The sequence below is a fragment of the Pogoniulus pusillus genome, chromosome 33 (assembly GCF_015220805.1).
Source record: "Pogoniulus pusillus isolate bPogPus1 chromosome 33, bPogPus1.pri, whole genome shotgun sequence".
In the NCBI taxonomy this organism is placed as follows: Eukaryota; Metazoa; Chordata; class Aves; order Piciformes; family Lybiidae; genus Pogoniulus; species Pogoniulus pusillus.
In genome coordinates, this window is record NC_087296.1 from 8940968 (window position 1) to 9085146 (window position 144179).

At 43.2% G+C, this 144179-nt stretch overlaps 1 protein-coding gene across 4 annotated transcripts; it reads right to left on the reverse strand.

The window, feature by feature from the left end:
- Positions 1-42283: 42283 nt before the first annotated feature.
- Positions 42284-105142, reverse strand: TBC1D32 (TBC1 domain family member 32). Of its 4 annotated transcripts, none has more exons than XM_064170377.1 (34): positions 105073-105142; positions 104039-104193; positions 101314-101475; positions 99687-99864; positions 98691-98762; positions 97341-97466; positions 96408-96486; positions 96164-96264; positions 95767-95828; positions 95133-95277; positions 93323-93382; positions 92843-92942; positions 92444-92581; positions 90784-90876; positions 90378-90520; positions 89315-89442; positions 87490-87691; positions 85765-85847; positions 83999-84137; positions 82590-82677; positions 81482-81600; positions 79898-80014; positions 78301-78389; positions 74251-74373; positions 72477-72585; positions 70873-70966; positions 64378-64503; positions 58163-58246; positions 50661-50730; positions 49733-49851; positions 48692-48846; positions 46419-46559; positions 44126-44314; positions 42284-43402 (listed from the first exon to the last, which is right to left on the reverse strand). In XM_064170377.1, exons 2-34 carry the CDS (start codon positions 104191-104193, stop codon positions 43283-43285), a joined length of 3909 nt encoding a protein of 1302 aa, XP_064026447.1. In that variant the 5' UTR covers positions 105073-105142; the 3' UTR covers positions 42284-43282. The 4 variants fall into 4 exon arrangements, with proteins under 4 accessions (XP_064026447.1, XP_064026446.1, XP_064026448.1 ...); XM_064170376.1 differs by lacking the exon at positions 105073-105142 and adding an exon at positions 104930-105015; XM_064170378.1 differs by lacking the exons at positions 74251-74373; positions 105073-105142 and adding an exon at positions 104930-105015.
- Positions 105143-144179: the final 39037 nt, after the last annotated feature.

A 144179-nucleotide genomic window follows, 5' to 3' on the forward strand; every position in this document is an offset into this window, starting at 1 on the left:
TTGCTCTGGACCATGCTTTCATAGAATCAGCCAGGTTGGAAGAGACCTCCAAGATCATCCAGTCCAACCTAGCAACCCAGCCCTATCCAGTCAACCAGACCATGGCACTAAGTGCCTCATCCAATCTTTTCTTTCATTTTGTTCCTTTCCTTTTGGAGATGTTTTGACTATACAGAGTTTATCTTGGACTAGATGAACATTGTAGGTCCCTTCCAGTTGAACTATTTCAACTTCCAGTTGAGTCTATTCTATTGCCACTCTTTCAGCAAGCACCAAATAGTTCCTTTCAAAACTCCTCATGTTTATCCTGTCATTGGATACTGGATGTCTTTGTTCAAAATCTGAAGAGCAAAATACTGGCTTTCCCTCACAAGTACAGCTTTTCAGGATCTTTTCCTGCCAGCTGCTTGTGGATTTCTGTAACTAATGAAACAATTCTGATATATGCACCAAGCCATTCCAGGAATTACGACTGAAAGCCCAGATAGTAACCCATCTCCAGAGGGAGAGATGTGTAAAGCCAGAAACGTACAGTTTTGAGCTGAAATGATCCTCCTTTCTCCCAGGGAGTCAGTGTGCATAATCCTAAATTGTGGAAAAAGATCAGGCAGTTCCTGCCATGTTGGGTGCTAAGTGGTGAATAATAATTGACAGCTTCTAAAGACAGGACTGGTTTGAAGTTTTAGGCAGCTTACTTTCCTGGTCAGTGGTTTTCTTGGGCAAAGGAAGGAGCTCAATTTCAATAATGTGGATACAGTAAAAGGAGAAAAAGAATGCCTGCTGAAGCAATTAAAATACAAACAAAAATCATCAAGCAGTAATAAGTAGGTAGGTAGCTCTGTGATACAGAAATGTTCCAAATGGTAACCTGGGAATAGAGATGTTATATTTTTACATCACTCTGGCAACTTGAACTTAACTCTCCTCTCCTCTCTCCTCTCTCCTCTCTCCTCTCCTCTCCCCTCCTCTCCCCTCTCCTCCAACCCCCTCCCCTCCCCTCCCCTCCTCTCCTCTCCTCTTCTTTTTTTCTGTTCTCTTCTGTTCGTTTCTATTTTTTGTATTTTCCTTGAATCATAGAATCAGTCAGGGTTGGAAGGGATCACAAGCATCATCTAGTTCCAACCCCCCTGCCATGGGCAGGGATACCCTAGATCAGGCTGGCCAGAGCCTTATACAGCCTGGCCTTAAACACCTCCAGGGATGACACCTCAGCTGCCTCTCTGGGCAACCCATTCCAGACTCTCACCACTTTTCCTTTCTTGGTGTGGTTGTTTTTTTTTGCTGTTTGTTGTTTGCTTTAGTTTGGTTGAGTTTTTTTTTTCCCTGAGAACCTGGTGTCTGTTGTTATTCCAAAATCTAGAAAACAGCATACAAAAAGTCTGTCTGGAGACTGAAATATACACTTGAATAAAATCAATACTTGACTGGGTATCATCAGTTTTTTCCCCTTCTTTTTTGGTTTGGTCCAGATGCAGGAAAGAAATTAGAGAATCTCACCTCAAAGGCCAGAAACTTTGATAGAAATTTTGTCCTTTGAAAAAGTCAACTGGCATTTCCTTCAGTTCTGAAAAATGGAGTAGTCAGACATACCAAGTTACCTTGTTTAAGCACCAGCTTTAGCTGGAGACTTGAATTGAAGGCAGAATTCCTTGTCTTATACAAGTACACAATTGCTGGCATTGTGGTTTTGATCATTTCAGTAGCTATCCATAAAGAATGTGTTGCAGTATATTTATAGGTATGATGAGAAGGAAGAGTAATAAGAGATGAAAAGATTTTCAAATGAAAGACCTTTTAGATCAGTGCAAGCTGCATTTGAGTGAAAGTCAGCTCTCCTGCAGGTGAGATTTTTCCCTGTTAGGTGGGGTTTATCTTTTGGATGACTACTAAATTACTTTTTTTTATAGGGAATTGCAGAGTCTTTTTTTTTCCAGACTTATATAGAAGACAGGGTTTAAAATAATTGGAATGTTCCCTGTAAGAGCAAGAGGGAGAGTAAATGCAAATATAGGTAAGCATTTACAGTGCAAGCAAGCAAAGGCATTTGGGAGCAAGTCTTTAAAAACTCCACTAAGTTCTCTCCTTGTTTGTGTATGCTGAGCATGACTTAATGGAAATGACATGGCTCATTTCTTCCCTGTGCTCCAGTTTAGACATGACTCCTTTGTTTGTTTTTACACAGTGCTCAGTTCATTTGAATTGCTTCTGACTGAGGAAAATAAGGCTGACTTAAAAGGGAAAAACAAACCCACAAACAATGAGGATTATTTTTTCTAAAGATGATAGCTGTGTAGTTACTGTTTGTTTCAAATCTCAGTATTCGTCCTCCTGGTTAGACAGTCAGGAGAAGACTTCATCCTCAGAGGCAGAAAAGAATACATAGATGCCTTAGCAATACTCAGTGGGTGGTTGTCAGGAGGATGGGGCCAGTCTGTTTTCAGTGGTGCCCAGCAGCAGGACAAGAGGCAATGGGCATGGATTGGAACTCCATCTAAACGTGAGGAGAGTGTAGAGAGTGGTAGAGCACTGGAACAGAGAGGTTATGAGCCTCTGTCTCTGGAGTCATCCAAAACCCACCTGACACCATCCTGTGCAGCCTGCTCTAGGTAGAATCATAGAATCATAGAATCAACCAGGTTGGAAGAGACCTCCAAGATCATCCAGTCCAACCTAGCACCCAGCCCTATCCAATCAACCAGACCATGGCACTAAGTGCCTCATCCAGTCTTTTCTTGAAGACCCCCAGGGACGGTGCCTCCACCACCTCCCTGGGCAGCCCATTCCAATGCCAATCACTCTCTCTGTGAAGAACTTCTTCCTAACATCCAGCCTATACCTACCCTGGCACAACTTGAGACTGTGTCCCCTTGTTCTGTTGCTGGTTACCTGGGAGAAGAGGCCACCCCCCACCTGGCTACAATGCCCCTTCAGGTAGTTGTAGACAGTAATAAGATCACCCCTGAGCCTCCTCTTCTCCAGGCTAAACAGGCCCAGCTCCCTCAACCTCTCCTCATAGGATTTGTGCTCCAGGCCCCTCACCAGCTTTGTTGCCCTTCTCTGGACATGTTCCAGAACCTGCTTTAGCAGGTAGGTTGAACTAGATGATTTCCAGAGGTCCCTGCCCACACCTAGCATTCTGTCATTCAGTTTTTGCTAAGTCCCTGTGCTTCCCATCACATGCTGACATTTAGGATCTGAAACAGACTCCACTAGCAGTGAAGCATTAGCTTGTCTTTGTTCTGATTTGCCGTGGTTCACAGATGGATGTATTTGATTGTCCTACATATACATATGCAACTTTGACTTACAGTGATCTCAAGAGAACAACATGAGGAGAAATGCTTATGTAACCCACAGCAGAGAAAGTTGCTAATGTGGGTCTGAAATAGCCTCAAACTACTACAGTTAAACCGAAGTGCCCTAGAAACTTTCTGACTTCACTTGAGTGACCAGCCTGAAGGAAGGTCACATCATGCTGGGAGGTGATCTGGCCTGTCATGGTGGAGCCCTTTCAGACTGAAAAGTCTGACTGTACTAAGCAGCTGGAAATAGAATAGAGTTTCTGCTCACTTTTTATTTTTCTTTTGGTGTGCTCTCAGAGGTGGCCTTGCTTTCTCGTGACAGTCTGTCCTTGATCTGAAACCTGAAAACTCCCTGTCCTTGTTGAGGACATGTAGTCAGTTACCAGCCTAGCATCACTGCCTCTGCTTTCTTACCTTTGTGTATACACATGTGTCTGTGTACATAAGCACTTGTCTATGTGACTGTGTGTATACAGATTTTTGTGTGCATTTACAGACATAAAATGAAAAAAAGCCATGTCCTGCTTGAGCCAGGAGTGTGCTCCTGTGGCCAGGAGGGCCAGTGCCATTCTGGGGTGGCTTAGAAGGACTGTGGCTAGTAGGTCAAGAGAGGTTTTCCTGTCCTTCTACTCTGCCCCGCTGAGGCTGCATCTGGTGTACTGTGTCCAGTTCAAGAGGGACATAGAACTGCTTGAGAGAGTCCAGCACAGAGCCACAAAGAGGAACATCTCAGATACAAGGAGAGCCTGAGGGAGTTGGGGCTTTGCTGCTGGGAAAAGAGGAGACTGAGAGGTGACCTCATCAGTGGTTATATAGATGTGCAGGGTGAGTGCCAGGAGGCTGGAGCCAAGCTCTGCTGGGTGATGCCTGACAAAAGGACAAGGGGCAATGGGTGGAAGCTGAGACATAGGAAGTTCATGTAAACATGAGGTGGATTTTTTTACCTGTGAGGGTGACAGAACACTGGAACAGGCTGCCCAGGGCTCTTCCTCTCTGGAGATATTCACAACCTGCCTGAACGTGTTCCTGTGTGATCTGATGTAGGTGATCCTGCTCTGGCAGGGGTATTGGACTGGATGAACTTTCAAGGTCCTTTCCAGCCCCTGCTATTCTGTGATTCTCTGCTTCAGACTAACTTGCAAGGGAGACATCATTTCCACATTTGGGACATACCAGGGTAAAGGGCCATTAATTGGAAATATATATATATATGAATATATAATACAGATCACTTCAATATCTGACTAAGATGCTAGGATGGATCCCTGGGCTCCCCAGTTCATAGAATCATAGAATCACTTAGTGCCATGGTCTAGTTGACTGGATAGGGCTGGGTGCTAGGTTGGACTGGATGATCTTGGAGATCTCTTCCAACCTGGTTGATTCTATGATACTTCACATGACATCAGGTTGCTCAGAACCACATCCAGCCTGGCCTTAAAGACCTCCAGAGCTGGGATTTCCACCACCTCCCTGGGCAAGCTGTTCCAGTGTCTCCCCACCCAGGTGAGTGTCCTCAAATTCTGACTGGAGAGCAAGTGTACATATTTATCATTGGATGCCACTTTTCTTTGCAACATCTGATCCTCTGCTGGAAGTGCCTATCCTGCTACTCATGCTGCAGCTCGTTTATTTAGAATCCTGGGACTCAAGGCTTTGGTTTTAATCAAGTTTGCTCTTTAAAATTAAGGCAGCACATAAATAATCTTGAGGCATTAATTCAAAGTAGTTGTCATACTTGTCAAGTCTCTGCAGTCTGCACAATTAAAGGCCCTTGGAGGGAAGCGGGGGGGGGGGGGGGGGGAGCACTGTTTGAAAGAGAATTTACAATGAAAAAGAATCTTCTCTTAAACAATTGACAGGATGCTAATGAGGTCAGGACAAGAAGAAAAGAGTGGGCATTTTTGTTTGGTAGTTAATGGGAGAATACTTGAGCTTTATCGAGGGGAAAAGAAGCAGCTTGAAAATCTGCTTGGCTCACACACATGAACATTGGTCCCTTCTCAGTGCTCTGTTACACTTTCCCCAGGGTAGCTGCTACAAAGCAGCCTGCCCCTAGAGTTCTTCTTTAAGCTTCATATCCTTAATCTGAAATCTAAATTTGCATTCCTTAGAGCTTTTGAAGGCAAGAAGAAGGCTTACAGTTTTGTTTTGGGGTGACCTGATCTTTTTTTATCCAGAAACCATCTTTCAGAACTCATTGCAAATAAAAATGTACTTAATTTTATTGATGGAGGAGCAGGAGAAATTGAATCTTTCACACTTTGTCTTGAAAACATGTCTCTACTGGGGGAAAAAAAAGAATAGGACTTTCTTAATGTGGAAACCCATTTTTCAAAACCTAGAATGAGCAATGAATATTCCTTCCTCTCATTTTTCTTGCCTGAGGAATGCTGGATGATAATACATAGCCGAGCTGGTTTATGATCATTTAAGGTGTTCAGGGTCAAATACACATTTAATCACTCAGTTGTCTGACTAGACATGGCAGAGTGAAATGCATTCATGGGAGATATGTCTTCAAATATTTACTGGGTGTTAGGATATGTTGGAGGGGAGATGGTCATCTTATTATTGGATAATATGTTAGGAGGATCAGCTCCCTTTCATAGAATTGATTTTTATCACATTGGGTGCACATTTCATGCTCTTTTGCCCCACCTCCCCTAGAGATCTGACTCTCTGAAACAGCAAAAGAGAAAAGCTCTCCCTTCCATCCAGATTTTATGCTGTTTCTCCAAAGGTTCTTTTCTTCCTGAGATTTTAAGAGGCAGACATTTCAAAGTGTCTCATGACTGAGATAGATGAAGAGAAACACAGTATCTGTGGAAGAAAATGGATCAAGTAAATACAGAATAATAGTTTGCTTTCACACCTTTCAATGCTAGCTTTTAGGTTGTTCAAAGCACTACATAAGGTTGTTGCTACACGAGTTCTGCAAGTACAGCTCTGCATGGCTGGCAGAGGATGCTGAGCTGGTGCTGAATGAAGAAAGGCAGACTGGTTAGCTCTTAGTAGCAGCCTCTTTGGGTTTTTACCTTGTATCCTCAGGAGGGCATATTTAATCTAAACATTTTGCAGATGCAGAAGAGAGGATGATCCAGTCTGAAGTCTCAAACTTGGCTTCCTAAAGTACCAGTAGGTCTCTGAAAACAGGTCCATGCATTTTCAGATCCCTAGTGACTGACTGTAACAGTAAGCATTAACACTGTGCTTTCCTAGATATATTACACTGCAGTAGACAAGAGATGTTGAGGTACTGGAAGGTGTCCAGAGAAGGGTGATGAAGCTGATGAGAGGCTTGGAGCACAGCCCTGCGAGGAGAGGGTGAGGGAGCTGGGGGTGTGCAGCCTGCAGAAGAGGAGGCTCAGAGCAGACCTCATTGCTGTCTACAACTACCTAAAGGGAGGCTGTAGCCAGCTGGGGTCGGTCTCTTCTGCCAGACAACCAGCAAGAGAACGAGGGGACACAGTCTCAAGTTGTTCCAGGGGAGGTTTAGGCTGGATGTTAGGAGGAAGTTGTTGGCAGAGAGAGTGATTGACATTGGAATGGGCTGCCCAGGGAGGTGGTGGAGTTGCCGTCCCTTGAGGTGTTCAAGCAAAGCCTGGCTGGGACACTTAGTGCCATGGTCTGGTTGATTGTCTAGGGCTGGGTGCTAGGTTGGCCTGGATGATCTTGGAGGTCTCTTCCAACCTGGTTGATTCTATGATTCTAGTCTGTTCTATTCTGTTCTAAGGCAAAATGTTGCCTGTTTGCAAAGTCTCATTCAGCATGCTTGGACTCTAATGTCTGTCAGCAGTATGCATCAATAATTCTGCTTAGAGAGGGAAGAATTGCACTCACTCTTACTGGCTCAGTGATGCTCACTGCAGGGTAAGACAGTTCTAATTGCACTCTGAAGTGATCTGGTCAACCATAACACTGAAAGATCGTTATTTTTTTCAGTCTGATCAGCCATGAGAAAGAAGTGATCCATGTCTGTGCTGCTCTTTGAGAGTCCAAATCCTTTTATTGGAAGCCCAAAAGGCTGTGATGACTCTGAACCATTTTAGCAATGAATTGTGTCATCTACCAAATGATTTTTCAGAGACACCACTCTACCATTTCCCATGACAATAAATGTCACTCCTATTTCATCTGGAATGAACAAAGTTGATTTAATCAATCTTAATCCTGAGCCAAGCTGAAAAAAAATAAATTAGATTGTCAAGCAGTATTGAACTGAAGACTATCAGAGGTATCATTTTACAGGCTTCATTGTCATCAACCTGCTATTTTGCAGTTCTTCCAAACAACTTTATAAGAAAGTTGAAACACAGAACCTGTAGACCTCTTTGAGACTCCTGCCTGTAGGAGAAATATTGGTCCAAACTCTCCTCAACAGTCCTTTGAGAAGAAGGAGTGAGGCCATCTAATTTCATGTCTGTTTCTGCTTCAAAATGATTATGTACTCCTCCACAAGGCCTGATAAAGTAGTTGACACTCTGATTCCTTTGACCTAGCATTGATCTTTCATGTGAAATCTTGAAGAGATTTAATTTGGTAACATATTCCTCCTTTACTGATGATTTCTTGTACTTGCCTTCTGAAATGTATTAGCTTCAGAACAATCCAGTTCATTCCAGAAGAGCACCCTGGGCAATAGTACACTGTAAGTGCAAACAAATGCCTTTTTTTTCAGCCATAAAATAGAGTAGCAAAGCCTATATTGAAAAAAAAAACAGGTGGTTATGTTTAAAGCTAAATGCCATCATTTACTTGCTAATTATTTCACACCCCAGACTGCATGCACTTAGACTTTGTGATACTCATGCACGGGGAAGAACAGGTCATATAACTAGTTCATAGATTCATAGACTGGCTTAGCTTGGAAAGGACCTTAAAGTTCATCTAGTTCCAAACCCCTGCTATGGGCAAGGACACCTTTCACTAGAACAAGTTGCTCAAGGCTTCATCCAACTTGAATACCCCAAGGAAGGCATCGTCCACCACCTCCTTGGGCAACCTGTTCCAGTGTCTCACCATGCTCACTGTAGAGGATTTCATCCTCAGTTTGAATCTTCCCTCCTCAAGCTTCAATCCATTCCCACTGATCCTATCACTGCAAGCTCTTGTAAAAAATCCCTTCCTGGCTTTCTTGTAGGCCCCTTTCAGATATTGAAAGGTCTCCCCAGAGTTACTTCAATATAACTGCATTAAAAATATAAGATAAATATAAAAGTTTATTGGGTTAGATGAATGTGTTATGAAATACCTGACAGATCTCCCTTTGGCATGGGCTGCCCAGGGAGGAGGTGGAGTCACCATCCCTGGAGATGCTTAAGAGGAGGCTGGATGAGGCACTTAGTGCCATGGTTTAGTTATTTAATAGGCTTAGGAGATAGTTTGGACTTAGAGGTCTTTTCCAACCTGGTTAATTCTGTGTATGAAGGAAGGAAGCAGCTGTGGTGGATGAGACAGACAATAGTGACACTTGTTTCCAGAATTTTTGAACCTTGTCATCCTTATAATTAAAGGCCATATATTCCAGGGGAGAACACCAAGTGATTGTTCTGCAATGATCTTGCTCTTTTTTTCTTTTTAATTTGGCCTAACCACTCATCTTGTGTCAAAACTGATTGCAATAAGAAAGTAAAGGTTTGACTAAATGAGTGATTTCATACCTGCTGTTTTCTGTCCATGGAAGTCTCCAGAATTTTTAATGAAACAACTGAAGTGATGAAAATTGGCTTCATCTCCCAGTGATATATTCTACTGTGTTTTGTCTTGTTACTGAGGAAAGCATCTTGAGAGATCTAATTGAGCTTGGAGGGGAGAATGAAAGCATGTGAATCACAGCATCCAGGCTGGGTGGGGAATGGCTGAGAGCAGCCCTGAGGAAAAGGTCCTGGGGGTCTGGGGTGAGGAAAAGCTCAACAGGAGCCTGCAGTGTGAGTGCAGCCCAGACAGCAACCCTGTGCTGGGCTGCAGCAAGGACAGTGTGGGCAGCAGGGCAAGGGAGGGGATTCTGCCCCTTGGCTCTGCTCTCCTAAGACCCCACCTGGAGTCCTGTGTGCAGTTCTGGAGCCCCCAACACAAGAAAGACATGGAAGTGTTGGAGCCAGTCCAGAGGAGGGCACCAAGAAGCTCAGAGGGCTGCAGCAGCTCTGCTATGAGGACAGGCTGAGAGAGCTGGGGCTGTGCAACCTGGAGAAGAGAAGGCTTTGAGGAGACCTTGGAGTGGCCTTGCAGTATCTGAAGGGGGCTACAGGAGGGCTGTGGAGGGACTATTGACAAGGTCTTGTAACGACAGGACGAGGAGGAATGGGTTTAAACTGGCAGAGGGGATATTTAAACCAGATGTTAGGAAGAAGTTCTTTGCAGTGAGGGTGAGCACAGGTTGCCCAGGGAGATGGTGGTTACTCCCTCCCTGGAGGTGTTCAAGGCCAGTGAATTATCAGTTTGAGTTCGTAGATCTTTCTCAGGTAGCTCTAAGGCTTCTGATCCATTAGCATCTTGCTGTTTCTTCTTTGACCATTTCTCCTGCCCTCAGCTCTATTTTTCATTCTTTAATTTTTTTCATGAGCATTTGGAGAGGTCACCATGTATTTTTCAAGTTCTGGTGTTTTGAAAGGTCATAGCTGCTCTTTGAGGACAGGGAATCTGTCTTAAAAATATGGTCCTAGGGGTAATTGCAGAGGGTGGTGGTGTTTTTGGTGGTGGTGTGATTTCAGCTAGGCTTGTTGATGTTTGTAAGTGAACTCTCTGATCCTTCAGCTAGTGATGGAAGGGCTGGGTGTATCACAGTATCACCAAGGTTGGAAGAGACCTCACAGATCATCAAGTCCAACCCTTTACCACAGTGCCCAAGGCTAGACCATGGCACCAAGTGCCACATCCAACCTTGCCTTGATTTTATGTCAGATAAATTGAGCACTAATGTCCTTAATTAATGCAGTTTTTTCTAGCAGTGGACAAGCCCACTGAGGATATTCAACAGCATCAAACCTCTGCTCTTAATTCCTGATCTCAGCTGCATTCCTCTTGATTGTATGACAGATGGACAAGGGAACAGGTGCAAAGAAGCAAAAACTAGATTATGTGCTCTCTGTTCATAAATGAGTGGATGTGTTTCTTCTGTGTTTTGATTGATGGAAGCTTTATTGAAGGAAAGGTTATTCTCAATTTATTATTCATACCTTGTGGATGGGCAGAGCAGCCTAGAAATGCTTTTCCAAATGAGATTATGAGCAGAGCTTGTATGAATGAATTTATAGGCTTTCAAGGAAGAAAAGGGGAAGGGAGACAAGTTTTCAACAGAGATGTTCTCATTAGTGTGTACTTAATGAGGAGCCAACCCCTTCAGAGGACATAAATGTACTGCTAGTTTTCTGCCCCGTGTTTTAAACCTCAGTTTAAGCTCTGAATCTATCCATGACTGCAGCCTACTTGCAGATACAGAAGTTTGCAGTTTCATAGAATCATAGAATCAACCAGATTGGAAGAGACCTCCAAGATCATCCAGTCCAACCTAGCACCCAGCCCTAGCCAGTCAACCAGACCATGGCACTAAGTGCCTCATCCAGGCTTTGCTTCAGCACCTCCAGGGACAGTGACTCCACCACCTCCCTGGGCAGCCCATTCCAATGCCAATCACTCTCTCTGCCAACAACTTCCTCCTAACATCCAGCCTAGACCTTCCTTGGAAAAATTGAGACTGTGTCCCCTCATTCTGTTGCTGGTTGCCTGGCAGAAGAGACCAACCCCACCTGGCTACAGCCTCCCTTCAGGTAGTTGTAGAGAGCAATGAGCTCTGCCCTGAGCTTCCTCTTCTGCAGGCTGCACACCCCCAGCTCCCTCCACCACTTCTCACAGGGCTGTGCTCCAGGCCTCTCATCATCTTTGTTGCCCTTCTCTGGACATCTTCCAGCACCTCAACTTCTCCCTTGAACTGGGGAGCCCAGAACTGGATACAGCACTCAAGGTGTGGCCTGACCAGTGCTGAGCACAGGGGCAGAATAACCTCCCTTGTCCTGCTGGCCACACTGTTCCTCATCCAGGCCAGGATGCCATTGGCTCTCTTGCCCACCTGGGCACACTGCTGGCTCATGTTCAGCTGCTATCTACCAGCACCCCCAGGTCCCTTTCTTCCTGGCTGCTCTCAGCCTCTCTGTCCCCAGCCTGTAGTGCTGCTTGGGGTTGTTGTGTCCAAAGTGTAGAACCCTGCACTTAGCCTTGTTCAGTCTCATCCTATTGGCCTCTGCCCACCCATCCAGCCTGTCAAAGGTTCCAACCATTCAACTTTGCTGGCATGAATTAAAATACAGCAAAGCAGCAGGTCTGTATGGTGAGTGTGGTATTGTATAGAAGTAAATTAAAATTTAGGGCTCTGATTTTTTTTTTTTTTCTGAAGCTGAAGAGGTTTTATTTGTCATTATTCAGTGTTTTTGATATTGGCTTTTTTTTCTTCTCTCTTTCTAGGTCAGTGACTGTAACCCACCCAGCAAACTTTGAAACAGGTAAGACCATGTGATTTCCAAATGTTTGTAAGGCTGTAGCAGAGTTACATTTTACAGCCTTTATGAGAGGAAACTGCTGCAATTTGTTCCAGACCAAAAAGCAAGCTTATTTGAGGTGTTGCCAGCTTATTTTGCAGCCCTTTTGAGCTTGCCTGGTCAAAACATATCATCTCTTTTCAGATTCAGACAGTTAAAAGTTGTGCTACAGTTTGGTTTCCTCATCAGTGATTTTTGATGTTTCCTTTCATCTCTGTTTCACCTGTGCTTCTCATGGCTTGCAGTCCACTACATCCAGTACTTTTTAGGCACCAGTGGCCAGGATTGTCTCAAGTACCAGGCAGAGACAAAATGTTTGGAGCTGGCTGCAGGGCAACTAAGGATGGCAACATCCTGCAAAATGATTCCTTGCTCTAACATGCCTAAGGGCAGTAGTAGGTGCTTGGGTAGGTGACACAGTGAAATGGACACCAAAGGAAATCTAGCTAGAGACACACTCTTGGAAGAAGGTACTCTGTGCTGGGAAAGGTGTGCCTCTGAGGGGCTGCAGCCATGGTCAGGGACATGGGATGCAATCTGTGGGTGACCAACACCAGAGCACAGCCCTCGGCTGGTTCCGTTTTCCTAATGTCCAATCTAAACTTACCCAGCTGAGACTGAGTAGGTTTAGATTGGACATTAGGAAAGAGTTTTTCACTGAGAGAGTGGTCAGGCACTGGAATGAGCTGCTTAGGGACGTAGTGGAGTCATCCTTAAACACACTTTGGATGTGTTTAAAAGTTGTTTGGATGTGGTGCTTAGGGATATGGTTGAAGGTGAATCTTGTTGAGTAGGGTTCTGGGTTGGACTTGGTGATCCTGAGGGGCTTTTCCAACCTGGGTGTTTCTGTGGTCTTGTGATTCTGTGGTTTACCTTCAATTAATTGTATAGTCTTACAATTAATGCATTAATATTGGGCCTTTCTGGTCCTGTTGGAGAAGGTGGAATCTGAATTTTGTGGTGATGGATGGATGCTGAAGTTGTAGATTCTCCTAGTGCACAGCTTATGCCTGCTTTCCTATGGCAGTTGAGTCTGCAGTCTCTTTGCCACAAGTGATGGTGGTCTGCATTCTGGTATGGTTCCAAAGGACTCTGCCATGATGACTTCAATAGCTTTTGTCACCTTTGCAAATATGGTTACTTACAGTAAGAGCTTAAACATTAATTCAGATTTCTACTTGGAGTTTAATTTGGAATCTGTGTGCTTAATTAGAGATCCACATATTTGAAAGTATTAAGGATCATTTTCTAGATCAAATTTGCTTTCCTCTTCAGACCTCTTTGTGTTGAGTCTTAATTGACAGATTCTAGGAGACAAGGTGGTATCCACACATGGTTTATGCAACTTCAGATACATTGGAGAGCAGGAAGATTGACTTTCTGGTTCTTGTAGTTCTTGCAGCTTCATTATCTTTGTTTTTTCTCACTTAAATACAAACTTGACTAGCTGAAATAGAGTAACTACAGACTGGAGACAGAGTGGCTAAGAGCAGCCAGGAAGAAAGGGACCTGGGGCTACTGGTAGATAGTAGCTGAACATGAGCCAGCAGTGTGCCCAGGTGGCCAAGAGAGCCAATGGCATCCTGGCCTGGATGAGGAACAGTGTGGCCAGCAGGACAAGGGAGGTTATTCTGCCCCTGTGCTCAGCACTGCTCAGGCCACACCTTGAGTGCTGTGTCCAGTTCTGGGCTGCTGCTCAATTCAAGAGAGATGTTGAGGTGCTGGAAGATGTCCAGAGAAGGGCAACAAAGATGATGGGAGGCCTGGAGCACAGCCCTGTGAGGAGAGGCTGAGGGAGCTGGGAGTGTGCAGCCTGCAGAAGAGGAGGCTCAGGGCAGAGCTCATTGCTACCTGAAGGGAGGCTGTAGCCAGGTGGGGTTGGGCTCTTCTGCCAGGCAACCAGCAACAGAACAAGGGGGGACAGTCTCAGGCTGTGCTGGGAAAGGTCTAGGCTGGATGTTAGGAGGAAGTTGTTGGCAGAGAGAGTGATTGGCATTGGAATGGGCTGCCCAGGGAGGTGGTGGAGTCGCTGTCCCTGGAGGTGTTGAAGCAAAGCCTGGCTGAGGCACTTAGTGCCATGGTCTGGTTGATTGTGTAGGGCTGGGTGCTAGGTTGGACTGGATGATCTTGGAGGTCTCTTCCAACCTGGTTGATTCTGTGACTCTATGAATTCACTCTTTAGATTGCTGCACGTGAGGATTTCAGGTGCTCTTCTCCACACCATCAAATCTGAAGTTAGTTATGCATTGTTTGGGCAAGTATTCCTTTAAGAAGTGCTAAAATAACTGCTTTAGGATGGCACCAATTTTTATCCCTTGTTTCATACAACTAGAAAAGGTGGAAAGGACAAATTGTACAGTCTTGAGGGTACAGATTTTAATTATGAACATCTTAATTGAGTCTCCATTTATTCACCTCTGTCCTCACCACCTAATTCTCACAGTTCAAATCTCCTGGCATATGTAAAATAGGCATGGCAAAAAAACCATTCAGCAGACATTTGAAGATATATAGGAAGTGGCTCCTCTGCAAAGGTTGCACTAAGCAACAGACATAAACCTCTCTATTTCACACCTTAATGATCAAATTTAATCTTCAAAGTTTCTAACAGCTGTTAGATTTTTTTTCCTGGAACATTTATAAGCTAAACCAAACTGTTCCATGAGTAGCAGAACTAATGGAACTTGGTTTCCTATTGTCATCAGTCCATGCCCAGCAGCCCACATTTGTCTGTTTTGTCATGGAAACAGCACAGACAATGGAGACAAGAGTGCTACTATTATATATTTAATTTTATCCCCCACCCCATATATTGGCTGCTGCCTTTTGGAGCAGATTTGAACTGTTCTTTCTGACTTTCCATTTCTAAGGGGGTAAATAGCATTTTTCACTTCACCCTAGAAGTAAGTTTCTGCAAGGAAAACAAAAACTAACAAAGAGAGAAAAGAAGAAGATAACTTTAATATCATTAAGACCTTGTTCAATGTCAAAAGTGAAAGAAATCAAGCCTACTGAGCAGACATTAACTGAGAGTATAATCACTTGAGTTTCCTCTCTTTTTTAACAAAACCTGACTAAAATCTAGCATGTTTTTTTAAAATAGAGGCTGAGCAGCCCTGAGGAGAGGGACTTGGGGGTGCTGGTGGTCAACAAGCTCAGTATGAGCTGTTAGTGTGCTCTTGCAGCTCAGAGAGCCAACCAGATCCTGGGCTGCAGCAAGAGAAGTGTGGCCAGCAGGTGGAGGGAGGTGATCCTCCCCCTCTACTCCACACTCATGAGACACAACCTGGAGTACAGTTCTGGAGCCCTTGTTACAAGAGGGATGTGGATGTGCTGGAAGGTGTCCAGAGAAGGGCCACAAAGATGATCAGAGAGCTGAAGCTGCTCTGCTATGAGGAGAGAGTGAGGGAGTTGGAGCTGTTTAGTTTGAGGAAGAGGAGGCTGAGGGGAGTCCTCATTTCTGTCTACAAATACCTGAAGGGACAGTGTGGAGAGGCTGCTGCTGCTGCTCACTGGTAATTGGAGACAGAACAAGGGGGAAATGCCTCAAGCTGAGGCTGGGGAGGTTTAGATTGGACATTAGGAAAAAGTTTTCCGCAGAAAGCATGGTCAGAGACTGGAATGAGCTGCCCAGGGAGGTGGTGGAGTCCCCAATCCTGGATGTGTTTAAGAGTTGTTTGGATGTTGTGCTTAGGGATATGGTTTAAGGTGAGTCTTGTAGAGTAGGGCTATAGGTTGGACTTGGTGATCCTGAGGGCTTTGCCAACCTGCATGTTTCTGTGATTCTGTTCAGTCTGGAGAGGAGAAGGCTCTGAGGTGACCTTATTGTGGCCTTCCAGTATCTGAAGGGGGCCTACAAGAAACCTGGGGAGGGACTTTTTAGGATGTCAGGTAGTGATAGGACTGGGGGGGATGGAACAAAGCTAGAAATGGGTAGATTCAGACTGGATGTTAGGAAGAAGTTCTTCAGCATGAGGGTAGTGAGACCCTGAAACGGGTTGCCCAGGAAAGTGGTAGAAGCCTCATCCCTGGAGGTGTTTAAGGCCAGGTTGGATGAGGCTCTGGACAGCCTGATCTAGTGTCCTTGCCCATGGCAGCAGAGTGGAACTAGGTGATCCTTGTGGTCCCTGACTGACTGTATGATTCTATGAAAATGAGGTGCCATCTCAATCTCTTTATTTTGAACTACAGCTTTTAGGGCATCACTTCATCTACAGGCAAAGAATTCCTAAAGTAGAATCCTAGCTGAAGGGAAATTGCTGTAACTTTTCTGTTCATTATAAAGTGAAGAGAATTCTATGTTATAGGAAGAAGTTCAGTCCATCTGTTTTAAACCTTGCTGAACATTTAGGGTGGAATTAACTCTCATTATCTCTCTTCTGACTCAAAGGAGGGTCTGTGTTGAATGATTCAGGTGCTAGCAGTCAGTCAAATCCAAATGCTTTCTTGGTTTGGTCGTGGGCACATGTCAGTGTCCTGTCTTCTTTGTTTCATAGAATGGTTTAGGTTGGAAGGGACATCAAAGATCATCCAGTTCCAAGACTCTGCCATAGGCAGGGACACCTCCTACTAGAACAGGTCGCTCAAGACCTCATCCAACCTGGCCTTGAACACCTCCAGGGAGAGAGCAGCCACAACCCCCCTGGGCAACCTGTGCCAGTGTCTCACCACCCTCACTGGAAAGAACCCTTTTCTAACATCTAGTTTGAATCTCCCCTCTGCCAGTTTAAACCCATTCCCCCTTGTCCTATCACTACAAGACCTTGTAAATAGTCCCTCCCCAGCCTTCCTGTAGGCCCCCCTTCAGACAGTGAAAGACTACTATAAGGTCTCCTAGAAGCCTTCTCCAGGCTGAAAAGCCCCAATTCTCATGGCCTGTCCTCCTGTCAGAGCTGCTGCAGCCCTCTGAGCATCTTGGTGCCCTCCTGTGCACTCGCTGTCACAGTTCCATGTCCTGCTTGTGTTGGGGGCTCCAGAACTGCACACAGGACTCCAGGTGAGGTCTGAGGAGAGCCAAGGGGCAGAATCCCCTCCCTTGCCCTTCTGGCCACACTGCTCTTGCTGCAGCCCAGCACAGGGTTGCTGTCTGGGCTGCATGTGCACACTCCCCACGCCCCACCTTCCCCTGCCACTCTCAGGTTTAACCATAACTGAACCGAAGTTTATCCTAGTTGCTTGTAGAAACCACAGGTGAGAGAGATTCTGGGCTGAACTAAGGCACGGGAGGGCATCTCCCACATCTCATGCCTGCCAGTGGTGCAGATGCTGTGGCACTTTTGCTTTCCCCACGACATGTGCTTGTGCCTGAAGCATGTGGCTCTTCTAATCCAGCTAAGAATTTATCCTGCCATAGCTACTCGAAAGCAGCAGTCACTACACGCAACACAAAGTGATAAGATACCCAAAGATTCAAAAGGCAGAGAGATGAAAGGATTTGTTTTTCCTGGAGGCTCAGCACTGCGCTGTACAAGTGCTGAAACAAGTGTGGCAGGCTTGTTACAATTAGCTCCCAACAATTCTAGATACACACTGTTATGTAGGCAGCTGCTGCTGCTTCTGCCAGTTTTTGTTCCTTGGAACAATACAGCAATTAACACTGGTGTTGCTGGGGGGTTTGTTAGACAAAAAGAATCCTCTGTTACTCTGACAGGTGTGTGAGCCAAAAAGATGTCTGTGAAAAGGAATCAGTGTGCTCTGTCGTTCTGCAGAAAGCAACTCTGACTTGGAAGATAAAAGCAGTTGCAAACAAAAGGCTCTCGTTTGCATTCAGATTCAGCAGTCATTGCTGATCCGAGTATAGACTCATAGAGAGAAATGCTCTTGTTAAGATGTATTTCAAAACTGAAGGAAGAAAAGCAACCCTGCCCATGGATTTAAAATGTGCCCTTGTAAGTGTTGGAGAAGGGAGCAGTTTAAAAGTGTGATAAAGTGCTAAGTTCTCTTAAACCTCATTCGGTGGTGCAATCTCTGATCACGGACCTCAGATGGGAAACTGAGATTCTAAAACTGGAAGGCATCTGGAACATGAAATCTCCTGCTTCTGACAAACTCTTGTGAGTCCTGAGAGGAATAAGTGAGATTGGAAATTTAGATCTTGGGAGCAATATAATGCTTGAGCAGAAGAGATTCCAGACTCCTGGAGGAGACTGAGAGAGGGATAAGTGAGATTGGAAATTTAGATCTTGGGAGCAATATAATACTTGAGCAAAAGAGATTCCAGACTCCAGGAGGAGACAGAGAGAGGGATAAGTGAGATTGGAAGTTTAGATCTTGGGAGCAATATAATGCTTGAGCAGAAGAGTATCACAGTATCACAGTATTATTAGGATTGGAAGAGACCTCACAGATCATCAAGTCCAACCCTTCACCACAGAGCTCAAGGCTAGACCATGGCACCAAGTGCCACATCCAATCCTGCCTTGAACAGCTCCAGGGACGGCGACTCCACCACCTCCCTGGGCAGCCCATTCCAGTGTCCAATGACTCTCTCAGTGAAGAACTGATTCCAGACTCCAGGAGGAGACAGAGAGAGGGAGTGATTTTGACTTAGATTCTTCATTCAGGAGAAAAACTACATCAGGCTTTTGAGATTTAGAACTGTGTGTGATTAAGAATAAGAGCTGTGCTGTCTTCTAGCACTGGCATTGCATGTTTTTGTCTGAAACTACTCTGTAAGTCAAAATCACACATCACAAGGTTATGGGATTAGGGGACGACTGGGTTTTGGCTTGGTGTGCTGATGGTGTTCTGTTGTGGTAGTGAATTTTAATAGCTTGGGTTTTTTTTCCTTAAGAGGAAAGGAAGGAGCTGTCACACACCTGGGAACATGATTCCCCTCCAATTTCAAATGGTTTTGTTTGTTTGAAATAAATCCTCCTATTCTCATTAATATTCACCCTTGCTATTTTAAATAACTTCTTTCAGTGTTAGGAAGCAATAGCAATGGAATAAACCAGGTGCAGAGTCCTGCATCTGGGTTGAGGCAATCCCAAACACAAATACAGGCTGGGTAGTGAGTGGCTGGAGAGGAGCCCTGAGGAGAGGGACTTGGGGATGCTGCTGGATGAGAAGCTGCAGTGTGCACTTGCAGCCCAGAAAGCCAAGCAGAGCCTAGGCTGCATCAGGAGAAGTGTGGCCAGCAGGTCGAGGGAGGTGATTTTCTCCCTCTACTGCACTCTGGTGAGACCCCACTTGAAATACTGCATCCAGTTCTGGAGCCACTATTACAAGAGGGATGTGGAGATGCTGGAGCACGTGCAGAGAAGGGCCATGAGGATGCTCAGAGGGCTGCAGCAGCTCTGCTGTGAGCACAGACTGAAGGAGTTGGGGCTGTTCAGTCTGGAGGAGAAGAGGCTCCCTGGTGAATTTCTGGTGGCCTTCCAGGATCTGAAGGGGGCCACCCTACGTCTGGGGAGGGACTTTTTAGGCTATTAGGGAGTGACAGGACTGGAGGGAATGGAGCAAAGCTGGAGATGGGTTCAGGCTGGATGTGAGGAGGAAGTTGTTCAGCGTGGGAATGGTGAGAGCCTGGAATGGGTTGTCCAGGGAGGTGGTTGAGGCCCTGTCCCTGGAGGTGTTTAAGGCCAGGATGGATGAGCCTGTGGTCAGCCTGATCTAGGGTAGGGTGTGCCTGGGCATGGCATGGAACTAGATGATCCCTGTGGTCCCTTCCAACCCTGACTGTTTCTGGGATTCTATGAAACAAACTCCAAACATTTGTTTTTTAAGTGTCCTATCACTTCAGCATTGTTCCCTGTTAGCAATGCCTGTGTTTTGTTAGGCTGCCACTTAACTCCCTGTGCACTCTGGGCAAAGGTACCTATTTCCTTTTTAATATCAGAATAATCTAAGTCTGACTTTCATCTGATTTTTGTTCTGTAGCTTAAGTACTTGTTTCTGCACTCCTATCTTGAAATGGGAAGTTAAAAACCCTGGCCAAACTCCCTGTACAAAACTGCAGGGCTTCATCTCCAAATGCATAATTCCTTTGAGCCTCTGTATAATAATACATAAACCTCTAAATATTCTCAGCTTGCCTTCAGATTGATCAACAGTTGCATCCTTGAGGAAATTTGATACCTACAGCTGATTCTTCTCCGTTCCAGAAACTCTTAACAGAATAACAAATATGTGTAAGACTTTTTAGCTCAGAAAATATTGACAGAAGGATTTCAGGCTGTTTGAAGAATGAACTTCTGAAATTCTTTTCTAGTCCTATTTAGTCTGAACTGACAGAGCACACTGTACTTTTGAGAAACACTCCTGGAAGTCATGTAGAGGCTGTCCTCTAAAATAGCCATGGAGCAAGGTGGGTGTTGGACTGTTCACAGAATCACAGAAACATTCAGGTTGGAAATGGCCTCCAGGATCATCAAGTCCAACCATTATCCCTACTCTGCAAAGTTCACCCTTTAACCATATCCTCAAGTACCCTTAAACCCATCCAGGGTCAGTGGCTCAACTACCTCCCTTGGCAGTACATTCCAGTACCTGACCACAATTTCTGTCACCAAGTAGTAAGAGATGGGACAAGAGAAAACTGACTTAAGCTGCTCCAGGGCTGATTTAGATCAGACATAAGAGAAAATTTCCTCACTTAAAAGGATTGGCAACCACTGGAAGAAGCTGCCCGGGGAAGTGGGTTGCATCATCATCCCTGGAGGTATTTAAAACATATGTAGACATGGTGCTGAGGGACATGGTTTAGCAGTGGACATGGTAGTGTTGGATTAACTCAGTGATCTTGAGGGACATGTCCAAACTAAATGGTTCTATGACTAAACCTTAAGATGACGAGGTGGACTTGGTACACGTCTTCCTTTGCTGGGAATCTCTGCAGAAGAAGAGTGTGGTTTCACTGGTCTGTTGGGTTAGACAAGCAGGAATCCTGTCTGTTAGCTAAGGAGATAAATATTTTCCATAGATATTTGGATTTTTTTCTTATTCAGTTCTCAGTATTGACAAACTAAGTACCTTGAAGCACATAGCACATCTTGTTGTTTTTATGGGTGTGTAATCTCCAGACTCCTCTTAGGTAGGATCTTCCATTGCATAAGACAGCTTTATGTGCAACTATATCTCTAAAACATTGGAAGTCTTTCTTGGCTCAAAAAGAGCTAAGTTGCAGAGCTGATATTGCAGGGCAGAGTGTTGCTCTCTCCTCTTTCTCTTTTCAGCATCCCTCCCCAGCACGCTGTCACAAGAGGGTTTGGCTAACACTGATGGAATCCTTACTCTTATTAAAAGTTTCTGTTAGTGTAAACTTAATTTTGTTCAGACTGGAAGTGTATATTTGCTCTTTGAAGACGTGGAAACTAAATCAGTGTTGCCAGTGAGTATTACAGATCTAATGCCTGTCAAATGAGTCATGTTCCATTGTCTGGTAGCTGCTGGCACATATTCATGAAGGTCAAGAGCTGTGTCTCTGCCTTCATCAGTAGGCTGTAATGTTCAACAGATGCTAAAGTTAAGTAAAGTTCATGAGTGTGAGTGACATGTAGAGCATAGAGGATTTGGAGAACTGCACAGGCAAAAGCAATCTTGTACAACCTTTTTAATCCATGCATGGAAGCACACAAGTTCATTTCTAACCAGGGAAAGGCTGTACAGAACAAGACAGTGCTAGCAGGTCTGAGATCAGATCCTCAGATCCTCAGCCGAATATGAAGCACTTCAGAAGAGTTTGGAACATCTCTTCCTTCTTTTTTGCTTTCAGAAATGTTTTACTAGCCAAGGACTGAATATACAGCCATCTGAAAATAAAAGTGTGCACATGCCTTAGGGAGGTTATCCTGCCCCTGTGCTCAATACTGGTCAGGCCACACCTTGAGTGCTGTGTCCAGTTCTGGGCTACTCAATTCAGGAGAGATGTTGAGATACTGGAATGTGTCCAGAGAAGAGCAGCGAAGATGATGAGAGGCCTGGAGCACAGCCCTGTGAGGAGAGGCTGAGGGAGCTGGGGGTGTGCAGCCTGCAGAAGAGGAGGCTCAGGGCAGAGCTCATTGCTGTCTACAACTACCTGAAGGGAGGCTGTAGCCAGGTGGGGTTGGTCTCTTCTGCCAGGCAACCAGCAACAGAAGAAGGGGACACAGTCTCAATTGTGCCCGGGGAGGTCTAGGCTGGATGTTAGGAGGAAGTTGTATGCAGAGAGAGATTGGCATTGGAATGGGCTGCCCAGGGAGGTGTTAAAGCAAAGCCTGGATGAAGCACTTAGTGCCATGGTCTGGTTGATTGGCTAGGGCTGGTGCTAGGTTGGACTGGATGATCTTGGAGGTCTCTTCCAACCTGGTTGATTCTATGATTCTATGAATTCATTCTTTTAGAGTGCTGCATGTGAGGATTTCAGGTGCTCTTCTCCACACCATCAAATCTGAAGTTAATTATGCATTATGTGGACAAATATTCCTATTTTGGTGTAAGGTACTGTACAGTTTAAATCTAAACCACTGAATATTAAAACCTTTACTCTCCAAAGTATAGCATGTTTGAACTTAAGCATAATGCCTGGTGCAAGACTGTCCTGTGCCTAGAAGACTTTTGTACTGGCTTTAAGTCTCTGCTTTTTCATAAGCTTCAGTGCTTCACTGTTAACAATGAAAGATAGGTTAGGCTTTCAGAAGGGGTGACAGTTGATGTTTTTATGTATACAGAAAAAGATTCAAACTTGATCTCTGAAGGTAAGCCTTAAACTCATTTTTTGTTGTTTAAACATCTAAAGTTAGAACTTCAAACATAAGTGGTAATGAGATTCATGCTGTGCAGCATCAGCTGATAGGATCCTGTTCCCTCATTCATGTAGGACAGATCACTGACTCACAGAAATTCACTGGGCTGGGTGTGCAGTATTTGGTAGGGGTGTCTGATTCATAAAGAATGCATTTTTAATCTGTAGGTGGTAAGAGATCACCATTTGCCACTTCTTTTTTTGCATAGCTTGTTTTGAGCTCTATGCATGTTCTGATTTAAAATGTGCTTGCTTTTTAATTGGAATACTTCAGTATCTTCTACCAGACTCTAACACTGAATGCTCAGAGCACAGAGCAAATAAAGTTTGATCTTTCTCAAAATCATCACTGGAGAGAGTAAGATATTTGGCTGAAGATAGGGAATTTTGATTGTTGCTATCAACTTTCTCACCAAAATGAAGTGCTGCTAAGCTTCTGGTGGCTACAGGAGATAGGGCAGCTGCCTTGAAAGGGTGACCTCAGTTGTGGTTGTGGCAGAGACCAAGATTCTATCTAAAAACTTCTTCCTGTGCTTTTTAATAGTCACTTTTAAAAATGAACAGCAGATATTTGCCACCCATGAAGTATATGGGAACGAGGAAAGGGTTTTATACCTGGACCTTCAAAAGCTATTTGTTGCCTGACTGTTGTCCATATAGGCTTGTGTTGTAGACTGCAGTGTCCTGCAAATAAGCAGCTAAGCATGAGTGACAAGTGAAAAGATGTAATTCCTGATGTGTGCAGCTGTCAACTCAACTAAGAATGGAGCTGGGCAGACCTTAGCAACAGTACTTCTGCCCACCTTGTTTTGTGTGATCCTGGGCTAACCATACCACGTCTCTGCCACTGCATCCATGCTTAGAATGAGAGTAGTATATGGCATGCTTGCCTTCTTAATGCTGTTGCTTGGAGAAATAATCATCCAGAGTGTACACAGAGCTCTGAAAATGCAAAACTCTGTGTTAATCCACAGATGGTATTTGATTCCAAACCTAGAGAGACAGCTGTGTTTCTTGCTGTGCTACTTTGTTAATTGTTATCAACATGGGTAATGTATTACAAAGTGTTCAGGAAACACCAAAGGGATTATGATGAGGAAAAAAAGCAAAATTGACTGCTAGATCAGTGTTTGGAAAGCACCTGGTAACTTATTCAAATAGAAAAGATTAGTCTATTACTCACCAATAAAAAACAAGGTACAGGCTGTTGCTTGGGTGTGTTACATTTTGTAACTTGGCCTGATTTAGTGACAGATTTGGGGTGTAGATGTTAGGCAACTGCACCTCCTGCTTTCAGTGTTAAGGAGCAAAACGTTCTTCTCATGCATTCAAGCTATAGAATTGCCCTCTCTACAGCACAGGCTAAGCAGTTTTATGGATTTGAGGGCTCCCTAAATCTTACAAACCAAGATGCTGAGGAGTTAGTGTCCTTACACAACTGTTTTGAAGTGATTACCGATCACTAGCTGCAGTTCTTCCATTCCACTGGCAATTCAAGGTTAAGGAAGCCTGTTTAAAGAATGCTTAAGGCTGTCTTTTAGCACAGACAGTACTCCATTGACATTGTGAAAGAAAAAGAAAAACAAGAAAAGTACAGTGATTCTTCATCATCATCATGATATGCAGTGAAATTAACTCTTGGGAGAAGAGGAAGGGAATCATAGAATCAACCAGGTTGGAAGAGACCTCCAAGCTCAGCCATTCCAACCTAGCACCCAGCCCTAGCCAGTCATCTAGACCATGGCACTAAGTGCCCCAGCCAGGCTTTGCTCCAACACCTCCATGGACAGTGACTCCACCACCCTGGGCAGCCCATTCCAATGCCAATCACTCTCTCTGCCAACAGCTTCCTCCTAACATCCAGCCTGAACCTTCCCTGGCACAACTTGAGACTGTGTCCCCTTGTTCTGTTGCTGGTTGCCTGGCAGAAGAGACCAACCCCACCTGTCTGCTCTTTGGAAGGTTTCCTGAGCTGCTTGCAGGTTAATTAGACAGTGTAGTTTCTCCTGATTCTTAGTTTGACTGTTATTTTACAGTCTATCTTGTTCTTCAGATAGCTTTGAAGAAAACAATACACTAACTTTATAGCTAGACATATCAGGACAGGTTCTCTAAACCAGAAGAAATCGTCCTCATGGACATCTTTCTTGTCTTTTTTGTCCCCCAGAGGCTTTTCTCTGTGATTTAGCCCTAAGATGTGATTTAAGTTGAACAGCTGAAATGCTTTAAATCAGCTGCCTCATTTAAATGCCATGCTCTGGAAATTCTGACAGCGTCCATAAGACAGAGCCTTTCTGGCCTGAAAGCTAGTGCATAATGTTTTATTTGTTGGCCCAGCAGAAGGCATTGCATTATCTACCTTGTCAGTAGATCCTGACATTCATAGTGCTTGTCTTTTACCCTGGGACACATAAAACCCTTGTGATAAATGACTTATGAAAAGGCTGGGCAGGCAGCAGGCACGATGACAGGAGCACATCTCTTCCCTGCCTCATTCCAACAGGACAGACAGTGTGGTTGGTTTTTCCAGTATGGGATGTTTCAGAGTGATTGCAGTAATTGAATCTGGTGGTAGCCACAGTCATGGCTTTGCAGAACTATAACCCTGCTGGAAATCAGCATTCATTGTTTCCTGTCTTTAGTGTCCTGCACTGGCCCCCTCCTCTTGCTGCCTGCTGTAAGAGCTTTTATATCTTCTTAAGGACTTAGCCCCTAAAGTGCACTTCAGATTAGCCTATTATGTGCATATTGGCTGACCACAGAACATTGAGACAGAGTCAGGGATTTTGCATTGTCCAGACAGTGTCTTCACATCTATTCAAGATGAAAATTCATCCTAAAAGTTGGCTCCAGTGAAACAGGGCTTTCCACTGGAGAGTGGGTATTGGCCATGAGGAGGACAGAGCTGACTGGCTTCTGGGCCAATGCAGGGCAGGGAATTTCTCAGCTAGTCTTGGGCAGGATTTACTGTTCAGTACCATTTACAAATGAGAATCATAGAATCATTGAATCAATCAGGGTTAGGAGGGTCCACAAGGATCATCTAGTTCCAAACTCCCTGCCATGCCCAGGGATGCCCTACCCTAGATCAGGCTGGTCACAGCCTCATCCTGCCTGGCCTTAAACACCTCCAGGGATTGGTCCACAACCACTTCCCTGGGCAACCCATTCCAGGCTCCATTCTCATGGTAAAGAACTTCTTTCTAACATCCAATCTGAATCTACCCACGCCCAAGGTTGTTTCTCAGTGACTAAACAGGCCAAGACAATATCCATGGACTGACGTATTTAGTGTTCAGCTGCAACAATCAAAATGTTTACCGAGTGATTGCAGATAAAGTTTTCTGTTGAAGTGGGCTTGTGCCATACCCAGTATCCAGGCTTTCACCTTAGCAAGGACACTGCCATGTTTCTTTATGCTGCCAGTATGTCCATCAATGGAATCAGTGGGGGCCTGGAAATTTGCAGGTGAAGTGGCAGCTAAAAGACACGATCTCTATCATCATTTAATTTAGCTCCTGGTTGATGGGATTTGGCCAGTTTTCCTTTCATTGCAAGATGGAAATATTTCAGCTGCACTTCTGTCTACAACTACCTGAGGGGAGGTTGCTCTCTTCTCTCAGGTGGCCAGCACCAGAACAAGAGGACACAGCCTCAGGCTGCGCCGGGGGAGATTTAGGCTGGAGGTGAGGAGAAAGTTCTTCCCTGAGAGAGTCATTGGACACTGGAATGGGCTGCCCGGGGAGGTGGTGGAGTCGCCGTCCCTGGGGCTGTTCAAGGCAGGATTGGACGTGGCACTTGGTGCCATGGTCTGGCCTTGAGCTCTGTGGTGAAGGGTTGGACTTGATGATCTATGAGGTCTCTTCCAACCTTGGTGATACTGTGAAAACCATTCGCTGTGTTTCTGACAGGGAACCCAGTAGGGAAGATTAATGTTTGAAATGGTGAGAACAAAACAGTCTGTGCCATCTTTACTCACCCCAGGAAGATTAATTTCTTGTGGATCCACACATGACACATGCAGAGGCTGAGTATCAAGTTGTGAAGGAAACCTGAAGCATTGAGTAAGTCAGCTTCAGTTGTCTGCAGTGCCAGCATCATGTGGCTTTAGAATGCCCTTATTAGGCACATCAGAAATGCCACAAAAGTCTAAAGTTATGACATCTCCCCCCTAAAACCAGGAGGAAATTGCTTGCTTTTGTAATGAAGTACGAATTGCCACATGGGCTGTGCCTTTAGGTATGGCCTGAACCCATTTTCATAGGGGTTAAAATCTCCTGCCTTTATTGTGCATAAGGGAATGAGAGGCCAAATGCATTCCCTCTTTTCAGCTGAATTCAATTTGTGTTTCTAGAATGGAGACTGAGCTTTGACTAACAAAGCTTGCAGTGAGGCTCAGAACAAAACAGATAAGCCCTTTGCTCTTTTTGCTGCTTGGCTGTGGGACTGAAATGGGAGGGCTGAACTTTTGCAAAGGTGCAGAACAGCACTCTGGAGTTTCTTGAATTGCTCATTCTTCTTAATGGGCTTTTAAAAATCTTGTGCCAGTGCTCTTCAAATTGTAGCCCATTTCAGCTTTTATCTAGCACTTTTACCTTTACTCCACTCGAAATCTTGTTGTAGCCAGAGACCATCTGCATTGTGTATCTGTCTTTCAAGGGAAGGCAGATGGAGTTTTCATTTTGCTTTGGTTTTTTTTTTGTGGGGGGGTTGTGTTTGATTTTGTTGTTGTTGTTTTTGACCTAAGGCTTCACATCTTGCATTAGAGTACTGAGGCACTTGTTTGTTGCTAAATCCAGTGCTCAAACTGGAGCTGTTCAAGGCAGGATTGGATGTGGCACTTGGTGCCATGGTCTAGCCTTGAGCTCTGTGGTAAAGGGTTGGACTTGATGATCTATGAGGTCTCTTCCAACCTTGATGATACTGTGATACTGTGAACTTAGGTCTTCCTTGCAGTCCTAGGTGCAGGTCCTCTTATGGGTTAATTTTTGTAGCTGTCAGAAACTTTGGTGAAGCACTGACAATTTTATGTCAACAGAGCCATTGTCTCTGCTCAGATTTAACTTCCCATCCGTCTGGCCTGGAATCTTCTCAGCTCTTCTTGAAGGAAAAATGGAGTTATAGAAAAGAGACAACATCCTCCATAACTTTAAATCACTGTAGGATTGGTTTTGGAGGGAGGCAGAGGTGGGGAGACAAAGATGTAATGGTTTAGATGAGTTGAGCTATCTGGCCATAATAGGCAGGTGAATTAGGAATCCACTGCAGTGCAGTGCTGTATATTCCTTCTTTCATGAAAGATCTTTCTCACACAAAGGTAGTGTCTGTATGAGTTTGGAATGTCTCCAGCCTGCATGTACTGTGAGAGGGAATTGCATTTAGTCCTACCTACCACCTGTGCTCTGACCACAAATCTGGCCCTTGGAGGGCAGTGGGAACTCAATGCCACTGAGATGAATTAAAGCCTGGAGAGGGTGATTTTCTCATCATAGTGTGCTAGACAGAACAGAAAGGCATCAGTATTCTGTGTGAGCTGTTAACAGGTTTAAAAGATCTAGTATAACCACTGCTGCCAGGAGACAGCACAGGAGGATCATTCCTCCTCTGCTGCTGTAGAATAGAAATGACATTGTTCCAAGGGGCTGTACTGAAACAGAGCCTGGTAGCTGTGCTTTGTGCTTCATAGAAACTTGTGATGCTTGGAGATTGCTGAACCAAAAGTTTGGTTTCTTTCATTTGTATTTTTTTTAAATACCTATCTGAGGGAGTTGCTACTTCTAGGAGAAGTTTTGGTTCAGTGATATTTATAACAGGAACTGTTGAGGGTGTCAGCATACAGTAATGCCTGGAGCAGAAAGCAACGACTCAAAGAGCCTTAGGAAAGGCTTTTAAATGAGCTCCAGGATACCCAAAAGGTGCTGGTTTGGTGGTGGTTCTTGATTTTACTCGAGGAAAGAAAAGAATGAAAGGAAATATTTCCCCAGCAAAGGCCTTTCTGAGTTGACTTTACCAATGTATTACTCACCAGTCTCTGCGGAATGAACGAGATCAGCAGGGGCTGATCCCTGCTGTCGCAGCTGAGCAGTCGTGATGCAAGCAGGAATCAATAACAAAGTGTGAAGGAGAAGCAGTTTCCTATGGTGAGGTTGGGAGCCATGGAAGTTACAGAATTATGTGAGGTGTGTAGGAATCAGCACAGCTTCTGGGGAGGAGAAGCATAGGCTGGGGGCCTATGGACCACTCGCTGGATAAGGAATTGGCTGGGTGGGCACACGCAGAGAGCGGTGATGAAGGGCACACTGTCCACCTGGAGGCCAGTGCCAAGTGGCATCCCTCCAGAGTCCGTGCTGGCACCAGTGCTGTTTAACATCTTTGTCAGTGATGTGGACAGAAGAAATGAGTGCACCCTCAGCAAGTTTGCAGATGGCACCAAGCTGTGTGACACAGTCTACTTGCTAGAGGGCAGGGATCCATCCAGAGGGACCTGGATAGGTTGGGAGGTGGGCCCAAGCCAACCTCATGACATTCAACAAGGCCAAGTGTAAGGTCCTGCACCTGGGTCGGTGCAATCCCAAACACAACTCCAGGCTGGGTGACAAAAGGCTGAGAGCAGTCCTGAGGAAAAGGCCCTGGGAGTCTGGGGTGGTGAAAAGCTCCACAGGAGCCTGCAGTGTGAGTCAGCCCAGACAGCAACCCTATGCTGGGCTGCAGCAAGAGCAGTGTGGGCAGCAGGGCAAGGGAGGGGATTCTGTCCCTTGGCTCTGCTCTCCTCAGACCTCACCTGCAGTCCTGTGTGCACTTCTGGAGCTCCCAACACAAGGAGGACATGGAATTGTTGGAGCCAGTCCAGAGGAGGCCACCAAGATGCTCAGAGGGCTGCAGCAGCTCTGCTCTGAGGACAGGCTGTGAGAGGGTTGGGTCTCTGCAGCCTGGTGAAGAGAAGGCTTTGAGGAGACCTTATAGTGGCCTTCCAGTATCTGAAGTGGGCTGCAGGAGGGCTGGGAGGGACTATTGACAAAATCTGGTAATGACAGGACGAGGAGGAATGGGTTTAAACTGGCAGAGGGGAGATTCAAACTAGATGTTAGGAAAGGGTTCTTTGCAGTGAGGGTGGTGAGACACTGGCACAAGTTGCCCAGGGAGGTTGTGGCTGCTCCCTCCCTGGAGGTGTTCACAGCCAGGTTGGATGTGTCCTTGAGAGACCTGTTCTAGTAGGAGGTGTCCCTGCCTGTGGCAGAAGGTTGGAACTGAATGATCTTTGAGTTCCCTTCCAACCTAAACCATTCTATGATTCTGTTCCATTAGCTCCATTTTGAACTCTGACTGGCTTTTAAGAGTGCAGTGGTGTAGCACTGATTTCCACAGTCATCTTGCAACACCGTGCTACTGTGGAACATCACTGTGGCATAGTTGATGTAGACTAAGGTGGGCACTGCTCCCAGCAGAAGGTGTGCAAAAGGTCTCAGCTGTAAAATTTGTATCCTAACCCGCTGATTTATAAAGATAGGAAATATCTGGGAGTCTCTCTGGTTTTGCATAGAATCAGCTCTTGTATCAAGGTAAACATGGAGCTTCATTGTTGTTACAAGCACAAATCAGTGCTTACTTGATAGCAGAAATAGGCATGGCTTCTTATTCTTCCTAGCATGCTAGAAATGCAAAGGAATGGTCACTGCTAACTTCTCTTGGAACTGGGGGGTGGGGACGTTTTCAGACTTGTATCTGTCTCTTGCACAGGTTTGCACAGGCACTGATAATCAGAATCAAAACTTTTATTTCCAGAAAAGCAATCTAATCTTTGTATGTACCTGGCAAAGACCAGTTCAGTTCTTGGTGGGCATGAGGAGAGCTGATCTAACGAGAGTCGCTTGTGTTCACAGCACACAGCTTGTAACTGAAAGCACCCTGGAGAGTGGTGTCAGTTCTTACAAGAACCAGGAGAGCAATATGCATGGCTCCTTGTTTTCCTCATTGCCTCTTCAGCTGTCTCTGTTAGTTTTGCAGTACCAAATCAATTCAGCAGCAGTGACAGTGTGTAAGAAATGTGTCGTTGCCTATCAGTCATGCACTAAACCAAACCCCTGCCAGGGCAGAATGGACATATTCTGTTTCACTCCTATCTCAGAGGCTGAGCTTCTGCTGATGACTGTTGCTTTCTTAAAAGGGATTATGTTTCAGCTCTTTCTGAGAGAGGGAATCATCCTAAGTACCTCAAAGCAGCTCAGGCACCAAGTCAGTCTCTTATCAGCTGAAGAATGATCAATTCTTGTAATCCACAGTGCCCAAATGTCAATTCTTCCTGGCACACTGAACGTCCAGCATTGATTTATTGCTCATGTGGTCCTCCTTTCTCACTGCTGCTGTTAGATTATCAGGCATCCTCACAGAAGAGTCAATGATTTTATTCCACATCGTGGTGTGTGGTAAACTCAGGCAGGGTGGCATTAAAAGGCCTGGGATGAGCTAACCATCTGAGACCTTTAAAAACCCATCCCTTGGCAGACCTGACCTTGATCTGGGTGCTGGTGTAGCATGCTAACGTCTGATTCATAGCTTAGGACTGAGTGAGAGCTAATCCTTGCAGGCAGCTTTGTGAGGAAAGAGAACAAATAGCAGCATTCAAATACAGCAAAAGAACTTTGTCATTGATATGGAAGGAATCATAGAATCCTAGAATCAACCAGGTTGGAAGAGACCTCCAAGATCATCCAGTCCAACCTAGCACCAGCCCTAGCCAATCAATTAGACCATGGCACTAAGTGCCTCATCCAGTCTTTTCTTGAACACCTCCAGGGACGGGGACTCCACCACCTCCCTGGGCAGCCCATTCCAATGCCAATCACTCTCTCTGTGAAGAACTTCCTCCTAATATCCAGCCTAGACCTGCTCTGGCACAACTTGAGACTGTGTCCCCTTGTTCTATTGCTGAATGAGTGGCTCTTTCTGTCTATTTTGTGATGACAAACTCGACTTGGTTACTGGCCTACTGCTAAAGCCAGCAGCATGAAAGTGGAGCTGGAATGTTAATAACCTGAGTACTTCTTTCTGATGGTTCAAATTTAATGCACCTTTAATTAAATTTATTGGAACAAATTCTTTGTTTTTCTTGGAAAGGTGACAAAATGTTGATAATGATCCATTGCTGATTTAAGGCTTGCATTTGTGTAGCAATCAATAGAATTAGTGAAGGCTGCCTGGATAGTTTGAAGCAAAACATTGTGTCAGAGCTCAGAAACCTTTTGTTATTGTGATGGTTTGGGTGTTCCCCACCCCCCACGCTTTGGAAATCACCCAGACTAGACTCAGCCAGCTCTGGAAATTGAATGAAGCTTATATTTACAGCTTAGCAGAATATACAAGCAGATAGTTACAGTAGATACAGTTATATACAAAAATAGACAACGTAAAAGGTAATACAGAAACACAGCAGCCCTCCCAGAAACCTGAGTCCCCAGAAGGGGCTCCCAACTGCCCCTTTACCTTCCCCTTACCCCTCTCAACCTTACCCCAGTCCCAAGGAAGAATGGAGGTTCGGCCAGGGGGTTAGGAAGCCAAGTGGATTAGTCAGAGAGACAGAGGGTGAGGTTAGAGAGAGATGCAGTTCGGAGCTCCCCAGCAGGAGTAGTGCCTTGTCTATGTTTTGAAACATCTCAGCAAGCCTGTGAGGGCAGTAGACATCAGCCTTGCTTTCCTTTCCCAGCCTGTAATCTAGTCCTTCTCAACAAAACATCCTAGCTAGCTCCAAACTAGCACAGTTATGCTTTTATGCGTGGAACTCAGCACGCTGCTAAAATAAGACAATGACAACGTAAGATGATTATTCCTTTTTGCTCATTTTATCAGTGTTTTTTCCTGCAGCAAGTTCTGCCAATAGTATTAAAAAGGAGAAAGAAAGAAAGAAAGAAAGAAAGAAAGAAAGAAAGAAAGAAAGAAAGAAAGAAAGAAAGAAAGAAAGAAAGAAAGAAAGAAAGAAAGAAAGAAAGAAAGAAAGAAAGAAAGAAAGAAAGAAAGAAAGAAAGAAAGAAAGAAAGAAAGAAAGAAAGAAAGAAAGAAAGAAAGAAAGAAAGAAAGAAAGAAAGAAAGAAAGAAAGAAAGAAAGAAAGAAAGAAAGAAAGGAAAGAAAGAAAGAAAGAAAGAAAGAAAGAAAGAAAGAAAGAAAGAAAGAAAGAAAGAAAGAAAGAAAGAAAGAAAGAAAGAAAGAAAGAAAGAAAGAAAGAAAGAAAGAAAGAAAGAAAGAAAGAAAGAAAGAAAGAAAGAAAGAAAGAAAGAAAGAAAGTCAGTCATTGACAGGGAGAAACTTAAAGCACCTTTTTTCTTCTTAAACATCCTGTATTGCTGAGCATGTGAATGACATACCACTAAGTCATTCACAGTCACTTTTACATAGCCACATCACACAGTCACTTTTACATGCAAATAAAGGTGGAAAATCAAAAAGTGACTGATTGCTGCTGTTGAAGTTGATGGGAAAACTCCTCTGAGTTTATCAGAGGCCAGTGTGAACTCAGAATGAACTCTAAATGGCTGAAAGTCCCATTCTGGCAGTAGATACTGAGAGCATGGCTGACTGATGCACCTCAGCACCTCACACGTGCCTGTTCATTTGCCTCTGACTTATAATCACAGCTTAGATAACAATAGTGGAGGCATAATGAGCTTGGATAGGATCCTCTCCAGAGGAGGTATGTCCTCTTCATTTGCTGTTCAAGTGGGGGCAGTGGGGAATCGTAGAATCAGCCAGGTTGGAAGAGACCTCCAAGATCATCCAGGCCAACCTAGCACACAGCCCTAGCCAATCAACCAGACCATGGCACTAAGTGCCTCATTGAGTCTTTTTTTGAAGACCTCCAGGGATGGTGCCTCCACCACCTCCCTGGGCAGCCCATCCCAATGCCAATCACTCTCTCTGCCAACAACTTTCTCCTAACATCCAGCCTAGACCTTTCCCAGCACAGCTTGAGACTCTGTCCCCTTGTTCTATTGCTGGTTGCCTGGCAGAAGAGGCCGCCCCCCACCTGGCTACAGTGTCCCTTCAGGTAGTTGTAGACAGCAATGAGGTCACCCCTGAGCCTCCTCTTCTCTAGGCTAAACACCCCCAGCTCCCTCAGCCTCTCCTCATAGGCTTTGTGTTCCAGGCCTTTCATCAGCTTTGTCACCCTTCTCTGGACACCTTCCAGCACCTCAACATCTCTCTTGAATTGAGGGGCCCAGAACTGGGTGGAGAAAGCTGATGAATAAAGGAAGGAATTGAAATCTTCCTGTGATGTTTCCTTTTTTCCTAAGGGAGGAGAAGGTATATGGTGCTTAATGGCTGATGGTAAACTCCTCATGGGCTCTAAGAGAAGAGCTGATCTATTTCTAGTCAAGAATATAACTGGGGACGTTTTTCCACTGCTCTGCTATCTGTGGGGAAAGAGAAAAAAAATGCCAGGAATATTGCTGGCTGGCTCAAAGGAGTTCTGTTCTCATTGAAGTCTGCCCCACGCTGGCATTTAGTGCAATTTGCTGCTCCTTGGTGTTATTTCAATATCTGACACAATGCATCAACAGGGAAAGATTCCTCCTGAACTATAATCACTGGGCTACAGCAATGATGCTGGTAATGACTCTTCTGGGGCTGTGTTTGTAGGCAGCATTAAGGTCTGGTGTGGTGTACCCAGTACTGCTTTGCTTAAGAAAGAAGTATTTGTAGCAGTAAGATAATGGCATCCAATGAGGTACTTAAAAACACCTTCCCTACGCCCTCTCTTCTTCTCAGGCTCAGCTCTTTCACAGGTACATGTGTCTCTAAAAGGCTTCCCAACCTGGACTGGGCTGTGCCATAGGATCCTAGAATTGTTTCAGGTAGGAAAGTCCAAAACATCAAACCCAACCATTATCTAACTTCAACAAGTCTGGGGCTAAAGCATGTCCCTCTGCACCGCTTCTCTGCCTCTTTTCAGTACCTCCAGAGATAGGGATTCAACCACCTCCCTGGGCAGCCTGTCCTGGTGTTTGAGAACTCTTTCAGTGAAGAAGTTTATTCCAGCCTAAACCTTCCCTGATGGTTGAGGCCGTTTCCTCTTGTCCTTATCACTTGTCACTAGAAAGAAGAGACCAGCATCCATCTGGCTTTGACTTCCTTTCAGGCAGTTGTAGAGAGTCAGGCTCTCCTCAGCCTCCTTCTCTCCAGACTAAACAATCCCAAGTACCCTCAGCTGCTCCTTGCAAGCCCTGTTCCTCAGACCCTTCACCATCTTCCTTGCCCTTCTCTAGACACTTTTTACCACTTCTATGTCTTTCTTGTAGTGAAGGGCCCAGAACTGAACCCAGTCCTTGAAGTGTGGCCTCACCAGTGCTCAGTACAGTGGCACAATCACTTCCCAGGTCCTGCTGGTCACACTGCTCCTGATACACTTCCCAGGTCCTGCTGGTCACACTGCTCCTGATACACTTCCCAGGTCCTGCTGGTCACACTGCTCCTGATACACTTCCCAGGTCCTGCTGGTCACACTGCTCCTGATACGCTTCCCAGGTCCTGCTGGTCACATTGTACCTGATACACTTCCCAGGTCCTCATGGTCACACTGCTCCTGATACACTTCCCAGGTCCTGCTGTTCACACTGCTCCTGATACACTTCCCAGGTCCTCATGGTCACACTGCTCCTGATACACTTCCCAGGTCCTGCTGTTCACACTGCTCCTGATACACTTCCCAGGTCCTCATGGTCACACTGTTCCTGATACACTTCCCAGGTCCTCATGGTCACACTGCTCCTGATACACTTCCCAGGTCCTCATGGTCACACTGCTCCTGATAACACTTCCCAGGTCCTGCTGGTCACATTGTACCTGATACACTTCCCAGGTCCTCATGGTCACACTATTCCTTATACAGGCCAGGTTGCTCTTTGCTTTCTTGGCCACAGCTTAGGTAACTTGCCTGGTGTTACAAAACGAGTACCTTCTTGCGTGTGCTGAAGCTGCCAGCAATTCCAGAGCAGCCAGGTCGAGGGGGTGGGATGAACTCATCTCAGGTGAGGCCAGTAGGGTTTTTTCCTATCTGCTATGGATATATGGTAAACTTCTCACTGTCAGAAGCTTCAGAGGAGCTGCCTGAGGGCAGTCCATGGGCAGCTCTAACAGAATGCTCTGCTGGGAAATCATCAGCTGCGTGAACAGAGGACAGCATTGCTCGGAAGACACAACTCTACAGTAGGGTGAGAGCTCTGTTTATTTCCTATCCCCCTGGGGCTGATTTTTGTTGCAAGCAGATGACACTTTCATATCCATTGGAGCTGCAGTTTTCAATTCAGATGGGCTCTGTTGTGCTCTCATTATTTTATGAAGGGCCCTGCTTTCCAGCTCCATGCTGGCATACTAATTTGATAGTTATTTCTTTTCTAATTTCTCAGTCTCAGACCTAATGTTTACACTCCCTCTAATTGTTTTTTATTATTACATTTACTCTTTCAGATTCCAGCTTCTCTCTGTACCTTAAGTAGCTTGCTGCCAGTGCAGCATCTTTGCTACACCACTGTGCACGCAGTGCTCACTCTCTTCATTTGCATAACGAGCTAATCTTTGTTGGCTGATTACTTTGTGGGAAGAATTGAACATTTAACTGATAATAATTGCAATCTATCAAACTGCACAGTCACCCCACAAATGATCACAGCATGTCTGCTGAAACTTGTGCTGAATTTTATGAGCTCTCACTCTCCATCTTGACACCTGAACAGAAACTTTCCTAATGCTCAGCTCTCTCAGGAGGAGAGCCTGGGATCTTATTCAGGTCAGTTGCTCTGGAATTAATAAAAACAAGGAATGCCTCAAAAGAACCCAACCCTGTTCTTTGTTAATAAGGCCTTGAGCAACCTGTTCTAGTGGGGGGTGTCCCTGCCTATGGCAGGAGGTTGGAACTGGATGATCCTGGAGGTCCCTTCCAATCTAAACCATTCTATAGAATAATAGAATCAAGCAGGTTGGAAGAGACCTCCAAGATCATTCAGTCCAACCTAGCACCCAGCCCTGGCCAATCAACTAGACCATGGCACCAAATGCCTCATCCTGGCTTTCCTTGAATACCTCCAGGGACAGTGACTCCACCACCTCCCTGGGCAGCCCATTCCAATCACTCTCTCTGGAAAGGACCTCCTCCAGCCTAGACCTCCCCTGGCACAACTTCAGACTGTGTCCCCTTCTTCTGTTGCTGGTTGCCTGGCAGAAGAGACCAACCCCCTGTGCTAGTTTGAGCCTAGCTGGGCTATTTTAGTGAGAGGAATTAGATGATAGGCTGTGAAAAGGAAACAGTGGTGATGTCTACTGCACTCATAGGCTTGCTGAGATGTATCAAAACAAGAACACAAACATAGGTAAACAGAGTTGCTCTCTGGCTCTGGCTGCCTGCCCTTCTCTCTCTCTAACCTGCTGTCTGTGCGACTAATCCGCCTGCTTCCTAAGCCCCCTGGCTGATTCTCCAAACTCACCTTGAACGTAAGGCAATGTCTGTGATAAGGTAGAGGAGTGGAAGGGAGGTGTCAGGGTCCCTCTGCAGGGCTCTCCTGCCCTCCAACAGATCCACATCTGCTCCTAGCTTGGTGTCATCTGCAAACTTCCTGCAATTGACTCCATCACCTCGTCCAGCTCATCAGCAAAAATACGATTCAAGGATTCTGTGTATCTTAATACAAAGTTAGTTGGAGGCCACCAGAGAAGTGTATGTACTTTGCCAAGCTACTCTTTTAGCTTGACTGCCCTGCTGCCTTCTTCACTGAGTTAGGTTTTCTTTGCAGGAACACCTGAAGCTTTCATTTCTTCACACAGACTAAGCAAGTCCCAAGTTACATATTAACTGGGCCTGATTTCCTCAAGCTACCCTACTGCAGAAAAGCTTTAGCAAGTCTTAGCCTGGCTTTCTGTCTTCACAGATGAAACTGTTGGATTTGCAAACAGCTTACTCTGATCCCAGTGAAATTTTCACTGGGATTAAAACCCACAAGGGTATGTCAACATTGGCCTCCACTGCATGTTTGTCTGAGGAGATGAGGGGTAGGTATGTCCTCAGCCTTTGTGAGCAGCACATTCTCTTTGTGATGTTGACATTTTCATAACCATGAGGCTGTTACTGTCATTTAAGGAGCTCTTTGTACCTTGTTGTCCTGGTTTTGCTAGGATAGAGCCACGGACCAGCCATGGCATGCAGGCCATTGGCAGTTACAAGTCAGCCAGGAGCTGAAGGTGGGAAAGGCGAAAGCCCCAGGGGAGCTGAGGTGAGCTGGCTCACAGGTGTAGCCCATACCTACCACTGCTGCAGGCATTGCATAACACTGCTGTTGGTTTTTTAAAGAGTATGAGGACCTGGTGGATATGCACAGACCTTAGACAGACACTGGCAGCTGTGGTGGGTAGTGGAGGAAAAGGACAGTTCAGGCAGCAAGCTGAAGCAAAGCTATGTCCCAGAGAAAGATGGCTGTGAGTCTCAGCTGGGATTGTCCTGCAGGAGAATATTTGCTGTGTTGTAGGTTCCAAGCTTGCTTTCTTGGTCAGACTTGGTGTTTTCTAGTGTATTGCTCATCCATATCTTCTGAAAAACTCATTTGGAAGGTCAGGTTCTGACCTTTATCTCCTCTGCCCTGTAAATGGAACTTAAACTGACTGCTCACAATCCAGACCATGCTATACCATGAAGTATGTTAATCTCTTTCTTTAAATCTTTCCAACTTCTTCAGTAGCTGAAATTTATAGTAGGAATAGATTCCTGTGGGAGGGGGAGACAAACTCTTCTTACACTGGAGTTTTGACAGATTCATCTCTACTGTAAGAAATGACAGGAGATACAGGAGGAGAGATTTTTTTTCCACATGTGCACCATTACTCATGTTACAGGTTCAGCTTGCAGCTCTGATGGGGCTCCCACTCCCCGTTCAAGCATCTAGAAAACAACCCCCTCAGAATGAGGGGATGGCCTCCTCCTGTTGTAATGATACAAACTACCTACTGCAGGGATCTGGTAAGAATCAATGGTGCAAGTGGTTGTCAAGTATTTGTTCTGGGCTGCAGCAAGAGCAGCGTGGCCAGGAGGGCAAGGGAGGGGATTCTCTCCCTTGACTCTGCTCTCCTCAGACCCCACCTGGAGTACTGTGTGCAGTTCTGGAGCCCCCAACACAAGGAGGACATGGAAGTGTTGGAGCCAGTCCAGAGCAGGCCACAAAGATGCTCAGAGGGCTGCAGCAGTTCTGCTATGAGAGTTGGGGCTCTGCAGCCTGGAGATGAAAAGGCTTCAAGGATACCTTCGGGTAACTTTCCAGTATCTGAAGGGGGCTACAGGAGGGTTGGGAGGGACTATTGACATGGTCTTGTAATGACAGGATGAGAAGTAATGGGTTTAAACTGGCAGAGGGGAGATTCAAACTAGATGTTAGGAAAGGGTTCTTTGCAGTGAGGGTGGTGAGACACTGGCACAGGTTGCCCAGGGAGGTTGTGGCTGCTCCTTCCCTGGAGCTGTTCAAGGCCAGGTTGGATGAGGTCTTGAGCAACCTGTTCTAGTGGGAGATGTCCCTGCCTATGGTGGGAGATTGGAACTGGATGAGCTTTGAGGTCCCTTCCAACCTAAAGCATTCTGTGGTTCTGTGCTTCTCTGATTTGACAGACTAGCAAAGGCTAACAGAAGGCAGCAGGCTGTCAGGCTGTTTTAGCTGTGTGTAAGGGCATGCCCTGCAAGTGCTTTATTACTCTCCAGTGAGTGTTGTATTGTAAATAATTCCTTGTTCTTTTGAGGTGCAGTGCTGATGGACAGAGGGAGATGTTTAAGAGGGTTTCCCTCTCTGAGAAATCACTGTGCTCTTGGAAAATGCTGACACTTGCTGTTAGTTACATAGTGGCAAGCATTACCATGATTATTCACATGAGAGAATGAGCTAGCAGCTCGCAGGTGGAAGATGCTGCTGTTTGCCTCAGCACAGCATGTTAGCATTGCATGATGTTGGCCACAGCAGTGTGGAGCTCCAGCCTCACAGATGGAAAGCAGCTGGCACAACAAACAGCCACCGTGCTGGTCTGCAGACCAAATCCAGAGCACTACATTGAGATTCTCCCTGAGACACGGTTCAGGATGTGTTGGAAGCTTCAGTTCTACTGCATGTGGAAGCTGGAGGCAATTATCCAGGATATAAAATTAGTTTCTCTAAGGGAGAAAGCTGCATGGCTCCAAGTGAGTTGGCTGAAATATCCTTAAATTGAATGTTCATGGGAGCCTGGAAGGGTTGGGGTATCCAGAGGCCATGGTGCTTCCCCTCGCATCCCTGATCTGTACAAAATGAATTTCCTATGAGTATCTGAGTGACTCCAAAGTGATTTAGGCAGATGGTCTAACTGGCTTCATGGGTCTGTAATTTCCCCTAGAAGGAATTCTCTGCCAAAATGATATTTGTTCCAAACTTTGGTTTCCTACTATCTAGCAGGAGGCTTTTCTTTGTTGATTTAAAGCTGGAGAAAAAGAGAATTGTAACTAAACACCATCCTGAAACAAAGTGGGGAGTAAGTTATTTTAGACCTGAAAGCTTTACCTAGAAGGTTCGTGACACAAATAGTGACAGCAGAGGGGTTTATAAACCAAGAAAAGGTTGATCTGAAAAAACAACTTGGAATTGGTGGTGAGATTCTGGAAGAGGCTGCCAAGGGAAGTTGTGGATGCCTCCTCCCTGGGGGGTGTTTAAAGGCAGGCTGGATGAAGCCTTGAGCAGCTAAGTCTAGTTGAGGTCTCCTTGTCCATGATAAGGAAGTTGGAGTAGATGATCTCTAAGGTCCCTTCCAAGCTAAGCCACATTCTATATGTTGATGAAATTGTCTTCTAAGTGAAAAGTAGGCTGATGGCTGCAGAAAGTGATGAAATGTGCATCAGTTTCATTTTTGCTGGAGATTTTAGCTTCTCCTCTAGAAAACAGCTGACAAATTGTGTTGGTTTTGTTTGGGTTTTTTTTGCTTTTGGTTTGTTTGTTGGTTTTTTTTGTTTGTTTGTTTGTTAGGCTCCTTCCCATTTCAATGTTCATTTATCAACAGTGAGATGTCAGCTTCCTGGCTGTATAAGGATTTTTGCTTGCTTTCAGCAGTGACCTCACCTGCACAGGCTCACAGGATGTTAGGGCTTGGAAGGGACCCAAGGAGATCATCGAGTCCAACCCCCCCTGCCAGAGCAGGACAATCTTATCTAACACAGGTCACAGAGGAACACATCCAGACAGGCCTTGAAAGGCTCCAGAGAAGGAGACTCCACAACCTCTCTGGGGAGCCTGTTCCAGTGGTCTGGGACCCTTACAATAAAGAAGTTCCCCCTTGTGTTGAAGCAGGACCTCTTTTGGTGCAACTTGCACCCATTGCTCCTTGTCCTATCCCAGGGAGCAGTGAGCAGAGCCTGTCCTCCCCTCCTAACCCCCAGCCCTCAGATATTTATAAACATTTATCAAATCCCCTCTCAGTCTTCTTTTTCCCAGACTAAAAAGTCCCAAGTCTCTCAGCCTCTCAAGACATGCCCTCCCATCCCCTCATCATCCTCGCAGCTCTCTGCTGGAGGGCGACACCTGCAGCCATGGGGCAAAGTGCAGCTGCAACACATCCATGGACTTCTGTCTTGGCTTATGCCTATCTCTATTAATTTAAAGGAACATTTTCTGAGTCCACTGTGAAAGCAGGTAATTCCCACATCATGGATGAATCCAATACCATGAGCACAGGAAATACCAAGAGCAGATGAACTCTGGAGAGAGAGCAAGCCCTGATTTGTTTCAAATGGCTCATTTCCCTTGGCGTTTTTATCTTCTGTTCTGTTTGTTCCTTTTGAAGTCTACCATGAACGAGTCTGGTTTCTCCATTCATCATTCTAAGTCAATTTCAGGTATTCTCCTTGTCTCATTCTATTTTTGAGCAGGAAACTGACCCGATGAAATATTAGTCAAGTGGCAGGTCCCAGTTTAACCCCATCTAAACCAATTGTTTTCAACCCTTATTGGTACCTCCCTGTACTCCATTTGTATGTTAAGCTCCAAGGTTTTCTTTTGCTGAAACAGAATCAAGCAGCATTATGCCCTGGAGCTGTGGGGCTTTTTTAATTTACTAGTGGCTTGGTAGCAGAGGAACAGGGAAATGCTTTTTTTTTTCCTGATTCTCTGTTGACTTGGTTCTTGTTAGGGGAAGTAATAAAACTGGTACCTTGCTGATGAGCTGAAATTAGAAGCTGTGCTCTGTTTTACCTTAGATTTTGAACTAAAGTGAAATCTGAAAGGCTGTGTTCTCTCTATCTGGAAACAGCAATTTAAGTGGTTGGAAACTAAGTTGAGTAGCTTGGAAGTGAGAGTCATAGCTCTGCCTGCATATGTGTGAGCAGTTAATAAACAACCTGCCAGAGGAAGTGTCAGCAGAAATGGTGCCAACATTGCAGCTCCCGGAGACTTTCTGAAAGAAGTCACTTCTGACACAAATGTAATGTTCTGTTTCAAACAAGCTGTGATACTCTGCCTGCTCAAACTAGTGGTATTTTCACTTCCAGTCCCATGTGTTTCATAAGAACAGGATCTGAAAGGCTGTGCTGTCATTACCATCTATTCTTTACTTCCACAGAAGAATATTTTTTAATGCTTTGTGAGTGGTTTTGCTCTTCTGCTGCAGATTTTTCTAACCTCGTGTTTGTTTTGTTTGTTGTTGATATGATTTGCTTAAAATGTATCAAAGAGAACTGGTAGAGATCATATTCCATTTATCCCAACCACATTTATTTATTGGTTAAATGTATTTTAGAGACAACAAGATCAGATGGCACAGAATTAATTCACTGTATCATATGGGCTGTGGAACTTGGAATAACTGAGTTACATGCAACAGGACTGGGCTGAGCACTGATCCTTGGGGGACACCATTAGTGACTGGAAACCATCTTTTGAAACTGAGAATTTCAGTCAACCTCAGTGTTGAAATTTTGCCTACACTGCACTGGTATTAGAAAAAGAATACATCAAGCAGTCTTAGTTCTTGCTTTTCATTGATGATAAAGGGTAAGCATAGACAAAACTTCTCAGTTTTCCTGTCTGGATGAAAACAGCATCTTTAAAAATGTTTTCCAGGGCTCCTCAAGGACTTCTCATTCATTTAGACAGACAAAGGGTGTAGCTTACAAATAAACACAAGAAATTCATGACAAAATGATTTAGTTTTTGAAAGAGACAGCAGTATGAGTCTTTTATCACATGTGACTGCTCAGCCTTATCCACAAAGTCAGAACAGCTGTGTATGGGAATTTGTTTTTCATTTATTGACTGTTCATGCATAGAGTTGATTTTAATCACTTTGTCAGACTCTAGCAACAGATGAAGGTTTTAGGACTGTGCTACAAGAAGATGATTCTTTGATGAAATGTGTTGAATTTGGAATGGGTTCAAGGCTTTATAAGAAAGACTCATGTTGTAAGGAAGAAACCTCAGCATCCCACAGGTGGGTTCTGAAGCTGCCTTCTGCTAACCAAAAACAAAGCTGTGCACAAAGCCTGTCTGGAAAAAGGTGAGGTTTTAGCTCATCAAACTTAATGTAAGTCATTTTAAAACCCCTTTACTCTGAAAACCCTCCAGATTTTACAGTATGTACGTTTATACAGCCTGACACTTTAGGTGAGATTGACATTAAATATCATATATATTTATATATGTGATGTATCAAACACCCTTTCAACCAAACTGGAAAATAAAATGCTTGTTTGCTACGTATTCTGCTCTCTTATGCTGCTCATCTCCTTCAGCAGCATAGGTCTGTAGATAGCCTCCAAGCTTTCCATGTATTCTAAATAATCACTCACTCGAAATTCATGGAGTGCTTCTTCCTGCACAGACACAGAAAACATTTCTTAGGAATAAAAGACTCACAACTCACATTTAATGAATTCCAAGCTCCTAAAGATAGCTCATTTTCTGCTTGTCACAGCCTGGGTGTTTAAAGTACACACACATTATTGCATCTGATTTAGAAATAAAGAATTGGTAATAGCTGCTTCCAGCCAGGCTTGGCAGCAAATACTCTTTTTTTCAGATGCATGTTGTTCATCTCCTTTTTGGAGAACATGAGAAATGAAGATTTGTAGGGAAAAATAAGTTTCAAGAAGGCAAAGCTAGGTACTACACTATTCTTCTGAATAGATGTTTGTTAATGTTGCTGTTACATCCATCTAGCTCCTCAATAAAAGCAACAGCAGATAGTTATTGTTTAAATTAATGACAAAGAAAGATTTTTATGAACTGCTTAAATAAGCCCAGAATAAACACTTTCTGGAGTACATCTAATTTAATGAGATTGGGGCCACAGAGAGATCTGCAACACATGCCTTCATGACTTAATGTGCTTTGCTTACAAAGGAAAGTGATGGAGACAAAATGAAGGAAAATTCTACACAAGCATTTCCTGCCTGGAAGTAAATAAAATTACAGTATTCTTTCACTCACTTAAAACCAGTAAGTGAAAATCAGTAATGGTTTCAGATTAACTTTCAGTATTGAGAGCTTTGCTTCCCTTCAGCAGTTGAAAGATTGAAAAAAAAAGAAAGCCTTACTTTAAGAAAGATCTGGAGATCTTTAGCTTCAGTGTGCTTCAGGATGTCTTGCTGTAGGTGTCTGAACACAGAAATGCACATATACACTTGGTAATCTGGACCAAGGAGAATACATAGAGCAATGTAGTGGCAGATCTCAATCCAGTCCATGTAATTCCAGAAACACTGAGTTATCCATACCAGACAAATCTAGATGAGAATAGAATGATACACAACTAAATTGCTGTAGACATTCAGTCATAATTGATCAGCTTTATCTCTTAATTCCTCTATACTACAGACCACTTTAACTATCCCTTTTATTTTCCTAAGTAGGATAATGAGTACAAAAGAAGTCAAGAACATAATTTTTTGAAATAACAGGCTCTGAAGAGCCTTCCAGTGAGTTCTGTATCCATGCATCTCACTTACCTATTTGGCAACTCCTCAAGCTGAGACATAAGCCCCAAAGTCTAATGAAAGTAAAGGTGTTTTGAAATGCAGCCTAAAGGGTAACGAGGGTGACGAAGGTGTGTTTGATGGGGATTTTCCTTTAAATTAAAGTAGTTCTTTGCCTTACAAATTAATGTTAGACCCTTCCCTAAGACACATTTTCCTTTAATGAAGTGGCTATGCAATACACTTAGTGACTCCTTTTTCCAGTTCTAAATTGCAATGTATTAAGATGTGCAGAAGCACATTCATTTAGTTCTAGACCACAAATCATCTGCTAATCAGTCCTTAAAGTGTTTAAAAATATGCAGGAGCAGAAGTACCAAGAATCTAATTAGATGACAGCAGCCATACTCTGGCATTAAATCTGTTGTCAGGTATTTATGGATGCACACAAGCACTTAAAAAACATTGGAGTTGTTCTCACAGTTCAAGGTTTGTTTGTTTTTAATCCTGCAGTAGAACTGCAGACAGTGGCACCCACCAGTGGCATTTCTGCAACACAAGAAATGATTTTTAAGAGAATCTCCAAACAAAAAATCCTTGTCAGCAGTTTAGAACAACAACTGCTCTGTGATTGAGTGTATGACTTACAGGGTAGCTGAGGAAGGAGTGACTGTCCCCATTTGTTTTTCCACCCCAAAACAGGATCATTACCATGAATGTCATTCCTGTGCTGAGGTAAGCCCCTCATCTGCTAGTATTCTCCCTTCAAAGGCTAACTCTCAATGTGATTATTATAAGCAATACCTGTAGCATGCTGGCACCTGCCTCTTAAGATCCATCTTTTCTGTTTGAAAAGGAATTCTGAAGGCATAAGATTAAAAATCTTTTTCTTGCCTTGGACCAGCAATAAGCATTCTTAGCGTGGTGAGAGGTCCTTTGCATTGAATCATAGAATCACAGAATCATAGAATCAACCAGGTTGGAAGAGACCTCCAAGATCATCCAGTCCAACCTATCACCCTGCCCTATCCAATCAACTAGACCATGGCACTAAGTGCCTCATCCAGTCTATTCTTGGAGAGCCCCAGGGACGGTGCCTCCACCACCTCCCTGGGCAGCCCATTCCAATGGGAAATCACTCTCTCTGTGAAGAACTTCTTCCTAATATCCAGCCTATACCTACCCTGTCACAACTTGAGACTGGCAACAATACTCATTACTGCATGAAGTTTTTATGCTTCACTGTCACTATGATCTGTGCAAGTAATGCTCCACAAGTGTTACCCAAGTAGGGAAAATGAAAGAAACATTATGGATAAATATTCCTCTTTTGATAAAGAGAATAAATGCTGGATAGATAGTCCCCTATATCGGTAGATTTTAAGACTCAGCCTGACAGGGTGCTGGGCCATCTCACTGAAGCTATACTGGCACCTAGAAAGGCTGGACCAAATGACCCCTGGGGTCCCTTCCAACCTGAATTTCTGTGATTCTATGACCTCTTTAATACAGGATATGCAAATAGTGTTACCTGGTTGTGATAGTTAAGGTGGCTCATTTTGCTCTACTATCACCTGAACTGCTTCTATCATACACCTATCAACATTACTCAATAATCAGAAAATACCTGAGGGAATGTTTTGAATGATAAATGTTTTTTTTAGCATGTATTGCTTCAACAAGTTTTCTTCATGAACATGCAGTGGAAGGTGATCAGCTGCAGTGCACTGCCATTATTCTACCCAAGCCAGCTGTTATTTTCAGACACTGTCCAGTCAGTACTTTCTCTTAACCCCACTTTCATCACCACCACACAAGAGCTGTATAGAAAACCAACAGTACTTCCTGAGCAGCTCTGATTCTATGGATTTAAGTTAAAGAGTTGATGATACTTTGATAGCCTTTCAACAGTTACCTGGGATGGAGTGAAACCAGCTATGTGAAAAGCTGAGGAGACAAGAGGCAGCTCCGCTTTCAGCAGCATCTCAATGTGGTGAGCACTGCAGAAATAGGCTGGATGGATGCCAGATTCCACTGTGGCAACAGGCAGGTGGATCTGATGAACAACAACATTTAGGGCAAGGATTTCAGGCTACTGAAACATGTTCTTTTAAAATACCTTGCTGAGAACAATTTATAACAAAGTACCTGTTCACTTGTAAGCCACTCCAGCTATTTTAGAGATGGTAAACAGAACAGACATCAGGAGAAACATGCAGCTAAACTAATGAAAATTAGACACTAGAAGCATATCCACATCATTCCTTTGCATTAGAGATTAGCTCTTTCTTGCATATAAGCTTTACTTGTCAAAACAAGGATGGAGAAACCATTAGTAAGCTCTAAACACCAGTGCCTAATTTCTAGGTAATGAATCCTTGGCTTCATGCTAGAAAGTCAAGGTACATGCTTGGGAATTTTCCTCCTTTTAAGGTAGGCAGCATCATAATCCAACAGCTGGATAATTCCACGTTCATGTTTTGACATTTCACTTTGGCTTACATTGCAGTAGTTCTGCAAATAGGTTAACTATGGAATGTTCTCTTTATGTTTTCAAGATATATCTGAAAAAGGAATCATTTAGGCACTGAGAAGGACTGGCAGCACTGCAGCAAGCTACCTGTAATGCTGCCTAGTTCTTGTGTGAAAGACCACACTGAAGTTCCCAGCACAATCGAATTCACACAACAGAGGAAAATTTTATTGTGCTGGAAGAAACTTAGGGCTGGACTCAGTGCTGAGTTGATCTCCTTCTCTGGAGCCTTTCAAGGCCTGCCTGGATGTGTTCCTCTGTGATCTGTTAGATAGGATTGTCCTGCTCTGGCAGGGGGATTGGATTCGATGATATCCTTGGGTCCCTTCTAACTCCTAGCATCCTGTGATCCACATGGCAACTTCTGGTGACAAAAAATACCAACTCCTAGTGAAAAGAAATACCAGTTCCTATTAACACAGACACCTGTGTGCAGAATAGGTGTGGGAACTAAACCATGCTGCTTATAGACCCAGTTTTCTAGTAAAGATTCCAGCTGATTTAATGTAATGTTTTATGTCTATGTTCATAGAATCATAGATTCAGTCAGGGTTGGAAGGGACCACAAGGATCATCTAGTTCCAACCCCCCTGTCATGCCCAGGAACACCCTACCCTAGATCAGGCTGGCCACGGCCTCACCCAGCCTGGCCTTAAACACCTCCAGGGATGGGGCCTCAACCACCTCCCTGGGCAACCCAGTCCAGCCTCTCACCACTCTCATGCTCAACAACTTCCTCCTCACCTCCAGTCTGAACCTACCCATCTCCAGTCTGAACCTACCCACCTCCAGCTTTGCTGCATTCCCCCCTGTTCAAAACATTCAAGACAATGTGACAATCAACAAAGCCAAACTGGAGGGGTTTGTTCTAAATAGATGGAATCACCCTTAATGAAAGGTTTAAACTGGAAGAGGAGAGAGTTAAACCAGTGAGGGTGGTGAGACACTGGCACATGTTGCCCAGGGAGGTTGTGGAGCACAGAATCACTGAATGTGATCACTTTGTGATCTTTGATCACATTCTGTGATTCTGTGCTCCACAACCTCCCTGAAGGTGTTGAAGGTCAGTTTGGATGAGGCCTTGAGCAACCTGTTCTAGTGGGAGGTGTCCCTGTCTATGTCAGGTGGCTGGAAGTGGATGAGGTTTGAGGTCCCTTCCACCCTAAACCATTCTATGACAGATGGTAATGATGCTTCTGATACTACAAACTTCAGCTGAAATACTAAGTTGAAATTGTCAAGCATTCAGGATCTGAGCAGTAACCATTTCTGAAATTGAATACATTTTAGTGTATTTAGTCAATTTTAAAAGTATTTTACTAAGAAAGAAAAAAAAATCATTGTAATAATGTAACAAAGGTCACTCAGTATTGCAGAATTTAATGCCACCAGCAGGGTTTATTTTACTGCCAGCTTTAAAATTCAATTAACCTCACCTTTGCTATCAGTCCTCCTCTTATTTCACTAAATTTAAAGAAGCATTTGAGCAAATGTCAAATCTATATTATTCCAAGACATTTTTTTTTCAGGGTCATAGAAACTTAATGCATTCATAAACACCCACCCAAAACTAAGGGAAACAGGTAAAACCTCCTTTAGAAACATTCAAAGTTGCCTTTCAGGTAAAAAAAAAAAAACAGCTTTTACATTCTTACAGATAAGTGCAGTCTTGGTGGCCAGAGAAATGCTGAAGTAAGGTGATGTGAAAATTGCTGAAGAAACTTCAGTGTCCTCTCCCCATCTCCTGCCATGATGAGGAAGACAGAAGAGGCAAACCAGTCATAGCCTGCGTCGTGCTCCTGCAGGCAGCCTGGGTGAGAAGGTTAAGGGAACTCTCCAGGGCCATACATATAGAAGCAAGAGCTTGTTTCTTAGGAAATAAGGGGAAGCTGCTCAGAAGGCAGCTTCTGGAGGCTTTGCTGCCTCACACACAGAGAATTACAAGAAATGATTTAAGCTATGTATGCTGATTTTTTTTTGCAGTCCACAGATCAATACAAGTAAATAAACCCCAAATAACTGCAAAAATAAACCCCACGCCAAAACAAGTGTGCTTGTAGTACAAAAGGGAAGAAGGCAAACAGTAATTCTATTTCTTTTGTCCTATTTATATTTTTTATGTATATTATATACAGTTTTATCTTTTTCTTATTTATAAGAAAAGCTTAGAAGATGAAGCATATTCTGACTAATCCACCTGGAGCACATTTTGCTAGATATGCAAGTCTAACACCTGAAGAACACAGCAAAGCTTGCTGGCAAAAGGGTATCTGCTTTGTTTGTCTCACAAAAAGTTCCATAGCATATCTAAAAGATCCAGGAGAGTCAGAAGTAAAACCATTCCTGCTGATCAGATGAGAGCCACCACCATGAATGGGCAATGCCATTACCATTGCTAGTACTGTGGGAGCATCACCAATACTGACTGCTGCTCAAAGGTGCAGAGCTGCAGATTCCATACCACATACAGAAAGATGTGATCCTACTCCACACCAGCTTATGAATGATACTTGGGAACAAAAAGCTTCTCTTGAGTGCACTGGGTGCTCACTTTAACTTAATGACATTCCCAAGTGAAAAGTCCTTTTTCTTTCAGTACATATTACACACACACACCACAATCAAAGCCCCACACCGAGAGTTCAAATTCCACTGCACTTTTAGGCAGTGTAATTTATGCCATCAAGAAAGGATACAAAGTGAAGACACCACAGTTCTTTGCTGCTCTTTCAGGAATCTCTCACAGTTCATTAACACGAAGCACAATCCATCCTCTGCACGTGGTTCTTTTAGCAAATTGAGATATTTTCCATATCTAGCACAAAAAGTTAAAACTCAAAACTGTTTAAAGGTTAAATATCTTTTTTTTTTAGATCCCTAAGAAGCAAGAACTCTTAGTTAATAGGTCTGTGAAAGTTAAACTGTCATAATGTTGTTCATCACAAATCACTGTGTTGTAGATAAACCATTTATGTGGATAATAAAACCTATTATCTAGGAAGGATGCAGAGCAAACAGCTGCTACTCAGTTACTATTCCCCATCTAAATTCCCTTTAGTTCAGTTTTAAATACTGTGGTGAGGAGGAGCAAGTACTCTAATGCACATGACTCATTTTCTTGCCATAGATTATGTAGAATTCCATCCAAGTGTATGGTATGTGTAATTATTAACATCAGAATCCAATGATCAGTGCTAAAGATAACAATCTGGGGAAGTGCAGACACATTAGATTTTCCTTCATCATGGCTCTGCAAATTACAAGCCAAATCAAATGTTTAAATGGCATATAACTAAGCTTAGCTAAACAGAAGCATTTAGAGAAATAGAGGAAGGGAAAAAAAAGACATAACTCAGGCTAATGTGATTTTATGGTAAATCTTACTAACAAGTTACATTTAGGCTTTGCAACAATAAAAGATAACCTATATAATCTGTAAAGATAATTTAATTATGTGCTAATACCTTCTTCGTTTTCAAAGTCAGAATTCATTTTCTTCAAGATGATCTTTAGATTTAAATGGGATGAAATATTGAGTTGATGGATTAAGTTTCATTAAAGTCATTCCATGGAAATCAAACAAATCCTAGACACACACGAGGGAAATAGTTAAATACCGTGTACCTGACTGTCATTTCAACACCAAGCTGCTGCACAGATGAAAGGTTTTCCTTCTTCACATCTGCATCCACAGCTAAAAGAAAGAAAGAAAGAAATCAGAAAGTGTTATAAGATAAACAGAACTTTAACTGAACACTAATGTAAAGCTTCTTTTATGCATCAATATCTATTCTGGAAAATTGGTTCTTATTCACAGTGAGTTCAGCAGCGTTTGCAAAGGATGCAGCAAGAACCTCAGGGAGTGACAGGACTGGGGGGAATGGAGCAAAGCTGGAGGTGAGGAGATTCAGACTGGAGGTGAGGAGGAAGTTGTTGAGCATGAGAGTGGTGAGAGCCTGGAATGGGTTGCCCAGGGAGGTGGTTGAGGCCCCATGGCTGGAGGTGTTTAAGGCCAGGCTGGATGAGGCTGTGTCCAGCCTGCTCTAGGGTAGGGTGTCCCTGGGCATGGCAGGGGGTTTGGAACTGGCTGCTCCTTGTGGTCCCTTCCAACCCTGACTGATTCTGTGATTCTGTGAGCTTGCATTCTTCATGTACATTTCTTATTTTCTATTATTCAAGTCACGTTGTTTTAAGGAAATGTTCACTCTTAGTGTGGTTATCATTAGCTTGACAGCACAATGCAAACAAACACCATTTTCACTAGAGAAGAAAAATCAACCAGTCTTTGAGTGTAACAAATGTATTCAATAATCTGATGGGACAGAAATAGCAAACCCACGTCAGATGATTGTTTTTGTTCACCCAAAGAAGTCCAAGTGTCTTTTGCACAGTAGCATACCAGCAACTGATTATTTGGGAAAATGCATATAAAATCACAGGGCATTTCAGTTAAAAACCCACCAAGAGGAATGAAACAGTTCATATCTTTTTACAGCTCCTGATCCAAGTTCCCTCTTCACCCAGGCTACAATTACCATATTAAGTCAATTCATTTTCAGGTTCCTGTGTGCAGCTGTGAAGGCAAGAGGCATATTCCTGTCCTGGAGAGCAGGGGGAATTTGAGTGAGTTGATTATGACTAATGGCTAACTCAGTCCTGACACCATTGCATTCAATGCCAGTGCAGAGGCTAAGCAGTGTAACAAGCTCTAAGCTCCAAGGAAGCCTTGCCTCTGTTTTGAGATGGATCCTTCTGTGGGTGGCAGTGCAGGAGCTGTCAGGCCAGTCCAGCAGGGGTGTCCTGAGGAACAACTCACAGCCCACAACCTGAGCAAGAACTGAAGGCTTATTTCCCATTAAAAGATCACAACTGGTCTCACTGATTCTTCTCTGCTGTAATAGTATCTTAGTTGCTGAAAAGGGGTTTCTCCTCAGCAGTTTTGCTTTTGCTATTCCCCCTGTATTGTGAAAGAGGATAAAATTAAAGAGTTTGGATTCAATAATAATTCTGTATTACACATAGTATCTTCTCAAAGCAAAATTTCTTGCTCTTGTACACCAGTGCTTTTGATGTAAATCCAAGCTCCATACACTGGGCAAATCCAGACCTCACAGGAGGAACACACAGACTTTGTCCTGGGTCAGAAGTTCTGACTTTCCCTTTTTTATCACCAATTACAGAGTGGGAAGATGAGGTTTTAGCAAACTAGAAAGTCGTTTAGAATACACAAAGAACTACTTCCCACTGATTAAAAAGTGGACCTAAAAACCTTAAATGCTCCATTAAGGTTAGAAAATTGTTATTACCAGTAAATTAAACATTCTAATACTGCATACTGCAATCCCTGGATCAAAAGCTTGACTGGTAAGCTTATGAGTACATTGTGACTGCATTATTGTATTGCTGCTCATACTTCTGGTTTACTACACTGAGCTAATTTAATTTCATTTTTAATTTACAAGCCCCATTTGAGAGATATTTATCAAAACACCTGATATTTGTCTCAAAACACAATGGGCTTGGTAACAAAAGGCATCAACAGCTCAGGTTTCTAAGAAAGAATGCCATTTATCCTCACACAAAGGACAGGACACCTCTCTGAACTGTGAATTAGATAACAACACAGTACAGCACTGTGGCTATTATTAAATGGAAGAGAGAAGATGCTTTGTCACCTTCCTTTTTATTTAGTTAATAAAAGAAAATCTGGTGAACAGGTATTTCACATGTCTTGGAGATGTAAAGCATTGGGAAATAGAAACTGTGACAAAACTAAACCAGTGACTTGAAGGATATTCACCATGAGGTAAGTGTCTTTACCACGACAGCCTGGACAGGTTAACTTTGAAATGGGTCACAAACTGGCTGGAGGGCTGGGCCCAGACAATGGTGGTGAATGCTGCCACATCCAGCTGGCACCTGTAACTAGTGGTGACCCCCAAGGATCAGTGCTGGGCCCAGACCTGTTCAATATGATCTGGAGCAGGGGACTGAGTCCATGGTCTGGTTGATTGGCTAGGGCTGGGTGCTAGGTTGGACTGGATGATCTTGGAGGTCTCTTCCAACCTGGTTGGTTCTATGATTCTCTGAGGGTGGTGGAACACTGGAACAGATTGTCTATGGAGGGAGTTGAAGCCCCATACCTCAAGGTCAGGCTGGACAGGGCTCTGAGCATCCTCATCTAGTGGAGGATGTTCCTACTGACTGCATGGGGGTTGGACCAGATGACCTTTGGAGATCCCTTCCAAGCCAGACTGTTCCATGATACCCTATCAGATTTCTCTAGGAGCTGATCCATACATTTAATAATATTCTACTAGAAATTTGACTTTCTCTCATTCTAATATGCATAACCCACCCCAACAGGAAAAATGGACTATTTAAAAGCATAAATCATACTTCTTCTTTGTTTTTAATAGACACTTTAGCTAAGCCAATCATAGCACACATTGGAATGCTTGCTCTCAAACCTTTCAAACCCACTATTTATCACAGTCTTGTTCATTCAGAAGAGAAAATGATTCATTGGAAGTACTGACTGTAAACTAGGAATTGTCAGTGATAACCTCTCCAAGCCAGACATTCTGCATCCAATACTGTAGAATTGTATCTTTTTTCTGATGAAAAAGGGCAAAATGCCTTTTGCTAACAGCACTTTTTAAAGTGGGCACTCATCATTACAGAGCAGGTATCAAATGATGCAGGAAGAGGAAAGAATGTCTTTGCTCTTCCTTTTCAGCCTAATTTGGGGTTGCAGTCCATTATTTGCTACTCCTGATCAGCTCTACAGTGGTAGCTTCCCACTGGTGTCTTTAAAATGTCTCAGTTCATTACCTGATTCATGTGACTCTTGGAAGATTAAGGGCTCAGTACACAGAAGAAAATATCTGTGAGATTTTGTGCAGCTGGAGAAGTAAGCCTCATCTAGAAGAGGAACAAACTGTGACATTTGAGTTTTATGGCCAAGACCTGAAAGCTCTGAGGTTCTGTCCCTTTGTCACTACATAGTGTCCTGGTAGGGCACAAATCCTGCCAGGCTGGTTTAACCCTTGCTCTCCTCCTGTTGTGGGGTTCAGGAGTGAGTTAGATGAGCAAACAATAAGGGTTTGGCCCCAGCAAAGCCTTGAGAGCTAAGGGGCTTAGCATCACATGTCAGGTGTCTTGTGCTGCCCTCACTGTGCCTGCATGGTCAAAGGAGGCAGGAAGCTTTGAATTCAGAACAATGGTGCTAGTGCCTGTTGGCCAGTTTGATTTTCAAGCTGAAGTATTTAAAGGGGAGATGCTTTAGAAACCATGCCCTTTCTGCATCAGCCTTCCTGCATTCAGCCTGGAGCCTTCCTGCCTCTCCTGGTTTGTGGCCCGTTAAAGGCAGCCAGGTGTTGCAGCTAGCACTAGTGGCTCAGCAGCAACTCCTCCTTCTGCCTGGAATAGTTTGTATTTTACCCTGGGATCATTATCATGAGTTTGAAAGTGCCTTTGATACAGGAGACTTACTCAGGGACCAAAGCGTCGTGAGTACCTCTGCTGGAGTGAATGCCAAGACTCCATAAGCACAGTTAGAATTGTTCCTGTTCTCATGTTACTCTTTTCCAAGTTCTGATTGTTTAAACCATTTAGTTCTGTGCAATTACTTCCCGTTGACTGATGTGATGGTTTGGGGGTTACCCCGCCCCCCCACACTTTTGTATTTGCCCCAGCTAACTCAGACGGCCCCTGGGAATATAGATGAAGCAATTTATTTACAGCTAGCAGAATTTACAAGCAGCTATTTACAATATATACAGTTATATACAATTATATACAGAAATATACAAAGGATAAACAATACAAAAGCACAACTTCCCTCCCAGAAACCTGAGTCCCCAGGAGGGGCTCTCAAACCACCCCAACACCTCCCCCCGGCCCTCTCAACCTTACCCCAGTTCTCAGGAAGAAAAGAGGTGCAGCCAAGAGGTTAGGGAGCAAGGTTAGTAGGAGCAGGGTTAATGAGATGTGACCAGGTCTAAGGCCAAAGCAAGAGTGAGTAACAAAATGGAGAAAAAGTCTTTCTTCTTCCCAGAGTTCTCAGCGTAACTGTGAGAGAAGTAGACACAATTGTTTTTCATTTCACTGCCCGTTATCTAGTTCTGTTACCAAAACATTCCAGCTTGCTTCAAACTAGCACAACTGAAAATCCAAAGAATCTCAGGGAATTTTCCTGATTTTTGAATGTTAATACTAAAAACATTCCTACAGAAATTAATATTCATCATGACTACTAATTTCCAATACACACAATAGAGAGAAAGTCAGGTGGAAATAGAGAACTCAGCTGCACAGGCACCTGTACAATCAGAACTATCAAAAAGATCCATCTGATCCTGAAAAGCCAAAGCATTCCCAGGCTTTGGCAGTCTACAATACATAGCAGTTGTCATTTAAGTAAGTCCAGACACCAACCTATTAGATGAGTGTACATGTGGAATTCTTTGAGAAATGGGTTTGTTGGCACCTTGAGAAAACTAATGCATTTCTGCAGAGTTTATGTTGCAATGAAATGGAATTTATTAGCAGGAAGGGCAAGTGGCTATTTCAGGAACTTCACAGCCCTAATGTGCAATGCCCATTTTACTAGAGGAGCAAATCTCAGTTTCTTGCCATCCTACTGCCCGTTAGAGCTAGATATTCACCAAGTTGTTTTTCAGCATTTGGGGTTTTTACAGATGCAAAACAAAAGCAAAGCAGAAAGTACTCATTCAGGGAAAGGGGATAAACAGGCTTGAAGAACATTTAATCTACATATTGTATGTTATTTTACTCATCTGAATTCACATCGTGGCAGTAACATTGCTGCTAGCAGAAAGCAAACTTCAGGCAAGATTTGTGTTACTGTTTATAATTAAACACTGTGACTGCATAGTTGTTTATCAGATCTTTTTTTTCCCCTTCCTTCTTAACTTGGAAATTATAACAACCCAAACTAATTTGATTTTTTTCCCCCCATATTTGCAAATTTAATAATAGGCAGAAATCCTGAGGGATTCCACAGCAGATGGATGACTCTGTTATTCTAATTACAACTACCTACAAGTTTAGGAAAAGCTGTCATTTTTAAAGATAATCAATTTCTCATTTCAAGAAACATGATAAATACTGCCCTGAATCCACACTCCAGAAAATTTGGGCTTCTCTTCATTAAAAATCAAACAAGTATTAGAAATTGGGTTTTGTTTCTTTGGATCCTTGATTTTATGCTCAGAAAAGAAAACCTTGACAATTCAGATCTGTGGTCTATACTGATCTCCAAAGAGATTCAAGACATGCATGTGTCTCAGTTCTAGTTTAAATTTTCCAGAGACTCAAATATAGTTAATAGAACTAATAACAATTTATAGGATGCCTTTCCCTCTCCCCCTACCTTTTTCAAAGAAGAGGAATTAGCTGTAGAGAGGAAAAGGTAAAAACACATCCAAATAAATAGTCTCACTTCGATGTGGAAGTTAAAAGATAAAAACCTGAACAATAAATAAAAGATATTTGAGGTAGGGGAGTTACAAAGAGGTATAGGGAAGGGGAAAAACAAGACACAAAATGTATCTGTACAACCAGATTGATGGCAATGGATTTGTCCACCTCGTGGATTGATGGCCACGTGGTAAAACAGAGCGGCAGGAACAGGAGTGTGATGCTGTCAGGCAGGGAGGCAGGGCAAGAGAGAAGGAAATGCAAAGTTCCTCTGTTTTTATAGGGGGCTAGGCTGGAAGTGGGAGTGGGCTAAACACTATACCTGGAGGAAGGTGTGGACCAACCCCTAGGGAGGAGTCAGGAATACCTGGGGTCAGGGTCAAGACCACTCTCCCAGGAGGGTTAACCATTTACAGCATGCCCTAAGACAAAAGGCTACACCTAGGCCTTCTGTACCAGTGGGGAAGGCTTGATAGTTTGAGCAGTGACCTACAAAGAGAGGTAAAGAAAGGAGCGAGCAAGGCAGTCTAGGTATCAAATAAATCATTTACATCATGAAGGCATTCTCTTGGCTTTTAAAAGAACCATCAAGATCATCACTTGGATTGGGAAGTGTCAGAAATACATAAATAGCAAGTCTTATGAATGCATGAGGAGATTTTTGTTGCTTATTATGCCTCTGGGGACGCTGAAAAGTAAATGACAAACTAATGCAGGACAACAAAAACACCCTTAAAAGATCCCTAAAGGAAAAATAAAGCAGAGATGGAAACAAATGTCACTTCAGCCACTCTCTTCAATAAGCAGAGAGAGATTCTCAATTAAAATTAAGAGTATTCTGTTAGCAAGCATGCAGCAGGTAAAGACCACTACATAAAAGAAAGAGATTTCCTAAAGAGGTTTTATGCTTTGAAACTTCAAAGGCAAGTCTGAAGTCTCCAAGGATACTGTATTTGCATCCTATGGATGTGAGAACAAAATAGCAGTATAAATAACAGGCTGTCCCTAAAGCAAGCTTGGGTCTCCACATACTCTAAATGACTGCACTACAATGTAAGAGAAGAGTCCAAGACAGAGAATGAAGAATGCAAATGCATTTTCCAGCAGGTAATAACAATGCTTCTCAATCTTCTGCATTTGCAAGTGCCTCAAAATATTAAAACACATTATTTTACACTCAGAATAAGTTCACTTTATCACCCATCCTTTTTTCTTCCTGTAAGCACATCTGTGCAAAAGTAAGACTCATTATTCTGCCTCCAAGAGCAGTTCTTTAACACACATCTTTTTATGCAATACACCTTGCATACCTTTGGGCTGATTATACATTATGGAGGCTTTCAAAGGGTAAGGCAGATTGCTTACACCATCTTCAATGGTTATGCCATCAGCTTTGCAAATCCTTCTAGAACAGATGTCAGCAAACACTTTGAATCATACCCACATTTGTTCTGCATCCCTAGCTTACCATTACAGTGAGAGAAATGTGAGAGCCCACCACTCTCTGTACTGTTTACTCAAGCACATCACCTTTTGCTCCAAAGTGAGCTATCTCCTGCCAGTTAAGTAATGAATTTCTGAGTTGTTAAAGAACATATTAATAAAAACCAAAACTCAAAACAAACCTACAGCTGCAAGAAGAAAGTTAAATATGAATGGCAATAAATGCTTAGAAAACTGACCTTTGTAGTCTCCTGTGCTGAAATACCAATCCCATTGGCTTTCAGGAAGATGTGACACCAACTTTTCAAGCAACTCTGCCAAAACTGCAAGAAGTAAAACTCCATTAAAACATCAGGGGCAATGAACAAAATGTGGGACAGCACAACATAACAGTATCAGAGGAACTAAAGCCCTTTGAGCTCCATTGTTTATTCCTGGCTTTATGAGGGAACAATTCAAAGCATGCACTGTCCTTCTGCATTCTTAATGCCAGTCTTAAATTGAATTTTAATTGTGCTACTGAGAATAGAGTCAGTGTCAACAGAAAGTGAATCTCAGATTCTCTTTATATCCTCCAAGGATTATTTCAGAATTTGTTACACAGTTTCAATATGAAATTTACTACAATTAAAACTAAAAACATCTTAGCATATTTAATTTATAACTTTATAATGTTATAAATTGGCTACCCAGGGAGGTGGTGGAGTTGCCATCCCTGGAGGTGTTGAAGAAAAGCCTGGCTGAGGCACTTAGTGCCATGGTCTGGTTGATTGGCTAGGGCTGGGTGCTAGGTTGGACTGGATGATCTTGGAGGTATCTTCCAACCTGGTTGTTGCTATGATTCTGTGATATTTGTCTGTATTACATAGACAGGAACAAAAAACCCAATGACAACCTCTTGCAACAACCAAAAAAAACCCACACCACCCTAAAATAATGATGATAAAAATAAATCATAGAATAGTTTTGGCTGAAAAGGCCTTAAAGATCAGAGTCCAGCCATTCTCTAACTACACCACATCTGGTGCTAAACCGCATCCCTCAGCATCACATCTCTGCCTCTTTGAAACACAGGCATGGAGATTGACTCACCTCCCTGGGCAGCCTGTTCCAGTCTTTGAGAACCCTTTCGGTGAAGAAGTTTTTTCTAATACTCAACCTAAACCTCCTCTGATGCAACTTGAGACCATTTCCTCTCATCTTGCTACTTAGAATCATAGAATCAACCAGGTTGGAAGAGACCTCCAAGATCATCCAGTCCAACCTATCACCCTGCCCTATCCAATCAACTAGACCATGGCACTAAGTGCCTCATCCAGTGTTTTCTTGAAGACCTTGAAGACTTGCTCCTAGAGAGAAGAGAAGAGAAGAGAAGAGAAGAGAAGAGAAGAGAAGAGAAGAGAAGAGAAGAGAAGAGAAGAGAAGAGAAGAGAAGAGAAGAGAAGAGAAGAGAAGAGAAGAGAAGAGAAGAGAAGAACCTCTTCCTTGCTACGATCTCCTTTCAGATGGTTGTAAGGAGCTGAAAAATGAAAGAGCTGTTTCAAAAACCCCAAACCTCACATTATATAAAACCACCTGATGCCATCACAAGGTAAAAAAATATTTACTGAACATAAAGCAAATCAGATGCTGGCATCTAGTCTCTAAGTACCTCCCACCTTAACAGGATGCTGGTGAGAACACTGAATGACAAATCAGCAGCAAGTTTGAGGCTAGAGCAACTGAGCACATGTGCTGCATGGAAGGAGCTCATCTTGAGATAAGCCACAGAGAATTTGAGAAAGCACCAGTGAACATTTTTCACAAGTAAATACCATCCCAAAACAGCTGCTGTTGTTGATATGGGAAAAGGGCTAGAGAACATAGAGTGTAGAAACCTAGTTAAATCATTAACTGTGAGCGCTGATATAAAGCATCGTCAATCAGATAAACATGAAGCAAGGGGGTTAAGCTTGAGAGGGTCTTGAAACACTCTCACGGAGAAGAAGAATACTGTATTCAAAGATGAGAACGCTGGAGACTCCAGCCAAGAGTGTGACCCGCAACTGACACCAGGTGGACAAAAGGAAGAGCGGTCAGACTGAGGAAGACCCCAAAAGGTGACCACCAGGTGGCAATGTGCATGTGTGAAGAGATGGGACACTATGGAAATGAGTTCTGGGCACTGATTGTAATAACTTCACCTATTCCCAAAACTAATTGCAATAACCCTACCCCTGTACTGAATACGTGTGATTTTGTAGCATAACTATTGTACCTGAGCAAGGTGAAGGTGTGCAAGGGCTTTAGAGGAGGAGCTCCCCTTGTCAGCCAGCGCTGATTAAACATCTCTTTCCTGACAACACTCTGCGTGTTGAGAGGTCTCATTTTCTGTAAGTCATTGTCATGACAAAGAGAATTTGAAGAACAGTGATCCAACATTCTTTTCACACCAATGCAAAGCAAGGAAGTATATCTGGAGAGTAGTAAGTACTGCTACCCACAGGATTTCCCATTCCAAGACTGCACATTACCATTTTCATGGCAGTGGTTAACTTTAGTAGCCCTAAGCCTCTCATTCCTGTACCTGACTCCAAGCACTCATAGGTGGTTTGGCCAGTTTTAGACCGAGTAATTCCACTAACTCATTTTAGGGGACAGCTGCTCAAACAGTTGATAGAGCAGAAGTAAGGGATGACAGCCTGTGGTGGGAGTGGCAGTGGAGAAAGTCAGAAACTCTTGAGCTAGGAAACTAACCCAGGACTGCAGTCCAAGTTCTGTGTGTGAGAGGGAAGGCAACAGACCCCACGGTCTGATGCTTCTTACACAAGAAAAATAATGAAGAAAAATATAGCATCAGGATAATTAACTCTTCTTGCAACTATTTCAAACTACCACAGTGACATTAAGTTATTATTTTTTCCCTGGATTAGTGGCCTAAAACATTTAGAGAAATTGACTTACACTGAATGAGCCCAGAAGAAGTTCTTTAAGACTGATTTTCAGTAAGGCTTTGTTGATATGCAGAGCAAAGAGGAAAAGAAGTTTCACCACAAGAGCTGAATGGGGATTTACAAGTTAAGAGCAGCCAACTCCAACAACAAAACAATTAATTTTGAATTGCAAAGGACTATTAAATCAAAGAAAAAAATTACATGGGTAATTTATGGTCTTATGCATTTTTATGGAGAGAAGAAACTGCTACTTAAACATAATAGAGTTATTTTTAATCATGGTTAATAAACCATATGGGACTGGCAAAAAGCCATTTATTTTATAGAAGAGGAGCAGTTTATTCCTTTTGTGAGAATAAACAAGCTCACAAATCTTCACTAATATGCTTAGTGGAATTTGGGCCCCTGAACAATGTAAGAAATATTTGTGCTGGATACAGCAAAGAGCAGAAATTCAATGTGAAGTCTGTAACTAGGTAGATGTCAACTGTCTGACTGTTAGTATTGTGATTACTGAAATACTATAGCAGCAAACAGGAGCTATGCTAAAAGAACCTAAAATGGCACTAACTCAGAAAATTCCAAACCAAGGCAGAGATAGTACATTTCTGCCTTTTTTCTTGGAAGGCATCTCCACACTTGACCCAGCAGGTGAATAATTCAGTTCAGTGCTTGAGTTAATGGGACAAGTGACAGCTCAACTGCTAAGCAATTTTAGGAAAGTCAAGCACTAAATTGATTTCTATCATTTGTAAGTACCTAAGTGTTATCAGGATCTTGGAAATGTTCTAAATCAAGTTTGAGAGGGGAAGATACACAGCAGAGTTTAAGCAAACAAAATCTGGTTCATCGATAGAGGATTTGTCACAGGCCTTTGTCTCTTCCAAAAGAATGCCTGTGTGAAATTTTAATTCCTGGGGTTTAATCCTAAAGCATTTAATTGCCACGTGGACACTTCCTGAAAAGTCTTAATAAAGGTGGAAGCTGCCTCAGTGATTTTTGTATTTAACTGGAAAAGGAGACAGAAGAAGTTTAGGGAAGCTCATGGCATAGTACAGAGGGTGCAGTTGTAAAGGGCCAAATTCTCCTGCAGAGGATATGTTCAGAGGCAGAGATCTGTGTTGTGCCCTACCAACTCAGGAGAAATGCTGATTCTGTTCAATTATGGTAGCTTGGCTGTATTACCATTGATGTTTAAGAGACTGGCAATTACCTCATGCAAATCTAATCCACACATCCAGAATGAAGAGGATTTTAAGTTAGGAGTGTGTAATCAGATACAGAATAAATGAAAGAGGGGTTAAAATTCCCTAAACAATAGCAGTATGCTCCTAAGACAGATGAATTCCTGAAGGATTTTTTTTTTCCCCTTGAAGAATTCATGTGCAAAGGGAGGGTCATCAAAATGGCTTCTAAAATGCATAAGAACACTGATTTAAAAAATCATGTGATTAGAACTGTTTTAATAGATAACCACCATGACAGGTTAGCTAATTCCTACTTTGGTTTAAGTGGGAAACTGAAAAGCATCAGGTATCCCTCAGGGATCAGTTCTGGGACCAGTCTTGTTCAGCATCTTTGTGAGTGCCATGGACAGTGGCATTGAGTGCACCCTCAGCAAGTCTGCTGATGACAGCAAGCTGTGTGGTGCAGCAGACAGGCTGGAGGGAAGGAATCCATCCAGAGGGACCTGGACAGGCTGGAGAGGTGGGCACAAGCCAACCTCATGAGGTTCAACAAGACCAAGTGCAAGGACCTGCATCTGGGTTGAGGCAATCCCAAGCACAACTCCAGGCTGGCCAGTGAGTGGCTGGAGAGCAGCCCTGAGGAGAGGGACTTGGGGGTGCTGCTGGATGAGAATCTCAACAGGAGCCAGCAGTGTGCACTTGCAGCCCAGAAAGCCAACCAGAGCCTGGGCTCCATCAGGAGAAGTGTAGCCAGCAGGTGGAAGGAGGTGATTCTTCCCCTCTACTCTGTTCTGCTGAGACCAACCTGGAGTATTGCATCCAGTTCTGGAGCCCCTGGGACAAGAGGGATGTGGAGATGCTGGAGTGTGTCCAGAGAAGGATGCTCAGAGGGCTGCAGCAGCTCTGCTGTGAGGACAGACTGGAAGAGTTGGGGCTGTGCAGTCTGGAGGAGAAGAGGCTCCCTGGTGACCTTCTTGTGGCCTTCCAGTATCTGAAGAGGGCCCACAAAAAAGCTGGGGAGGGACTTTTTAGGCTGTCAGGGAGTGACAGGACTAGGGGGAATGGAGCAAAGCTGGAGATGGAGAGATTCAGGCTGCATGTGAGGAGGAGGTTGTTGAGCATGAGAGTGGTGAGAGCCTGGAATGGGTTGCCCAAGGAGGTGGTTGAGGCCCCATGGCTGGAGGTGTTTAAGGCCAGGCTGGATGAGTCTCTGGCTAGGCTGCTCTAGGGTAGGGTGTCCCTGGGCATGGCAGGGGGGGTTGGAATTAGATAATCCTTGTGGTCCCTTCCAACCCTGACTGATTCTGTGATTCTATCATTTTTAGGCCCTCTAATGGAACTACTGTTACTGCATCATATTCTATACCAACTCACAGAAGCTTCAGAGGAGGTTGAAAGGAAAAGAACATTCTGAGGAGTTAACAGTAGTCTTCCTTGGCTGTGTTAGAGATTAAAAATTCAAGAATGAAAACCCTGGACAGCTGACATCCTTGTAAGAGCAGTGTCTTGACTTTTCTAACTCCTTCGACCATTCCACAGTTTAAGAAGGGAACTGCCAACTTCGTATTTCATAGACTGGCAACAATAAAGAGGACTTAGTTGAATTCCTAAGATGAGAGAGACTTTCAATTATTGTACATTGAAACAGCAAAGGAACAGTCTGTGTTTTCTTTGTGAATAAGAATGCAAGGTAATAAGAACTGACAATGCTTCCATTAGAGATGAAGGTTGCATATCCTATACTATCCACAACTACCATCTTTATTAATGGCTTTCAAATCCTTATCAAATGTCACAAATTAAATGCACATTCACCTGCACTTAATTGATTTTTCAAGAAGGCTTCTTTTAGAATGAGAGTGGAAATGGACATAAAAAGCTAAAACATCTTGGCTGCATTATTAAAACACCTTTTTTTGTTGGATGTGGTATTTTAAGTTGGCAATACCGAAAAATAAGAGCAGACTCCATATAGAATCTGGATCTGAGTGATCTTTGAGGCAGTAGATTTGGTCCATGTTTAATAAGATCAGAGAATCTATGTTCTTGCAGAGAAGATCCTTTGAGGATCAATTCAAAATGGAAGTTTAATGCAGTTACCTCAATTTCTTCTTTTGAAATCACAGCCTGGAGAATTCTCTCTTGCATACTTAGCAAAGAGAGCCTATGGCAGACTACTACTCAAAACTGAAGTTAGTCCAACCTTCTTTAGCCTTCTTAGACCTAAGGAAAACTGGACTTTAATTTTCTCCTTAAAAGGAGGAACAGGTTAGCAATGGCTCTGAAAATGTATTAGCTCTGTTTGCTTGCTTTAACTCACTAAGTCGTACTCACTTGTTCCGCTGATGTTATCTGGTCTGGCTTTCATGACTTTGCAGAACTGTTTTCTACACATTTCTGTCCATCCCGTTGGCTTCTCTGGACTTTTTAAGAGTGATAAGAGCTTGTCAAGATCTTTACCTAGAAGAAATTTCAAAAAGTGTTATTGTCTGATGAATCTGTAATGCTGTGAGAGTGTTGGAGCCCTGGAGCAGGCTGTCCAGAGAGGCTGTGGTCTTCTTCTCTGGAGACTTTCAAAACCTGCCCGTGTGGCCTGCACTAGGTGACCCTGCTCTGGCACTAGAAAAGCTCCAGAGGTCCCTTCCAACCCCTACCCTTCTGTGAAACTAATATCCTCAAACTGAGTCTGTTTTGCCTGTGACAGCAATCAGTGAGTGATCTCTCTCTATCTTTGTCTCAACCCCACAAGCCTTTCATTTTATTTTCTCTCACCTGTCCAGTTGAGGAGAGGAGTGACAGAGTGTTTTGGTGGACACCTAGTATGCAGCCAGGGTCAACCCACCACAAGTATACTTTTGCTGTTGCTGAAATGTCTCTTTGCAAGTTTTGTGGCAATAATAAAATTAACAAAATAAACCCCAAAGCACCCAAAAACCATACCACAAAAGGAAACGATCAACCTTCCAACACTTGGACTGTTAAACTTAGTTTTCTGAAGAACCAAGGTGCATCCAGGACCACAGGCTCCTTGATGGTGCTGTCAGAGGCTGCAATAATATAATTCAGGGATTTCTAAACTTCTGAATGCTTTACCTTTTACCTGAACAATGTCTTTTGGTACACTTTTGGTACAATGGTTATATATGAGGCACAAATGCATGAGGTAACATTTTTTGTATATATATAGAATCACAGAATAGGTCAGGGTTGGAAGGAACCACAAGGATCATCTAGTTCCAACCCCCCTGCCATGCCCAGGGACACCCTACCCTAGAGCAGGCTGCACAGAGCCTCAGCCAGCCTGGCCTTAAACACCTCCAGCCATGGGGCCTCAACCACCTCCCTGGGCAACCCATTCCAGCCTCTCACCACTCTCATGCTCAACAACTTCCTCCTCACATGCAGCCTGAACCTCTCCACCTCCAGCTTTGCTCCATTCCCCCCAGTCCTGTCACTCCCTGATATCCTGAAAAGTCCCTCCCCAGCTTTTTTGTAGGCCCTCTTCAGGCCACAAGAAGGTCACCTGGAAGCCTACTCTCCTCCAGACTGCACAGCCCCAACTCTTTCAGTCTGTCCTCACAGCAGAGCTGCTGCAGCCCTCTGAGCATCCTCGTGGCCCTTCTCTGGACTCACTCCAGCATCTCTACATCCCTCTTGTCCCAGGGGCTCCAGAACTGGATGCAGTACTCCAGGTGGGGTGTCACTAGGGCAGAGTAGAGGGAGAGAATCACCTCCCTCCACCTGCTGGCCACACTTCTCCTGATGCAGCCCAGGCTCTGGTTGGCTTTCTGGGCTCCAAGTGCACACTGCTGGCTCGTGCTGAGCTTCTTGTCCACCAGCACCCCCACGTCCCCCTCCTTAGGGCTGCTCTTCAGCCAGTCACTGCACAGCCTGCATTTGTGCTTGGGATTACTGTATATATCTATTATAAATATAAAATATATATAACACATATTTTCATATATATATATATATCTGACAAAAATAATTTTATGAAATATTCATCTAAAATGCAAAGAAAATGTCAAAGATGTTGCTGTTACCTTTTTACCTTGTTCTTAAAGACATCTATTCTCTTTACAACAGGGAGACATGCCTTCAAAATTAAAACCGCCACTGATGCAATGTCAAAAGGACAGCATGTGTGTCTGCTTTTCTCTTGGCTGAAGTGGGTTTTTTGCTCTCTTTTCTACTAAGTTAGATGAAATTTTACCAATTTGCTAGAATAAAGAATCAAAGGCTGAGGCAGTAAATTTACAACTAGCTGAGTGAGGTTTGAAAAGAGAAGATTCATAGCGACACGTGCAGAACCAGCATGTGTAATCTACATGAAAATGCTAAGCTGCATTTCAACAGTATCATGTCTGTACAAAAGCCTTTAAGATTTTGGTTTTTTTCTTTAAAACAAGTATTTTCTGCATCCAAAATTTCCTATCTGTGACTGCATAATGAACAACAAACATCAGCAACCTCCCATGACACAGGATGACACGGCACACTGGATCTGTTCAAGGCAGTAATTAAAAGAATGCATGCATATGCTTTAGCAAATCAGAAAGGCAATGATCTATTTCTATATGCAAGATGTGTTACAAAACACATGTTGGAAGGGCTGACCAAGTTCTGGTTTTCAGAAGGCAGACCAACTTTCAAGTTCAAATGCCAAGTGCTTTTATGAAGTACTTTATGTAAGAGAAAACTGATCAAACTGAGTTTTGAACAGAAAATCCTGAGCGTATCAAATGGAAACAATCAATTAGACTGCCTCTCCTCAGGCAGATTGCTTCCCACACTACTTGATCTGCTGTGAAATACTTTCTGGTCAGCTTCTGGGGAAAAAGAAAGCTCTGTAACAAGGTAAATGCACATGCACTCACTCCAGCTGTGCACAATCCCTTTGACAGTGGACTGTGCAGTTCCTATGGTTATGAAGGATTGTAGCCTATACTACTAACTATTCATTAAGATGATGAAGGTTCATAGCTTGCAAATTCTCCTTTGCTCTGTTTTTACATTTTGGGAGAAAAAAAACACTAATAGAAACAAATTTTGTCATTTAAAGAGATTTCTGATTAAAGATTCAACCTAACACACTGTGATTATGCAACTCTTTGTGCCAGTCTACAGCTATTAGGAATACTTCCTGTTGGTTTCATTGGTTTGGGGTATTTCAGTATTGAGTTTTCCAATGAAACTTAATTGTTACCACAAACAAAATACTAGATATAAATTATCTTGTACTTTTAAGATGATTATTTTCAACAGAACTATGACATTGCATATAATTTATTTCAAGCAAGTCTAAAAGACCTTAATGATTTATAATCAGCAATTGTATCCCTGTCACTATAATTTATTATACATGTGTTTTTAAAAAGATGCTTACAAGTAACTTAATTATTCTAATCACTAATCATTCCAAATGAGTTAACATGAAATTGCTTTGTCAGCCTCAAATAACTAAATCCTCAGTTAGTGACTTTCCAAATAACAGGCACTGGTGCTTAGATCAGTGTACGTGAGTATGAAAATTTCATGTGAAGAAGGATTTACTCTGCCAGTATCATCAGTAGGATTTCTAGGTCTTTCTCTGCCCTTTTCTGCTATTTCTGTTAACAGGTGAAGGTTGAAGAAAAACTTAGGACTGCAAAGCAACACTCCTCCACAAGTTAAACAGTTATTTTACTTCCTGAAGGATTGTGGTAATTCAGTTTGACAGATGAGGATCAGAGACTACAAGCTGAGATTTAATCAGTCAACTTCACAGAGATCTGAGGTGAAAATTTGATTCCTCTGAAGGAAACAAAACTACAAACAAAAAACCACCCCAAACCACAGCAATTTCAAGAAAGTAGGACTTCATGACCATGGCCCATCCATCTCTGCTGTCTCCTCCTGGATTCTTGATCTGACCTCTATTTCCCTTTGCAGTTTGTCCCCTCTGATATTCATCCTTTCCTGCAGGTTTTGCAAAACTAAATCTTTACTTTGCCACTGCTGCACTGTAGGTGTGTTAGTGCCTAGCAGCATCAATGCATCCAAAATTATACTGTTTAAACAGGTATCCTTTAAAAATCTTAACTGATGCTCCAACAACTGGATAAGGAAAAAAAGACTACAGTGTTACAGTCATCTCTGAAATCATAGAATCAACCAGGTTGGAAGAGACCTCCAAGATCATCCAGTCCAACCTAGCACCCAGCCCCATCCAGTCAACCAGACCATGGCACTAAGTGCCTCATCCAGGCTTTTCTTGAAGACCCCCAGGGACGGTGCCTCCACCACCTCCCTAGGCAGCCCATTCCAATGCCAATCACTCTCTCTGTGAAGAACTTCCTCCTAACATCCAGCCTATACTTTCCCTGGCACAACTTGAGACTGTGTCCCCTTGTTCTATTGCTGGTTGCCTGGCAGAAGAGGCCGCCCCCCACCCTGCCTACAATGTCCCTTCAGGTAGTTGTAGACAGCAATGAGGTCTGCCCTGAGCCTCCTCTTCTCTAGGCTAAACAACCCCAGCTCCCTCAGCCTCTCCTCCTAGGGTTTGTGTTCCAGGCCCCTCACCAGCTTTGTCACCCTTCTCTGGACACCTTCCAGCACCTCAACATCTCTCTTGAATTGAGGGGCCCAGAACTGGACACAGGACTCAAGGTGTGGCCTGAGCAGTGCTGACTACAGGGGAAGAATAACCTCCCTTGTCCTACTGGCCACACTGTTCCTGATGCAGGCCAGGATGCCATTGGCTCTCTTGGCCACCTAGGCACATTGCTGGCTCATCTTCAGCTTACTATCTATCAGTACCCCCAGGTCCCTTTCCTCCTGGATGCTCTCCAGCCACTCAGTCCCCAGCCTATAGCGCTGCTTGGGGTTGCTGTGGCCAAAGTGCAGAATCCTGCACTTGGCCTTGTTAAATCTCATCCCATTGGCCTCTGCCCACCCATCCAGCCTGTCCAGCTCCCTCTGCAGGACTCTCCTACCTTCCAACAGATTAACACCTGCTCCTAGCTGAAGAATTTTGCTGAAGACTATGTGGAGGCCTATATTTGCTTTAAGGTTCCCTTGGAAATGGAGTCTGTAACAATAAAAACCAACTTAAGCAACTTCAAAACCTAGCTAACAAAGATATGTGTATCTAAGCCTGCAAAAAAGCCTAGAGAAGACACAAAAATCCCACAGTAAATACTCTCAGTAGAACATGAGCTACCTACTTACTGCAACTGCCAAATTAACAATTTCCATTTCTGTCATCAGAACAGAGACAGGCAAGTAACCTACTGAAGACAACATTCTTTTGTGTAACCAATGAAGCTTTTCCTCCCTTAGTCAAGGATAGAAGAGAGGATCCTCAGACAACTCACAAGAATATTTAAAATCAAATGACAGAGAATTAAGTTTAAGATTCACAGCATGTATTGGGGACCTTTCAAAGGTCATCTTGTCTAACCCCCCTGCAGTCAGCAAGAACACCTCCAACCAGATCAGGCTGTCCAGGGCCACATCGAATCTGATCCTGAATATCTCCAAGGACATGGCCCTGGGCAACACATTCCAGTAGTTTCACCATGCTCATTGTAAAGAACTTCCTCCTGATATCCAACCTAAACCATTCTGCTCCAGATTCAAACCACTGCCCCTCATGCCATCCCCACAGGCCTTTCTAAACAGCCCCTCCCCAGCCTTCCTGTAGGTCATAAAATCATAGAATGGCTTAGGTTGGCAGTCACCTCAAAGCTCATTCAGTTCAAACCCCCACCATAAGCAGGGACACCTCCCACTAGAACAGGTTGCTCAAGGCCTCATCCAGTCTGGCCTTGAACACCTCCAGGGATGTTGTGGAGCACAGAAGCCCCAAATGTGATCACATTTGGGGCTTCTGTGCTCCACAACCTCCCTGGACAACCTGTGCCAGTGACTCACCACCCTTACTGTAAAGAACTTCTTCCTAACATCCACTTTCAATCTCCCCTCTGCCAGTTCAAACCCATTCCTCCTCATCCTGTCATTACCAGACCTTGTCAATAGTCCCTCCCCACCCTTCCTGTAGGCCCCCTTCAGATACTGGAAGGCCACTCCAATGTCTCCTCGAAGCCCTAACAAGAACTCATACCTCAAAAATTCTGATTGAAGAGAAGAGAGTTAATGTAGAATTTCTATCACTTCCAAACCTGTACTGGCTAAGAAAATTCACAAACCATTTCAAATAAACACATCTCAAGGATACAGCAAACATGACCAAATACAAAGCCTGATTTCTTCCTGTAAAACGTTCATCAGGTTCTTTTACATTGTCCATGCAAATTAAAACCTTAAAACTGTTTCTCTGTGTCAATTAAACTGCTTAGCCTAGGTAGTTCTTCAAAGGATTCTTCAGTCTGCCCACATTCCAAACTGATGTGCAGCGTGGAAACCAACTATCCTAAACGCTGTCTATTTCACACACCACCAAGCTTTGTAAACACAGGGATGTGAATCACAGAAATAGTGTACCTTAACCACACAGTCTTGCTCCAGTTACTAGAGAGATCATACAAATGCATCTCATGAGTCACCCACCTGAGACAAGCCAAAAGGTTAATCATGGAAGTTTGCATGAGAATTAGATTACTAAACGGAGCTTTGCAGACTGGCAGTTGCACAAAGCCCAACAAGCAAAACCAAGCCAACTTACTTAGCTACAAATACAGACAAGGATAAAAAAAACATCCTGAAACACTTCTGAGATAATCACCTGAGAGCTGGGGGGAAGGGGGCAACAAGGAGGAAGGAAAAAAGACTATTAGAAGACTGAGATGCTTGTTTAACATATACACTGCTTGTATGCTTTGTAAGTACCTTGTTTGAATTCAGCTTTCCTAGGAAGTTCTGCAAGATAGCACTTTGGCAAAGGGAGTGATGAAAACATTGGCCAAGGATATGGATCACTGCCCTAGAAATGGGACCAGAAAGAAATTCATTTACAAGAATTAGTAACATTTTCTCAACTAACACAGAGGTAAACACCTCAGAATTACTGTCTATGCACCAAAATGATGCTTGATACTACAATTTGCAATGAGATATTCTGTTAGTAAAATAGAAGGCACTTAAAGGATAAAATAAACTCAAAAAAAACCATTTGGGCCAGAATTTTTTTATAGTACAGAACCAAAATGATGCTTGATACTACAATTTGCAATGAGATATTCTGTTAGTAAATAAAGAAACAGTTACAGGATAAAAACAAAACCAAAAAATCTAGGGTCAGAAATTTTTTGTAGTATATACCAGAATTTTTTCATAGTATATGGTACAGTAAACATCAAAATTATGCTGGATACTGCAATGAGATATTCTGTTAGTAAAAAAAGAAACAGTTAAAGGATTACAAAACCCAAAAAAAGCCATTTGGGGCAGAATATTTTTGTAGTATATAGAATCATAGAATCAGTCAGCGTTGGAAGGGACCACAAGGATCAGCCAGTTCCAACCCCCCTGCCATGCCCAGGGACACCCTACCCTAGAGCAGGCTGGCCAGAGCCTCATCCAGCCTGGCCTTAAACACCACCAGGGATGGGGCCTCAACCACTTATATACCAATGATAGTTTTGATTTTGCAGCTGTTTTTTTTAAGCAAAAAGGAAATTTCAGTTTTAATAAATATAAAAAAAACCCAATCCAAACAAATAAATCAGACAACAAATACACAAAAATTGGATTTTTCAGTTTTATACACTGATGTAGTTGTCTGTCATGCTGGTGGGGGCTGGTCTCTTCTGCCAGGCAACCAGCAACAGAACACGGGGGGACAGTCTCAAGTTGTGCTGGGGGAGGTCTAGGCTGGATGTTAGGAGGAAGCTGTTGGCAGAGAGAGTGATTGGCATTGGAGTGGGCTGCCCAGGGAGGTGATGGAGTCACAGTCCCTGGAGGTGTTGAAGAAAAGCCTGGCTGAGGCACTTAGTGGGACTGGATAGGGCTGGGTGCTAGGTTGGACTGGATGATCTTCGAGGTCTCGTCCAACCTGGTTGATTCTGTGATTCTAATTTGCATTTCACCTTTATGAGACTGATAGGCAGGGAGAAGCAGAACTTTTAAAGGAGCTGCTTAAAAAACACTTTAAATTACTTCAGATGAAACCCTAAGTGTGGGAAAAATAGCAAATAAAAGGAAGATGGAAGAAAGGATAACCTAAATTTATAAATGTGACTTTTAAGGAGGAGAAGTAACATTAAAATGAAGCAATAGAAGCAGTTCATCGGGGTGAGGCAATTCCTAGCCACATGCCAACCTCCACACAGTGGGAACAAGGTTACTTTTTCAATGTATCACTTCTTAATTTTACCCCTTTATAAACAGAAGGTGCAGTGTTGTTTCTGCCTATTAAATGATTTTCCAAATCCTGAATTATCAGCAAAACTGTTCAATTAATGAAGAGAAACAGAAACTCTTAAGATTCTAACCTCATCTAGTACTCTTGAAGGCAAAATCCTTTCCTGTGGGCCTCCAATGAGATTTATCCTTACAAGAACATGGTTTCTCTCCACTGAAAGACTATCAATTATAAAATCCCTGAGGAAAAAAAAAAACAAAAACCAAACCAAAATAGAAATATTAAACCCCAAACCCTCCAAACATGAAAACCACTTTGATTTACCAACTGTTTAACTCACTAAACTTTAAAGACCAAGAATACATTGAGAGACATACTGGAGTTAAAACACAACCTGGAAAGCAAACAGAAGCATCAAGTCCTTTGAGATGTCTGCAAGCTTCATTCTAATTTCACACTTCCCTACTCACTGCTTGTTGGATACATCAGAGGAATCACAGGGCAAAAAAGAGAAGAAAAATTTGCAAACTTTATGTCCACACAGGCTCAGCAGGGAGACAGTTAATGGACTATCAAAATTTGGTCTTTAGTTGTCTTACCAGCAAATTTCTGCTGTCACAATTATGCAGTGTTGTTCATAATTAGCACACAGTCAACTTTTAAAGTCACTTTCTAGCACGTGGTATGAAAGTTTTTAAATGGAAGGAAAATCAGTTTTTATTCACCAAGTTTCTTAGAACTTTTTCCTTAGTAAGGAAATAGTAAGTTTGATCTTCAAATGGGAAAGAACAATCATAGAATCAACCAGGTTGGAAGAGACCTCCAAGATCATGGATGGGAGGAGGAAGTTCTTCAGCATGAGAGTGGTGAGAGCCTGGAATTGGTTGCCCAGGGAATTGGTTGAGACCACATCCCTGGAGGTGTTTAAGGCCAGGCTGGATGAGGCTCTGGGCAGCCTGCTCTAGGGTGGGTGTTGGGGCTGGAACTAGATGATCCTTGTGGTCCCTTCCAACCCTGACTGATTCTATGATTCTATGATTACCCAGTCCAACCTAGCACCCAGCCCTATCCAGTCAACCAGACCATGGCACTAAGTGCCTCATCCAGGCTTTTCTTCAACACCTCCAGGGACGGTGACTCCACCACCTCCCTGTGCAGCCCATTCCAATGGCAATCACTCTCTTTGGCAACAACTTCCTCCTAACATTCAGCCTATAGCTCCCTCAGCACAACTTGAGACTGTGTCCCCTTCTTCTGTTGCTGGCTGTCTGGGAGAAGAGACATTTGTCTCTATCTGTTGAGATTTCACCTATACACATGAATTTGAACTCTGTACTGGTCCCATATAGGGAACAGTAAGAGGACAGTTCTTAAATTCAGCATGCTGAGAGAAAGGACAAAATATCTGTGACTGATTGTCTGCTTCTGTCCCTAAAATAGTTTTCCTTTAGAAGTCTGTAATGGAAAGTCACAGAAGCTGGAGAATCAACTAAGTTATAAGGATTTTTTAAAAGCAAAGTCATGATGATTCATAAACATGTAAACAATACCTGAATTTTAGATTATATATATAAAAGAATATAAAACGCCAATTAAAAGGCACATTTACATCCACAAATTTTGCATCCTTAAGAAGTAAGATTACTACAAAAAACAGGAAAAAAAAATAAATATATGGGGCTTTATTTATCACCACTTTTGAGGCAGACATGGGAGAAAGAGCAAAACTTGTGTACCTTTTCCTAGGTTAAGATGTACTAAAAACCTGCATGTAACTAAACTTATGCACATCAGAAGCCATCATCAGAGAGTGTATTTATACGTTTAAAGCCACTAACATACTCCTGTATGTCATCTCAGGAGAAAAGTTTTAGAGTTAAAACACAGTTCCCATCATTTTTTACCCTGGTCCTTCTGAAGTTTCTGTGACATTTTCCTCCTGAGCAGTTAGTAGAGCTTGTGACACTTTGTACTGAGTCTCCAAGAGTAAAAGGGTATTGAGCTCGCAGCATAGCACATTTAACAACCTGCAGAAGGACACATGGAAACGATAGCACATCAGTCAGGAGTCCAGCAATGCAGAGGAAAGACACAGGTGAACATGTTTATGAGATCTCAAAGTGGAAAACAAAACAAAATTATCAAAAGCAAACCACAATGAAACAGAAAAACTCAAACTCTTTGAAGTGTCTGAAAAATAGCCAAGACAGAATTGGGTCAGGTACACTCTTCTGTTAAAAATCCTTTTTAGCCACTCGAGTGGCACATCCTTGAGCGAGCAAAGAATGGTTCTCAACAGATTTTTTGTGTGCACTGAATAACCAAGAGGAAAGAAAATCACTGGGCAGCTCAGTCTGCTTTTAAGTTTGTATCACAGAATACCAAAAGTCACAATCTATGTGAAATGTGAAGCCATTGTACAAGAATAGGCTGGTAAGGCAACCCAAGAGTCAGCTTGTCTGAAGAATGGGGGGGAGAGTGATAAAATGATGTCTTTCCTTTAGAAAATAAACTTTTAAGCAGTTCTCTACAATCAAATTTTACACAGTTCAAAAGCTTTAACAAAAGACTTAACATGTAACAAACCCAAATCTGCTGGGTTTGTTTGACTGGTTTTTATTTCAGAGAAACATAAACCTCTGCTGGACATTCAAATTAAGTTTTTATCTACATGGAAAAATGCCATCACTGAAATACAAATATTTGCTTAAAAATAATATTCCATTGCTTTCTCTTCTAAAATCATAAATGTATAAAGGCTGAGGGAGCTGGGGGTGTGCAGCCTGGGGAAGAGGAGGCTCAAGGCAGAGCTCATTGCTGTCTACAACTACCTGAAGGGAGGCTGTAGCCAGCTGGGGTTGGTCTCTTCTGCCAGGCAACCAGCAACAGGAAAAGGGGACACAGTCTCCAGTTGTGCCAGGGGAGGTCTAGGCTGGATGTTAAGAGGAAGTTCTTTCCAGAGAGAGTGACTGGCATTGGAATGAGCTGCCCAGGGAGGTGGTGGAGTCACCGTCCCTGGAGGTGTTCAGGAAGAGGCACTTAGTGCCATGGTCTGGTTGATTGTCTAGGGCTGGGTGCTAGGTTGGACTGGATAGGCTTAGAGGTCTCTTCCAGCCTGGTTGATTCTATGATTTTATGATAAACAGAATGTTGACCTGAGGAAAAAGAATGATCAGGATTTCTATCTTCTGCTTTTAGAAAACAAGATAATTAGTGCTCTTCTATTGTGTTGCAATCATTGGAGTAACACTTTCTCTTAATTAACAGTAAGCATAATGGAAGTACAATTAAGGGAACAAATTATTGCATATGCTCATTATTAAGATGCAATTAGATGTAAGAGGGTGTGTTTACAATGCAGATGAAAACACAAGGGACAAGAATGCACAGGTGGTTATTACCTATGTTTCCTAACTCCAGAAAGTTGTCTCTTGCCTATCACATTGTCCACCAGCTCCTGCTGGATTTAATTCATTCTCCTGGATTTCCCTGGAGTGCACTACACGAAATTTTGACTAATACATACTGCTTTGAGGCAAATTTCCAGATGCTGCTTGATTTTGATGTCAATATAGTAGTAGCTATTTAAATTCTCTTTCCTAAATCACAATAGTCTTGTACACTAAAAGAAGTGAAGCTTTATCATCTTATGCACCCATTAAGTGAGTAAAAAGAGTATTATATGAAAAAATACTCACCATGATATTTTATGACCAAAAATAATGTGACTTGATGTCAAAATATTTATGCTACAAATAAACCAATACTCTTTTCCTATCTGTAGCAGGCTCTGTAGCTCCACAACCCTGAGGCTGATATTGATTAACATGTGACTTAAACTACTGTTTACCATTTTCTGTAATTCAACAGAAAGATAAAGGCAGACACTGGAACAGAGAGGAACACAGAGAGGTTGTGGATGCTCTCTCTCTGGAGCTGTTTAAGGCCTTGAGTGGGCTGGTCTGATGGAAGGTGCACCTGCCAATGGCAAGTGAGTTGGAACTACACAATCTTTAAGGTCTTTTCCAATGCAACTTATTCTGTGATTTAGAATATTCACACAGAGCATTACAATAAAAACTCAGCCTTACCTTACTTATGCAGGCCTAAAATAAATCTGTTTTTCATTGCAGTTCAATTTAGCATTCTACAAAACATTATCTTCATGAATCTCTTATGCTAAGCAAACTCATTCTGTCTTTAAAATTAAACAGGTTGCCCAGGGATGTGATTGGCTCCTCCTTGGTGGTGTTCAGCACCAGGGTGGATCAAGCCTTGAGCAGCCAAGACTAGTTGAGAGGTGTCACTGCCCATGGCAGGGAGGTTGGAGTAGATGATCTGTAAGGTCCCTTCCATCCTAAGCCATTCTATGATGCTATACAACAGTCCCAATTTGCATAGCTGAAGGAAAAATACTTTATTCTCCAGGTAATTCCAGTTTTCCAGGTATTTCCCTGAAGAAAACCAAACTCTTGAACAGAGTGCTGTCCTTGCTGCCTTTGAACAATAAAAGCAAACAAAAAAATACTAAATCTATTAAAAATTAAGCTAAATACGATTTCCTTGGTATCCCTGAGATTTAAAGAGTCTCTGCAAAACATGGATACTCAATTGAAAACTAAATTTAAATGCTTCAATATCTTTCCTTTCTCTGATTACTATCTAACACACTTTTATGAGTAGGCTTCTACACTGACATTCTTTTCTACACTACTTAATCTTTTCCTGAAATCTGAGTTTAACTGGATTTTCACTTGTCAGTGTCCAACAGAAAATGTCTTTACCTCTGACTACAGAGCTTGTTACAGTGTTCCCACCTGTACTTATGGGTAGTTCTGTTCCTCCATGGGGGTATAGGCCTTGGTAAAAATCTTGTAAGCATTCAGCACAACTTCAACACACAACCCATTGATTTGTGAGCCAATTTCAGTCTTACAGCATGGGAATCAACCACCACCTCGACAACCAGAGCAACTCTTTTGCCTATACCATACAAACAATCTTAGTATCATTCTAGGATAAGTCTGTTCTTCAACTTAAAAAGACAGAATGCAATCTAAAAGCAAACTATTATTTTATACTGCAAAACATCTTGCTTTCCCTTATCCCTAATTAAATCAATGAGAGTTCTGTCAAGCTTTTTGTGGTCAGTATAACAATAAATGAAGAATAATAGCTTAGTTTACAAATTTCATCTTTGGACTACTCATTTCTATCCACTAGTAATTTCCTCCAAAGCAGCACTTCTAACTTCTGATCTCTAAGACAAAATCATGTCCAAACTCCAAATTGTGCCACCATTCATCTCCTCCATGCTCATTCCTATCAGCAAATTACACTGCATCTTATGGGTTATTCATATATATAGCATCAAATAATGTTCCTGAGATAACAAAGCTCAAATACAGCTGCAGAAAGCTAACGTTGCAGTATTGAATCAGTTGGGCTGTATCTTGCCCAACCAAGGTTATCAGTTTTCCATATGATGAAGTATAATCCAGCAGATCTTTCATTTCAATTTCACAAAATATGTTAAGAAGGAAAAAAAATGTGAATTTGAGGATTAATATCTATCAGTTTTGGAAATGAATGTGGTGCTAATTAAATCAATGCTTTAAATATCATTTTAATGAGAAAATAAGATGATTTTTTTCTTTTAAGCATTACAAAAGATGTACCACACTTTCTTTTCAACTCAAGCAGCCAAAACAACAACATGCAGTTTCTATTACTGCTTATCATATTTACAATATATGCATTTATATGTAACAAGCTTAGATTCATCAGTATTCTTATTTGGTAGGCCATTTTCCATTTAATCTTCTTGTGCTACAAAAAGAAGGAATTTCACCTTTGCACACAACAAAAACTTAACACTGTTATCTTAGCAGAAGCAACACAACCAAGCATGTTATATCCTATTTAATGTGATCACAGAATAAAAAGCATCTTACCTCAGACCAAAGGTATGTGACTGTTCATAACTGAATAAGGAATGGATTTTCGCATCTGAATTCAAAATTATAAGCCTGTCAATGATATCCTGCCAGAAAAAGACAGATGTAAACCACTCAGGTATGATTTTATATATTATGTACATATTAGTTTCACAGGGATGTTCACTAAAAAATCATAGAACCATAGAATCAACCAGGTTGGAAGAGATCTCCAAGAGCATCCAGTCCAATCTAGCACCCAGCCCTGGCCAATCAACCAGACCATGGCACTAAGTGCCTCATCCAGGCTTTTCTTGAACACCTCCAGGGATGGTGACTCCACCACCTCCCTGGGCAGCCCATTCCAATGCCAATCACTCTCCCTGCCAACAACTTCCTCCTAACATCCAGCCTAGACCTCCCCCAGCACAACTTGAGACTGTGTCCCCTTGTTCTATTGCTGGTTGCCTGGCAGAAGAGACCAACCCCAGCTGGCTACAGCCTCCCTTCAGGTAGCTGTAGACAGCAATGAGATCACCTCTGAGCCTCCTCTTGCCAAGGCTAAACAACCCCAGCTCCCTCTGCCTCTCCTCATAGGGCTTATGTTCCAGGCCTCTCAACAGCTTGAAGCCTATTATTAAATGAAACCTATTATTTTATATATATATATATATAAAATTATATACTATTTTATATGAATATATATATAAATAAACCCTCTATATTATGAAATTAAGCCTATTATTAAAACATGTATGGAAATTATTTCTCTAAGAAGAAATAATAGTGGCCTTCCAGTACCTGAAGGGGGCCTACAAGAAGGCAAGAGAGGGTCTGTTTACAAAGGCCTGTAGTGATCAGATGAGGGGCAATGGTTTGAAATTGGAGAAAAGACAATTTAGGTTGGATGTAAGGAACAAGTTCTTTACCATTAGGGTTTAGGTTGGAAGGGACCTTAAAGGTCATCTAGTTCCAATCGAAAGCTTGTGCTAAAAAAAGCACTTTAACATGACAGCAATTCATAATTTTTGTGTCACTCAAGGTCAAGGATTCAATTTGCTTCTGCTTTGCAGATGAGGAAAAACATCCCTAATAGACTGCTGTAGGATGAACTAATAAAAATAATATCAATACCCTTTTACTTAGGACTGAAAAGTGTCTTAATCAGGGATTTTCTCTGCATGAACCATCTGTGGTTGGGGATTGCTGGTTTGGTTTAGTTCTTTTTTATTGTTTTTATTTTTTTATATCCATAGATTATCCAAGTGTAATTTCTTTCTCAGCACTTTCCAGTATGCAACTGCATGCCCATACAGAGGTGTCACTTTCATTTCCTTGTGGAAAAAACACAATTCTAACACAAGCCAGGAAAGAGAAATCTTTAAATTGGGTATCAACTTTTACATTATCTTTGAGGTTTCAAAATGAAAATGCAGGTTAACATGAAGTGATATGTGCACATACTGCCCTCATGCTGTATGTAACACAAAATGCAGAAAAAAAATTACATCTTTCAGTAAGAAGAAAAAACTTCTATGACTAAAGTAATCTTTCCTCAGGAAAGATGTTTTCATATTTCTCCATTTCTTTTCTTTCAAACTAGGAGTATACTTACAATAATAGCTGTAGGTACTTCACGGAGTGAGTATGTTGGTTTATTTGGTATATCTTGTTTACTCAGAAGCTCAAGAACTGCAGGGTAAGTAAGCAAGTTTATCAGAGAGAGGAAAGACTAGAGAAAGGGAAAAAAAAGAGAGGAGACAAAAGGTAATGTTAATCAGTTAAGTAAAATTCAGCATTAACAATTACAGAATCACAGAATGGTTTGGGTTGCAAGGGACCTCCAAAGCTCATTTAGTCCAAACTCCCTGCAGTCGGCAGGGACATTCTCCACTAGATCAGGTTGCTCAGAGCCTTGTCGAGCCTGAACTTGAATATCTCAAGGGATAGGGCCTGAACCACCTCCCTAGGCAATGTGCTCCAGTGTTCCATCACCCTCATGGTAAAGAACTTGTTCCTAACATCCAATCTAATTCTTCTCTAATTTCAAACCAGTGCCACTCATTTCCTGTAACTTTGTAACAGTCCCTCTCAGGCCTTTTTGTACGCCCTCTTCAGATACTAAAATGTTTCTATTAAGTCTCCCTTGAGCCTTCTTTTCTCCAGGCTGAACAACCCCAGCTCCCTCAGCCTGTCCGTGCAGGAGAGGTGCTCCAACCCTCTGATCATTTGCATGGCCTTCCTTGGGACCCACTCCAGCAAGTCCATCTAAGTTTGTTCTTATCAATTTTTGCAGGTTGAGCTTGTCATAAACAGAGCTGCTCAAAATAAGACTGCAAAGCCTGGCAAGTGTCTGCATAACCAAAATGGGCAGTAGTGTCTGTGAAATATGTATTAGCTAGCAAATTTGACTAACAATTTTGGAAATTCATAGAATCAACCAGGTTGGAAGAGAGCTCCAAGATCAGCCAGTCCAACCTAGCACCCAGCCCTAGCCAGTCAACCAGACCATGGCACTAAGTGTCCCATCCAGGCTTTGCTTGAACATCTCCAGGCATGGTGACTCCACCACCTCCCTGGGCAGCCCATTCCAATGCCAATCACTCTCTCTGCCAACAACTTCCTCCTAACATCCAGCCTAGACCTCCCCCAGCACAACTTGAGACTGTGTCCCCTTGTTCTGTTGCTGGTTACCTGGCAGAAGAGACCAACCCCACCTGGCTACAACCTCTCTTTAGGTAGTTGTAGACAGCAATGAGGTCACCCCTGACCCTCCTTCACCTCTAAGCCTCCTGGCATTAAGTGCCCCATCCAGCCTTGAACACCTCCAGGGACATTTTCACTGTCACAGAATTCTAAAATCTAGAGACAGAGCATACTCTAAAACATGTCCTTCTCTCTGACAGTGCTATAGTAATCAGAGACATGATCTGATGGCTACTAATGTAAGCCATTGTTGTGACTGTTATTTATCATTTTATATTGACTTTAATGGATCCTTGGCACTGTGACTTGCCATGCAACACAAGAACCATTTCGACCAGTCATCATTTGTCTAGTGTATTATGCTACCTTTGACCTGTATTCCAAGAAGCAAGTATAGGTCTAATAAAAATTTGCAGAAAGACAGGTTATCATCCTATCTGAAATATAGCCCTGTTTTTCTCATCCCCATAGAGAAGATGAAATAATTTCTCACCTTCTGACAGCTTGAGTCAATAGGGTCAACTGGAGTAGATTTGGGTCGCGTTATCCTCACATCATCCTTTCCACATTCCAGAAGAGCCCATAATTCAGTTACAAGTGTCTTTATAAAGCCTAAACCAAATTTTTGTTCTCATCAGGAGAATGACAAGAATGCCAGAAAAAAGTTTTTCATACTAAAAGTATTTCATTTCACAATCCTAACTCTAAATATTGTCTGCCCTGTGGACTAAAATCTCACAAGTCAGACTACCTGAAGGTTACTCTCCTTGCTATTCCCAATCCCTTACTCAAACTGCCTTTCTCCAGTGGTTTGCTTATACTCAATCTAAAATCTACAGCAGCAGCTTGCAAAGACTATTTTATTCTAGAGCACGATGATATTTATGCATCTTCCATCCTCCATCCAGCCTGGATTTGTGCCTGGGATTGCCCTGACACAGGAGCAGGACATTGCATTTGGCTTTGCTGAACTTCATGAGCTTGGCATTGGCCCTTTCACTCCTGCCTGTGAAGGTCCCTCTGGGTGACATCCCTTCAGCATGTCAGCTACACCACACAGCTTGCTGTTGTCAGCAAACTTGCTGAGGAGGCCTCAGTCCCACAGTCCATGTCACCAGCAAAGCTCCTCATCACTGGTCTCCATGTACATAGATAACAAACCATTGATTGGCACTCTTTGAGCCATTATCAAGCCCATTTCTTATCCACTGAATGGTCTACCCATCAAATCAATGTCTTTCCAATGTGGAAACCAGGATATTGTAGGGGACAGTGTCAAATGCTTTGCACAAGGCTGGAAATCTAAATCAATGAAGCAATGATTGTGCATAATTTAAGAAACAGAAACAAAGAAAGAAAACAAACCCAAGAAAACAGACAAAAACCCAAACCTCAACTTGCATCAAGAGGACTGAATGACTTCCAAGTTGGAAAGCAAACATTTCTATCAGAAGAAAACACCATGAATTCAAGCAAGATTTGCTAATATTATGTAATTACTCCATTTAGCTACTATTTTTTGACATCTTTCTCACTGTCTTTCTTTACTATGCAAGACTACAGCATGGAAATGTTCACAACATCATCGCTCTTCAACTGACCTGAACTCTGTAGAGCTACTGCACCTGCTGGTGTTGTTGCCATTTGTGTGACGATTGCTTTGCTACCAAACTCTTCATATTCATCAGTCTGTTAGTAACACACAGAAAAGTTCAGCTGTTCAGAGGGCATAAAACTCTCAAATGATCTTTTAAATATTGATCTTTTCTATGGTTGTTTACAGAATTAAATCTATTGCGGTAGACTTGAACAGTTCATGGATATTGTCCTCTACAGACTTAGCAGGGTTAGATTCCAAACCATTTTTAGGAAGCAGTTTATCAGAATGGAAATGCTACAGTTGAGACATGTAACATCAGCAAAGAATAAATAGCATGCTTTTTTGCACATATTCAGTAGGATGTATGGAACATGATTGCTTTTCTTCAAAAATGCATATTATCCAAGCTTTTATTACATTTACAGAATCATAGAATGGTTTAGGCTCAAAGGGACATCAAAGATCATCTAGTTCCAACCCGGCCCCCCCCCAACAGGCAGGGACACCTCCCACTAGAACAGGTTGCTCAAGACCTCATCCAACCTGACCCTGAACATCTCCAGGGAAGGAGCAGCCACAACCTCCCTGGGCAACCTCTGCCAGTGTCTCACCACCCTCACTAGAAAAAACCCGTTCCTAACATCTGGTTTGAATCTCCCCTCTGCCGGTTCAAACCCATTACTCCTCATCCCATCATTACAAGACTTTGTCAGTAGTCCCTCTCCAGCCTTCCTGTAGCACCCTTCAGACACTGGAAGGCCACTATAAGGTCTCCTCAAAGCCTTCTCCAGGCTGCAGAGCCCAAACTCGCTCAGCCTGTCCTCATAGCAGAACTGCTGCTGCCCTCTGAGCATCTTTGTGGCCTTCTCTGGACTCACTCCAACAGTTCCATGTCCTTCTTGTGTTGGAGGCTCCAGAATTGCACACAGTACTCCAGGCAGAGTCTGACAAGAGCAGAGTCAAGGGGCAGAATCCCCTCCCTTGCCCTGCTGGCCACGTTGCTCCTGCTGCAGCCCAGGACAGAGTTGGCTGTCTGGGCTGCACATGCACACTGCCAGCTCAAGGTGACCAACACAGCCAAGAGAACTTCAGGCTTAGAGAAAAAAAATATTTCTTCTGTCATTTGAAATTCTACAGTAGAAAGTCAAAAAACCTAAACAGACGCCTGACATTCTGAAGATAAGTAACTTACAACAGACTTCAATCAGTGCAGCCCCAATATCAAAGGCTCTAAGCTGTATTTTAAATTCATTTGTGCAAGAACTAAGTGACAAAATAGTTGCTGGGTTTATTTTCTTATTATTTTCCTTATTTATTTTACTATACTCTGAAAGAGGATGAAAAAGAATATGAAACAAAAAAGAAAATTAAGGAAGGAAAAAAAAAAAGTGCAGACTCTGTAATCCTTACCTGGAGTGTTTTTGATAAGCTACTGACCATGAAGTTCACACAGTCATTCATGGCACCTGTACTATGGAGTAGAAGTAATCCTTTGGGTGTGGCAGAAAAATTTAGCAAGGCATCTAACAAAGTCTCTTCCCATAACAAACTGCAAGAGTAACAAAACAGTAATTAAAAAAGGTATGTTAAAAAGTACAGGAGAACAAGGTAAAACTGCTTTGTGACTCTGGAAAACAACACTGCTTTATTCACTGGACTCTGTGTTTATGTTTGCTCTACATCAGTTTAAAAAAAGCATTTGGAAAAGGTAAGAAAATATTATCTGGATTTTCTAGAAACATTCAAACTCATCCTGGCAAAATTCAGTTTAGGTAGGAATAGGGAAAGAAAGAAGATGAGGCAATAAGGAACCCAAAAGACCATCCTCAAATGTACTTATGACTTACTGACTCTGAATAGGTCTTGAGGTATTATTGTGGCAGCTCCAAATTGGCAAAGCAGGCACAGAACTTCTTGCCCATGTAAAAAAACTATGAGGAGCTACAAAACCCCTGCATATTTGAGGGAGATAAATGCTCCTGTCAGAAATTAGTACAGAACTAGAAAAGTGAGGCTATATGTACACAATGGCTTTACATAGCAGCAGCAGCAGTTAGGTGGGAAACATTTTCTACAGACGTGGCAGAGATACCGGCAATTGCAAAAATAAAGGATGATGATACCCTCTGCCCTACAAAATATGTCATGCCCTAAAACCAGAAGTGATTAGGTACCTTTCTTGCAGGTATCACTACACTCATGATTCTGCTTCTTTAAAAGCTCTTTCTGGATTCTTATCTCTAGTTCTCACTTCTCATTTTTGACTCCTAAGACCAGCAAGCAGCAGGCAGCTTTTCTCACAGCAGTCAATCATTACTCCAAACTTTAATCACTCCTCCTGCAGAATCCATGCTACATGACATTCAGAAAGAGCAATTTCACCTAGAAATACATCAGCTGTCTTCTTCCATAGTTAAATGAAAAATCTAGATGCTAGGAGGAAATTGTAGTTTGTGTCAATCGTAGTGCAACCTCCTCAGTCATGGCTCTGCATCCCTGGATTTCTTTTCACTTCTGGATTTAAATTACTGTAAGCAGTTCACAAGCCACTAGCAAAGATTAGAATAATAACTGTTGAGGTCTCCTTGCAAATTATACATGAAATCAATAGTAAAGTATAAATAAGAATCAACTTATTTAACTGGATCTTGCACTAAACCAAGCATCACCCTGAATTTTCACACTCTCAGATATGTGTGTAATTTTCATCTCGCTTTTTAAGAGCCTCTCTAAAGAGACATGAAGTTTTAGTATGAAAGGAAGGATGTTTTTCACTTAATATGTATCAGGCTTACAGATAGAATGCTGCCCATCTTGTTCCATAACATTTTGGAGGTGTAGATACCATTCAGCAGATCAGCATTTTAAATTAACAGCACATCAAAGCCAGCTACTTTGTTCTATGCTTTCTACTTCACATTTTCCTCAAACCAATTTCTGTAGTGAAAACAGAATCAACTCTTAGTCAATTTTACATTGACTAGACACACCAAGGCAGTCCTGAAAGGTCAAGAACAATTTTTTACCTTCCTGAGACCTATACTAGGATTTCTACCCCTTTGCTTACCACTACACTCATGGCAGAAAGACACAGGGTTATAAGCTGCTTCAGTTGTGGATAAAGCAGCAATCTGTGTTAATGCTTCTGCACCTGCAAAAGCTAAGCATCAACTTACATGTTTTTTGATTCTAGACTTAGTGATGAAGTTGAGTCGGCCCCAGTTGTAGGAGTGGGTACTCTTTCTGAAAGCAGACTTGTCTGTGAAATAGAAAGAGAAGTAATCAAACACCTCCTTACTGCTTACATAATTTTTAACTCCTAACTTCACTCATTCTCTTGTTACATGGTATTCAAAATAACAGCGATTAGGTTGTAGTTGGGTTTGGCCCAGAATACACTATTCCACTACACTTTTTGTTCCAGAAAAGCTTTTATCTCCTTGCTTGGGAATAAACTATTTTTAAGATAACAGTTTTTAATTTTAAAATTTTATTTAAGAAAAATTTTAAACATATTTTTTTGTTTTGTTTTGAACCACAGAATGTAACCAGTTGGAAAGGGCCTCAAAATATGATCTATTCCAACTCCTTCACTGGAGAAGGAGCACCTGGAGAAGGCATCCAGGTAGGGTTTTAATGTCTCCAGAAGATACTCCACAACCTCTCTGGGCAGCTTGCTCCAGGGCTCTGTCACCCTCATAGTGAAAAAGGTTTTTTCTCACATTCCTGTGGAACCTCCTCTGCTCCAGCTTGCACCCACTGCCCCTTGTCTTATCACTGGACATCACTGAGCACAGCCTGGCTGTGCTCTCAGCATTGCCTTTCGCATCTTTATAAACAGGAATGAGATCAGCCCTCAGTCTCCTCCAAGCTATAGAGCCCCAGCTCCCTCAGCCTGTCCTCAGAAATGAGACATTCCACTCCCTTAGTCACTTTTGTGGCTTTGTGCTGGACTCCTTCAAGCAATTCCCTTAAGTCCTTCTCGAACTGAGTGGACCAGAACTGGACACAATATTCCAGATGTGTCCTCACCAGGGCAGAGTAGAGGGGAAGGAGAACCTCTACTGACCTACTCCCCACATCCATTCTAATACACCCCAGGATGCCATTTGCCTTCTTGGCTACAAGAACATGTTGCTGGCTCTTGGTCATCCTGCTATCCATCAGTACTCCCAGGTCCCTTTCTGTGCTGCTCTCAAACAGCTCAGCCTACATGAGGTTGTTCTTTCGCTGATGCAGACTGCGTCAGAGGCAATAAAAATAACAACCTCTGGAGTCAGCCACTCAGTATCAAATGTATTAAGTAATTCTGACAAATTGTATTTATTTATTTATAAATAATGTAAATTTATCTAAATTGATAAGGATATTATTAGAGATGCAGGCATAAATATATATATACACACACACATATTTTTATATCTAATGGAGCTTCTAATTTAAATTACATTTTAAAATCCTTGACATGAAAACCACTGTATGAAGATGAATGATTTGTTTCATTTTTCTAGGCATAAAAATCAAACTGCATCATTCAAATGAATGTGAGCAGTCATTAATTTACTCTTATAAACATGATCTAATAAATCCACAGAAGATTCCTCCATTAAACTAGTCAGTTGTCTTACATCTGCTAAGTTCCCATTTTATTATCATCTATCCCAGAATTACAGCAGAATTTGCCAAAAAGTCTGTTTTTCCATGTCATAAAACTCCAGGAGATGTGTAAAACAAAGGAAACAAATTACCAGTTTAACCATTAAAATGACTTTCACTACTGCTTGAGCAGAGTACACCAAAATCCACCCCTTTTGCTACCCCAGAAATGTACTCATATTTTCAAACTGAACAAAGACAGGAAGATTTTTCTTCCAGTTTTCCCAATTCAAACCAAGAATTACCTTTTTCCAGGCCTCTGCAATAGATTCATGCAAACCATAAGGAATTAGCATCTGCAGACCTTCACAAGTTCTGTACATCTGACGACATACAAAAATGAAAGCTCCTTTAACAACTGGCAAAAGCTCGGATCCAGATAAAAGAGAAATGTCGTCACGAAGGAGTCTCTTTGTAAACTGAACAATTACATGAACAGCTGTAGGACTGGAAATAAAATGACACTTTTTAAATGTTGGTTTGCATTCATCAATAAGCCCTGAAACAAATCCTCTGACTACACATATTTAATTTTTCCTAGAAGAAACTATGACTCAATATGGAGAAGCCAACTATATTATGACGTGCAACACCAATCAGAAGAAATTAACTGTACATTAAGTGATTTTACTTTGCCTACAGGTCTACAAAAAGCAAAAATGCACCCAAAATCTTTGCTATCTATCCTACAAAGCCAGGAGTAGGCTAGACTGGGTGTTTTATTACAACAGCCCAGTTAGGAAGACTAACAAGACAATTATTCTAGCTTCTGTTTAATTAGTGTTATGGCTATCACTACAAGGTAACATTTTTGTTCTTCACCTTTCCCATCTGAGGCCTCCTTCTGAACTCTTCTAGATTTGCAATGCAAAGGACAACTCTTTCTCCAAAAGACTACTTTTTTAGTTCAAATTCCATTAAAAACATCTGCAACATCTGTGTCTCTCCCACTTAGAAGACATACATGCCAAACATTTTCACTATCTGCAGCTTGGAGATTTTTAAAGGCTAGTCTCTTATTTTGCTGCCCTGCTTAAAGCATGGACTAAATGTACTGTCCATGAGATCATACAGATCCTAAGTTAGGTACAGAGATACAAGTGTCAGCTTCTGGTACAAGATATTTCTCTATTAGAAGTACTGAAAAGTGAATGCTACATCAATAAATGCTACTTTCAATAAATTAGGTTAAAATATTTATTCTAAAAACAAAGGAAAAGGAAAGGCTTTTGGCCCGAACAGCAGCACAATGAATATAATGGAACTACACTGAGAGAAAGGGAAGCTCTCACATGTAAGAAAATCAATTAAACCACAGAATAATAAAAGTATTTCTTTACATTGTCATTTCACCTGCTTACACACAGAAAAGTCTCTCTAATGTATGCTCCAAAACAAATACTACTGTACTTGTTAATATTTTACTCCAAACACAAAGCATACAATGTTAGAGACAAATGAAAAAAGAGCAATTAAGTCCCATAAGAATCAATCATAGAATCAACCAGGTTGGAAGAGACCTCCAAGATCATCCAGGCCAACCTAGCACCCAGCCCCATCCAGTCAACCAGACCATGGCACCAAGTGCCTCATCCAGTCTTTTCCTCAACACTTCCAGGGACTGTGCCTCCACCACCCACCTCCCTGGGCAGCCCATTCCAATGCCAATCACTCTCTCTGCCAACAACTTCCTCCTGACATCCAGCCTATACTTTCCCCGGCACAACTTGAGACTCTGTCCCCTTGTTCTATTGCTGGTTGCCTGGCAGAAGAGACCAACCCCACCTGGCTACAATGTCCCTTCAGGTAGTTGTAGACAGCAATGAGGTCTGCCCTGAGCCTCCTCTTCTGCAGGCTGCACACCCCCAGCTCCCTCAGCCTCTCCTCATAGGGTTTGTGTTCCAGGCCCCTCACCAGCTTTGTCGCCCTTCTCTGGACACCTTCCAGCACCTCAACATCTCTCTTGAACTGAGGAGCCCAGAACTGGACACAGTACTCAAGGTGTGGCCTGACAAGACTGATGCAATTCATTGAAGTACTCACTAATATCATTCATTAATGAACTCTTACCTATCTTCTTTGGCAGTTTTTTCATTTTCTCCATAAAGAAGAACAGAAAGACCATCCTCTACAGCAGCAATTCTTGCCAGAATATCAGCTACATCGGTTAAAGTGGTTTCAAGACAATTTATATGCACCTATTTGGAAGAGGGGAAAAAAAAAATTGAAGAAAAAAAGTTTTAAATTGCATGCTTTTGTGAAAGCTGCTCATTAAAGCCTGGCCTGTGTATGCAGAATCTGAAGGTCACCTTGCTGATGGCTTACACAAAATAGGAAAGCTGCCGATGTTCAAAAGCCATCACAGAAACCTTCATCACTGATGTCCAATGCCTTAGGGATGCAAATCAACAGACAATGCCTTAGAGGAAATTCCTGGACCTCAGTCTGGCTTGAATGCCCAGGATGTGTACATCTTATGTCAGCTACCCCAAAGAGAAAAGGCTTATGTGTATTCAGGGATGGACAAGTAAGCAGCGCAGGGAGGGAGCAGAAGCCCTCCCCCCACCCCGGTACTGCCGCAGGACCCCGCTGAATGCATGAATACACAGGAAGATTTCCTGGGGAGATGCACCTGGACACTGATCTAAAAAAACTGTATAAAAAGACATGAGCAAAGCCTGCCAAAGTGTGGACCTCCACCAGACCACCACCAGAGCTGCACCTCCCCCAGAAGAACTCCTGACAAACACAGATCATCCCTGGGCCATGCACCGGTCTCTTTCCCCCCATCTGAGGCTGATGGTAATATAATCCCTGCTCTTTGCCCTCTCTGCTGCTTCTCTTTTTCTCTGTTGTTGTCTTTATCTCTCTCTCTCTTCCTTCTCTCTCTCCCTCTGTTTTGTCCAACTTTAATAAATAGTTTTGTGGTGCTATCTGGTCTTGCTTGTACCTTTATTTCATAACACAGAAACCTGTAAGAACAGATCTTACTCCCCTGGACAGAGATACTGTTGATCTCTGTTCTTTGGACCTCAACACCATGTGAATAAATTAAATATCTACATACAAAATACAGAAAAAATTGTTGATATTCTATGGATTTAAAGAAATTATTTGGAAAACTATTACAAACCTTTTTGTCACTCAGCAAACTTTGAACAGGGTGAAGCAGGGCATCTATCACTGAGTCCGTGTACAAACATTCAGCAGCACATCCTGTTTGATCACAAAGAGCTTGCAGAATTTCCATAACAAGACTTTCAGTAGAGTAATTTTCTGGCAAACACAAGAAGTATTTATTTATATTTTAGGTTACAAAAACGTATATATATATATGGCTTATGTAGATGCTTCTGACTTAGGATTTTGTTAAGCACCAATTCACCACAGTTAGAGGGAAGAAGAAACAGTAACAGTGGAAGGGGAAAGAAAAATCTGAATAAATAACAGATCCAACTTAAAAATTGCAGAAGAAATTACCACCTGCCACCTAGTAATTATATATATATATTAGCAGACATTAAAAAATAAATATTCACCTGTATGCACTGCCAAAGCTGTCTTTGGGGAACTTGGAGAGTAATAAATAAGCTGAGCGAATAATACCAACAGATCAGTTATGGATACACCATCTAGTAAAGAGAAACAAAAAAGAGAACAAGAAAGTGCTCTGCAGATTAAAGTGTAACTTTAATATCACAACTAAAATGGATTTTGTAAATATATATAAGAAATGCTTTGTCTTATGGAGGAAATCAACATATGTACAAAGGACATGCACGTCCCTGGGACCTGCCAAGGTATCACAGTATCACCAAGGTTGGAAGAGACCTCACAGATCATCAAGTCCAACCCTTTACCACAGAGCTCAAGGCTAGACCATGGCACCAAGTGCCACGTCCAACCTTGCCTTGAACAGCTCCAGGGACGGCGACTCCACCACCTCCCCGGGCAGCCCATTCCAGTAGCCAATGACTCTCTCAGTGAAGAACTTTCTCCTCACCTCGAGCCTAAATTTCTTGCTCCCAGTTGAGCCAGTTAAAATTTTACCAGGTCTTCCAGTGCAACAGGCAGGCAGTGAAATGGCAGCCAAAGTTTGAGAATGCTGATTACACAACACTATGTGGAAAAGCTTTACCTGACTATTAGGATCAGTGATACAACTGGAAAAGAGACAAGCTGTAAGGCAGCAATTCCTCGGGTCTGAAACAAAGCAATGAATTTGCAGCTAAAAGGAGACTAGGAACTACTGCTCTGAGTTTAGTGTAATTATGCTAATAAATCAGACAATTTGTGAGGTAAGAGTTGCTATGTACAAAGCTGAGAAAGAAAGACACTATTAAGAAAACAGATGGTGAGACTGTTAGTTTTGGTGGGGAGAGAGAAAAGCAGCTATCACCAATGGATCACTGTTTGAATGGTGTTATACAGATAATCCATAAGTGACAAAAGCCCTCTATTAGTAACTGTTTCTTCTTCACAGTTGCTCTACATTGGATCCATTAAGTCCTGATCTTCAAACAAGAGGGACAAAACACCTTCAAATGACAAGTCTCAGAAGTAGTATTCAGTAATGTTTTCAATCCTACACAGAAATGATAGAAACATTCATAGAATGGTAGGGGTTGGAAGGGATTTCTGGAGATCATCCAGTCCAATACAGCTGTTTTCAGAGACTTGCCAGCCCTGCATGCAGATTTCTCTGCATGTCCAAGGGCTTCTCTATCTTATGCTTTCTAGACTTAATTAACACCTCTGTTCCTCTACCACTGTTTAATTTTTAATATATTAATAGATTAAGCTTAGAGCAATTGTTTTCAATTTGCAATTAACTTGATTTTGTGTCACAGCTAGAAATGTTTTGGTTCCTGGACATGTCTCCTTTCCAAATCAAATGGTTTGACAAAAGATATTACTCACAGTGAGAAAGATTGAATCACTTACACACTGATCCAACTCTCCTTCAACATGAAATGAAATATATTCAACTAAGGACAAATGCAATCTATTCAGTCACATGTGTCACAGATTAAAAACCTCTGCTGATGCTCAGAAATACCCATAGTACTTTTTAAGAAAGGTTTAGGCACAGAATTGCTGAACAGTCCTATAATGTCCACAATATTGCAGTTACAACATGTATCAAGTATGGATGAAGTGTTATTCAACAGGTTCAATTTTCCTCAGCCCTCCCCTTACCTTTTCTAGTTTTCAGTTGTACTGGAAAGAGACTTTGGCTTTCCTTATATATTAGCAATCTTCCCAAAAGGCACAGGGAATGAACAGAATACACATACTGCAATTCTGGTCCAGTGTAGGAAATGTTCTCTTTATCACCTGTAACATAAAACTCAAAAATGAGAACTGGACTCTTAGTTTAGTTTACAGTACCTTGCTACTCCAGCAACGTAAGTGGACAACCTGCTATAGAGACAGACAACTTAAGTAACCAACCACTGCTATGAGTGTTCTCTCAGAAGACAAACATAGTATATTTTGGGGAAGAAAAGGATAGAACATCTTCCTCTTGAGGTAGTATGCTCAAAGACATAGAGAATGCAGGTATACATATAATATCAGGCATGCAAAGATACTCACTACAGTGCTGCCAGGAGAAGTTACTGGCTCTGAAATTTTTATTAGCTGATGTCTTGCAAAATTCAAAATAATCAAGACATTGCTGGACAGCTGCATTAATCTGTGGAGAAAAAGTAGAAAATAGTCAAGTATCTGCTATTTTACAATAAATCATGGAATCACAGAATCAATAGGTTGGAAGACACTTCCAAGATCATCCAGTCCAACCTTATCACCCAACCCAATAATAATCTTACTTCAGTATCTGTTGTAATACATACAAATTTCCCCTTACTCAAGACTAGTCACACCCCCTTCTTTGCTCTTAACAGCAATTCATTTAGGCAAAGACATCTTTAAAAACCAATTACACTCCAAAAAGGCTCATCTAGCTAAACAATATGGAACAGCTCTGACAAAAGGGGAAAAAAAGAGGGAAAAAAAGGTGCAAACCACAATGTGCAAAGCAGGAAGTTCCAATTTGCCTTGGGAAGTACTTACCAAAGATTTGTATTTCTTTTCCAAAAGCCTAAGTACCACTGTTCTGCTGTAATATGCATGCTAAAATGACAAAGGAGACTTAATATCAACTTCAAATGTATTTCATTTTTTAATTAAAAAGCAGAAATTATCTCTGATTCTGTTGTATTAGAGACCCTGTGTACAGAACCTATTCAGTGGATCCAAGTCCACTTTGTGTAAACTACTGTGATGCTCCAATGAGCCTTTTGTTTGCAGCACATTTAAGATGACCAAACAATAAATCCTATCATTAGGAAAATGTGTAGCAGAACATGCAGTAACCCAGGAAAACAGTAACTGTGCTGAAATGATAAATTATGGGGTTTAGCATTCCAGAGTACACCAAGAGTGCCAATTCTGACACTCTACTCTGTTCTGGTAAGACCTCGCCTGGAGTACTGCATTCAGCTCTGGTGCCTCAATACAAGGACATGGACCTGATGGAGCAGTCTACAGGATGACCATGAAAATGGTAAGGGGGCTGGAAAACCTCTCCTATGAGGACAGGCTGACAGAGCTGGTTTGTTCAGCCTGAAGGGACACCTAATAGCAGCTTTCCAGTACGTGAAGGGAGCCGACAAGAGGGCTACAGAGGGACTGTTACAGAGGCCTGTAGAGATAGGATCGGGGTGATGGTTTGAAATTAGAGGAGATTTAGATTGGATATTAAGAACAAGTTCTTTGCCATGAGGGTGATAAACAACGGAACAAGCTGCCCAGTGAGGTGGTTCAGGCCTCATTCCTGGAGAATCCAAGGTCAGGTTCAACAAGGCTTTGGGCAATCTGATCTAGTTGAGGATGTCCCTGATTACTGTAGAGGAGGTTGGACTAGATGACCGACCTTTAGTGGTCCCTTCCAACCCAAACAAGTCTATCATAGAATCAACCAGGTTGGAAGAGACCTCCAAGACCATCCAGTCCAACCTGCAGCCAACCTGGCTGCTCTCATCCGCTCCATCCCCAGCCTGTAGTGCTGCTTGGGGTTGTTGCGTCCAAAGTGTAGAACTCCGCACTTGACTTTGTTAAATCTCATCCCATTGGCCTCTGCTCACCCATCCAGCCTGCCAAGGTCCCTCTGCAGGGCACTCCTACCCTCTAATAGATCCACACCTGTTCCTAGATTGGTGTCATCTGCAAACTTACTGATGCTGGACTCAATTCCCTGGTCCAGATCATCGATAAAGATGTTGAACAGGACTGGGCCCAACACTGATCCTTGGAGGACACCACTAGAGACTGCCTGCCAACTGGATGTGGCACTATTCACCACCACTCTCAGAGCCTGTCCCTCCAGCCAGTTCTTGACCCATTTCAGAGTGAATCTGTCCAAGCTACGATTCTATGTAAATCCTTAATTATAAGCTTAGACATGGTAGGCTGCAAAAACCCTCTAATATCCACTGCAGCAAGATGCATGCAGTCTGTCACATATATAACTGCTTCCATGCTCATCTGTTCTTCCAGAAAAATATTTGCATCTTTTGATGGCTGTCAGTCAGTTATGACAAAGGAATGAATGTCACAAAGTGCACTTAAGTTCCCAGAAATTCAAAATAAACTATTAACTGAATAGAAATTAAGGGAGAGAATTGTGTTAGAGGACAAAGGGCACAAACAACTAAAAGAATCCCAAGATTTCCATTGTTATAGTGCTCACTGTAGGTTGTTATCAGCATACAATACATCTGTGATAAGAACAGACATATATCAAACTGTTCAAAATACATGTCAGAAATAAACATGGACAAGTTATGGGTTGTTGGTGTTGGTCTTTGTTTCCTCTGCTTACCGTCCACTTTTTAAACCATACTGCTTTGATGTCCAGCAGAGCCAAGAAGTAGACTGGACCCAAAAAATCTGAAGAGGTGGGATGATTAGGCTCACATTTTACTGACAAAAGTGACAAGGTACTCTCCACTACTTCTTCCATGTACCTTACAACACAAACAGGGGGGGAAAAAAGAGGAAAAAAAACACTTAAGCTTTTCTACCTGTAACATTCAGGAACAAATCTATTGCAAAACCTTGTTGTTCAATAAATAAATACTATCATATTGACACATATTATCATAAACATTAACTTGCTCTTGTAAAGAAATTCATTCTTTATGTTACCATGAATGAGTACTAACACACAGTACTTTCTGGATTTTGTAGTGCTAAATACTACACCTGTTACTTCATAAAACAAGTAAATTACTTGTGTTAAAAAGCACTTAAATCACTTCAAAGGCTAAGCAAAGCAGCTTGATATGACCCATGGCTACAACCTTAGTATTCCACCTATCCCACCTTCTATTTTTAGTTTTCTCTCATCTGTACATTCTGCAACCACCTCTCACTAAAATTATATGCTGCATCTAATTATGTGTTAAAAAATCATCGGATTAAGAAGCAGGGACAGGTTTTTGAAGGTGACATACTTCTCTGGATGACGAATCCAGGAGGAGGGAGCTTCTTTTTGGTATTCATTTAAAAGGCGGACCTGAAAACATAATTCTTCCAATTACAAAAACAATGCAAAATCATAGAATCATAGAATCAAGCAGGTGGGAAGAGACCTCCAAGATCAGCCAGTCCAACCTAGCACCCAGCCCTAGCCAATCAACCAGATCATGGCACTAAGTGCCTCATCCAGGCTTTGCTTCAACACCTCCAGGGACTGCAACTCCACCACCTCCCTGGGCAGCCCATTCCAATGGGAAATCACTCTCTCTGTGAAGAACTGCCTCCTAACATCCAGTCTAGACCTCCCCCGCCACAACTTGAGATCATGGTACAGTAACGATGAAAAAAAAGGTACAGACAATTCATTTATACCTTTTTAAGCAACCGATATATATTTGTGTTGGACACATCCAGACCAGCTGAAATGCGAAGAGAATATTCTCCAGAAAGAAAGTACAACTCCAAGTGTTTTGCTAAAACAGAACAAATACAAAAGCTTCACCCCTAAGGCAATCGTAATAAACCAAACTGTGTCATATAGCTTTGCAATCCAAGTTAACTGGCTTGCAGGAAGCACATGACTCACAAAGTCTTAAATGTAATTAAATGCACATACCTAAACTTGTATAGACATCTCTTGTCATGTTAAACGGAGAAGAAGAAAAGGTTTTTGCATAGAACCTAAGAATTTTCTCCTAAGGAAGGAAAAGTTAACACATCAAACACTTGTGTAGCTCTGTATTATTGCACAACAGTCAATAGGCAGTGGCATTGTTCTTGATTTTATGTATTGCCCAGGTATGTCTATAGATGTTAATTATATTCTGTAATACAGTTTGGAATCACAGAAACCTACAGCCTAGAAGAAATTTTACTCAAATACTTTAACTGGCAGCAACAATGCAAAGACTCACTGAGACACAAAGTGGTAAATCAGAGAGTATTATTGTACTCTGCCAGTGACATGAATGTTTATCTATTATTAAATGCACCAGTGACTGTTAACTAGCACAGTTTTAAAAGAAATTGTAGCCCTTGCAACCCAAAAGAGAAATACATGACAGCAGCTTAGGTAACTTTCCTATTCATTTGGTAATCGCTTTACAATTCAAAGAAAGCGATTTAAAAGGCTCAGTTGGAATAATGAATGATCAAAAAGTAGTTTAAACAGTTGCTATTTGTCCCTTCAACAGTGTCCGTGCATTATTATGCACCATTTTCTCATCATCATGGAGCACATACTCCACTTGAAGGGGAAACAGTAACATGACATGTTTTACAGAAGAGTTTTGTCAGGTTTTTCTTTTCCACATGTCCATTTGGTAGAAGATATTCAAACCTCTTCCTACTAAAAGTACTTCAGTGCCTAAAAGTCCTACTGAAATCCCTTTATGATCCTTTAAATGACCTCCTGGAATCAGTTCTTTTACTTCAAGAAGAGTTTATGTGACACATACACAAATTATAGAATATTCTGGGACCCTGCCAGACTGCTTGCATATGTAACCTCTTACTCCTCTTCAGTACCCTTTAGAGAAGATCAGCTTACACTGAACGTTGCATCAGGATCTGACAGAGACACAGTGAGATGCTTTCGCAGGTTTGGCCAGCCCTCGGAGTTCAGTACATCAGAGGGAGAGGCCAAGCAGAGAGTCTGCAGCGCTTCTTGGCGAACCTGAGTGGTCAAAAAGACAAACATCCCAGATCTGTTCACAGCAACCTCTCAATTACGGAATTTACAACAGAAAAGGAAGTAGGGGGAAGGAGGGAAGGGAAAGGAGAGGAGAGGGAAGGAACAAGGCTGGCTATAGAACAGATAAAGATCTCCAAAATATTTACCTCTGGCTATTTTTATGATTATTTAAACAAAACCTACATCACTGAGAATATAAACACACAAACCAGCCAGCATGTATCTGAAGAAGCAGCAAAAACATTGCATATAGGTTTCCAATACTGGATGCAAGGATTATGTTCTGCTTTCTGCTTGTAATCAAATCCTTTGTTATGAGGGAAGATGGGAAACTATCCCCATATGATTCAAATGTGCCTAGCAGCTCTCTAAAACATCAGTGAGGAAACTGAAAACAGAGTTATTAGACACTAGGTTTTACTGCTGTATTTTCATCAGCATTATAATCTAAATTTCAAATACCCTTTTTTTCCCCCCTCATTCTATTCATAGATGACTGTAATCTCTAGGAATTTATTTCATACCACTGAAACTGTAGAAAGCTTTAACAACATTTACTGGCATCAGACTTTTTACCTGGTTTCCTAATAAAACTTGGTCACGATATTTATACATTTTCCTCTACTACGCCTTTTGCAACCACCAGACGATCCCAAACAAGTGTTACCGAGACAGCACTCTCAAAATGATGTTTCCTTAAGCTCCAAGAACATCAGCAGCTGGTGCTGATTGGTGGTTAGAGACCTAAATTAGTTACTGATACCGACAGGAAGGCAAACTTAACTTGGATTTTACATATTCCATCTGGCAACAGCTTGTTGGCAAATCAGGAGGCATCTTTTTCTTCTGACAGGGGTAACATAAAGGGCAACACAGAAGTTACCAAGAAGGGCAAGGTGCACATAAACAGGAAAATAAACTTCAGTAACTTTTATTTCTCACAGAACATTTTTTTCCAACCTAAAGATGTCCATGTATAGCAGACACACTCCTAAAAAAAACACTAAGATACTTCCTGCAACACCAGCTACTCAACCAGATGGTTATCAACAGTGAAATATTGCACTGCAGAGCATTAGCTGCACTGAAGCCAAGATATATGAACCAACAAAGGCACATATCAACTCTTAAGCACATACAGTCTGTTTTCCAGTATGTCACAAATATTCATGCCTGTTAACATCTTATTTCTTCTTTTAGACTTACTTCTTTAGGCTGAATAGGGTCAAGCCTTTCTACAAGCAGCTGCAATTGTTCTTGATTCATGAATGTGTAACTCTGTAACACATTATAAACGATCATAAGTATATTTGATTAAACTGAACAGCAGCAGATTAAAATTATCAATCCTTCTCATATCTCATTTACTTCTTATAATTAGGACTTTTACATTTAAACTAATTTAACAGTGAAGTCAACATTCTGGATGTTTTATGCCCTTTGCTTAAAGTCAAGTTTACAGCAACAAAATGACCCTGATATATTTTGCTTTGCTTGAGTTTCCTGTGTCTTCACAAAAATTCTTTATTTTGCAGAACCACAGATTTATTGAGGCTGGAACAGACCTCTGAGATCATCAAGTCCAGCCTATGACCTAATGCCATCACACTGACTAGACCATGTCACTGAGTACCACATCCAATCTTTCCTTAAACACCTCTGGGGACAGCAACTCCACCACCTCCCTGGACAGGCCGTTCCAGTGTCTAATTAACCTTTCCAAGAGGAAGTGCTTCCTAACATTCAACCTAACCCTCCCTTGGTGCAGCTTCAGGCCATGCCCTCTCGTCTTGTCACAAGTTGATGGGGAGAAGAGCCTGACCCCTGCCTTGCTACAACTTCACTTCAAGTAGTTATTTATTCAGTCAGAACACAGTGCAGTAGTCTGGAAATTAACTGCACACTACTTGGCTCCTATAGTAAAATCACAAAAGGTTAGACAATATATAGCTTTTACCATTATTTTATCTTTTTCTATGCACAGCTTGCATATTAATCCCACCTAGCACATGCTGACTGAAGGTCAGATAAACAGTATAACCGTAGTCCTTCAAGGAAAGGTAGTTAACTTGGTTTAGGATATAACAAAAATAGACTAGGTGAATTTTTTTCTAGGGCTATTCTCAAATTCCACTGAGGAAAACTTAAAGAGTTTTGGAGTATCATGTTTATTTTGTAAGAGGGAAAGAAAACACACTGTACTTGGTTGAAGGAGGAGTCACTGTCAGAGCAGTTGTCTGCGTAACAGCCACTCTGCTGCTCTTTCTTTGTTTTACTATCCAGCTCCTTATTATGCATCCGATCTTCCTCAAACTTGTTGATCAAAGATTCTACCACAACCATCATGACATTCTTCAAGGCGTGCATCATTTCTCTGTATCTTCAAAGTAAAGGCAATTTTAATATTAAAGAGTACAAAAATGACTAATTAAAAGTTATTTCAGTCACTGACTCGTGAAAAACTCAATGTGGCACTAGTGCTAGACCCAAATTCACTGAATTTATAGATTCGTAAATTGATTTGAGTGGAAAAGATGTTAAAGATCATGTAGGTCCAACCCCACCCTGTCATTGGCAGGGATACCTTCTACACGTACTGATTCCTGACATTCACACATTCTGAGTCAAAAAACCTTGGATCATTACACACAGCTGTTCCACATACCAATTCTACACTACACAGACAGCACTACAGAAATCTCTTTATATGCACATTAAAATAAAACTTCCACTTTTAAACTAGTCAATGAAAGGAGATCTGACTGAACACACCAGTCTCAAAGGACACATGGCTACATCCCAAGGAAGAAATCTTAAAAAAAACGACATATATTCTAATTTTTGGGTTAAGTTTTTAGAAAACAGTATTGTCATGCAGACTTTTCACCTATAACTAAGGAAATTCTCAACCCTTATTTCCTGATAAATCAAATTTTCCTCCATCCCAACTTCCATATCACAACTGAATTTTATTTAATTCATCTCCATCTTTTCACACCTTAAAGTATGCATTAGAATTGCATAAATGTCCAGTTTGGAAAAGCCCCTTGAGATCACCAAGTCCAACTTAGAACCCTACTCTGTAAGATTCACCTTAAACCATATCCCTAAGCACCACATCCAAATGATCCTTAAACACATCCAGGGTCAGTGACTTCACCACCTCCCTGGGCAGCTCATTCCAGTCCCTGACCACTCTCTCTGTTTTTTTGCTAATATCTAACCTAAACCTACCCAGTCTCAGCCTGAGGCCATTCCCTCTTGTTCTGTCTCCCAATTGCCTGCAAGAAGAGATCAGCAGCAGCCTCTCCACAATGTCCCTTCAGTGAGCTGTAGACAGCAATGAGGTCTCCCCTCATTTGTAGTTAGACAAACTGTATGAAGTACTGACTCTTCTCTCACACCTTACTCCGAACTCAACTCTGGCCCCACATACCTCATAAACTTTGTAGATTTATTACAAATCCTTTCATGCAATAGCTCATAATCTTAATTCCAGACAAGTTGCAGTGAACTGCTTAGCACTGATTTTTGAAAGCAAAGCATAGAATCATAGAATCAACCAGCTTGGAAGAGACCTCTAAGATCATCCACTCCAACCTAGCACCCAGCCCTATCCAGTCAACTAGACCACAGCACTAAGTGCACCATCCAGTCTTTTCTTGGGCACCTCCAGGGACAGCAACTCCACCACCCCCCTGGGCAGCCCATTCCAAGGCCAATCACTCACTGGTTCAGGACTTCATTTTTCAGACCAAGTTCTGAAAAATGAGAAAGGAAGACAGAGACTTGGTAGAAAGAAAAATGCAAACTGCAGGTATATACTCACTCTTTGGACTCACGGGTCCTCTTAGCAACATGTTGGACAAGCGTGTCATAGCCAGACACTTCACCTTGATTTTGAGCAGCTGTACATTTTTCTGTTTCTTCTTCAATCACAGGTCCCACATTGTTATTTATATATTGTCTAAGATATTTCACAAACTCATAGCTGCAACAAACAGACAAAATTTAAAGGTAGCACACTTCCCTCAGCTCACCATCAAACATTTTCACCATAGTATTAACCTTCACTAACTTCTCTCCTAGGAAATCTGTTACTTTAAGGTAAGGGTTTATGACTTGTAGAGAAATAAACTTCAATGGTGTAAAAATTAAAGCTTCATTTTCTTTGATATGGTCATTATCAGCATATTCTAGGAGGAAACAATCCCAATTGATTTCTAATTTCCTTTTGTGCTTTTTCTAAATGTAAAAATCTACTCAGAGAAAAAAAGTGAAGGTTTTGCAGACAAAAATCACAGACTTAAAATCTCAAATTAAAATTCCAAGTAGCACTACTTGGAGCATCCTGCACATACCACTGTCTTATGCTATACCCATCTGGTATTATTATTTATGCAGTGCACATACAAAATGAGAAGAAACACAGAAAACATAATTTATAAATTCTAGCACATGAGCATGTCTAAGGTTTATGAATGTTTGTGTGTCATGACAGTGTGCAGAAGATCTCACTCAAGCTGACAAACTACTTGTCATTATATGTACAAGTTAAATGGAAGGAAACAGAAACTTGGGCTCTTATTATTAGACATTCAGTGAAACTTGTTTAAATGAAAGAGTAATCAGAGAAAGATTTCAAATAGAAGACTCCTGCTGGGTCCTTAGGTACTGCATATGCTATAGAAATTGTAAAATGTAGTGCTCAGAATATATAAACATTTTTTGGTAGTCTTTAAACTTGTATAAAGGGCAAAGCAAACAGAAGCAATCATAAGCAGACAGCAGGTGCACCACCGTACTGCCATACATTAAATGCACATGTGCAAACACTTTGTGTTAATTTGGATAACTACAGAGTGAGCACAATTCAATGCAAAAAGTCTGTTCACCATGCACATAGAGTTCAAAGCTATAAAATCAGCTTTAGCCTTTCTTGGATATTAAAAACACAATTAAAAAACTAAATCAGAAACTACATTAAAAAAGCAAATAAGCATGGAAAATTATTTCTTGTATCATGATACATACTTCCTCATTAGATTCCCTACCTCAAATTCCATCAGGTACAAACCTCTCCACCTTATTTCCATTTCTCCACAACTTCTGTGCTCAATGAAAGCAACAACAATGTATTTCAAGAAAGACACAGACATGTTTACTTGCTTTTTCATTTGTATTCAAGGCTGGATTTTTACTTCTCAAATAATGAAACTACACTCAGCTCTCAGCTAAATGAAAGCTTTCATAAACTTTCCTCCCTCTTTTCTATGACTAACATTTCCAGAGTATATAGTTTTGCAGGGTTTGCTTTGCTCTGAAATAGACAGCAATCACATCATTATTTATGTCACAAAATGTATGTCTGCTTGATGTTCTAGCCTTGATCTTCTGCAGCATTTTCCACCTTAAAAATGGCTTGTAACAAGAAAACATTTCAGCAAGGATAGAACAACTTCATATGCAGGATCAAGTCAGACTGATTTGGTTGGGCTTACAAAGAACCATGGGAGAGGAAAAAAAAAATAAAATGAAGTATTAAAATCACTCTGGAGCTTCACTTAAGAGAAAATTACATCAGCAAACATGCAACTCATATAGTTAAAATCCTGTTTTCTACTACTGCATGAAAATCATTGAACTTAATTCAATTTTCCTTTCCATTAGCTTTCAGAGGATCTTGTGTTTCAGTCTTTTCTACATCAAAGTGGGAACAAAGGAGAAAGGCCTCAAAAGCTGATTAAAATCACTGAGGTAAAATAGCCATGAGGAAAAAATAGTGCAGATCAAAATGCTGTTATGAACTAGCATACTGGACAACAGAAAAGCATGCACTACTAAGAAAGAAGCCTGCAGCATGGATCAACGAGGTAAGGGTCAAGCAGAAAGCCTTCTGATGGTCTCACTAATAAATGACCTTTCTGACATTCCATGAAAACTAACCTGTTTCGGCCATGGGTCATGAAAAAGACCAGAATACCTCTAGAAATAGTCACAGTATCACAGTATCATCAGGGTTGGAAGAGACCTCACAGATCATCAAGTCCAACCCTTTACCACAGAGCTCAAGGCCAGACCATGGCACCAAGTGCCACGTCCAGTCCTGCCTTGAACAGCCCCAGGGACGGCGACTCCACCACCTCCCCGGGCAGCCCATTCCAGTGTCCAATGACTCTCTCACAACGCTTACATTCTGCATTTAAAGCACCACTTGATTTTTTATTAAATACAACTTAGAACTTTTCCTATGAAAATAAAGTATCTTCAGAAAGATCACCAACATTCCCACACGCCAGAAAGAGGAATGGCTGCCATGGTTTCACTGATCTAAAGAGGAAAGCTGTGTACGGATTGCTTCCACCCCCTCAGCAAAAAGGCAACACTCATGTTAAAAGTAACATCTTTTGAGGGCTGATCAGCGAAAGGAATACTTACATATGTAAACACATAAACATTCACACAGTAATACGAATCTTAAATGTTTCCTAGGAATAAAATCATTCAGAGCATTGCACCTCCTCCAAAACACTCCAAACAGCAATAACATTTACTTGTGAAAATTCTCATCTGTTTCCTCCAAATGCAAGAGAATCTCTTCTGCACATTCTGCTGATGGAGCTCCAGCGATTTTTTCCTTCACGCTCTGCAGCAACTGTCTAAGCATGGACTGTAACAGAGCTTCATCCTCACTCGTGAAGTGAGACATCTGTACCAAAGCAAACACAGGAACAAGGCCCTGTAGTTTGCGAGGCTTTTCTCCCTCCAGGACGCCAACAAAAGCATAAATCCCTTAAACTGTCACTTTTACGTCCCCAAAACCATGAGATTTTCCACGAAACGCCACGGGAGGGCTCAGAAGCAGCCTGCTGCAGGCAGAAGGTACCCTTACACGAGCCTTTGCTTAAGGATTTGAGCAACAGAACACCCCAGCAATGTCAGCAACGAGCCAACAACAGCAGTCCACAGAAACACGAGTGGTGCGACAATTCCCATCCCTTCTCGACGTCTGCTGCCGTTCAGCTGCCGATCGCTATTGATAGTAACCAGGTTTCTAAGGCAACTCATGTAGCAAAGTAGCCGAAAGCGTCAAAAGCGGCTAAAGCTGATCAGGTCCATCCCTCACGCTACCGTTAACAGCAAGGCCGGGCTCCCCCAAGGCACCTCGCACCCGTTCGCCACAAGCACCGGTTTAACATGGCGGCTAGCACCTCCCCCGGCCCCACTCAAACCCGCAGCACGCTTCCGAGGTGTCCCGCAACCCGACCTGGCCTGATCCGGCCCCGTCCCCACACCCCGCACTCCCCGTTCGGCCCAGCCGCAGGCTGCGGAGTGCCGCCTGGGCCCCGACAGGCCCTACGGCTTGCAGAAGGCGATGTCACCGTGCGTGGCTTTCGCCGGCTCCCTGCCCCGGACCCGAGCTCTCCGGCCCCCGGGGGAATCACCTTGAGGCGGCCGCTAGCCTCCCGCCGCCGTGCCCCGGCCCTTAGGCACCGGCGGCGCTCGCTGCCGCTGAGTCTCGCAGGGCCCCTGGCAGCATCGCGAGAGGCCGGCGGGGCGCGGGGGAGCCGAGCGGCTTGTGCCGTACCTGCTGCCCGGATGCGCTGCGGGCAGGCTGTCGCTGTGCCACGCACTCCCCGAGGTGGGGGGCTCGGCCCTGGCTGATTCCGGGCGCTGGGTCCCGTCCGTCATCACAGGCTTCCTCGGCTGCGGATCAGTGTTTAGCTCCCGCGGTCCCTCTGTATTGCGCGTCCAAATTATGTAAAACGAAGGTGCCGAGGAGCAGCAGTGACCAAGCTGCAGCAGAGCCACTACGTGCTGAGGAGCAGCAGTGACCCGGGTGCCTCAGAGCCACCAGGTGCTGAGGATTAGCAGCGACCCAGGTGCAGCAGAGCCGCTAGGTGCTGAGGAGCGGCAATGACCCGGGTGCAGCAGAGCCACCAGGTGCTGAGGATTAGCAGCGACCCAGGTGCCCCAGAGCCACTAGGTGCTGAGGAGCGGCAATGACCCGGGTGCAGCAGAGCCGCTAGGTGCTGAGGAGCAGCAATGACCCGGGTGCAGCAGAACCACTGGGTGCTGAGGAGCAGCAATGACCCGGGTGCAGCAGAACCACTGGGTGCTGAGGAGCAGCAATGACCCGGGTGCCCCAGAGCCACTAGGTGCTGAGGAGCAGCAATGACCCGGGTGCCCCAGAGCCACCAGGTGCTGAGGAGCAGCAATGACCCGGGTGCAGCAGAACCACCAGGTGCTGAGGAGCAGCAATGACCTGGGTGTAGCAGAGCCGCTAGGTGCTGAGGAGCAGCAGTGACCCGGGTGCACCAGAACCACCAGGTGCTGAGGAGCAGCAATGACCCGGGTGTAGCAGAACCACCAGGTGCTGAGGAGCAGCAGTGACCCGGGTGTAGCAGAGCCACCAGGTGCTGAGGAGCAGCAGTGACCCGGGTGTAGCAGAGCCACTAGGTGCTGAGGAGCAGCAGTGACCCGGGTGCAGCAGAGCCGCTAGGTGCTGAGGAGCAGCAATGACCCGGGTGTAGTAGAGCCGCTAGGTGCTGAGGAGCAGCAATGACCCGGGTGCAGCAGAGCCGCTAGGTGCTGAGGATTAGCAGTGACCCGGGTGTAGTAGAGCCGCTAGGTGCTGAGGAACAGCAATGACCCGGGTGCAGCAGAGCCGCTAGGTGCTGAGGAGCAGCAGTGACCCGGGTGCAGCAGAGCCACTAGGTGCTGAGGAACAGCAATGACCCGGGTATAGCAGAGCCGCTAGGTGCTGAGGATTAGCAGCAATGACCTGGGTGCAGCAGAGCCGCTAGGTGCTGAGGAACTAGAACATGTACCTTAGGAGAAGCCGGGGCTGTTGATCCTGGAGAAGAGCAGAGTGAAGGGCAGATCTCATTTATGCTGATCGATATCTGAAGGACAAGTGCCAGGAGTATGAAGCTGACTCTTCTCAGTGATGTCCAGTGACAGGACATGGGACAGTGGACACAAACTGGAACACAGTAGATTCAATGTGAACATAATGAAAAACTTGGCTTTGAAGGTGGCAGGGCACTGGATCAGGCTGCCCAGAGAGGTTGTGGAATCTCTCTCTCAAAACACTCCAAACTGTTTGGAAATGTTCCTATCTGATATACTCTGGGTGACCGTGGTCCAGCAGGGCACTTGGACTGTATGATCTTCAGAGATCCTTTCCAACTCCCACCGCTCTGTGGTTCTGCAAGAAGGCTGGTCTGCAGCTCTCCCCCCTCTTTTTCAGCACTGTTATCATACACCCAGGCTATGGCAAGAAAACACATGGCTTGGGTAACTAGGACATGCTAATCAATTTTCTCCCCCCAGCAAAACTCTCCCAGCTGCTGATGAACTTGGCTGTTCCTCTTTTTAAGCTGGTGCATTATGGCTCACTTCAGTCCAGTCCATGGTAGCTCTCAGCCACCATTTACTAATGATGCCAGTAATGTTAGTCTTGCATGATGTAGCCAGGTGGGGTTGGTCTTTTCTCCCAGGTGGCCAGCAACAGAACAAAGGGACACAGTCTCAAGTTGTGTCAGGGGAGGTCTAGGCTGGATGTTAGGAGGAAGTTGTTGGCAGAGAGAGTGATTGGTATTGGAATGGGCTGCCCAGGGAGGTGGTGGAGTCACCGTCCCTGGAGATGTTCAAGACTAAATGAGGCACTTAGTGCCATGGTCTGGTTGATTGGCTAGGGCTGTGTGCTAGGTTGGACTGGATGAGCTTGGAGATCCCTTCCAACCTGCTTGATTCTATGATTCTGTGATGACATGTTCCTCTAAGTGTCTGTTTAGCCCCTTGGATTGAAAAAGGCTAAGTGTGACTCTCTCTCAATGCAGCTACTAGCTTGTGGGGGTCAAGGATGTAAAATGCATCACTTTTCTGTTGAAAAGTGATGATCTGGCAATTAAAACATAACCCTGTCTTCCTGGTAGTTCCTCAGAAACAAGATATAGATCAGTTGCAATGGCATCTCTGGTACCTTTAACACTGCTCTCTTTAGCACTTCAAAGTAGCCAATGCCCTTGGGTACCCACGAAACAAAAACTGGAACAATTGTCTGCTGACTGCTACTTGCAAAGAATCTTGATTAAACTCACCTGTTCTACTAGCTCAGCTGTACACTCTCCACATGTTCTAAATGCAGTTTGGAATAGGCTGCAGGTGACAGCAGCTGATTCTTTATCTACACTAGGCTTTTCTTTCAGAAGCAACAGAGCACTCTGCATCTTTTTGGTCTCCCTCCAAACTGAGATGTGTTGTGATGTGGTACAACACTTCTGATTCCTCTAGCACTTCACAGACAGTGATTCAAGTGGCCTTCAATTCAATTTTATGACTGTTATGGAACACAGAAGCTCAGCATATGCAACATTCATCATCCCTGATCCTTACTGTGAGTGCCTCCATTTTAGCATGCCTGTCTATCTTTTGAAACACCTTGTAAGAAAAGCTAGATTCTCTCCCTGTACCTCGAACATGACTCAAAAACATTTCAATTGCCAGTTTCTTCCCAGTTTGTGTAAATATGAAATGTTCCTGCAATGTCTTCAGCACAGCAGTTCAGAAAGGAGTCATCTGTGGACTACAGAGAAGTCTTTACAGATAGTGGTAGCAGTGGGAACAGCAGTTCTTGCTGCTTAATGTCATTTATACCAGGGACATCATTTGTCTCCCTTCTTCACTTTCTGTTCTGCTCTGCCCTGCCTTCTTCTCTTTCTGTTGATTGTAGCTGTCTACAAGACCAAGATTTTTTGTGGATGACACAGAGAAGTCTGGAGAAATCTTGGGTTTATATAGTTGATGCACAGTCTTTAGTGTCTGAAAGAATTTTTCACCAAGGCTTTCAGCAACTTGTTGTTTTAGCAACTTAAATGGATTATTTTTTGGTAGTATCTGATAGGATAAACTACCATAATCACTGAAATATATTAGAATGCATTGAAATCCCACTTTATGCTTTCCCTTGGCTGATGTGGTTTCCCAAAGGTATATACCACAGAAGAGGGCAAACTAGACTTCACAAAACTCCCAACCTTCTCTACTCCATTCCAGAGCTAAGACACTACCAGAAGGAGTCAGGATGTCCCCACTTTAGTTTCCCAAACTAGAAAGGAGAACTAAATATGAAGTCTGACTCTGAAGATAACACAAGAAGCCCACCCCACCTTTCTGAATACTTCTGATATCCCTGAAGCAGTTCTTGAGCCCCCAAATAAAAGGTAAAGACACTGCATCAACCTTTTTTGTGACCACAGTGGCATTTGTTGCCCTCTCACTTCAGTAGCCATCAGAGTTTCCAAATTCAGAAGAACAACGAGCATGTTTTGAAACTTCACTAGATCACAATCTAATCATGAATATCAAAAAGGAAACTGCTTAAAATATTGCTGCTGATGGGAAAATCTTTTAAAATAATCTCCAAAGGAAATCTTCTGTTTTGGAGACCATCTGTCCTTTCCTCCCTACGCACTCTGGGGAAATGCTATCCCATTACTCTGTGTTTCCGTTAGCATAAACAGTAAGGAATCGGTGGGTAAAGGGGCATGAGGGTCGCAGGCTGGATCACTTCATACCATCAGCTGCACTTGGGAGACACATCCATATAGAATTTACATCAGTTCCACTACAAGCAAAAAAAAAACCTATCATGACCTCAGCCGAAGCTTAGGTCAGAGGAGTTTGTACCTTCCTACTCAGAGCTAAGCCAGTATGATACGTGTGTAATGCCTTCTGAGAATCGAAATACAGAATTGGGTCACTTATCTGGTAATTAAACTTCACTTATGCTGACATTTCATAAAGCCTGGAGATCTTACATTGCTATTCCTGATTTCTTCTGTCTGAGGAAAAAAAGTGAGAAAGCCATCAGGAAATTGATGGGACTGTTGCATAACACTGTAAAGCACTGACTCGGAACCAACACTGTAAAGCACTGACTTGGAACCAACACTGTAAAGCACTGACTTGGAACCAACACTAAAGCACTGACTTGGAACCAACACTGTAAAGCACTGACTCGGAACCAACACTGTAAAGCACTGACTTGGAACCAACACTGTAAAGCACTGACTCGGAACCAGCACTGTAAAGCACTGACTTGGAACCATCCTGCCCAAGACCAATCAGGAATGTTATTGATTAGAAATTTAACTTAGTGACTGTACAGACTCTGATTTTTCCATCTGTATTTTATGAAATAGTTTTCAAGACATATTCTGTTTGTGGTTCTATAAGGAACTACTGGAACTGTGTTTCAGTGCAGGCATTAAAATCTACATTGCAATGCTAAGGAACTGCCTCTGAATCAAAGACAACATAAGGTTCAATGACAATATCCAAAGACCAACAAACTGGTTTTCTGATCCACAAGTCTTTCTTGGTGAAACTTCAAGGAGCTAAGGACATATTGCCTCTGACTGGCCTTAGGCAGATCTCTTCATTTTGGACTTAGGTCTTTATGGAAAAACAAAGATTCTAACGTTCTATTTATATTCCATTGTGAACATTCATGTCATAGAAGTACAGCATAATAACAAAATGACATCATAAATCCCTGCTTTATTTGCCATTTCTAATTATTTTGTGGCCTTTTTTCCCCCCTATCCTGTGTTTCCTGAAGGTGGCAGCAATATTCAAGAGTTGCATGGATGTCTGACTTTTGAACCTGTTGACCTGTAATACAGCAGTTCTTTCCATGTAGAGTTATTTGTGCTTATTGAGTATTTATTATGTGCTAAAATCAAACTCTGATGGTGCAGGTATTGGTAGTTGTGGACCTGTGGTGTACAATATCACCATAGAATAAGAAGAAAATATGTGGACCTGGGGTGATTGGATTGCTTATTCTTCTGTCTAGTAAAAATTCAGAAGCCAAGGAAATATGGGTATTAAATATTTTAAATTAATAATTTACTGCTGCTTGCAGTTAATGTATTTGTTGGCTTCAGAGGAGTCTGGATCTTGCACATCTTCTGAAGTCAGCTGTCACCTCATTTGTGGGCACTGCATTAGCACTTCAAAACACTACAAATATTATCTGTGATTACTGAGGGGAGATTACAGACTGTCCGTAGGGCTTCTTTCAGTTCCATACCTCCATGTGATCTTAATCATTTGTAATCACTGCTGGAGTCACTCAGGCCAACTGTGTCTCACACCAGCACCCCAGGGGTTTAATTCAGAAAGAAGCTGTAGCACTTCTCCTTTGGCCATTAGAATCAGTACACTCTGCATGATTATGAAATGTTTCTGCTACTGAGGTGAGGCAATTACATCCATACCAGAAATAGGAAACAATTTAGAGAGCTCTCTTCTTTCATTTCGTTAGCAGTTGCCTGGTTGGGGCATACAAATCCCAGCTGCAGTCTGAACAAGAGAGTTATGGAAGCCAGACATCTCTGCAGCCAGACATCTCCCCCTCGCTGCCTTCTTTCACTCCCAAACCATGTAATGTTAGGTGACTGTCACACCTGCAAGTCTTCTGTTGGCTCCAAGTCTGCTTTCACAGTGGATGCAGGACAGGGGCTCAAGTTCTGGTGCTGCTGTCCCAGAAAGGCCACTTTCAAGGAAGGGAATTGCACAGCTGCTGATGGCTGTGCTGCCAAAAGAGCTGCAAAACGGAGGCAGAGGCTTCCCTGGAAGTGATTCTTCATTGGTTCATATGGACTTGCCAAATCCTCTCATACCTTCAAACCTGAATATCTCATCCTGAGAGAAAAGTAAAGAAAAAAATGCATTCCTTTAGATGTAATCTCCTCACCTAAATGGGCATGGAAGACAAAAGCTACAACTTCCAATTCTGCTAACAGAGTTTGTTGTGCCTCATAAGGTGTCCACTCAGCAAACCTAGTGGCCTTTTGAATACTCCTGTGCCTTAGACTTGTCTGGCTTCTTGCCCTCCCCAAGTCCTGTCTGTATCACAGTATCACAGTATCATCAGGGCTGGAAGAGACCTCACAGATCATCAAGTCCAACCCTTTACCACAGAGCTCAAGGCTAGACCATGGCACCAAGTGCCACGTCCAACCTTGCCTTGAACTGCCCCAGGGATGGCGTGCTGCATTGCAGAACAATACTTTAATATCCTGAAGATTCATAGGTTTTTAATTGCCTGATTTTGCCCTCATCTTTAGCACACTGAAGAAACTTCCCTCAGGTTTCCTCCTAAGAATAGCATGAATTCCTGCACCCATCACACCACCACTTCAGAACTCATTCATCAGAGTGATTTGCCATTGGAATGGGCTGCCCAGGGAGGTGGTGGAGTCACCATCTCTGGAGGTGTTCAAGAAAAGCCTGGATGAGGCACTTAGTGCCATGGTCTGGTTGAATGAACAGGGCTGGATGCTAGGTTGGACTGGATGAGCTTGGAGGTCTCTTCCAACCTGGTTGATTCTATGATTCTGTGATTCTCTTCTGAGCTGCTGATGTGGTTATTCTGTCGCAGACACTGCTGTTCTTTTTGCATTTCTGTCTGTCTCAGGTTTCTCTAAAATGTACCTTATTATACCATCTGCAGAGGTGGTTCTCTATTGAGCTGCCACACCTTCCCTATCCTCTGTTTCACATCTGTCTTCTGAAAATCATATCCATCCAGAATAAAGTACAGCTCTCTTTACTCAATGGCTTATCCTGATGAAGCTCTGAATCCCATTATCAAACACAATACAACTTCTTTTTTGCACCATCACACCAAGTGCTTTCTGCAATCCAAATATTTTCAGGGAGTCAAATACCTGAGGCACTTGCAATGTAAGCTATTGGTTTCTATTCTTTTATTAATACAACTTACAGGCCTATGTTTAAGAATTTCTTCAAGAAGTAGAGATTAATCTAGCCAGATGGGATGCACAGAAACCTTTATTCCCATCATTTGATTATTATTTTTACTTTATACAGCATTCAGCTTGAAAAGAAAGCAAATCCAGTTCTTTGCTGCTTATATCATGCATGTTGTAAGACTTGCCAGGGACAGAATTTGGTCTGTACTTTACCATGCTTTATTCCTCTGCATTCTTCCAGCAGTGTGCATTGTTTTTCAAATATTTTGTGTCCAAGCAATCCTAGGTCAAGCTTTGTGACCTCCAAAAATATCAAAGTAATGTTTTAAAGAAGCAGTAAAAGCATTGCTTGGTAACAACACCATTTATTTGCATTCCAGCAAGCACATTTTAGCTTGCTTTTATTTCACTTAGGTAATGTCTGGGATCCTAACAGAATCCTACATCTGAGGAGAGGTTTTTGAATTTCTCTGAACAAATGGCATGTCTGAAGTTAGGAGAGATGGATGAAGCAAAAATATCTGAATCTTTTCACACCAAAACAATGGTCTCTTAATGAAAACTGATTTTAAGATTGCTGTGTAGTAGGATCTGTTGTGCAATTGGATCTCACTGGTAGTACACAGACAGCCCTTATGATAATGAATCTCATTTCTTTGAAGAGGTGAAAAAAACCACATTTTAGCTTTGTATTATTGAAGCCAAAATGCCACCCTTGTCTCTGGTATCATTCCAGTGAATTTTAGTGTTAAGGATAAATATGATTCAAACACATTTCTCTGACACAAATAATAACCTCTAAGTGACAAACGAAATGCTTCATATTTTCACTGACATTTATTTTGCTGCTCTTACAGCACGAGTAAAACTCCAACAGAGACATGGTTTTGTCAGTCAGATTCTTTTCAGTGAAGACTGAGACAAATAACTTCTGCCCAGGGAGGGGGTGGAGTCACCATCCCTGGAGGTGTTCAAGCAAAGACTGGATGAGGCACTTAGTGCCATGGTCTAGTTGACTGGGTAGAGCTGGGTGCTAGGTTGGACTGGATGATCTTGGAGGTCTCTCCCAACCTGCTTGATTCTATGATTCTATACCTTGATACACCTCTGCAGTAACTTACAATACCTTTTCCCTGGCTAAATCATTGTCCCCAAAAGATACTGTCAAGTAGGTAAAATATTAGCCATCTATTACTTTATTTTACTACTTTGAGAGCAAAGAAGCAAACAAACAAACTTAAAAGCCATACAGCTTGTAGTAAAATGGTAAAATCTATCCATGGAACAAGCATTGCAAAAATCATTAGGGGTCTCTGCCAGTTCAAAGGTACCTTCAGTTGGCAAGCTCTTGCCTGCTGCTGAGCAAGAGTTTAAATGTACCAACCCCTTTAACGTGAAATGTCTTAATTTCTTTTATCTCACAACTCCTTGAAAGGAGGTTTAGTGAGGTGGGGGTTGGTCTCTTCTCCCTGGTAGCAAGTAGTAAGGCAAAAGAAAATGGCTTCAAGTTGCACCAGGGGAGGTTTAGGTTGGATGCTAGAAGGAACTTCACTGAAAATCTTACCAAAGTCTGGAATATGATCCCCAAGGAGGTGGTTGGATCCCCATCCATGGAAGTGTTTCACAGAGGCAGATGTGTGGTGCTGAGGGACATGATTTGGCACTGGACTTGGTAGAGTTAAAGAATGGTTGGACTCGATGATCTTAAAGATCTTTTCTACCTGAAATTATTCTGATTCTGTCTGTAAACTGAAAGAAGAAAACTGAACAGCCTGCAACAAAGATATCCCTCCTTATCTTCAGCTCAGAAAACTCATGTTCTCAATTTGTGTTTTTAAGGGAACCACCTCCTTCTTCCAGACAGTTGTACTTATGCATATGTGTTTGGGGTGACTGCCAATCAAAACACACACTAAGTCCCTCTTCTTCTGAGTCAGAAGGTTTTTAAATCCACAAGATGAGACTCAGGTCCCTTGATTCAGGAGGTACCTTTTTCCAGACGTGTGAATGGTCCTGTTTGCTGCACCAGTCCTGCAGTGGTGCTGAGTGGGGAAGGAGCTGTGACTGTGGGGTGGAAGAAGACAGCTAGTGATGGGAGTCAGGACATCATAACCTGGCTTTATGGTCATATTCTGTTCTGATACAGCTGAGTGTTGTCTTCAGTTCCTTCACATACTGAATATCTCATCTGTAAAATAGGTTTTGTGGACTTGTAATGACTTGACTGAAGACTGATTATTCTGTATGGAATTCTTGGAGTGTTCCCATAGCAATGCAAAGTATTCTAATAATGTGATAATTACTATTTGAAAGTTCCTTTCCTGTTAGGCACACTCTTTCTTCTTAACTCAGGTTCTTGGGTTTGCACTGGGGAATAATACAACAGCTGAAGGGAGGAATCCTTGTAGCTGTAGACTCTTAAGATGCTTTATGTTGCTTAACTTGATTTATGCTGATGGATCTATCTTAAATCAAATCAGTGGAGGATTCAACCCTGGTGTTGAGGATGTACAAGCAGCTGAGTAGTTTTTGGCAAAGTCCTCATAAAACTTCACCAATGCATTGCTGCTTAGTTTTCAGAATAATTTTGCTAGCTCCTCTGATGGTTTATAGTGTTTATAGCACTAAATAATTGCAGTGCCATTGTGTTTTATACTCTTTATTTTACTGCTTATGCGCCATATGGTCCTGTTGTGTGTTATAGTGCATATAAGTCAAGGCAATAAACAGCATTACAAAACAGAGAGATGCTGCATTTGTTTATTATTACAGGTAAGTTACATGCAGTGATGCAAATGATATAAAAAATATAGGGAAATGATGATTCCCTTTCTTCCTACTTTTTATTCAAGAAAGAACCCATGGTATATTAGGTGCAATTGTTGTGGAATTTTATACAAACATAGATCTTGGTTTAAAACAGTAAATAACCTCTGCTAGGATTTTATGAGTTTTACACCTGTTTTTTTAAAATCAGCTTATGTTTGTAATGCTTTGCCTCAGAGGTTACTTGAAAATTGGTCCTGAGGGTTTTTGCACATCCTCAGCTGTTTCTGAAGGCAGTGGATGCCAAGAACCTCACTTTGCAGAAATGAACCATTTATTCTTTCTCTTATTTATCCATATGTAGATTTTTGTTTTGTTTGCATTTTAACCAGGACACTCCATCAGAGACTGAAATACTTAGCTGAGCTTGCTGAGATGAGCTGTCCTCTGCAGATAACTGTAATTACCTACAGAAACATGCTGCATGGCTCTCATTTTGTGAGCTTCATTCCAGAATGGGATCTGGTATCCAAAATAGACCACTGAAAAGGCACGTTTTAGGCAGTGCATTGGAAAGCTCAGTGGCCTAAGGCCCTCAGCTAATTCTTACTAGGGTTTTTTTGCCTCTCTCAGCTACTGAAAAGGAAGATGCAAGCAGAAAATACAAAATGAGGGACTGTCCCTCAAATCTTGCTCTAGAGCTTAGGTGCCTTTTGGAGGGCTGCTTTTAGCATCCAGAGTCCATATTCTCTCCTGAGGGTATCTGCCCACTGAGACTGCTGGAATAAGCCAGGCAAAGCTCCTGGTATCTTTTTAGAACATGCTCTAGCTCCGTCTGAGAAGAGATTAGCAGTAGTATATCTGTATGTTAGATGTTCTTCAGCCTGAGGGATACTTCCTTCCTCTCTCAGCAGAGTCTCTGTCAGCAGTCCTTAATAAGAGCACCTTAGGAAGATGAAGGAGTTTTCCCAAGGCAGTGCTAAATTCCTGCAGCTAGAAAGCACATACAGAGATGAAATGTGGTTAAGTACTGATGGGGCAGTGTTGGTACATTTCCTTTTATTACTCTTAAATCCAGTAGCTGTTTACTATAAAATGCCTGATCAGTCCTGACAACAGAGACAGTCATCTCGCTCCTGCCCACGTGTCCCAGTGTCCTTCCCTCTGTGGCAGATCCTGGCATCCTTCACAAATCCCAGCAGGGCAAAAGGGAAGTCCTGCTCAACCTAGCCTACTCCTCAGCAACTGTGAAACTCTCCTAGGAGTGTGTTTGTGTTGAATTCCCAGTTTCTAGGGCTGAGCTAGATAGCACCAGTGAGCACTGTGAGACCAAAACAGAAAGAGGAGTGCAAGCATTTGGGATCTTCAGAATCAAACAAGAGGCTGCAACCTAATAGTCAGCTTAGGTTATAAAGTGTACCAAGCCCTCTTTCATACCAGAGTCCTTTCTGAATCTGATCTTAAATGTCTTTTTCATTTGCACATGTTCCTCTGTCTCAATTCTCTTTAACTCAGTGCCAGTTTTCATACCAAAGTGTGATGTGTGGGATAACATAATAAGGAGAGGATGCAGAAGATATATTTTATCTTTATATAATCATGATGCTCTTTTTCCCCCAAATTGTCACTTATTCAGTATAAAGAAAAGCCTTTTTATCAGACAGCTGTTATAACAAATAACAGAAAAGTACAATGATCTGCTTGCATATGCTCTATTTTAGAAGCTTTTAGGAATATTTCAGCCAGCCTTTCACAGCATCTGCCTGTCAAAGATGATTTGTGTTAGCAGAACCTATCATCTCCCAAGGCTGCATATTGTTTGTATGAGAGCACCAAAGCCTTGGTTCCTAACACGTTGTGCAGATCAATTTCTCCTGGAGGCTTTTTTCCACTATCGGTATCACTGCCTCTGTGGTAACAGTTGGGATTTTATACCACCACAAGACCAGTGCAGACACTTCACCTGAATCACTCTTCAGTTTTATGCTAATGTAAGTCAACTAGCAAAAAGAAATCATGCCTACCTGCCCCCGTGTTAGTGACCTAGGCATGCTTGGTAAAACCAAAGCATGTGGTGCACATCCCACAGAAGGATGGCCAGAACCAGGCTCAGGCTCCCTGCAATCATTACTATTCAGCCTGCTGTAACTGTGGTCCCCTCTAGAATTTTAAACAGAGACACTGCAGCAGCTCATTGGGAACCAGTGAAGCTGTTTAAGTGCTATTATTCCAGCAAAGCCTGAGCAAATTAATTAATAATTAGGCGTGAAATTAATGTACACCTTCTGTTTTCACTAGCACTTTCCCCATGTTGCTAATTTGCTTCTGAACCACCAAGAGACAAAGTAAAAGACATTGTAGAAATGAGTTAAAAGTCTCCCCAGGTAAACCTTGTTACATTTTCTAGCTTTCTAGTATCCCTGGGCTGCCCAGGGGGGTGGTGGAGGCACCATCTCTGGAGGTGTTCAGGAAAAGACTGGATGAGGCACTTGGTGCCATGGTCTAGTTGACTGGATAGGGCTGGGTGCTAGGTTGGACTGGATGATCTTGGAAGTCTCTTCCAACCTGCTTGATTCTATGATTCTATGATTCTATGATTTTTTTAGAGCTTTGTTTTAACCTTTTAAAATGTCTGACTCCTTAAATATATTTAATGTCTGTTTAAGCAGTACTTGATTTGCTGGGGAGACAGGCAAAGTAGTGTTTGTCTGTATTTTATATTGCAGTAGATGTGTCTTAGTGTATTATTGCACTGTGTCTTATCCTGAATGCTTGCAATTCAAATGCATTGCTTCAGGGTGTTTCTATAGGATCATAGACTCATACAATGGTATGGGTTGGAAGGGACTTCTGAAGGTCATCTAGTCCAACCGCCCTGCCAAAGCAAGACGACCTAGAGCAGGTCATGCAGGAGCACATCCAGGCAGGTTTTGAAACTCTCCAGAGAAGGAGACTCCACAACCCCCTTGGGCAGCCTGTTCCAGGGCTCCATCCACCTCAAAGTTTTTCTTCATGTTGAGATGGAACTTCCTGTGTTCCAATTTGTATCCATTGCCCCCTGTCCTATGACAAGACACTACTGAAAAGAGACTGGTCCCCTCTTCTTGACACCCACCCTTCAGATATTTGTGAACATTAATAAGATCCTCTCTCAATCTTCCTTTTTCCAGACTGAACAGCCCCAGGTTTCTCAGCCTTCCCTCCTAAGAGAGATGTTGCAGGCTCTTAATCATCCTTGTAGCCCTCTGTTGGATGCTGTCTGGTATATCCCTATAGCTTTTGAACTGGAGAACCTAGAATTGGACATAATACTCCAGATGTGGTCTCACCAGAGCAGAATAGCAGTGCTGGCCACACTCCTATGAATGCATCTCAGCATAGCATTGACCTTCCTAGCCTCAAGGGCACATTGCTGTCTCATGGATAACTTAACCTACTAACGGAAAACACTGTGAGTTGATGTTAGCACTGCAGTATTGTGCTTAACATAGCCCAGTGTCCTTGGAGGGATTTTACATGTTTTGGTATGTTAAGCAGAAGGTTTTACTCAGAGGAACTGTTTTGTGAATCTTTGCAATGAGAAATACATTAATTAAGTTGAGTGAAACTGACAGCCTCCATATGAGCACTTAGTTATTGACTGCACCAAAATGCAGCGTGAGTGTAACAGATATTTCAGTGAGATGAAAGCTTTGTCACCTGCAGTATAGGATGTGTGAAGATGTCATGGAAATCTGAAGTGGCATTAGATGAAATCTAAATGTTTGTTCCTCTTAAAGGGTGAGACTATGGAGTTTTTGCACTGAGTGGTCATCTCTGAATCCTTTGCTATGTATAAGCTTATAGCTATGCCTAGTCTTTGTTTTAGTGCTCATTCTGTTAACTCAGACTTTGACTCTTGTTTTCTGTTGTCTTACTGCTTTTTTCAACCATTCCAGGTTGCTGGACAGGGATGAAAAACATCTGCAGTGCAAGGGAAATTAAGCAAATGTGGAAGCTTCTGTGAGAATAAATAGAAGCAAGTTTCTTCAGAAGAATCATCTGTTACTGTAGGAACAACACATGCCACATAAGAAGATAGAAAGTTCTTTCCATTTTTGTGGAACAGAAGAGGATAGGAAATCCCTCCTCCTAAGCAGAAGGATGTCCACAGTCTTCTTCCAAATCTTGCCTCTTCCTGAATGCACTTGACTTGGTAGGGAAGCTTAGCAGGTCTTCACAAGATTCATTTGTTGTTTGATTTAGATTTGTTTTTTTCCAGGCATCTCATGTCCCTTCCAATTAAGAGTGGCATTTTTGTCAACTAAGAACACCAAAAGGTGAAATGACTTTTTATAATCTAGAAGTCTTAGAAGTAGCACACTTACAAAGCAAGTAATTCCTTCCACTGTTCTTTGCATAGGGTAAGCAATGATCTGAACAAAAGCAGGCTAACTCATCTTGTTCACAGTCTCACAGTATCACCAAGGTTGGAAGAGACCTCACAGATCATCAAGTCCAGCCCTTTACCACAGAGCTCAAGGCCAGACCATGGCACCAAGTGCCACGTCCAATCCTGCCTTGAACAGCTCCAGGGACGGCGACTCCACCACCTCCCCGGGCAGCCCATTCCAGTGTCCAATGACTCTCTCAGGGAAGAACTTTCTCCTCACCTCCAGCCTAAATCTCCCCTGGCACAGCCTGAGGCTGTGTCCTCTTGTTCTGGCGCTGGCCACCTGAGAGAAGAGAGCAACCTCCTCCTGGCCACAACCTCCGCTCAGGTAGTTGCAGACAGCAATAAGGTCACCCCTGAGCCTCCTCTTCTCCAGGCTAACCAATCCCAGCTCCCTCAGCCTCTCCTCGTAGGGCTGTGCTCAAGGCCTCTCCCCAGCCTCGTTGCCCTTCTCTGGACACGCTCAAGCATCTCAATGTCCCTCCTAAACTGGGGGGCCCAGAACTGAACACAGGACTCAAGGTGTGGTTTGTTCAGGTCAGTCTTCTTGACAGTAAGTTAGCAGAGAGACTTTTGTGGTCCCCAGCCCTGTTTATTTTAATGATGTACCAGAAGGCAGCACTTTTCCTTTCTTTGGGTGCTATTTACCATCAAAAGATCTAGGAGTAATCTGAAAGGAAAACAGTTAAGCTACTTGTAAACTGCAGGAGGAATATATATGCCAACATTTAGGTTTTCAAAGGGTAGTATTTGCATATAAATCCAAAGAACAGTTTATGTGAAGATTTTTTTAGAGGCTGATTCATCAAAAATCAGTTACAAAAATCCATTAGGAATAAACAGAATCTAAATGTTATGGCTAGACTTAAGTGGCATGATTATACTTTTAAATGTCTGGCACAGTGTTTTCACAGTCCTAATAAATTGAATTTCTCTTTCTTCCTTTTTTTTTTTTCCCTTCTTTACTGTTTACCCTATTTGAGTAAATATTTGTGCTTGGACTGGCTGGCAAGGGGAAGGAGGCAAAACTCTTCCAGTGGATTCATTGCTGGTGAAAGCTCTGAGCAGAACCTGTTACGTGGAATGTGGCACATGCCCCAGTGAGTGACTGTCCCCACAGCAGTACTTGAAGGCTTGGTCTGTGGCTGCCAAGGCTCACAGCTGCCTGGGAAAAACAAATGTTGAGGCTTTTTTCTGTGCAATCTTAGATTAAAACATTGTTGGTGTCAGCTTATTATTATGATGATGCATGTCATGGGTTTTCTGATGTGTCTGTCCAGCAAAGGGCAACGAAGCTGCTGAAGGGTCTGGAGAACAGGTCTTATGAGGAGGGGCTGAGTGTCCTGGTGTACCCCAAATTCTTTTCTTCTTCCTCCCCCTCCACAGGTTTGAATGGGAGAAGAAGGCACAAAAACTGCTTCCTCTCCCCTGACACCCTCTGGGCTTGAAGGGGGAACAGCAAAGGTCACCTTTCCACACGTGGGCTGACCCTGGCCCCTGTGGAAGTCGGTGCTGGAATTGGGCTGGTGACTGGCTGGGTTTTTGCACCCAGTATAAATGGTAAATGGACACTTTGTCTAGGAAAGGATAAATGGAGCAAGGGAGAACAGGAAAAGGTTCCTGCCTTGAGAGTTCCCTGTCTTTACAGAGTGCCTGACAGGACAGGATCCTGCCATGACTGGACTGTCCCTGCGTTTGGCTCCTGCCTTTTTGCATGGCTCTTGGTTTTACCCTGTCCCTGCTTTTGGATGGTTCTCCCCACTTTTGCACCCTTCTGCGCAAACCTGCAGGCTTGGCAAGCCCTGAGGTCCTTTGAGAGAGAGCCACTGGCAACATCTGGACTGGCCCCTCTCAGACCATTTCAGCAGGCAACTCCCTGGCTGCCTCCCAGCCTGGGGGACCCTAGCAGTTTTGGCTCTCCCCTGCTGCTGTGAAGGCAGCTTCGTTCCACAACCATCCCACTCATGGAAGAAGTGCTCAAGATATTTCTGGGTTTGGCAGCTCTGCCACTCACCTCGGGCTCCTGCTGCATGGACATACACTATTGGGTATTGCCTGCAGCGTCAGAAGGCTGCTTCCACAGAGCAATCCAGTGAGGGATCACTGCCGACTGCCTGTCTCACCTCCATGAGTAAAACCCACTGTTCCCTTAATCTTCTGCTCAGCTGGGATAAAGCTGTGTTTATAGCTTAGCCTTTTCCTTTTCCTGTCTTCCTAAGTATCTAAATTTATCTATAATATGCTTTTTTTGGGAGATATTCCCCATCAAACTGAATCTGAAAATAAACCCAAACTATTTTTTGTCTATAGTTTGGGGATAGGATTCCAGTAAAATAGAATAGTTCTGTTTCCTGACTTGGCCACGTTAATTCCCTGCCTCCACAACACTGAGGGAGCTGGAGAAGAGGAGGCTGAGGGGAGACCTTCTCACTCTCTGCAACTACTTGAAAGGAGGTTGGAGTCAGGTGCGGGTTGGTCTCTTCTCCTCAGTAGCAGGTGAAAGGACAAGAAGTGGCCTCAGATTGCACCAGTTCTTTTAGCTGCCCAGCAGAAACACACCACTTGCCACTACACCATTTCTCATTCTCTCTCCTGATTCAGTATTCGATGACTTCAGGTTCAGGAATGCATCTCTTGCTGACACCTAATGGTGACTGATTTCAGTGCTTAGATGAGAAAAAGATCCAGATGTCATTATCCACTGAAAGAAAGATCAAACATGAGAATGTGTCTTTCTTCCCCCTCATTTGTTCTGTTATATATACATTTCCCAATCTTTCCAGTCTCTAAGTAGTTCAGAGAAGCTTTGAGTTCCTAACAGCCTTGAAGTTCACAGTATTACAGCGTGTGCTACTATAGCAGCAGAATATAAGACACTGTGTTTTATGTCTGTGATTCACTTTCTTTTCCCCCTAATAATTGGCCTGCTTCCTTCCTTTTGCCACCAAAGCAAAGCCTTTCTTCTTTATCTACTAAGCTTTTTAGCATTTGGGTTTGCTTGAATTTGTAACAGAAATAAGAAAAGGGGAGAGATTCATAAGGTACTTATGGAGCATAGAATCATAGAATCATAGAATCAACCAGGTTGGAAGAGACCTCCAAGATCATCCAGTCCAATCTAGCAACCAGCCTTATCCAATCAACCAGACCATGGCACTAAGTGCCTCATCCAGTCTTTTCCTGAAGACCCCCAGGGATGGTGCCTCCACCACCTCCCTGGGCAGCCCATTCCAATGCCAATCACTCTCTCTGTGAAGAACTTCTTCCTAACATCCAGCCTATACATACCCTGGCACAACTTGAGACTGTGTCCCCTTGTTCTATTGCTGGTTACCTGGGAGAAGAGGCCACCCCCTACCTGGCTACAATGCCCCTTCAGGTAGTTGTAGACAGTAATAAGATCATCGTAAATCCCTGCAGCCCTTATTGGAGCTCTGCTGTGCCAGACTTCTGCCTCCCTCTTCCTTCACCCAGCTTCCTATGATTCCTCTAGCCTATCAGTTTGGAGTAAAGCCACTGCCTGTATCATTACCTTAGACAGTAGGGAAGTAATCCCCAAAGTTGCTCTTCTTCTTCATAAAGCCTTCCTGGCCTCCTCCTTTACTTTTATTTTTTAACTATATTTTTTCTTTTTTTTCTTTTTTAGTTGTTAAATGTTGTTCAGCATGGAAAGGTCAGGACCTTGTCCTCTGAGCTTTCCTGAACTTTGGGTGCTAGCCATAAGCTCATTTTGCTGTGTGAGAACGTCAGAGTCTATTTCAGTCAGTGGAAAGCCTCCCGATGACTTGGGAGAGGTTTGGCTAGTGGCCATGAGACCACAGGAAGGGTTGTGTCCATCAGAATTTCTTTCTGTAGCAACCCTATCCAACAAGTTAAAGGGACCCCATGGTTCACCCCAATTCCCCAGGACACTTGCTTGCTGTTGTAGTCAGTAGTAACTACAGCAACAGTGAGGAGCTCCTCCTTGACTTGTGTCTGAGCTATTTGAAATGTAATTAACTTTTCAATGACACCAAGCTGGGAGGCTTGGCTGATACAGCTGAAGGCTGTGCAGCCATCCAGCAAGACCTGGACAGACAGAACTGGGCACAGAGGAACCAAATGAGGTTCAACAAGGACAAGTGCAGAGTCCTGCGCCTGGGAAGGAATAATAAACTGCACCAGTACAGGCTGGGAGGTGATCTGCTGGAGAGCAGCCCTGTGGAGAGGGACCTGGGAGTGCTGGTGGAGAACAAGTTACCCATGGCACAGCAATGTGCTCTTGTGGCCAAGTGGGTGTATTAGCAAGAGTGTGTCCAGCAGATCAAGGGAGGTTCTCTTTCCCCTCTACTCTGCCCTGGTCAGACCTGATCTGTGTTCAGTTTTTGGCTCCCCAGTTTGAGAGGGACAGAGATATGCTGGAGGAAGTCGTGGAGGGCTACGAGATGATTAGGGACTGGAGGGCATGGCTTATGAAGAGAGGCTGAGGGACCTGGGGCTACTTAGTCTGGAGAAGAGAAGACTGAGAGGGGATTAAATAAACGTTTATAAACATCTGAAAGCTGGGGGTCAGGAGTGGGGGGACAGGCTCTGCTCACTGCTCCCTGGGATAGGACAAGGAGCAATGGGTGTAAGTTGCAGCAGAAGTGGTTCCACCTTAACACAAGGGGGAACTTCTTGACTGTAAGGGTCACAGAGCACTGGAACAGGCTCCTCAGAGAGGTTGTGGACTCTCCTTCTCTGGAGCCTTTCAAGGCCTGTCTGGATGTGTTCCTCTGTGACCTGAGCTAGATTGTGTGGTCCTGCTCTGGCAGGAGGGTTTGGCTTGATGATCTCCTTGGATCCCTTCCAACCCCTAATATCCTGTGAGCCTGTGATTAAGAAGTTTTTACCTCTTTTTTTTTTTCCATTAAAAAAAAAAATCAACCAAAAAACCCAACCAAACCACAACCTATTTTTTTTAAGCTTTTTTTTTTTTTGTCTTCCTCATAAAGGCAGTGCCCAGCTGACTCACACAATCCATCTGCACTTTTACAATACCACCTCGGACCAAACATTCCCAGGCTGTGCAACTTCCTTTATTATTCACCAAGAAACCCAGGAAATGTTCCTTCTCACTTTTTACTCATGTTTAGCCAAATGTTTCCAGCATTACTTTATCACTATCGTGTCATAGAATCATAGAATGTTAGGGGTTGGAAGGCATCTCTAGAGATCATCCAGACCAGCCTCACCCTGCCAGAGCAGGATCACTTAAGGCATGCCACACAGGAAGATGACTGGATGGGTTTTGAGAGTCTCCAGAGAAGGAGACTCCACAACCTCTCTGGGCAGCCTATTCCAGGGCTCTGACACCCTCACAGTAAAGAAGGTTCTCCTCGTGTTAATCATAGAATCACAGAATTGTCAGGGGCTGGAAGGGACCTCGAAGAGCATCTGGTCCACCCTCCCCTGCCAGAGCAGGAACACCTATAGCAGATCACACTGGAATACATCCAGAAGGCTCTTGAATATCTCCAGAGAGGGAGACTCCACAACCTTCCTGGGCAGCCTGTCCAGTGCTTCATCATCCTCACAGTGAAACTGCTCCAGCTTTTACCTGTTGTTCCTGGCACTTTCATCTTGACACTCACTCCTCAGATCTTTATAGGCATTAATAAGATCCTCTCTCAGCCTTCTCAATACTAAACAACCTCTGTACTCTCAGTCTTCCTTCACAGGAGAGCTGTTCAGGTCCCTTAGTCAACCCCAATCATAGAATCATAGAATCATAGAATCAACCAGGTTGAAAGAGACCTCCAAGATCATCCAGTCCAACCTAGCACCCAGCCCTATCCAATCAACTAGACCATGGCACTAAGTGCTTCATCCAGGCTTTTCTTGAAGACCCCCAGGGATGGTGCCTCCACCACCTCCCTGGGCAGCCCATTCTGTGACCAGTCAACATTACATTACATTACCATGACATTATCCCTCAGTGAACCAATTGCTAAGTTTGATCACATTTAATTCTAGCTTCTAAAATCACTCCCAGCCTTCTGACCATTTCTGTTACTCTTCACTGAACCTCTTCTTCATTTGGCAAGGTCCTTCTGCTTATTGAGATTTCTCCTCGAGGTGAGGAGAAAGTTCTTCACTGAGAGAGTCATTGGACACTGGAATGGGCTGCCCGGGGAGGTGGTGGAGTCGCCGTCCCTGGAGCTGTTCAAGGCAAGGTTGGACGTGGCACTTGGTGCCATGGTCTGGCCTTGAGCTCTGTGGTAAAGGGTTGGACTTGATGATCTGTGAGGTCTCTTCCAATCCTAATAATACTGTGATACTGTGATACTGTGAGATTAATGTTAAAGCTCTCAATGCATTAGCCAAGTTATGCCATTCAGATTTCAACATTGGAGTGGTAAACTTGTGCAACAAGTTGAGCATCTGACATTAATGTTTTTAATGACTATTGAAGAAATTACTTTGCAAAGTTCTTAATTTCCTTCTTGGCATATCCCTCCTAACTATGCACACCTGGGTGTTCATGAGTTCTTGGCTTCATTTTCACAACAAGATCTTTTCCTCTGGGTTTTTGGTTTTTTTTTGCCAGATACTTCTGACCTCTAAATGCAATTCTGCAGTTTTTGCAGCCTTAAAGACTAAATCAGAATATCCTCTGGGGTCTTTTCTTTCTTCCTAATAATTGGAATCTCATATGTTTTTAAATCCTCATGTGTCATGTGCTGGGTCTCTAAAGCTGTCAAATGGAAATAATACAAAATCTGTGCAAGTTGATCCCTGATTTAAGATCTGTTGGTTGATATTTATAATCCTTTCCCCTCCTTTTACTATGATTTCTCAGCTGTGATTTTTATTCTTCTTCTACACCTCTGTCAACTCATATGTTTAAAGTGATTTAGTTTACATAAAAAAAAGATCAGCATGATCCTTCACCAGGAAGGAAAGAGATGGCTGCAACAATGAGACTTTTGCTGGTGTAGGCAGCCAGAAGTCACACTAAGAACAGCAATGTGCAGCAGAGAAAGAGTTGCTTCAAACTTGACTATCAATTGGACCTGGGACAGAAGTCAGAACCATTCATGCCACACCCAAATCCTTAGATAATTTATGAAATCTCATTTAGAGCTCAAGAGAATTCCACAGAGGATGAGACAAAAGAGCTGATCAAACATTTTACAGAGGTCTCTGATGTTATCTCATTCAGGCAAGCAAGGAGTGAATTGTCCCATCTGCTTCTCTGTGCTATCTATGAATGCTGGACAGTATTTTACTTACTCTCTGAAGCTGTAATCTAGTTTGGACTCAAAATAATTCATGGAAATGAGATATGTGTTGTTTTCATTAAAAAAAAAATACAAAATTGAAATGAAGGAGGAATAGAGCTACTTACTAATAAAAAACACCTGCATCGGTGCCATCCCAAGCACAGCTCCAGGCTGGGGGTGAATGGCTGAGAGCAGCCCTGAGGAAAAGGACTTAGGTGTCTGGGATGAGGAAAAGCTCAACATGAGCCTGCAGTGTGAGTGCAGCCCAGACAGCAGCCCTGTGCTGGGCTGCAGCAAGAGCAGTGTGTGGGCAGCAGGGCAAGGGAGGGGATTCTACCCCTTGGCTCTGCTCTCCTCAGACCCCACCTGGAGTCCTGTGTGCAGTTCTGGAGCCCCCAACACAAGCAGGACATGGAAGTGTTGGAGCCAGTCCAGAGGAGGGCACCAAGATGCTCAGAGGGCTGCAGCAGCTCTGCTCTGAGGACAGGTTTAGAGAATTTGGGCTCTTCAGCCTGGAGAAGAGAAGGCTTTGAGACCTTATAGTAGCCCTTAAGTACCTGAAAGGGGCATACAAGAAGGCTGGGAAGGGACTATTTGCAAGGTCTTGTAATAACAGGATGAGGAGGAATGGTTTTAAACTGGCAGAGGGGAGATTTAAACCAGATGTTAGGAAAGGGTTTTTTCTAGTGAGGGTGGTGAGATACTGGCACAGGTTGCCCAGGGAGGTTGTGGCTGCTGCCTCCCTGGAGGTGTTCAAGGGCAGGTTGGATGAGGCCTTGAGCAACCTGTTCTAGTGGGAGGTGTCCCTGCCTATGGCAAGGGGTTGGAACTATATCATCTTCGAGATCCCTTTCAACCTAAAGCATTCTATGATTCTATGAAAATCTTCCATCCCTGGAGATTATAGCAAAAGGGCTATGGATGTGATGAAGTGTGTCCAGAGAAGGGCCACAAGGATGATCAGAGGGCTGGAGCACCCCTCCTGTGAGGAGAGACTGAGGGAGTTGGGGCTGTTCAGTCTGGAGAGAAGAAGGCTCCAAGATGACCTTATTGTGACCTTTCAGTGTCTTAAGGGGGCTACAAGAAAGCTGGGGAGGGACTTTTTAGGATGCCAGGTAGTGACAGGACTGGGGAGAATGGAACAAAGCTACAAATGGGTAGGTTCAGACTGGATGTTAGGAAGAAGTTCTTCACTATGAGGGTGGTGAGACTCTGGAATGGGTTGCCCAGGGAGGCGGTGGAAGCCTCATCCCTGGAGGTGTTTAAGGCCAGGCTGGATGAGGCTCTGGACAGTCTGATTTAGTGTGAATTGTCCCTGCCCATGGCAAGGGGGTTGGAACAGGATGATCCTTGTGGTTCCTTCCAACCCTGACTGATTCTATGATTCAAGGCCAGGCTTGGTGGGACTCTGAACAACCTGATCTAGTTGAGAATGTCTCTGCTCACTGCAGAGGGGGACTAGGTGATCTCTAGAGATTCCTTTCAACCAGGTGCACTCTATGATCCCATGATTCTAAGTGGCAACTCTACTGACTAGAATTTGGATTTAATTGCCAGAATGAGAGCTGAATCAGAAGGAGCTGTTATGAAACCAGCTGAACACAAACAGCCAGATTCAGCACTCAGATGTGTTCACACAGCTATCGTCGCCTGGGAGCAGGATTGGCTTAGAGCATGGAAATGAGTAAGTCTTTGCCAAGTGGAGAAAAACTGACTCAAATATCCACAAGAAACCACATCACAGGAACGTTTCCCCACTCTCCCTGTAGTTGTGGTCTGGTGGAGTGTGCTGAAGTGAGGGAGAAACAGCCAGACAGCTGTGTCTGTAGGCACCAGGCAGCAGGAAGGCTGCAGCACAGTGACACAGGTCACAGGATGTCAGGGGTTGGAAGTGACCCAAAGAGATCATTGAGTCCAATCCCCCTGCCAGAGCAGGACCATACAATCTAGCTCAGGACACACAGGAACACATCCAGACAGGCCTTGAAAGGCTCCAGAGAAGGAGAGTCCACAACCTCTCTGGGAAGCCTGTTCCAGTGCTCTGTGACCCTTACAGTCAAGAAGATCCCCCTTGTGTTAAGGTGGAACCTGCTGTGCTGCAGCTTCCATCCACTGCTGCTTGTCCTATCCCAGGGAGCAGTGAGCAGAGCCTGTCCCCCCCGCTCCTGACCCCCAGCCCTCAGATATTGATAAACATTGATTAAATCCCCTCTCAGTCTTCTCTTCTCCAGACTGAGCAGCCCCAGGTCTCTCAGCCTCTTCTCATCAGGCAGTGCTCCAGTCCCTTAATCATCCTTGCAGCCCTCTGCTGGCCTTTCTCCAGCAGATCCCTGTCCCTTTTAAACTGGGGAGCCCAAAACGGAACACAGTACTCAAGATGTGGTCTGACCAGGGGAGAGTAGAGGAGGAAGAGAACCTCCCTTGATCTGTTGACACAGTGCCTCACTGACTGTAACTCTTTCTTCAGAAGCTCAAACTGCACTAAGGAAAATAAAAGTTAGTTAATTCTTTACTATCTCTTGAAGAGTAATGGGTGGGCATCTGCCTTGCAGAAGTGATGCTCTGCTTGCTGAATCATCAGTGTGCTCCTCCTCAGCAGGCATTTAGCTTCACTCTGTTGTTTTTTCCTCTCTCCATGTGTGACAATAAACAACTTGTGTTATGTGAAGAGCCATTCCATAGACCTGATTTCACTGTGCCACTTAAGGGTACTTTAAATGGCTTTCTTAACAATAAATGGATCCAATTTTACATGAACATATAAGTTACTCTGCGGTGAATTAAAAGTTAGTTAACATCTTTTGTAGATAGTGTTGGTAGTATTATTGTCCCCATATGAACTGATTCAAAGTGTACCAAATACTGGGGTGGAAAAAACCAACAACAAAGCCTGAATTGGCTTAGACCTTGAGGGCATAACTGTAAATCTAAGTCAGTTATTTATCTAATAAGCTAATTTAGCTGATGAGATTTTGGAGGGATAGTGGAGGAGAATCCTGAGAGAAAGTGTTCTTTAAAATTACTGAATGATTTCTAGACAAGACAGAGTCAATTCCATTCATATTCCTACAAGGGTTTTTTAGGCTGCAAGCACTTTTTCTGTTATTTTCAGTGGGATCAGAGATAATAAAAGCTTCTGCTCTCATTGCTCCTGAGCAGATCTGCAAGTAGCACTTAGCAAGTCTAATGGGCCTGGGGAGCTGGTGCTGCAGTGATAGCCGAGCTGCATTTCAGCACAGTCGACAGCTCTGAGCACAGCTACTTTCCTTCCTTGCTGGTTTTCTTCCGTGGGGAAAAGCCCAAAGAGTCTGCAGTGTGAGTCGGTCTTAAGCTGCTCAACTTTATTATTTACCCAAAGGATGAAGCAGGTTATTCACAGAAATAAAGCCATCCACAGTCTGAATCCCGACTGTTCCCTAGGTGCAAGGTGCTTGCGTTGTGAAACTGGTCCCAGGATCCTGGGACAGATCTCCGATAGAAGGTTTCTGCCTTGGGAACACTGAGCTCTGCCTAACAATGTAAACAGAGCAGCAAAGATCGTACACTCTCTGCACTGGTGGCAGTGCCTCTGGCTGCTGAGCAGGGCACAGACAGTAGACATTAGACCCATGCTGACTCTGCATGTAGGATATTACCAGTAAAAGCAGCAGCAGCTGCTCTGTCCAGTGCTATGGTAATGTGGTGCTTGCAGAAATGCTTAGGAAGAAATAGAGGTTCCCATTGCTTTAGGCTTTTCCTACAGCATGCCACTATACTGCCCCACATTGGTAGTCACACACTATGCAAGTGCACTGCAAAGCTTTCCAGTTTCCATTACATCAGACGTAATGCTTGCACCATGCCCCGGTAACAGTGTAACCTTCCCTGCCACGAAACAGCTTGCGCCTGCCAGAGGGGTGGGATGGAAGGGAAACTGGTCAAGCTGGAGAAGTGGGTCCAGGTGAAACTCAAGGGTCCAACAAAGCCAAGTGCAACCTCCTAGCTTGGGACAATCCCCATTGTCAATACAGGCTGGGGGATGGTGTGATGGAGAACAGCCATGCGGAAAAGGACCTGGAGGTACTGGCAGATGAGGAGCTGGACATGAGCCAGCAATGTGCACTTGCAGCCATAAGGCCAAGGGCATCCTGGGCTGCATCAAAAGAAGTGTACCCAGCAGAATCAGAGAGGTGATGCTGCCACTCTGCTCTGGTGAGACCTCACCTGGTGTACTGTGTCCAGCTATGGGCCCTCAACACAACAAGGACATAGACCTGATGGAAAGGGTTTTTCTGCCACATTGATTTTGCAGCAGTTGCTGGAGGAACCTGGGGGCTTGAAATATTACATTATCTGAGGTAGGTTATTAAAAGTGAAATGCAACAAGGTGCATTGTGGTTGATGTGTTCTTTTTTAGCACCTTGGAAGTGACTTGACTAACTTCAATGAGGTTATATGGTAGCAGGTTCCACTAGGAGGAGAAAGAGATTGGTCTTTCAGAGCTCTCTCTGAGTGGTCCTTCAGAGCTCCCTCAGAGTCACAGTGTAAGGACCACAAAATGCTAAACCCAGGGTTTTCAAAACAGTGATAGCTCCCTGCACTCCACTGCACACATCACTGGCACCCACTGCTGAAAATCTCAGGCTACCTACATGTGTCAATTCTGGGTGATGAGAAAAGCCTCCCAAAGCTAACTCATTAAAAGAGCCATTGCAGCATCCCAAGAAAAATGCTTTGTCAATAAGCCCATTCCAACCTCTGTTTGTACACCCTTCCTCTCGAACTGCTGGCATCTGTTCTGTGAGTGTGCCAGTATATCTTGTGGTGCTTGTCCATAGCAGCAGGAAACTGGAAGTTAAAATGTTTGCTTAAGGAAGCTGAATAAAGAGTTTCCTTTCTTCCAATTTAACTGGGTTTGAAAGTAAAGCCACAGTTTAAGGATACCAGAAAGCACAGCAAAGCCTGCAGCCTCTCACAGACTCATAAAGATGCATTTGGTTGGAGTAGGAGGGCAGAAAGAGAGAGAAGGACAAGCATGAAAAGACCAGGAGAAAATGAGCAAAAGATTTCAGGGAGCTACAAAGACAAAGCTGAAGACAGAGCTACAATGAAATGAAATTTGGCATTGTAAATAAATAATGGCATCACTTTCCTGGATGGTGGGAAGCTGTGAGCCTGCTGGTGGATTAAGCTCTATGCTTAGTATTTGCTGGTGGAAACTGTGTCTTGTTGGATGAAGAGTGTGGAACTGTCCTAAGTATGTTAGTAGATTAGCATATGCTGTCACAGAGGCACTAATTAGAGAAGCAAATGACCTGTCACACCAACTTTACAAGAGTCCTTAATGGCCTCTTGCAGACCTGCTGAATGCAAGAAAGTGACTGACCCAGCAGTGATCTGAGACCGCTACAAACTCTTATCTGCAAGCATAGCTCCCGTGTGTGCCTGGGGGCAGCATAGTCAATTTACAGCCGAAACTAAAAGCCCTTTGAAAGCTGCCCCCTAAGGTCACATCCTCTCTTCTCAAATCTGGCAAGGGTTTTCTCCCTACAAACTAGTCCAGGAGGTTTCTTTAGTGCGTGCTTGTCTTCTGTTCTTTTCTTTTTGATGTGACAGGAGCCACAACCTCCAAGAGAGTTCAGATAACCAGATTTACGTTTTGCTTAGCCAGTCTCACTGCTACTATCTTGAAAATAGCCCCCTGTATAGCTTTGTACTCCATCATGGTAACAGTATCTGATCGTCTTTCATGCTGAACAATGACAACAAAGAAGTTCCTAAAGGAGTTCAGAGAGTCCTTGGTGTTTTCTTTGATCTGGACATTTATTGGCTTTCGGTGGAGATCTTTGCTTGGGCTCTGTGATTTAAAAACTTGGGGATCCAAAGAATTTGGTTTAGTGATTTCTTTGTTGTTTTTTTTTTTCCTTTGTATGCTTGAAATTCAAGCTGTTTCAGATGTTTCCAGCCCTACTTGGGCTCTTAGTGCAGGCATCTGGGCAGGGGCTAATCTCTTGGCTATGTGAAATGTGCTGCTCTGCAGAACTGGGCAACGTGAACCCATTGTGCTCGGTGTTTGTGAGTTGACATTGGCAATCAGAACTGTAAAGTACACTACAGATCTACTGAACATGCTTTGGACCTACATTAAGATAACAATGGGAAAATAATCCATCTGTTAACAAATTCAGGTTCTATTCTGGAACAATTCAGTCCTTGGTTAAGCATGGCCTTTTGCTATATTACAGTACTTTATTGTGGCTAATGCTTTTGAAAACTTTCTGGGGGTGATAACCAGCAAATTCAATTGTCTGAAAATGGCATTTAGTGTCATTTGGCATGTCCTCAGGCACAATGTGTGGTATCCAGCTGCTCCAGAACAGTGTAGGCATCCTGTTTGTCCTCTGTCACATCTGCCAGGCACATGTGCCAGGCTCAAATGCCCTAGGGCACCTTAAATGGTACAAGATGCCTGGTTTAGTCCACTGTATCAAGTCTTCAGTGTTTCTTTAAGGTGAGCTTAAACTGAAGGTGGTTTTAAGAGGAACTAACTTATAAGAACTTAGTCCTACAAGAAAGCTGAGCATCTCCTGTAATTTTGTGATTTTCTCCTAGTTCCATGGGTATCCTAAGAACACCAAATGGCCCTAGTCACCTGTAAAATCATAGAATCACAGATCAGTTTTGGCTGTAGAAGTTCTTTAAGGTCGCTGAATCCAATCATTCTCTAACTCTACCAAGTCTGATGCAAAACCACGTTCCTCAGCACCACCTCTGTGCATCTGGTAAATATAGGCAGCTTCACCATGTGCAGTTCAAGCAGCTAGATTTCATCCTTAACATCTACTTCATTCCTATTTAGGCTCCTGCATCTTGTGTATGAAGCAGTACCTGTCATTAACTGTAAGATGTTAGTTCAGTGTGTTTGCATTTTCACTAATAACTCATCCCCCTTAACTCTGAGGCACTTCATGGAATCATAGAATGATAGAATGAGTCAGAGTTGGAAGGGACCACAAGGAATATCTAATTCCAACCCCCATGTCGTGGCCAGGGACACCCTACCCTACATCAGGCTGCCCACAGCCTCATCCAGCCTGGCCTTAAACACCTTCAGTCATGGGGCCTCAACCACCTCCCTGGGCAACCCATTCCAGCCTCTCACCACTCTGATGCTGAACAACTTCCTCCTCATGTCCAGGCTGACTCTCCCCACCTCCAGCTTTCCCCCCAGTCCTGTCACTCCCTGACAGCCTAAAAAATCCCTCCCCAGCTTTTTTTAGGCTCCCTTCAGATACTGGAAGGCCACAAGAAGGTGCAAATAATGCAAAGGATCCTGTGGCAATTACAGTGTGGAACCGTGGCTCTGAACACAGGAGTTTAACAAATGATAACTAAAGCAAAAAAAGGGGACATAGTCTCAAATTGTGCCAGGGTAGGTACAGGCTGGATGTTAGGAGGAAGTTCTTCACAGAGAGAGTGATTTCCCATTGGAATGGGCTGCCCAGGGAGGTGGTGGAGGCACCATCCCTGGAGGTGTTCAAGAAAAGCCTGGATGAGGCACTTAGTGCCATGGTCTGGTTGACTGGATAGGGCTGGGGAATAGGTTGGACTGGATGATCTTGGAGGTCTCTTCCAACCTGCTTAATTCTATGATTCTGTGATTCTATAAAAGCTTATGATTTCTGAGAGGAGCATCAGTTCAGTCTTAGCAGTGTCTCAGTATTAGCCTTGGTATTTAACATGCTTTCTAGCACAGAAAAAAATCCTGCCAGCGTGGAAGTTTTTTTTCCTCTAAGTGACATCTCTATTGGAGCCTCTCATCCTAGCAATTTTGAATTTTTCCCAGGTAAAATGACAAATCTGAAGTGATGTCATCACTGAAATTAGAACTCACAGTTCTTGTTTTCCAGGGAAGCAACAACAAAAGGGGAGCGAGCAAGACAGCGAGCTTTCACCGTGAAGAAAATGCTCCTTCAGAGATGACAGGAAAAAGAGGCATAGCTGTTGGGCATATTAGAGTCTGACTGTGCTTATATTTCACAGAATGCATGCACAAGGTAGAAATGTGATACTTGTCAGGTTCCTGATGCAAAAACATATTTCATAGCTCCACAGTTCATCTCACCTTGAAGAACACTTTACCCAGATCTGGGAAGAGCCCCGGTCCAATGCACTTCAAAAGGGTGGGAGTTTCATAGTGGAAAACAGAACTTAGGTCAGTTTTCTCAAGGACAAACCTGGGCAAGAACTTTAGGATGTGTCAGTGAGAACAATTTTGTGGTATTCTAGCAAGAAATTAGAAACTCATTTTGTGGCATGCTGTAAATATAAGAATTTGACTGCTACTGTGGACTTACAAGTGAATGGTACTTGAAAGTCAGACTCCAAACTGCTTCCTCTGAGGTCTCTGAGCTGTGTCTAGGTTGGTTCACAAGAGGTATTCCAGAAGAATAAATCCTGCCCTGTATTTACCATCACAGAAGAGGCAGGTTCAACACAGAGAGTGAGCTGTGTCTAGGTTGGTTCACAAGAGGTATTCCAGAAGAATAAATCCTGCCCTGTATTTACCATCACAGAAGAGGCAGGTTCAACACAGAGAACTATTTGGTGGTGAGATGGAGCACACAAGGAGTTGTGTGTCTCTGACTTGAGGATGGTGCTCTGGCACCTCCTGCTTACTACAATTCCTGGGGCTCAGGAATTTTAACTCCTGATGATACCAAGTTATCAAAAATAAAAGAGCAACTACTGTTTGCCAAGAAAGAGTGTCTTACGCCTCAGTTTTTCTTACCCTGTTGCTTCTTGTTCATCTGCCATATCCAAGTCTGCCAACATTTCTCATCAGAGCACTCTCTTGTCCTGAAAGTCATCTCACTGAAACTCCATGGGAGGTCCTGGGCAGCAAGATGCTATCCATTTCACCACCAGAAGATGAAGGGTACCTATGGAGGCTCTATCTCCACAGTGGAGCCTCGATGAGACAGCAGCAGATGCAGCGATTTGATGATGACATTCAAACCCTGCACCCTGTGTGCTCGAGCAGATGACACTGTCAGACCAATATTCCCCAGCTTCTGACAACCTTCCAGCTTGTGCAGCTGTTGGCAGCATATGGGCCTTCATGTTTCTGTAGTTAGCAATCCTTGCTCTTGCTTTTTCTTGGGTAGACACACACATCCCACAGCCTGCCTCTACAGAGCACGCTGAACATTAAAACACCAGATTTGCCTTCACAACAACATAGTAATGGATTCAACTCATCTTAATTATTCAACAGCTTCATTGCCTTGGAATAAAGCTGACTGTATTGCCAGGTCTGTGATCTGCAGCTTTGATACCAGTAAAGATTTTATCTTAGTGCATTCAGCTAGGCATATAGGAGAATCTGAAACCTCTGAGCTGAGGCACAGCTGCTCCTATCCCTATTATCTTTCATGTTTCACAGGTATGGAAACATATTTTGCTTTAGCTGGCTACAGTAGTTTAGGTGGAAGGATAGGTACTGCACATTTCAGTGCTCATTAAACAGCCTTTTGACAACAGGAGAAGGTGATATGCCCTGTTCTTCCCAAATATGGGTTCAGTTCAATCTGTCTTTTTAATTGGACTGCAACAGCTTATTAAATGATTTAAATAAATAATGGAAGTAAACATCAAGCAGAACCCTGCTGAAGGGGGAGCTGCCTTTTATTAACATGGTTTCACATTATTTGCTGCTGCATCCTGACAAATATGCAGCCATCAATATTCTTGCCTCAGCATGACAGAAACTATTCAGATTAATAGCTGACTCCTTGGGGCTCAGTATGGATTTCTATTAAAAATGTTGATAAAATTGCCATCATATTTTTAAATGGGCAGGCCATGAAGAACTGCTTTAGCCTGCAGCATTATTTAATAATTCAGCATATTCAAATATATAGCCATCATGAGAATTTTAGCAATTAAACTCCCTGGTGAAGCACATATGCGAGCCAGATGTCTTCTCCTGCCATGATTCAAGGTAGAAAGAAGATTCCAGGTAGAAAGAAAATTCAGCAGTCTCAACTTTCAGCAAATTATGCCTTGGAGGGAAGGACACTTGGCTGGACAGTGAGTGGCTGGAGAGCAGCCCTGAGGAGAGGGACCCGGGGGTGCTGCTGGACAAGAAGCTCAACATAAGGCAGCAGTGTGCACTTGCAGCCCAGAAAGCCAACCAGAGCCTGGGCTGCAGCAGGAGAAGTGTGGCCAGCAGGGCCAGGGAGGTGATTCTCCCCCTCTAATGCACTCTGCTGAGACCCCATCTGGAGTACAGTGTCCAGTTCTGGAGCCACTATTACAGGAGGGATGTGGAGATGCTGGAGCATGTCCAGAGAAGGGCCAGGAGGATGCTCAGAGGGCTGCAGCAGCTCTGTTGTGAGCACAGACTGAAAGAGTTTGGGCCGTTCAGTCTGGAGTAAGAGGAGGCTGTGAGGTGACCTCATTGTGGCCTTCCAGTATCTGAAGGGGGCCTCCCTACATCTGGGGAGGGACTTTTTAGGCTCTCAGAGAGTGACAGGACTGGAGCAAAGCTGGAGGTGGGGAAGTTTAGACTGGATGTGAGGAGGAAGTTGTTGAGTATGAGATGATGAGAGGCTGGAATGGGTTGCCCAGGGAGGTGGTTGAGGCCCCATGGCTGGAGGTGTTTAAGGCCAGGCTGGCTGAGGCTGTGGGCAGCCTGCTCTAGGGTCGGGTGTCCCTGGGAATGGCAGGGGGGTTGGAACTAGATTTTCCGTGTGGTCCCTTCCAACCTTGACTGATTCTATGATTCTGTGACACAAAAGAACAGAAATTAAAGGTTATTCTTAATAGCCAAATCATTTTGAAAAGTCATCTGCGAGCAGTCCATACATCTCTGAGTTTGCAAGTGGAGGTAAAGTTGGGAGTAAAGCAGCCAGCTGCTAGAATCACATGAGGGAATCACTGTTAGGAAAATCCCTGCCTCCATGAAAATAGAGTTTTGCTTACAACTGCTCTCAGAAAGTGAGCAAGCTTTCGTTTTAGCCTCTTGGTGCTAATGTAGCAGTAAGACAGGAACCTGTTGAGCGTTTGGCAAATGGAATTGGCGCATTCAGCTGTGTAGAAGCACAGCTTTGGGGAACAATCTGGAGCATGGCAAGGGCTGATCTGCAGGAGGAATTAGATCAGGAAATAACTGAACACTGAGCTTTGTGAGAAGGCAATGAGACTGATAAAGTCCATACACAATTGAATATCCTTCCCTGCTTAGTTCACACGGTCCTCAAATGGTTTTCTTGTTCGGCTTTCACCTCCAGATAAAGTTTGCACCTTTTTACCAGATACTCTTGATTCTGACTTTTCTACTTGAGAGTTTTAAGGCAGGGCATCTGTTCCACATATAGTAGATACAATTGGTGCCACAGAAAATGTGTACTGAAAAAAATTAACTGTCACTTAATCCAGTAATTTTCAAAGCTGCATCTTCCTTCCATGCATTGCTGGAGATGGTACATGCAGAATATAACCTTGCTTGACAAAAATGTTGGGGGGAAAAAGGCAACTAAACAAGCAAGAGCAGCATCTACCCAAAGCATGAATGTCATAGAAGTACATATGGACACTCCATGACTTTGCATAAGGTTCATAATGGAGCTACACTTCTTACTGACTGCACCCAGCCACTAAATCTTACATTAACCAGACACTTGTAGGAATTATCTTTCCAAGTCCTTACAGCTAAGTTAATTCCCATTTCCTCCATTTATCCATTCTTAGCTCCACTCTGCACCATGATCCAAAGTCTGGGTTGTTTGGATACTCAATCTGATTTTGAGAACTATGCTAATCTAGCAAAGTTCTTAATGCTGAACAAAGAACACTGCTCATTACAAAACCAAAGAGAGAGCAAAAGAAAAAAAAGGTAAGCAAACAAGCACAAGCAACTGACCAAACTGAAAAGGCAGACTGAAAATCTGAGTGAGTGTGATGATCACAATGAAACAAATGCCTCCATTTGGTTCTTTTGAGAACAAATCAGATGATATTTACAGAAGTATAATCCATCCATCCAAGCATGAATCAAATCACTGTCTGGTTCGTATCATGTTGCCCAGGGAGGTTGTGGCTGCTCCCTCCCTGGAGGTGTTCAAAACCAGGTGGGATGAAGCCTTGAGTGACCTGTTCTAGTTGGAAGTGTCTCTGCCTGTGGCTGGGGGGGGGATGGAGCTGGATGAGCTTTGAGTTCCCTTCCAATCTAAACCATTCTATGAATCTATGATTAATATTTTGTCTAGATGTGTGTGCTTTTTTCTCCCATGAAAATCTCCCCCACTGCTGTAAGATGCACCACTATTAACCACAGCTCTGCGTTGATGGCTCTTTCTGCTGCTTGCATCTGCTGGTAGCTCCACACCTTACTTATGGTTATTTATCTTGCACAGAACACACACACTGCCTTTTATGCAAGTCACATCAACTGGCAGCATGTCCCTAGGTAGGATTATTAATTGACACTGTTTTAATTAACTTATTGGAAGGGAATTTCAAACCTTCTAGAGATAATTAGATGATCTAAGTACCTGTTTTTACTGTAGGTGAACATAGTCTGCAGGTGAAAACATTAAGGCTTGACATATATTTGCTGAGATTGGAATTGTTGTTGGAACAATTGCCCTATGGTATTGCCCAGAAGCAATTGACCAATTCAATTATCAGTCATCACTCAGTTCATATACAGCTGACTGACACCCTTAATGAAAAATGTCTGTGTTGCAGGTCTCTTGGCAAAAGGCTACAACATATTGCTCCCAGAAGAGCCAGAACATTTTGACAGAGAAATATGAACGACAGCAAAGAACTCAGAAGACAATTAATGACAATTAATTAGTTGTACTAATAGACCTTGAAAACTCTGGGGTGCTAGCCAAACCACTACGCTGTGTACATGTTGTATGGCAGATGTAATGCAGAAATCCTGCTACGAGAGGGAAAAGTAAGAGCTGATACACTGAGATGTACTTGCCTTTGGTGAAAGCTGATTGGTTTTGTTGATGTTCCAAGCTGATAGACAGCAAAACATGCATTCCTGGAACCTACCTGGGCTTTCACTGGAAAGCTAAAACCCAGCCAGAAGTGCTGATCACTTTGGCAAAGAATGAAAACATTATGGCAACTGTATATTACAGACGAGGAAGAAGTTCTACATGGAAAGAGAGATTGCCTATTGGAGCAGGTTACCCGGGGAGGTGGTGGAGTCACCATCCCTGGAGGTGTTTAAGAGGAGGCTGGATGAGACACTTAGTGCCATGGTTTAGTTAATTAGAAGGGTTAGGGGATAGGTTGGACTCGATGATCCTAGAGGTCTTTTCCAACCCGGTTAATTCTGTGATTCTGTGACTAGACAGATCACAGAAACATCCAGGCTGGAAAAGCCCCTTGGGATCACCAAGTCCAACTTATAACCCTACTCCACAAGGTTCACCTTAAACCATATCCCTAAGCACCACATCCAGATCAGCCTTAAACACATCCAGAGTGGGTGACTCCACCACCTCCCTGGGCAGCTCATTCCAGTCCCTGACCACTCTCTCCCTGAAAAACTTTTTCCTAATATCCAATCTAAATCTACCCATTCTCAGCTTGAGGCCATTCCCCCTTGTTCTGTCTCCAGTAACCTGTGAGAAGAGACCAGCAGTAGCCTCTCAACAGTGTCCCTCCAGGTAGCTGTAGATATGCATACAAGACCTTGAAATACAAATCATGACTGCTTCAGGTAGAAACCCTTCAAAAACTCACTGGTTTCAAATGCTCAGGTATTCATTCCTGAAATAAAAGTGGCCATAATGAACCAAAATTCCTGATGTCTCAGTGACTTTTTTTTAACATTTACAGTTAATTGCTGCATTTATGAACATTTTTTATTTTGGGGAAAGGAGTAGAACAGGAAAAATGGTGTGGGGTTGTGTTTTTTTTTAATAGATGGGCACCAATGGGATGAAATTTAACAAGAGCAAGTTCTATGCTTTGGCCACAACAACCTCAAGCAGTGCTACAGGCTGGGGACAGAGTGGCTGAGGGCAGCCAGGTAGAGAGGGACCTGAGGGTATTGGTAGAGAGTAGCTGAAGATGAGCCAGCAGTGTGCCCAGGTGGCCAAGAGAGCCAATGGCATCCTGGGCTGCATCAGGAACAGTGTGGCCAGCAGGACAAGGGAGGTTATTCTGCCCCTGTACTCAGCACTGGTCAGGCTTCACCTTGAGTACTGTGTCCAGTTCTGGGCTCCTCAATTCAAGAGAGATGTTGAGGTATTGGAACCTGTCCAAAGTAGGGCAGCGAAGCTGGGGAGGGGCCTGGAGCACAAACCCTGCGAGGAGAGGCTGAGGGAGCTGGGGGTGTGCAGCCTGCAGAAGAGGAGGTTCAGGGCAGACCTCATTGCTGTCTACAACTACCTGAAGGGAGGCTGTAGCCAGGTGGGGTTGGGCTCTTCTGCCAGGCAAGCAGCAACAGAAGAAGAGGACACAGTCTCAAGTTGTGCCAGGGGAGGTCTAGGCTGGATGTTAGGAGGAAGTTGTTGCCAGAGAGAGTGATTGGCATTGGAATGGGCTGCCCAGGCAGGTGGTGGAGTCACCATCCCTGGAGGTGTTGAAGCAAAGCCCGATTGGGGCACTTAGTGCCATGGTCTGGTTGATTGGCTAGGGCTGGGTGCTAGGTTGGCCTGGATGATCTTGGAGGTGTCTTCCAACCTGCTCGGTTCTATGACTGTACGGAGAAGGCATCAGCGCAGCTAACTGAAAGGGTTCAACAACGCCGCGCTCAGAGAGATCTCCTCTGTCTCGCATCGCCCCCTAGTGGGACCTGATCGCAACGTGGGCCTCCTACCTGCCCCAGGTTCCCCACCTTCCCAAAGGTCTGTCTGTTGTCAGAGCTCCTCTGGTTAAATCTCAGCCTCGAATAAAATCAGAATTAATTTCGGTAACCTCTAACTGATTTAGCATAATAATAGAGCCACCAGTGAAACTTCTGTTAAATGAAGAGAAGAACCATAGAACCCACCAGGTAGGAAGAGACCTCCAAGATCAAGATGTGCTTTTTATTTTTAAATATCTTATTGTGGGGGTTTTTTTTTTGCACCATTTTTCTGAGTGCAGAGCTTCTTTTACATTCAGGTGAGGTGCAAATCTGAATAAGGATAGCAGGGAAATTTGGATGTGCTGTCCTCAGCGTCTTCCAGGTTCGTTTGCTGTGTTTGCAGATGACAACCTCTCCTAGCCACCAAATCTTCAAGCCCTGGTTCATGTTGGGATGTTAAACAACCCATAGGGCATTTTGCCCAGTGGCAGTTACTCTTACTGGCACAGCCTGAAAACTCTGTCTAATATCTACCTACAGCCTCGCTTTGCAGAGCTGCACAGAAATATGAGCCTGTAGTAAAAGCAGTGATTAACAGTGACATAAAGAAAGCTCACATTTCAGCATTACATTTAGAATTAAGATAAAAGTTTTGGCTTAAAGACACACAATGTTTCTGGTGCTGAGTTCTGGTTTAGGTCTTTCTTTACAGCTGTAGCAGCCTCTAAGTTCCGAGCCAGCAACTGCTATGCCTGGAGGCACCCAATTTTCTGAGAAGTTCCTTAATTGCTTCCTGCTGGGACTTTGTAGGAGCATGCTGGTCTTGAGAGCATGAAGCTTCCTGATGCCTCTATCTGTAGAGCCTATGTAAGGAAAAGCATCTTTCTAAACTAGAACAGGAATCAGAACAGGATCTTTCTGTGGTGATCATCAGCGTGGCCACGATTGATTAGCACTGCACTGTTAGGATCTTCTTATGGATTTAATCTGCAAAGCTCATTGTCATCCTGCTTTCCTGAATAGTTTTTAGTGTCTTCAAAAAAAAAAAAAAAAAAAAAAAAAAAAGCCAGGTAGTGATGCTGGGGTTTGTTTGGGTTTGTGTTTTTTTTTTTTTTTTTTTTGTTCATTCTTTAATTGCTTTTGGGTTTAAGCCCTGTTAAAAACACTAGCAACCAATTGTCATTTTTCACAGTATCACAGTATCACCAAGGTTGGAAGAGACCTCACAGATCATCAAGTCCAACCCTTTACCACAGAGCTCAAGGCCAGACCATGGCACCAAGTGCCACGTCCAATCCTGCCTTGAACAGCTCCAGGGACGGCGACTCCACCACCTCCCCGGGCAGCCCATTCCAGTGTCCAATGACTCTCTCAGGGAAGAACTTTCTCCTCACCTCCAGCCTAAATCTCCCCTGGTGCAGCCTGAGGCTGTGTCCTCTCGTTCTGGTGCTGGCCACCTGAGAGAAGAGAGCAACCTCCTCCTGGCCACAACCACCCCTCAGGTAGTTGCAGACAGCAATAAGATCTCCCCTGAGCCTCCTCTTCTCCAGGCTAACCAATCCCAGCTCCCTCAGCCTCTCCTCGTAGGGCTGTGCTCAAGGCCTCTCCCCAGCCTCGTTGCCCTTCTCTGGACACGCTCAAGCATCTCAATGTCCCTCCTAAACTGGGGGGCCCAGAACTGAACACAGGACTCAAGGTGTGGTCTAACCAGTGCAGAGTACAGGGGCAGAATGACCTCCCTGCTCCTGCTGGCCACACCATTCCTGATGCAGGCCAGGATGCCACTGGCTCTCTTGGCCACCTGGGCACACTGCTGGCTCATGTTCAGGCGGGTATCAATCAGCACCCCCAGATCCCTCTCTGTCTGGCTACTCTCCAGCCACTCTGACTCCATTTTTATGGAGAATAAACCTTCCTCAGGATAATTTATTATAGGATAAAAGAAGCAATATGATTTTTGCCTGTACTGGGGAGTTTGTAAAGGAGCTAAAAGAAGCTTCACACATTTTTAAGTGTATTGCCTTAAATGTGTTTCCCTAGATTTCATGGCTACTCAGAATATGGATATGAAATATATTTCCAGCTCAATTTCCAGCTGCCTGTCTGATGTTAAACCATCAGAGCAAAGCACCGCTGTAAAAAACTGATGGTGAGTTGTTACAGGAGACACCAGTGGCAGAAGTGAGCTGGTTTAGGATGGTGTCTAACACCAGGGCTTCCAGCACAGAGGCCAGCACTTTTCAGATGCAGTCTGCAAGTCAAGCAGATTGCATATCAAGGAATTCTACAATCTCACACTGAGACTTCTACATTTCCATTTCAAAGGCTGGTAGAGAAGCAATTTGTTCTTGATGTAGATTCCCTACTTGAAATCAAATGATGTTGAGGGCAGGGAACAAAAAGCTGAATAAGTGAGCAAGATCTATTTGTGTACCATGGAAAGAAAAAAACTTGTGCAGGTGTATCAGTGTCTCTTGACTCTGCCTGAAGTCATAAAATGATCTGTGTATTAAGTAGCAGTTTCATGAAGTAATCCAAAGAGATTTTACTTTGGATTTAGCATTTTACTAGCAGTTTACAGCGTGTGATTCCCTTTCCTGTACCTAAGATTAGCCCTTGTCTCTGGCTCATTTGGCTAATCAGCCTGATCTTCCTTTATCA

Bases quoted from the DNA above. Each gene is read 5' to 3' on its own strand.
- TBC1D32 (XM_064170377.1), bottom strand. From the start codon at position 104,193: ATGTCTCACTTCACGAGTGAGGATGAAGCTCTGTTACAGTCCATGCTT. The intron at 81,601-82,589 runs GTCAGTTGAAGA...AATTTGGTTTAG, and splicing joins AGTAGCTCTACAGAGTTCAG to GCTTTATAAAGACACTTGTA. The intron at 43,403-44,125 runs GTAAGGCTTTCT...GTGTCTGTGCAG, and splicing joins ATCTCCAGATCTTTCTTAAA to GAAGAAGCACTCCATGAATT.